This window comes from Salvelinus namaycush, chromosome 1 (genome assembly GCF_016432855.1).
Source record: "Salvelinus namaycush isolate Seneca chromosome 1, SaNama_1.0, whole genome shotgun sequence".
Classification (NCBI taxonomy): Eukaryota; Metazoa; Chordata; class Actinopteri; order Salmoniformes; family Salmonidae; genus Salvelinus; species Salvelinus namaycush.
In genome coordinates, this window is record NC_052307.1 from 33,146,127 (window position 1) to 33,290,305 (window position 144,179).

The window sequence follows — 144,179 nt, forward strand, 5'->3', positions numbered from 1 at the left end:
CAACGAATAGGAGCTACGACTGTAGTCCCACTCTCTCTACCCCTCTCTCTCTCTCTCTCTGTCTTTCCTTCCCTCTCTTGCGCTCTCCCAGGGCCTCGTTTTGCCAGACCTGGGTAGTGTGGCTGCCTGGGGACTCCACCACCGACACATACAATCAGAGAAAGGAAAGGCACAAAGAGAGCCGAGAGAATGGAGGGAGGAAGACATTTGGAAGGAGTTTGATTGTATAGGCTTGTTCAAAGAGTGCCATAATCATTCTATTCAACTATCAAGGTATTGGATTGACGAGTGTTAAAGGCCCAGTGCAGTCAAAAACGTGATTTGCCCGTGTTTTATATACACTGAGTATACCAAACTTTAGGAACCCCCCCCCCCCCGCCATTTGCCTTCAGAAATGCCTCAATTTGCCGAGGCATGGATTCTACAAGGTGTCAAAAGCGTTCCACAGGGATGCTGGCCCATGTTGACTCCAATGCTTCCCACAGCTGTTTCAAGTTGGCTGGATGTCTCTTGGGTGGTGGACCATTCTTGATACATCCGGGAAACTGTTTAGCGTGGAAAACCCAGCAGAGTTGCAGTTCTTGACACAAGCCGGTGCGCCTGACACCTACTACCATACCCTGCCCATTCACCCTCTGAATGGCACACTCACACAATCCATGGCTCAATTGTCTCAAGATTTAAAAATCCTCCTTTAACCTGTTTCCTCCCCTTCATCTACACTGATTCAAGTGACATCATTAAGGGATCATGGATTCAACTGGTGAATGTTTCGTATGCTCAGTGTATTTCCACGCTGAGTTTGTAATAATACTGTAAAATTGTCAAAATGATAATGCCCTTTTAGTGTAAGATCTGTTTGAAAAGACCGCCTGAAACTTCAGCCTGTTTTGGTGATTAAATGAGTTAATAGACCAGTAAGAAAGAGCATTCCAAGCCTCTCTGCCATTAACAGCTAATGTTCTGTTTTCCCCAACCTCAATCCGACAGTCCTAACAAAATTCTTGCTTGAGAAATTACCCTTGGCTTACAAGCTTTTGTTTGTTTTTGACCCTTTTTAATTGAAAGCAATCACAGTAAGGTACTTAATTGTTACCCAGAAGTGATTTGATAATGAGATAAAAAATGGCTGCGTTGGACCTTTAACACTAGAACCGCTAAAGCAGTCATTTTGACTGCTCATGAATTACAAAATTCCTTGACTTTTCTTAAATAAGTCTATATAACACACTGGCGGTGTTAGAATCTTAACATCACAAACAGAACTGGAGTTATAACCAGTTTTAGGAGGGCATGTCATTTTTTTAATGGTTTTCCCCATTGCCCCTCCTCCTCCCAAACAGTAGGGCCTGCTTCCCTCCTCCTCCCAAACAGTAGGGCCTGCTTCCCTCCTCCTCCCAAACAGTAGGGCCTGCTTCCCTCCTCCTCCCAAACAGTAGGGCCTGCTTCGCTCCTTCTCCCGACAGTGCCCAGCTGATTATCAGGGTGGTTATTGCCTCGAAACTGAACCTAAACAATACCAAAACTAATTTCACTCATTTAACAGATTAAATAAATTAAGTATAGTATGATGGGGAGAATGGGCATTCTAGTTTATTCAGTTTTTTTGTGAATTCTTTCCAATGTGTCAAGTAATTATCTTTTTGTTTTCTCATGATTTGGTTGGGTCTAATTGTGTTGCTGTCCTGGGGCTCTGTGGAGTCTGTTTATGTTTGTAAACAGAGCCCCAGGACCAGCTTGCTTAGGGGACTCTTCTCCAGGTTCATCTCTCTGTAGGTGATGGCTTTGTTGTTATGTAAGGTTTAGGAATCACTTCCCTTTTAGGTGGTTGTAGAATTTAACGGCTCTTTTCTGGATTTTGATAATTTGCCGGTATCGGCCTAATTCTGCTCTGCATGCATTTGGTGTTTTACATTGTACTCGGCGGATATTTTTGCGGAATTCTGCATGCAGAATCTCAATTTGCTGTTTGTCTCATTTTTTTTTAAATTCTTGGTTGTTGAGAAGCCCCCAGACCTCACAACGATAAAGGGCAATTGGTTCTATAACTGATTCAGGTATTTTTTTACCAAATCCTAATTGCTATGTCAAATCTTATGTTCCTTTTGATGGCATTAAAGACCCTTCTTGCCTTGTCTTTCAGCTCGTTCACAACTTTGTGGAAGTTACCTGTGGTGCTGATGTTTAGGCTGAGGTATTTATAGTTTTTTTGTGTAGGACAACGGTGGCTAGATGGAATTTGTATTTGTGGTCCTGGCAACTGGACCTTTTTTGGAACACCATTATTTTTGTCTTACTGAGATTTACTGTCAGGGCACAGGTCTGACAGAATCTGTGCAGAAGATCTAAGTGCTGCTGTAGGCCCTCCTTGGTTTGGGACAGAAGCACCAGATCATCAGCAAACTGACATTTGCCTTCAGATTCTAGTAGGGTGAGGCCGTGTGATGCAGACTGTTCTAGTGCCCTCGCAAATTTGTTGATATATATGTTGAAGAGGGTGGGGCTTCAGCTGCATCCCTGTCTCACCCCACGGCACTGTGGAAAGAAATGTGTGTTTTTTGCCTATTTTAACCACACACACTTGTATTTTATAATGTATGTTTTTTTGTCATCAATTTGTAAAGCAGACCCTCATGCCAAATTGAGTCACATGCTTTTTTTTTTTAAATCAACCAAGCATGAGAAGACTTTGCCTTTGTTTTGGTTTGTTTGTTTGTCAATTAGGGTGTGCAGGGTGCATGCGTGGTCTGTCGTACGGTAATTTGGTAAAAAGCCAATTTGTTTTCACTGAGGAAATGTACAAGTCTGCTGTTAATGATAATGCAGAGGTTTTTCCCAAGGTTGCTGTTGACGCATATCCCACGGTAGTTATTGGGGTCAAATTTGTCTCTACTTTTGTGGATTGGGGTGATCAGGCCTTGGTTCCAAATATTGGGGAAGATGCCACAGCTGAGGATGATGTTAAAGGATGATGTTGGCCAATTGGAATTTGTGGTCGGTATATTTTGTCATTTCATTGAGGACACCATCAACACCACAGCCATTTTTGGGTTGGAGGGTTTGTATTTTGTCCTGTAGATCATTCAATGTAATTGGAGAATCCAGTGGGTTCTGGTAGTCTTTAATAGCTGATTCTAAGAGTTGTATTTTATCATGTATATGTTTTTGCTGTTTGTTCTTTGTTATAGGGCCAAAAAGATTGGAGATGTGGTTTATCCATACTACTCCATTTTGGATAGATAACTCTTTGTGTTTTCCAATTTTCCCAGAAGTGGCTTTAGTCAATGGATTCTTCAGTTGCATTGAGCTGATTTCTGATGTGCTGTTCTTTCTTTTTCCGTAATGTATTTCTGTGTTGTTTTAGTGATTCACCGTAGTGAAGGCGTAGAGACAGGTTTTCTGGGTCTCTCTGTTTTTGGTTGGATAGATTTCTTTATTTCTTTCTTAGGTTTTTGCGTTCTTCATCAAACCATTTATCATTGTTGTTAATTTTCTTAGTTTTTCTGTTTGACATTTTTTGGTTTGATAGGGAAGCTGAGAGGTGAAATATACTGTTTAGGTTATCTACTGCTAAGTTTACACCTTCACTATTACAGTGGCATGTTTTGCCCAGGAAGTTGTCTGAAAGGGATTGAATTTGTTGTTGCCAAATTGTTTTTTGGTAGGTTTCCACACTACATTCCTTCCATCTATAGCATTTCTAAGTATTATTCAGTTCCTTAGGCTTTGATGCCTTATGATTGAGGATTGCTCTGTTCAAATACTGTAGACTGTGATTTTGCTGTGATCTGATAGGGGTGTTATTAGGTTGACTGTGAACGCTCTGAGAGACTATGGGTTGAGGTCAGTTTTAAGTAGTCTACAGTACTACTGCCAAGAGATCAGCTATAGGTGTACCTACCTCTGCTTCTCCCTCTCTCTCTTTCTGCCTCTCCCTCCGCCTCTCTTTCACTACCTCTCTCGCTTTTATTCCTCCTTCTCTCACATCTTGAGGGAAGAAGAACACATGATTTTACCAGATGCAGCCTCATCTACGGTGTCTGTCTGTCAGTGTGAGGCATGATTGCTGTGCATTAACCCTTTCTCCATATGTTCCCCAGCCTAATACTGACAGACAGACAAGAAAATAACTAAGTGGGTTTGATTGCCTGCGCTGCAAAAATGTATAACTCAGTGTTGCGGCGCGCCTAGCACCGTGCCACGGGTTATATGAAAATATTATGAAGGGTATGTTGTCGGGTAAATAATTAAGTGTGTTATTTGAAGATTATAAATGCTGGGGCATGGCGGTGCAGACGGCGGTTTGATGTAAAACCATCTCTCTTTTAGACTAACTCAGGTAGTTCGTCATAGAGAAGTGAACTAATATAATGCTATGCAGCTTGGGGAATGCAAACCTCAGCCATTTCCCTTTCTCCTGAGGATTTCGCTATTTTGTTTCTGTTGGGTTTTCTTTCCCCAAAGTGTAGTCAAGTCTTCACAAAGTTGTGCCCCCCCCCCTCCCCCCACAAAAAGGGCCTTGCTTGAGCTCCTGTCTGAGTCTTGGCCAAGTACATTTACGTGATTTAGATGAACTTTCTTCCTCAGTGGGTCACCGTATTATAGCTGAATTCTTTCACGCAGGCGGTTTCCCCCCCTCATATGAAGTGCAGTGAGTGAAGGATACATAAGGAGTTTGGAGAGAAAGGCGTGGAGTAGACGGGTAAGAGTTGGTTGATAATGTGTGTAAAAACTTGCAGTGTGAGGTGCCCCTCTCCTCTTTTGGGGGCCAAACTCTGATATCCCTCTTTCTCCTTCTCTCCTCTGGTCGATGGGGTGGTGTCAGAGCAGGGCTCTCTGTATGCGTGTGTGCTCCAGCTGTGTCTGTCTCTCAGCCCCTCCTCCTCCCACTTCCCACTCCCCTGTCAGGACCCTGGTTTGCATCGATGCTGCAAGAGGGAGTGAGCGAGAGTCCGAGTCCGAGGGAGAGCAGAGTGTTGAGGCTGCTACACTCAGAACACAGGGCAACTGCTGCCTGTCTGGAAACTATTCACCATCACCCCTCCTTCACCATTTTCTCTGAAACTCCGGGTTTTGTTCCTCTCTCTGGGTAACTGTTGTGCTGTTTTGTTTCTTCCCGTCCTTTACAGTAGTCTGACTCGTCAGAGGCGAAGGAGTTTTTAGTCTCTTTGGTTTGTCCAGAGCGGCTGTAGTCTACTGTCCTGAACATTTCAGCGTCTCTGCTGAGAAGAGGATAGACTACGCTTTTTTTTCTCCCCCTCTGAGCGGATTTGGAGTGTGTGAGAGAGGGAGGGGAGTGTGCGAGCGTGCGTGTCAGCGAGAGACAGCGTGGGGAAAGGATGGCTGCCTGCCTCTGAGCTGCGTCTGCGCTCACGGGTTAACTCACGTCAATAAGGAACAAGAGACAAGCGAGGAGAGAACTTTTTGGAAAGAAGGAAATTGCTTTGCTTTCTACGAGGTTTAAGAAAGGGATTTGAACAATGCCTGCTGAAGTGAAACAGGTTAGTACTGTGATTACCCAATTAATCTGTCTCTTTCCTCCCCTCTCTCTCTCTCTCTCTCTCTCTCTCTCTCTCTCTCTCTCTCTCTCTACTTTTCCTGTGTTTTCCTCTTATATGGTCGTTGTGCTGGCTGTTAGATGTTTCATGTTTGCTATGTGAGGCTTTGTTGTCGGAAGGTCAAATGATACATCCGCTTCCTTAAAAAATATCTTCAGTAGCTGGCAATAGAATCACTTTCATGCGTTCTTGTCCTTCAGGAGGAGCATGTCCATCTCTGTGTGTGTGTGTGTGTGTGTGTACTAGTCTCTACTCCCTACCGGGTTCTTCTCTTGCTCATCCTACGTAATTAACTATTTATTTACACTATTTGTAGGCTGTAGTGCGTTCTGAGAAGTGCGAACCGATATCCATAGACGGGTCTTCTGTCTGGTGAGCAGTCATCAGTACGATATATGGGTAACCCACCCACGTTGCCACAGACTTCCAGTCTGTCAGTAACATTCTGATTCCCAGATGATACACATATCGACTTCCGTTGATGACACGCGGTAGCCCTATGTAATGTCTTGGATCACATTTGGGGTGAGCGGTGTAAGTTTCTCTGTAACAGGCAGGGTGAACCCAGGACTGGATTTATAACCTCCCTGTAAAGGCCAACCGAAGAGGTGGTTGGGAGAGGACAACTATTTCAGCCTTTTGGTTTTTCCCAATAAGGCTTCATTTCAAGTTACATTTTATTGTCACGTGCAGGAGTACAGTTAAATGCCTTTCTTGCGAGTTCTTTCCCAACAATGCAGTAATCAATATCAGTAGAACTATAAAATAAATTAGAAAAAAAACACAAGAAGTAAGCTACAGTTTTCCAGGGTCAGTGCAAATACCATATTTACAATGTGCAGGGAGACTGGGGTATGGTTACTAAGCACCAGGATGTATGATAAACAGAGTAGCAGCAGCAGCATATATGATGATTGTGTGTAAAAGTCAGTAGGTACGTGTAAGCAAATGAATGTGTGAGTGGGTGTGTAGAGTCCTGTGAGTGTGCATACTCAGTGCAAAAATAAAATAAAAGGGTCAAAGCAGCAGGGTTGGGGTCAATTCCTTTTCAATTCCAGTCAATTCAGGAAATATATGGAAATATCAATGCTTTTCAATGAGGACAATTTGGAATTTGGTTTGCTTGCTGAATTCAAATGTAATTGACCCCAATCCTGCAATGCCGATAGTCCATGTAGCCATTTTGTTGGCTCCGTTACCAGAGGAATGTGCTTTGTTAGTAGTGTGATTTTTAGTGCCTTTGTTGGTGTTTTATAATATATGATTTGAACGTGTATCCTACGCTGTGAGAATGCGCTTTTCTCTGCCAGGCTTGGCAGTGCTCAGATTATATATTTTTTTAAATGAAAATAAAAATACTAGATTGAGATTCAAAAAGAGGAAGGCTAGCTTTGAATAAAGTCAACTACTCATAGTCAGCTCCTCTCATCCCAGAACCCTGTACATATTGGGATGGGGTAGAGGGTGGAGTTTAAAAAAACCTGGCCTGGCAGAGAGAAACATTCTGTCAACTATCCACTCTGCTGTGATAATCTGTTAACGGCTGCCCTGTGGATGGCGGATACTTGATAACGGGCTGGAGCCAAAATGAAAATAATTGTATTTTCTTTCTAACCTTGTGTTCTTTTCACCTTTTGACTCCCTTGTTTCTATACTGTGTGTGTGCTTCCAGTAATCTTACGGGGGCTTACTCATCCGTGACACCCAAGTGTCACCAACGTGTAACCTCTCTAGGGAGCGGTCCTAATATGGAGTGTAGATGTGCGGAATGCTGCGTGTCCCTGACCTCTGTTGCCGTCAGAGATGCCTGTCATGCTTAAGGGTGCGCTGGCATCATGACCCACCTCTGCCAACCTTTTCTATCCTTCGGACTTCAAAATCCTCAGTGAGAAGAACACCTGCTGAAAGGGCTGGTTGTCCCTGTCACATACACCCCCTCCCTAGGCCCTAAATGAATGGGTTACCCAGGGGTCAGTGTTGTTTTTGTTATGGTGTTTAAGGAATGTCTGCCTTTTTTTAAGGGCAAGCGGTTGAAGCTCTCTATAACCCCTGACCTCCACACCCATCGCTGAGCTTCAGCTGTGATGTAACCTGTGGGGATCTGGTATCTCAATCTATTTCTATACGTTGAAGATGTACAGTTCTGTGATGGTCTGGTCAGGCTACACAGGCTGTAGATCACAGTGCAGAGGGCAGGCATGGGGAGTAGAGAGTAGAGTACTGCTGCACAGATGTTCCCGTGCCCTGAACCCGTCTTAAAGCAGCAGTAACTGCAGCAGGGCTTATGTTAAATGAATCCCGGTGAAGATTACTCCCTCAGCCCTCAATTACTACTGAGGACTTGGTCGGTCTGGCCATGTCGGAGTTATATTTAAACTTGCCTTATTTAAAAGTTCTCTGCAGACCAAAGGGTTGCTCCCTTGCTTGGAATAGCCTGTGTTGCTTGTACAGGCGTTACGTCTCACCCTGGTGGAGAATGGGAGATTTCACAGTGAAGGAAAAGGAAAATATTCAGAAAAGCCAATAGTAATTATCTTCCTCTGAGATCTACAGTTGCAGAATCTCACTGTGTGTTCCAAATGGTGTCCTATTCCCCTTATAGTACACTTCTTTTGACCAGCGCTCTATGGGCCCTGGTCAACAGTAGTGCACTATAAAGGGAATAGGTTGCTATGTGGAACACACACCAGACTTTTTTTCCCTGTCAATGGCTGAGTGAGGAGAAACCGCCGGAGTGACAAAATAATGAATCTAGAATTCAGCCAGATACGTAGTGTCTGGTATTAAGTGTTGTGGACTGTCCGTCTCAGGCAGCTTATGGGGGTTTCACATGTATTAACGAAGACTTCCCTCCTCAGACTCTGTATGGTTCCTGGGTTAAATTAAAACCAACCATCCCTCTATTGATTTCCATTCCTCTCTCTGTCTGCTCAGGCTGCCTCTGGTGGAAGGCAGCGCTCCTCTGTTCTGTCTTCTCACACCATCCTACAGATCACTATTTGACGACATGTAGAGCATGAGGAGCGCCATTGTTCCGCCACAATCGTACACTAAAATATCAGTGACCCGAATGTGCAAACAGTGAATGGCTGGTGGAGATGGAAGATGCCCAGGGATGTTGTTTGGGCATAAGTGCTGTTCTAGCAGCAAGGGGGAGTTTGGGAGGGAAAGGCGAGGCTTGTAGATGCCTGGTGACTCCTTCCAGGTGGCATGGCCCGGTGCGCCCCCTCCCCCACGCTGCCCATGTTTCCCAAACCCCTCCCACACCTCTTATTGCACAACCCATGTGACATACACTTCTCCCCATCCCTCCACCCCTCCAACCAACCCCGCCTACCTACTTGGCCTGGGTTGAGTGGGTGCCAGGGCTGGGTAACTGGAGCTGGACTTACGGGAACAGCTGACCCGCCTCCCCACACTCCCCTTTCTGGTACAGGCATTTAGAATTAAAATACTGCTGGCCTGGCCATCAGGTATCTGGAGTGTCCTGTGATGTTGCAGGAGGGTCAGGGGGACATGCCATGTGCTTCTCACCATACCCAGGGGGGCGCCACAGAGGCCACGGCTGCGCTCTCGTAACCCATTTGGCAAGCTGACAAGGTGACCGATATAAGCCTAGCCATGCCTGGCCTCGCTCGCTCACTTACTACCCTACTCACTCTCTCGCTTACGGACTCCCCTGACATATATCGTCTCTTTGGGGCCTGGTCAAAAGTTGTGAATAGGGTCATTTTAGGATGCAGACTTGTACGGCCTCTGCTTCTCCCTGCCGGCCTCTGTCTGCTCCCTGCCGGTCTCTGTCAGCTCCCTGCCGGTCTCTGTCAGCTCCCTGCCGGTCTCTGTCAGCTCCCTGCCGGTCTCTGTCAGCTCCCTGCCGGTCTCTGTCTGCTCCCTGCCGGTCTCTGTCTGCTCCCTGCCGGTCTCTGTCTGCTCCCTGCCGGTCTCTGTCTGCTCCCTGCCGGCCTCTGTCTGCTCCCTGCCGGCCTCTGTCTGCTCCCTGCCGGCCTCTGTCTGCTCCCTGCCGGCCTCTGTCTGCTCCCTGCCGGCCTCTGTCTGCTCCCTGCCGGCCTCTGTCTGCTCCCTGCCGGCCTCTGTCTGCTCCCTGCCGGCAGCTGCCAAGCTTTCGTCATTGGCTGATGGAATTAATAAGGTGAGCCGTGAAACAGGCCTGGAGATGGATCCTTTCATATCCGTCTTGTGTCGGGGGATAACAGATGCAGCGCATGAATGAGATTGTTTGTTTGCCTTATTATCTGTCTGTTTTCCATCCACCAGACTAGAGCAGGCCTGTTCAACACTGTGTGTGCGCGCGCTGTATGCGTGCATACATTCATGCAAAGCCTATATTACACATTGCACTGTGTTTTGTCGGTTACACTTTGAAAAGCTAGGCCTGCAACCTCCAATGGCTTGTCAATGGGCACTGGGTGATTGAAAGTGTTGTTTCTTTCTCTCTTTGACTGAAATAAATCATTAAGATGAGGCCACAGAGACTGCGTCAGCTTACACACACACACACACACACACACAAACATTACTGAAGGGGAGTGACTGAGGAGCAGCCATTGTGTCCCCTGCAGTGTTTATATACTTAGTGCGTGCCTGCTCTGGGGATAGGGCTAGCCCTGTTTCCGTGGGAATGAGAGTAGTAAGTTCCTCCTGTAATCTCCTTGCCTTCAACACCATAAACACTCTAATATGTGTGTGTGTGTGTTTCGGGGAATGAGAGTCTTCCTCCATTCCTTTCTCCACCCGTCAGGCTGGCTCGATCTCTCTGTTCTGTCCTGCTGGATCCATGCCTGCGACAGACTTGTTTTGGATCTGGCAGATAACAGGGCAACAATCCCCAGAGTAGGCAGATAGAGGTCCCGTCGTAGCCTACCTCTGTCCTGTAGACACCAGACAGGGAAGGGGGTGGAGAGGGATGCGCGGAGAGTGCAGACGGGGGGGGGGGGGGGGTGATGGAGCTCTGTGTCTCCTCTCTGATGACAGGTGACGAGACTGGATTATTGGGCCTCGATTGCTGTTAAGTTCTCCTTACATCCCATTTCCCCAACTCTATCTGCACCCCTATGCAGAGGCTGATAAAGAAAAGATGAAAGGTTTCTCCGTGTGTGTGTGTGTAATTGGTCTATACGGCTGAGGGAAAAGGTGCATATGTGACAGTTTTTGGGCAGAGCCATTGCTACAGGAGTGGATGAGGACCTCAACCCTGAGCTCTGTGATTAATGACACTAGCAGGCTGCAGGAGTTTGGTAGCCAGAGTCCTGTGTTTACCTTGTTTCATTAGCCCCCCCCCCCCCATCTCTCTCTAGCCCCCTCGCTCTCTCTCCCAGAGAAAGGCAGTGTGTGCATACCAAATGGCACCCTATTTCCTATATAGTGAACTTCCCTCAGTGCACTACTTTTGACCAGGGCCCAATGAAGTGAATATGGCTAGGGAGCCAGTTGGGACACAAGCCAGTGTTTACTCCCCGTCGTGGGGAGCTACGGTCGTGGAGTCAATGGTGATGCATCGGTCAGAAGGTAAGAAGAATCCGACGCTCATTGACGTCATGCTGAAATCCAGATTTTCCTCTATGCACCACTTACGTAGCCCAGTACTCGAACTCAAGAAAACACAGAGTAAGGAATGAATGTCCCGCCTCGGAAAAAGCCAATCTTCAAGTGCATCAGAGGGACCCTGAAAAGATAAACATATCCGGAGGTAGCCTATATGGGATTAGCAGGGGATTGACGTGATGTGCCACTTGTCCTGAGGAGCACATTAGCGTTGCCATTGACCACAGCGATCGATTCAGAGATTAAGTAGAAATGTATCCCCCCCCCCGTTCTGTTCCTCCCTCTGCATTCATTCTGCAGAGGGAGATATATAGAACCCCCTCGCTCCTGCAGCTGGGGACCTTTTCGAGAGGGTCCCTGAGGGGGGAGGTCAAAGTCCTCATACGGCTCCCTTCAACCAGAAACATGAGAACAAATGCTTACCCCCAGCTCCCCCCTCTAACACCAACCACCACATACAACACGCCCCCCGGGGTTTGAGACCAGACCAGAACTAGAGAAGAAGAAGCTCCGCTTGCGATCATGTTTCGTCTGGAATTTTTGGATGATCCGTGCGATGCACTTCCTGCCTGTGATGACGGCTCCCGAAGGAAGGTAGTGAGTAGAGGGGCAGGTACGGACCATCGATCCATCCCTCCATCAGGCCATCTGTCTTCTGGCTGCTGTCTTCTGGGATTTAATGCTCCCCTCTGACAGCTCTTTAGCGGGGCTCTGTAAGCCTGGTCTGGCACTACAGATTAGCACAGAGCCATGTGGTGTAGCACAGCAACAGCATCGGGTGAGCGAGGGAGGGCTCTCTACTCAATTCTGTGTATAAGTAGGTAGTGTTTGGAATGATCACAGCATCCCGACTGTCTTCAGGCTTTTACTCAGTCCCAGTCACCAGCCTGAAAGGGTTTTGTAATGTCCATCGTTGGCAACAACACTCAAACTGTCTTGACGGACTAACTCAACCCATAGATTGCAGCGGTTGGTTTTGTAACGTTGGCCTGCCTGGTCATTATGTTGGAATGCGGACGTTTTTTTGTCACTTGCAGAAGGAACAGAAAGGCAGTTGAGATGTGTTGATTGGTTCCGGTGGTTCATTAGAATGCTGTTGGAAACCTCCCTCCCCTTTAGACCCAAACAATGAGGCCCGTTACTGGTGGCAGAGGTCCAGAGAGTCGGAGGGCGAGGGAGAGATGAGAGGGGGAGGCCACAGAGTCAGTGTCCCCAGGGCCCCTCTCCCCTTCAGCCAGCCGCCCCAGCCACTTCCACCGTTCAGTCGGCACAAACACATGCCAATTAATTAGTGGCAAGAGTTCAGCCTCAGTCAGCCAGCGAAAAACTGCCTTAGAAACCCATAAAAGGGAGGAAGAATTATTTTTTTTGTCATTTCTTTAGCATACGGATACATTACAATGGTTCCTACTGTCCTAACTATAGAGGCATCCAGATTCCGGGCCAGCTGTCATATGTCATTACGTGTGATGGCACTGCATTGTTACTCATCTCCTTATCTTCTCTTGATATGGGCGCGGCCCGTGCCCAGAGGGCCCCCGGCAGAACAATGGAGCGACGCGCCAGTCACACATTCCTCAAGGGATGTATTGAGTTGTCTAATGAAGGCAGACTTGCATGCTTTGCTCTGTAATGGCTGCCGGGTGGATCATTCCCGGTTCAGCTACAGTAAATGCCGCCACCTCCCTTAGTTCAGCCCTCCACCCTCCATGTTTTTAAATTAGTTTGAAATCTGTAATGGAATGGGAAGTGGAGCATGGTGCAGTTAGTGGTGGCGCTGGTACTGTGCCAGCCACGGACAGGTCTGTCTGCTGAAGTGAAGGGATAGACAGAACAGGTGGCGGCGCGTAAGTTAAGACCACCCGGCCCAGGCTGGGTTGTTTAGAGACTGTGGGAGATGTCGGCCCACTCATGGCCTTTGTTATGTCTGTCAGTAAGACCTCCGTTAGAGCCAACTTCTTTAACGGGGCACTCATTGTTGTTCTACAAGTGAATCACGGTATTGTTCCGTATTCACCAAAATAGCTTCCAGTACTTTCATGTCTGGCAACTGCAATGTCTGTACCCAGGCTCAGTCTGTACCCCTTTGACTGAGTGGGATAAAATATGTATTAGAAGAATGATATTCCCATTTTTATCTGCGCTGAAACAACATCCCTGTTTAGACAAATCACAGCTTATATTTTCGTAGCTGGAGATTTTGGCTGCCGCCGTCACTACAGTCTGAGCCTGTATTTATTTCCCTATGGCTGGTGCTGCTCTGGGTTGCCGTGGGTTACCAACTGACATGCCGAGACGATAGGGAGGCCCTCGGTCCATTTGGGCGGGTCAGGGGCCGGACAAAAGGCGCCTTTCCCTCCAAAATGTGGACGTGTCGACGAGTTCGCACGCAATAAACCCAGCTAAGGTCCTCAAAGTTAAGCAAACAAATCTTGTTGACACAGACCACCTAGAGTTTCCCCAGATTCTTTCCATCATACTTCAGTATAGTTAAGAGACGCTTTAATCCAATAAGACTTTTCATCCCGGCAAGCCCCTCCCTGTCCATCTGGGGGTTTGTTCCTGTCTGTGAAAGAGTGGGAAGTGAGCTGGTGTGTGTGTGTGTGCGCGCTCCTCCACCACTTTACTGTTTCTCTGGCCTTAAGGGCCTGCGGGGAGTGTTAGGGGGTCACCGAGCAGCCAGCTAACATTCCTCAGTCTGGCTTCCAAGCATTCAAACTCTGCCATCACCTCTCCCCAGCTCTCTTCCTTTCTTCCTCTCTCTTTTTCAAGTCTCCCTTTCTTTGCCCCGCTATTTCTCTCTCTACCATCTCTCCTCTGCAGCCCCTCACGCGCCACGTCTCTTGAAGGCCATTGGGAGCTAATTGAGGCTGGTGGTCTCCTGGACATGGTCTGGAGTGGGACAGGTCTGGATTAGGACAGGTCTGGAGTGGGACAGGACGCGTATGAATGCCCCCTTGTACATAGTATTAGTGTCATTAAACGTCCAGCCAGGAGTCACGGGAGACGGGAGTAGAATCTCGCTCTCATGTTCTCACGTCACTCATGTTAAAGCCTAACAGGATGATAATGGCCTCTCTAGCACTAATGAAGGCCGTAGGATTCACCCAGTTTTGGCTGGATCTATTCTGTCTACTGTGTAATGAGAAGAGGACTTCTCATCGCATCTTTATCTAAAGACATTAAAGAGACTTGTGTTCAAGTGCAGACTTTTGAAATGGGGAACATTGAGCTACGGTATAGTCTGTGCGTCTCTGTGGAAGTGTTCTTGTTTGTCGTACTGTATGTTGTGCGTCTCTGTGGAAGTGTTTTTGTTTGTCGTACTGTATGTTGTGCGTCTCTGTGGAAGTGTTTTTGTTTGTCGTACTGTATATTGTGCGTCTCTGTGGAAGTGTTTTTGTTTGTCGTACTGTATGTTGTGCGTCTCTGTGGAAGTGTTTTTGTTTGTCGTACTGTATGTTGTGCGTCTCTGTGGAAGTGTTTTTGTTTGTCGTACTGTATGTTGGGCGCCGTTTATTTCCAGACTCATGCCTCACTCTACAAATGTCCCAAGCCCGCTTCACAATACAACCAAAGTAGAACAGCTAGATAGATCTATTTAGTTATTTACACTACTCCTCAAGAATCGTCCGAAGAACTCCAGAGATGAGACCGACCAACTTAGACGGGAAGTTTTCAAAGAAAAGCTATTGTCCACCCACCATGTTGTGGTGTGGAAATGACTTACTCACAGAGTGGCTATGTGTCCGTGGTCAGAACAAGGCATTGGACACCTGTGAGACAGTGCACCATGGGCACTCGCTCACACGTTCTGTACACACATGGACCTGGGCTCCCCAAGATGCAGCCTCAAATTATAGCTGGGCCTCTCCTGTGCAATCACAAGCATACAGTCTGCAGGGCTAGGTCATGCCAGCTCAGAACCCAGAAGCCCCACAGCACAGCATCTCTGTCCGTCTCTGTCCGTCCGTCTCTGTCCGTCCGTGTGTGTCGCTCTGTCCGTCCGTGTGTGTCGCTCTGTCCGTCCGTGTGTGTCGCTCTGTGTCTGTCTGTCTGTCTCCAGAACTTCACCACCAGAGAACCTAATTAGCTCTTCTTCTTTTCCCAGCACACAGATGTGCCCCTCTTTTCGATTCCACAGCCCTCTCATTGGTATTGAGAAGCACTATACTGTGGTGAGTGCCCTCATGCTGAGTGTTTTGGAAGGTAACGGATGGAGGGGGTTTAAGGAGGGGGGGGGGGGGGGGGGGGGGGGGGGGGGGGGGGGGCGGGGGTGTAACCTGCCAATCTGTATGCGGGACACTTCACAGGGTTCCCCCATGTGAACTGGGGTATACTGTGTTCCGGGTTGCATCCTCGGGAGGGGAACTGTGGAAATAGGCTGCTGTAGATGATCCACCCTACAATACTACTGCAGACAACACCTTCAGGGCTGAGCCAAAGCCTGGGAGATGGGATGTAGCGAGCCATGGATTTTATAGCTGTTTCATAGAATATGTTTGCTGTGCAAAGTATGGCGCGTGTATGCATTGTGTAATTTCTGTGCTCGGATGCAAATGGAATGTGTATATATATATGTGTGTGTGTCAGTACGTGAGCGTGTATTAGTGGATATCTATCTACGCGTGTGTGTGTTGTAGACACAGCGAGCTGCGCTAACAGCAGCACAGGGGACAGCTTGTTATGGATCTGAAATGGGTCATCTCGCTACAGCTCCAGTATAGGCTAGCTCTCGTTCTCACACTGAGGGGAGAAGCTGCTGTTCCACAGGCTGGGATTCTCCTCCAGAGTAGGGATTTACCATCAGGATACTTGGCTGGTTGCACACCTCCCCGGATAGCTCTACCCTCACCTCTTATAGCATGACACAGTGAGTCCCATGAGTTGAATTTGTTTTGGCTTATATTGTGGCTTTCTTGTGCGTCTTCTCCTTTCTCTTGCTCTACCATCGGAGCATGTGTTTCTTCTTGACCAAGCGTCGCACCTCTTACGACATTGACGTACAAACCATTTTGTCTTCGTGTGGCGTTTACTGTTAGATCAGAATGATTTGTCTTCATCTAACTGTATGGAGATCACGCATCTCATATCTGGCAGGCGAACACTCTTATGATGCACGTTTCTTCCATCAAAGAGCCGTGTTTGTGATTGTGTTTATCTAATGGGTAGGAGTCCCATGGTTGACACTCTGGCTGCTGGGTTATCTGCCGCAGTTGAAATGAGTAGGACAGCCTTGATGACGCAACAGTCCTCTGCGTTGTCGCCGAGCGCGTCTGTGTTTTTGTGACAGGAGGGTGCTGTGAAGGAACCGATCTCTTTCATGCCCTTTTCAGCTCTGTGAGATCAAACCGTTGTATCTGCGCTCCAGGACGTTTCATGTCCAAACGTCTGCTGTGTGTGCATGCGTGCCCCGCCTCAGCCTAGCTCTCTGAAGAAGCAGGATGAATCGATGTGACAGGTCGTGATTCCAAACACTTACACAGACTAATTTCCCTGGTTTGATACATGGGGAAGTGTTTTTTTTTTTTGGTGGTTGCCTCCGGAATGTCGTCAACATTATATGTTTTGATGGCGTTTTCCTCTCTGATGAGGTTGGCTCAGTATACTGTAAGTGATACCAGTCTGCTGGAGCTTAGAGTTCAAGGAGACGCCATAGAGTCATATTTACTGGATGAGGTCACTGCTTTTACTTCAGAACTCTCTGGATTCAAATCAGATTTAATTCAGGGATTACCTTTTATTCTAGTAAAATAATCCAGGTCTGACTAACGTATTTTTTTTCTTCATGTAAATCTATTGAGAGTTGACGGGGTACTAGAACATCACTAGGAGTTTAATACCTCAAATGAGTCATGTGTGATTCATGTGACGCGCTCCTTGTCTTTGCTCAGTCATATGTCTGGAAGCTTCTATTGGATGGTTGTGCTTAGGGGTATGCCAATGGAAAAGGCTTCAAACATCCGCCGCCCAACCAGTGCTATGTAGTGTCCTTACTCTGTTCCTGCATACTGTTAGGAATCCCCCTGTCGTCCTGTGTTTTTTTTCTTTTCCTGTGGGTTTAGAACGGGTACTAAAGACATGCTGGCAGCGTGCAGGCAGCAGCCTCTCAGTAATGTGAGCGATGTGAGCACCCTGTAGCCGTATGGGGCTGTGAATTCCACTGAAGTGTTCCCTAATCTCCTCAACATGGGAGGAATCTGGAGGCGTTGTTTTCTTCTTTTCGGCAGACAATATCAACCTGTGCTTCTGCTGCGCACCACGTGGGTCTGGCACGCGGTGTTGATGCTGCAGATCTGGCTCCTGTAGCGCCGTCTTGTAGGGAAAGGGGAGGGGTGGATGGTTGGGGGGGGGTGGGGGTGGACTGGAAGGGCTTGGAAGCCCTCCTCCTTCTCAGAATGTCGACGTAAAATGGAGAGCGTGTGTCTGAATTTGTCTCGCTGCTATCAATGATGTGATTGGTCTCCTGAGAGTAAAACAGTTTAGCGGCCTAGTGTAGCGGCGCTGCTGCTGTGTTGGGAAGGAAGTCCTTGAAGGAGTTGCTAAATGGCTGCTGATGGTTCAAGGCTAACGGACGTTAGCTGGCCTCACGGTACTGTTTCAGCTCTTTGTCTCTGTGATCTCTGCTGTAATTATTGGAATCTGCTGTTATCTTGGCAGAGAAATGTTTTGTACCTGGATGCCCAAGCATAGAAATGGATTGTTGTTCAGTTAGTACCATGGGATTAGATTTAGCAGTAATCCAACAAACTATTGCTCTACTCACCCTGAGGACGTGTTTTTGTAGCGTCTGTTGTTGTGGTGTTCTTGGTGTGATTCTTATTACCTTTGAGCAAAAGTTACAACTCAGTTTTCCACTTTAAGTTAGTGAAGATATAGGTTTTGTTTATTTGCTATTGGCGAAAGTCGACAACGATATCCTCAACTCCTATTGTACAAGGTACCTTTTACTAGGAGTGTTGCCATATGGTTGTTTATTTGACTGTTATTGTTTCTGGCAGAGATATTTCCCAGGGATATTTGATAGTGAGTCAAGATCAGAGTACATGGCATAGCTACAGTGCATTCTGAAAGAATTCAGACCTTGACTTTTTTCACATTTTGTTACATTACAGCATTGTTCTAAAATGGAAACAATATTTTTTTAATCTAATCAATCTACACACAATACCCCATTATGGCAAAGCAAAAGTTTTTTTTTGGGGGGGGGGGGGGGGGGGGGGGTGGTGTATTAAAAATAAATACCTTATTTACATAAATAAGTATTCAGACCCTTTGCTATGAGACTCAAAATTGAGCTCAGGTGCATCCTGTTTCCATTGATCATCCTTGTTATTTCTACTTGATTGGAGTCCACCTGTGGTAAATTAAATTGTATGGACATGATTTGGAAATCCACACACCTGTCTATATAGGTCTCACAGTTGACAGTGCACGTCAGAGCAAAAACCAAGCCATGAGGTCAAAGCAATTGCCCGTAGAGCTCCAAGACAGGATTGTGTCGAGGCACAGATAGGGGGAAGGGTACCAAAAAAATGTCTGCAGCATTGAAGGTCCCCAAGAACACAGGGATCCATAATTTTTAAATAGAAGCAGTTTAGAACCACCAAGACTCTTTCTAGAGCTGGCCGCCCGGCCAAACTGAGCAATCGGGGTAGAAGGGCCATGGTCAGGAAGGTGACCAAGAACCCGATGGTCACTCTGAGAGCTCCAGAGTTCCTCTGTGGAGATGGGAGAGCCTTTCCTGAAGGACAACCGTCTCTGCAGCACCAATCAGGCCTTTATGGTAGAGTGGCCAGAAGGAGGCCGTTCCTCAGTAAAAGGCACATGACAGCCCGCTTGGAGTTTGCCAAAAGGCACCTAAAGGACTCTCCGACCATGAGAAACAAGATTCTCTGGTCTGATGAAACCAAGATTGAACTCTTTGGCCTGAATGCCAAGCGTCACGTCTGGTGGAAACCTTGTTACCATCTCCACGGTGAAACATGGTGGTGGCAGCATGCTATGGGGATGTTTTTCAGGGGCAGGGCCTGGGAGACCAGTAAGGATTGAGGGAAAGATGAACTGCGCAAAGTAATTGGAGAACCTTGATGAAAACCTGCTCCAGAGCTGGGGTGAAGGTTCACCTTCCAACTGGACAACGACCCTAAGCACACAGCCATGACAACACAGGAGTGGCTTCGGGACAAGTCTCTGAATGTCCTTGAGTGGACCAGCCAAAGCCCGGAACATATCTGGAGAGACCGGAAAATAGCTGTGCAGCAACGCTCACCATCCAACCTGAATTGAGCTTGACAGGATCTGCGGAGAAGAATGGGAGATACTCTCAAAATGCAGGTGTGCAAAGCTTGTAATGTCATACTGTCGCTGTAATCACTGCCAAAGGTGCTTCAACAGAGGTGGACTTGGATGCAATCATTCTCCGCTACTCTAGGAAATTCACTAATTTTGTACATCCCAGTGGTTTCCAAGACCACTTGCATAAGCGTCGATTTTCCGATTTTAAATTGAACTGTTATGGTCTCTGAAATAGACATATTTTCATCAGCTCCTGAGGCTATTGTTCTAATATTCCTCTGACCCCTGGGCTCCACTCCTGTTCCCCCCCTCATTGAGGCCCCAGTGGTTTAGACAACAATAGGCTTTAAACATTCACCATGATTGGCTGTGACTGAGGCTGGGGCATTCCACCACTCTAGCAGAGCAGTCCATCTGTCCAGAGTAGTTTAGTGGTTGGATACTAATCTGCACTGCTCGAGGAAAAAAATAAATCATTCTGACCCCAATGTTTCCAGAAAATACAAAAACAAGATTGTGTTCTCCTAGTATTTGCTTGCGCTCATTTTGTAATTTGGATGGTGCCTGGCCGGCATGGCTTCCATCCCAGCTAACCAGTTGCTGGCATTCAACATTCAATGTTGATGCTCTTGTCTTGTCTTTCTTTGTTCAAGTCAGACTTTCAGCTTAATGAAATATAGAGAGAATATCCGGACGGACTACTGACTCTTGTCACTGAGACAACTGATGGCTCTATGGTAGCATTGCAATGGCGGAGGGGTATGGCTTGATTGACACTTGGTCTGTGCAGTCAGTCTGGGTGGTTTGGGTGGGTGGTTTGTTGTTCAGGTGATCGGGCCCTGGTCTGGTGGTGTAGGTGGTGTAGTGATCAGGTAATTGGGGCCTGCGGGTGAACAGATGCTCAGAGTAATTGCAGTAAAAACTAGGAGAGCTGAGGAGAGTCTCTGAGGGGAGGGGGGGTGTGCAATGCGGATGGATCTCTGAAGCACTGAGGATGAGCTTTGCTCTCTCGGGTCTAAACCCTGCTGGAGTACAGAGGATGTGTCTGAAATGTCATCCTTTTCGCATACCGCCCCAACAGATTCCCAGATGATGCAATCTCTATTGCACTCAAACCTGCCACCTGGACAAGAGGAACACCTACAGTGTGTGAGAATGCAATTCGTTGACTACAGCTCAGCTTTCAACACCATAGTGCCCCCCAAGCTCGCCACTCATGAAGTGGCACCCTATTCGCTTTATATTGCACTTTTCACCAGAGCCGTAAGGCATTGCACTATAGGGAGTAGGGTGCCATTTCACACACAGCCCTGGTCTACCTAGCCTATTCCTGATTGACAGAGTAGGAGCAGCCTGCGTGCCCTACGCCACACTGGGCCTCCGTAATGATGTCAGAGGGTGTGTCAATCCAGCCAGGGATCGGCAAAATGGCCGCCACATGGCACCGTTGAGGAATGGTTTGTTCAGCCTCTCCAAAGATTATTCAGGGAGTCGTTTTTACAGGACTCTCCTTATTGCTGAGGTGGGAGTCGGGGGATATCCTATTTCTCCTGTGTCTGGCTACTCTGACTAGCACCCAGTGACTATATCAAGTGTCAAATTACTGACGCCTTTGAGATTCCTCCTTTTCTTGCTGCTCTGTGGGGAATTGGCGCAGTCAGACCAAGACCCCTTTATTTATGTAGTTTACATTCCTGCCGAGGTTTAAAGGAAGAGGGATAATACCAAGGCTTCAATGGGACAGGATGTGTGAGTGTGCGATGAGTCATTGCCGTGTTTGTGTAGTGTGTACAGTAATTAGCCTTTCCCCCTCAGTCACGTCACTGTGCTTTTTGAACTTCTGCCTTGATTTGAGAAAAGCTGAATTGGGTGCTTTTGCGAGAGCGTGTGTCTCTGCTTCTCTATTGGCCCATAAAGCAAACAAAGAACTCTGAAGTTGCATTCCGTTTCCCAGAATCCTTTTCTCTTCTGCCTCCAAATGTGCCACTGCTAATTTCTAAGCCAACCCCCTAGCAGTTGTTCTCATGGTTGAGGGGGTTATGGTTGGAAGAGCATCTCTTCTAAGTAGTGAGAGGGGTTGGCAATACAGTAACCCCACTGGGCCAAAACTGGCTGAATCAACATTGTTTCCACATCATTTCAACCCCAAAAATCGATGTGATGATGGTGAATCAACGTGGGGAAATTAATTGGGTTTGTGAAAAGTAATCAACGTAAGGGCGTTTAGTATTTTTTTTCAGAACAATGTACATTAGTTGACAACTCAACCAAATGTAAATCAAAACTAGACGTTGAACTGACTTCTGTGCCCAGTGGGACGCGCGTGTGCCCGGGTGGGACGTGTGTACTAGAGAGAGTGGGAGTGTGGTTCAGGTCTGATTTGCACATATACTGGATTAGTGGCGTTAATATAGAGCCAAGCTTGCCCCAGCTGAGCGTGATGTCGGTGTGAGTGTGTCCTGATCCAGCAGCATTGTAGAAGGGAGAGCGGGGGGAGTTATTTTGGGCTCCCTTCTAGTACTGCAGAGCTCATTGCAGAGAAAGGGGTGAGCGGAGAACACTGCCTGCCCCCCCCCCCCCCCCCCCCCCCCCGAGCAGAGCCAGTCTAGCTGCAGTGCTCTCTATGCTCACACCCTCCACTCTATTTTTAGGCTGCAGACAGTGTGTACTGCTCCCCCCGCTCAATCAACCCCTATATCTCCCTGTATGGCCCAGAGCATGTGCCTCGGTCCCAACGGACATTCACACATACAATGAGCTTCTCCAGTCCTGACCTGCCAGCTAGTTTAAAGGTGATACTACTGACGACCTCCATAGATAAGGCAAACACTGGACTCCAGACTCCTGGAAGTGATACTGTAAGCTTCAGACAGACAAGGCCAGCAGTTAGGCTACGTTCTCTTCAGTTTGTTTCTGTACAGTTGGAAGTGGAGCTGGGTTGTGTATTGTAGCCCATACTGTTCAAGTTTCTCTGACTTCCTTTATGGTAGACTACCAGGCCGCCGGGCCCATCTGCATTCCATAGTGGGCAGAGTCAGAAACCAGGAAAGCAGAATGACTCTTCTGCTTTTCCTTCCCATCTAGATAGAGGCTGTGTTCCAAATGGCACCCTATTTCCTACCTAGTGCACAACTTTTGACCAGGGCCCGCGCTATATAGGAAATGGGGGGGCCATTTGGAACACGCCCAAACAGTACCAGCCCAGATTCTCATTGCCGTTGTTCATAAAATTGCTGTACAAGCAATAAAGCGCTTAACTTCACATTTGCAATGCTTTTCCCACTACAGTTATGTTGAGGGAAATGTCCGCACGAAGAGGCACTGTTGACGTTATCTGTGGTTGTTCTCTGTACTCCTCGATGACCTCGTAACTTCTGTGTCTATCATGCGTATCTAGGATCAGCCGTTCTCATGGTGGGCGTACCTCACAGCACAGGACTGTATGCAATATCTAGAGTATCTATGCAGGTCAGATGAGGTGTATTCACTAGCGAAGTAGCAGATGTCGAAGTTGGAAAGTACCCAGGGTCCTAAGGTGGAGATGAGACTAAACTGATTTGGCAGCTGCTCGGCGACGGCAGAGGTTAGTGGGACCCTTGTTCCTGGAATTCTGGGTAATTACCCTCGGAGCACACCGGACGTCTCTGTCTAAGGGAGACAACGAGCCGTTCAGCCCTCTCTGCTGCGCCTCGGTTGGTAATCACAGAGCTGAGACATTGGGACGCGGACTGGGACTGCTCCGGTACAGAGTTTTATTCATTAGGGGACACCGCTCGCTTTCTTCCATGTGGTGCTTAATGAATACCACCGAGCTTTTCTGGTGTGTGTCTCTCTCTCTCTTTTTGGCTGGAGGGCTGCTCTTCCGTTGCTCAGTCAAGTGCTTGGTGATCGTTATTATTCTACGCATAGTCCTTGTTTAGCTCACTGTTCCCAAGAACGCCAAGGTGTAACCTGTTTAAATGACGATTTCCCATCGAAATGATGATCAACACCATCATCCCGGACACCCTGGTCCCACTCCAATTCGTATACCGTCCCAACAGATCCACAGATGACGCAATCTCTATTACACTGCCCACTCCCACCTGGCCAAGAGGAACACCTACAGTGTGTGAGAATGCTGTTCATTGACTACAGCTCAGCGTTCAATACCATAGTGCCCTCCAACCTCATCGCTAAGCTAAGGACTCTGGAACTGAACACCTCCCTCTGCAACTGGATCCTGGACTTCCTGATGGGCCGCCACCCGGTGGTGAGGGTAGGCAACAACACATCCACCGTGCTGACCCTCAACACGGGGGTAACTCAGGGGTGCATGGTTAGTCCCCTCCTGTACTCCCTGTTCACCCATGACTGCATGCGTACGACTCCAACACCATAATTAAGTTTGCTGACGAAACAACAGTGTGGTGCCAGGACAACAACCTGTCCCTCAACGTCAGCAAGATCAAGGAGCTGACTACAGTAAACGGAGGGCTGAATGAGTAGGTGTGTAAATACACAGTACCAGTCAAAAGTTTAGACATTTAATCATTTTCTTTATTTTGACTGTTTTCTGCATTGTATAATAATAGTGGAGACATTACACCTATTAAATAACATATGGAATCATGTCGTAAACAAATCAAAATATATTTTATATTTGAGGTTCTTCTCAAAGTAGCCACCTTTTGCCTTGACAGCTGTGCACACTCTTGGCATTCTCCCAACCAGCTCCATGATGTGGTCACCTGGAATGCATTTCAATTAACTTCTAGGGTAGGGGGCAGCATTCGGAATTTTGGATGAAAAGCATGCCCAAATTAAACTACCTGCTACTCGGGCCCAGAAGATATGATATGCATATAACTGGTAGATTTGGATAGAAAACACTCTAGAGTTTCCAAAACTGTTTAAATAGTGTCTGTGAGTATAACAGAACTGATTTGGCAGGCGAAAACCTGAGAAAAATCATTTCAGGAAGTATTTTTCTTTTTTTTGGTTTTGTAGTTTTCTATTCAAGGCCATTACAGTATCCATTGACTTAGGACTCAAATTGCAGTTCCTATGCCTTCCACTAGATGTCAACAGTCTTTAGAAATTGTTTCAGGCCTGTATTCTGAAAAATGAAGAAGTAAGAGCAGTCTGAATGAGTGGACCCTAAAGTGTCACAGAGCTTTTTCATGCGCGACCGAGAGAGTGCCTTTCTTGTTTACCTTTTATATTGACGACGTTATTGTCCGGTTGAAATATTATTGATTATTTAGGCTAAAAACAACCTGAGGATTAAATATAAACAACGTTTGACAAGTTTCTATGAACTTTACGGATACAATTTTTTGTCTGCCTGTTTTGACTGCGTTTGAGCCTGTGGATTACTGAAGAAAACAGAGGATTTTGGATATAAAGACACTTTATTGAACAAAGGGAACATTTATTGAGTAAATGAATGTCTGCTGAGTGCAACCATATGAAGATCATCAAAGGTAAGGGATTAATTTTATCTCTATTTCTGACGTGTGTAACTCTTCTACTTGGCTGGTTACTGTTTGTAATGATTTGTCTGCTGGGCTATGTTCTCAAATAAGGTATGCTTTCGCCGTAAAGCATTTTTTAAATCTGACACCGTGGTTGGATTCACTAGACGTTAATCTTTAAACCTATGTAAAATATGTTTTGTTTTCTGAATTTTTATAATGAGTATTTCTGTATTTGAATTTGGCGTTCTGTAGTTTCACTGGCTGTTGAAGAGGTGGGATGCTACCGTCTCGAGTACCCTAGAGAAGTTAACAGGTGTGCCTTGTTAAAAGTTCATTTGTGGAATTTCTTTCCTTCTTAATGCGTTTGAGACAATCAGTTGTGTTGTGACAAGGTAGGGGTGGTATACAGAAGATAGCCCTATTTGGTAAAAGACCAAGTCCATATTATGGCAAGAACAGCTCAAATAAGCAAGGAGAAACGACAGTCCATCATTACTTCAAGACATGAAGGTCAGTTAATACGGAAAATTTCAAGAACTTTGAACGTTTCTTCGAGTGCAATCGCAAAAACCATCAAGCGCTATGATGAAACTGGCTCATGAGGACCGCCACAGGAAAGGAATACCCAGAGTTACCTCTACTGCAGAGGATAAGTTCATTAGAGTTACCAGCCTCAGAAATTGACAATTAACTGTACCTCAGATTGCAGCCCAAATAAATGCTTCACAGAGTTCAAGTAACAGACACATCTCAACATCAACTGTTCAGAGGAGACCGCATGAATCAGGTCTTCATGGTCGAATTGCTGAAAAGAAACCACTACTTAAGGACACCAAAAAGAAGAAGAGACTTGCTGTGGCCAAGAAACATGAGCATTGGACGTTAGACCAGTGGACATCTGTCCTTTGGTCTGATGAGTCCAAATTTGAGATTGTTGGTTCCAACCGCTGTGTCTTTGCGAGTGACTACCTCATGAAGCTGGTTGAGAGAATGCCAAGAGTGTGCAAAGCTGTCAAGGCAAAGGGTGGCTATTTTGAAGAATCTCAAATATAAATATTTTGATTTGATACTTTTTTGGGTTACTACATGATTCCATGTGTTATTTCATAGTTGTGATGCCTTCACTATTCAACAATGTAGAAAATAATAAAAAATAACCCTTGAATGAGTAGTGTCCAAACTTTTGACTGATACTTTATATGTACAGCTGCCAGACATTACTTTCCTAGGCCTTTCATTCTGTACATTCCTGGATGCGACTGGTGCAAAAACTTCAGTAGTGTACCCCGCTCTTGTGGTGGGATATCTTCTCTTGAACCCCACAGAACACACCCATCTCCAACACTCAAGGCCAAGTGGCGAGCGTAGTAAGGCATGATCTGAGGCTGTGACTGTAGGCCATCCTTTCAGGATAAATTCATACACTTGTGATGGCGTCACATCTTTTGAAGTCCATTGCCTGATTTGCGCTGTGTTAACCGTTGCGTCATCATCCAACACATCAATCATGAAGACTTGGTCATTTTTTCCTTAATGAACGATAAGTTCTGGAACGGGCAGCCTACTCAGAGCATCAGCGTTCCCATGGTGTCTACCTGGCTTGTAGATTCTTCTGTACGCGTAGGCCCTGAGCCACACAGCCCAACGTTGAACTCTTGGCGAGACCATTTGTAGTACTAGCTTTTCTTCATGAAACAGAGATCATAGGCTTATGTTCGGTCACAATAGTGAATGTTCTACCGTATAAGAACTTGTGAAATCTCTGTATTCCGAATGACAGCCAGTCCTTCCATGTCCAGCTGGGAGTACTTTTTCTCTGCTGGCAACAATGTTCTTGACATGAACCCGATAAGTTTCTCTGTGCCGTTCTCCATCCGGTGTGATAGAACCGCCCCCACACCATACGATGAGGCATCACACGATAAGATGAAATCTCTGTCTGCTGAGTAGTGCACCAGCACTTCTGATTGCAGTAACTCCTTTTGACTTCGCTAAATCTTCTTCTTGTCTTTCTTACCATTCCAGCCCACGTCCTTCCTTAACAGTTGATGCAGTGGAGCTAAGAGGTTAGGGAGGAAGCGATTTGTAACAGTTCAGTAACCTAGATATGCTTCCAGCTCTGTAACGCTTGTCGGAGCTAGAGCTTCCACGACAGCCCTTACTTTAGCTTTGACAGCGTGTAACCCCTTGGCGTCCACCTTGTGACCCAGGTACTGCACTTCATCAGCTAACAGTGTACACTTGCTCCTCTTCAGCCGGAGACCGGCCTCTTCCATCCTCCTCAAAACTTCACCCCCCCTATCTGATTGAACCATCTGGTTTGTGTATGGGAACAACTGGTGCTGCCCACTCAGAACTTGACAGGAATAATTATATCCTCTGCAAAGAGTATCAATTTCCACATCCACTTTAGGCTTCATGGCATATGGAATTGATATTGGCCTGTAGAATCCGGGAGTAGCATCTGCAGCAACATGAATGGTAGCTTGGACCCCTATTAATGTCCCTAGCTGCTCTTTGAAAACGCGCTCATGCTTTGAAGGCACCTGCTGCAGTGTCAATGGCTCTGTGGTGACATGTTTGATTTCATCCCAGTTCAATTTTGTTTCCTTCTACCACCCTCTCCCTCGTAAACTGGGGCCAGTACCTTCCACTACCAAGAGAGGCAGACTTTTACTTTGTCCTTGATATTCCACCTGAACATCAGCAACTCCAATCAGTGATTTACTCTCATGTGTACTGTTTTGAGTGTAAATGGTGTGTCTCTCAATTTAGGCACTTTTTCCCTACTTCTCATTGAACTGGGACCTGTTCATCAATCACTTTTTATTACTTTGAGCGGAGAGCGTCGCAAGGTATTTGGTTTTGTCATTTTTCTTTTCTGTGGCCTGTTGCTTTTTCTTATTGCGCCACGCGATCTCAATGTGTCCTATTATCCCACATGCATAAGACTTTTCATGTTTTGAATTTACAGTCAAACGCTGTGTGTTTGCTTTTGCAACGATAACGGTCTCTATTGGTTGCTGCCCCAGTGGCTTTCCCTTCTTTAAAACCCAATGCGCTCAGAGCTGCTCTTTTACTGTATGGCACGCAGTAGCGCCCCTTTCCTACAAATCCAGTGCGTTTCTTTTCGCGGACTCCATGGCCTGGGCCAGTTTGAGTTCGTTCTCAAACGTGAGATTAGGCTCTCATAACAAGCGGATTTTGTATCCTGTCATCATTAATCCCACACACCAGCTAATCGAGTAGCATTTGCGATAATGTATTCCCGTAGTTACAGTCCAGTGCTAATTTTCTCAACTCGGCCACATGTTCCACCACTGATGCGGTAGGTTTTCTCATGTGTGAATCAAACTTGAATCGTTGCACTATTTCACTGGGTTTGGGGTTGAAGTGCTATTTTAATAGATCGACTAGATCTATGAATGACTTTTCTCCTGGTTTATCTGGGCTCAACAGGTTTCTCATTAAACTGTATGCCTGTGCACCGACAACGAGTATGGATTTCTGTATAGTAGCATCAGTTATTTCATTAACAGCAACATCAACAAAAAATCCATTATTTCACAGTACACCTCTCATTCCTGATTTTTCTCTTGGTTCAAATGGTAGTAGGGAGTTTATTGTTGCCTAAACCATCTTTTCCCGATTCTCTCTTCCCTCACACAGTCAATTGTTTGTTCTACCCGTATCCAAGGAATCAATCATTCAGTCTATTCCTCTGCTCACTCGAGTCTCACATCCAGCGTCACACGCCAAACACTGAGTTGAATTTGTGGCAAACAAATCCAACGCAGTCATCCTTGTCGACGGATATGTAGTATCTTACGATTCTTCTTAGATCGATGAGTTAAATAGTTAACCAAATAACTTCCCGGACAGTCTTCCCTTTTTTTACACCAACGTTTTTGACTCATCACGTAAGCAAGCTGCTGTTGCAGTTTATTTATCCTGCTGCCTAGTCACTTTATTCCTAGTTGTATGTATATATGAACCTCAATTACCTCGTACCCATGCACATCTACTCAGTACTGGTACCCCGTGTATATAGCTAAGTTAACGTTACTCATTGTGTATTTATTATTACGTTTATTTCTCTGCATTGTTGGGAAGCAATTCATTCTTGGTCTACTGCTGTTTTTTACGACGCATGTGACAAATAAAATTAGATTAGATTTTTCTCACTCGCTACCGCCCCTTTAACTCTCTCCAATGCTCCGACCACAAGGAGGTAGGCCCTAATGGTTAAAGCGGAGGTATGGTTCGTTGGTCCCCCAGGATCTAAATGACCCTGCATTATGTGAAATTTGACCCTCTGGCTCATGGACTACACACTACTATGTTGATCTTTACAAGGTCTCTATGGGGTTATAGGGTATGTCTGAAATAGCACCCTATTCCCCTTTGTGCACTACTTAGGGAAGAGGGTGCCACTATAAAGTCGTGGACTGTATGGCGAAAAGGGCACCATTTCAGACAGTGTCTGAAGGGGAAGGAAGAGCGAGAATGGCGTCTTTCTGGGAATGGTTTTTAGGTCAGTGACCTGTCTATTAATGGGATGTCTGGAGCCTGGCGGTGGTCATTCCTCCTTGCTTGTAGTGGTTGTTTTAGTTTCGTGTTTACTGGCCCTTTATTTGGGCCTGTGATTTTGCATTCCTCTGCATTTCCTTTTGCGCATAACTAAGACTCGGGTCAGAGCAGGAGACTGGGAGGTGAGAAGGGGAAGAGGGGGAGGGAAGTATCTGATGGCTCGTCTCCAGATGCTAAGGCCTGCAGCTGGACTGTGGTGTTGGAAGAGGGAGCTGAACTAACTGTGAAAGGGAGTGGGTCTAGCTACAGCAGCTATAGCACAGGGGCTTAACCACTCAGACTCATAGAGGAGATAATCCATACTTCATCTGTATCAGTGCTGCCTACCACACTCCCCTACCCACCGCCTCCCTGACCCAGCCAAACCTCAGCCTCCCGCAGAGCTACACAACAGACTCCGAATGAATAGTGCAAGACTTTGAAAATAAAGATTTGCGAAGTGCATACCCAAACCCAGTGTAAAATATCTTTCATATCCAATGCCTGGGGACCTGGGAGCTCTACTGAGCTGGGGAAAAGCTCTATTAGACATCGCTATTCAAAGACAACCTTTATTCACAGCCAGGCAGCAGCTCAGCAGGCACCTCTTCAATCTCAGAAGGATTTACTGTGTTCGTAGTATATGCTCACAGCTCGATTGAGCACAATCCGTGTCGTACAAAATACATTTCTTTAATATTTTTAATTTGCATAGCAAGTGTATGTTTTTGAGTAAAAAAATAAATAATTCCTTGTACGAGCCAGGGCTTCAAATAAGGCATTTTCTTTTTTTCAGCCAAGGCACTTGGTGGTTAAAACGTTGACTCGTTCACTCTAATTTTAAATGCAGAAAAGCACACCATCAAAACTATGCTGTGGAAATCTGTCTCGTTTTTAAATATTCATTATGAGCTTTCCCCTTTCCCCGATCTTAGAAGACACTCTCTCACGTGCGTGCGCGCACACACGCGTGCGCTCGCACACTCACACACCATCACAAAGACCCCTACTGTTGTCTTTTTATATCACTTACTTCACCACCTCAGTGTTCAGAGAAAGTAGACCTCCCCTCTTTTCTTTAGGTATTAGTGAGAGTGGGGGTGTCATGTCTTTAATTAAAAATTATTATAGTAATTGCACAGTCTTGTTAAAAGAGATTTAGTAGAGATCCTGTTCCAATCAGACGGCTCTACTACGTACCTCTCACAGTAGAAATGAATGGCACTGCACTAAGGCAGAATGTTGCCTTTAATGATGGCGCGCTCTCTTTGTCTCTCTCGCTTTCGCTCTTTCACTATTTCTCGCTGTCTCTCTCTCTCTCTCTCTCTCTCTCTGTGTCTTGCTCGGAGTGTCACTCTCCCTCGCTTCCCCTCCCTGTCTCTCCTCTTTATCTGTGTGCGTTTGTAGTCTCTGTCCTGAGTGATGTTTCAGAAGCTCTTTGTTGTCAGGGCCCAGTGTGTTTTTTGTTCTCTGACAGTGTGAGAGAAGAGAGGACCTCTGTGTAGACAGGGAGTGATGGCGAGAGGTAGTAATGGAGAAGGCAACAGATGTGTACTCAGGTTGAACCCCTGAGAACCCAGATCTCTGGCATGGTTACTGTAGTACGTCTACAGCTACTGAACTTTACTACAGCGGAGGACCCTTTTCTTCCGATATCATAATGGAGTCTGCATACCATATCAATGGCTGTACCACTATATAATTCTATATCATAATGGATTCTCATATCAAATTTGATTTGTCACATTGATTTGAAATGCTTACTTACAAGCCCTTAACCAACAATGCAGGTTTTAAGAAAATACCAAAAAAATAAAAAAATTGAAAAAGTAAGAAAAGAAAAGAATAACAAATAATTAAAGAGCAGCAGTAAATAAAAATAGTGGGAATATATACAGGGGGTACCGGTACAGAGTCAATATGCGAGGGCACCGGTATTGAGGTAATATGTACATCTAGGTAGAGTTATTAAAGTGACTATGCACAGATAATAGCAGCAGTGTAGAAGGGGGGGGGGGGGGGGCAATGCAAATTGTCTGGGCAGCCATTTGATTAGCTGTTCAGGAGTCTTATGGCTTAGTGGTAGAAGCTGTTTAGAATCCTCTTGGACCTAGACTTGGCGCTCCGGTACAGCTTGCTGTGCGGTAGCGGAAAGAACAGTCTATGACTAGGGTGGCTGGCATCTTTGACAATTTTTCCGGCCTTCCTCTGACACCGCCTTGTATAGAGGTCCTGGACGGCAGGAAGCTTGGCCCCAGTGATGTACTGGGCCATACGCACTACCCTCTGTAGTGCCTTGCGGTCCGTGGCCGAGCAGTTGCCATACCAGGCAGTGATGCAACCAGTCAGGATGCTCTCGATGGTGCAGCTGTAGAACCTTTTGAGGATCTGAGGACCCATGCCAAATATTTTCAGTCTCCTGAGGGGGAATAGGTTTTGTTGTGCCCTCTTCACGACTATCTTGGTGTGGTTGGACCATGTTAGTGTTGGTGATGTGGACACCAAGGAACTTGAAGCTCTCAACCTGCTCCACGACAGCCCCGTCGATGAGAATGGGGGCGTGTTCGGTCCTCCTTTTCCTGTAGTCCACAAACATCTCCTTTGTCTTGATCATGTTGAGGGAGAGGTTGTTGTCCTGGCACCACATGGCCAGGTCTCTGACCTCCCCACTATAGGCTGTCTCATTGTTGTCATCGGTAAACTTAATGATGGTGTTGGAGTTGTGTCTGGCCGTGTGGTCATGGGTGAACAGGGAGTACAGGACTGGACTGAGCATGCACCCCTGAGGGGCTCCCATGTTGAGGAGCAGCATGGCAGATGTGTTGCTACCTACCCATAGCACCTGGGGACAGCCCATCGGGACGTCCAGGATCCAGTTGCAGATGGAGGTGTTCAGTCCCAGGGTCCTTAGTTTAGTGATGAGCTTTGAGGGCACTATGGTGTTGAACGCTGAGCTGTTGTCAACGAATAGCATTCTCATCTGCATACTATATCAATGGCTGTACCATATGGAAAAGCCATACTTTATACAAGTCCTATATCATGGTATTATCTCATATCTCCAGCCACAAGTCCTAGTCACAGGGACTTCCAGTTAGAACCGAACATCCAGTTAGAATCACTCAGGCAGCCGGCGGACTTCCTTTCCTTTCCTCCGCTATCTGGGCAGGCTGGAAGATTAGTCCGTCTGGTCGTCTCGGCCCTCTTCTGTTTTACTGTCTATTAGTTTTTATTAGGAATCCCCATTAGCTGCCGCCAAGGCAGCAGCTACTCTTCCAGGGGTCCAAAACACACACCACAAAGCACCCACATTACATATAGAACAAAAGATAAAACCCTTGAACTATGTTTGTGCTGAATGAGCTAAAGAGAAAACAGTACATCATATAACACTGTAGATGTGTTCTAGATGGAAATATTCTGTCTGTCCACAGGGAGGGCTTCCAATTGACCCGGCACACAGTGAGTTAGCACCATTCAGCCTGTCCATCCACTATCAACCCTGCCAGGGTATGTTTACTCCCAGTACAGTCTCACACTTAGAGAGAGTAAAGTGGAACTGAACAGAGCACTGCCTCTCCTCGCTAATATCTTTAATCAGCGAGAGAGGAATAATACATAAAAGTGGCTGTGCCGAAGCACAACGGTCCTGCTAGATTTATCCATCTGGCGTGCTAGATTTATCCACGTGGCACAATAGCTCTATGGTTAAGAGAGACAGATATTACACAGCCCCCTTATCTCACCGCAGAGTTGAAGGTTGGCTGTAAATCTGCTGGGCATTCTCTGACGGACCCCTGGGCCTGGCCTGGTTCGAAGTCTTGATGCCAAACAACTGCCTACGATATGACTGGGGGCTGTGTGTCTGCGTCTTTACACGAGCTGTAAAAGGTTGGGCAGCGGCCGGCGGCTTAATGGCATCACACTGAGTGCATATTTGAAAAGCGGTGGCCGTTATCTTGATGTACTGCGTGGCCGCTGTGCTATGCGTTGTGCCTCGACTGGATGGAGAAATATGTTAGCGTTTTGCTGACATCTTGGCACTTTTGTAAAGGAGCCTGTCTTTCAGGGGACGGTAGGTATGTGTTAATACCCAGAGGCCCCCGGGGGCCCGTTATGAGCTCTACACTGTATCTGCCTGCAAGTCTAATGGTTCTCTCTCACACAGGGGGTTATGAGGTGGGGCTGTTTTCTTCCTCTCTTGTCTGTAAATTCAATGAAATGGCTTATCCCAAGGCAGCCGAGCACAGCCGTGTTTTAGTGTGGAGGGGTCGGTGAGCGCTGGCCTGGCCTCGTAGCATTACTAGCTAGCAGGAAGTGGAACACATGTCCCTCTCCAACCCTCCGGAGCTCTCACATGAACTGAGCTTCTGGCAACAGTTGCTCTCTTTTCCCCCGGTCCTCTCTTCCTCCACCCCCCATCCCTCCTTCCTCCCCTCCCGATATAGTCAGGCGGCCTGCGAGGGGGGTCTTACACCCCTCTCGCTACAAGTTAGGCCATAATTACACCCCCCCCCCCATCCTCCTCCATCCATACCCTGCTACCGCGGAAGACGAATTCCTCCCGTGTCTCTCAACTGCGCCGCGCTCCCTATCCAAACAAACAACCCCACCAGGAGCACTGACCCCTACCAGAAGGCCTGGCCCCGTTGTTTTACCTCTGTTTCCACCATGTCATACCACGGCTCTAGTTGGAGCGCTCCTTTTTGTTTTTGTGTCCTCATCCTTTCCGCCGGTCTCCTCCTCTGTCCTTATCTTCGCCTCTCCCCCTCTCTTCTCCTCTTCTTCAATCTGTTTACTGAAATCTGGAGCTCTATAGAAGTGATTTATCCTCATGCTGGTTAGCCTGTCTGTGTTTGACAGAGCATATTCAGTGAGAACTGTCAGCGTGGAATGCAACCCAGAGCCAAGTCTGACTGCAGACAATGAAGTGGGAATGCTTGTGAAGTGTGACTTTAGTGTGTGCAGGTGTCATATATAATTGTGCCATATGTGAGAAATAACAAACAACGTTTTCGTAAAAAAATTCCCAGCCAATGAATCAGAATGAACATCAGCCCTGGAGACATTGGAATCATATCAGATGTTGCTTTTTTGTAGGATTGCGTTTCCATTAGTAGTTAGCTGGTTCCGTCACAGTGGGGGGGGAGGAGACTGTGAGCTCCTGTTGTGAGGCTATCAGACCGACCTCCCCTTGTGTTACAGCCAGGTTTTTAAATTAGACTCATCGTTTCTTGAAAGTCAGAGGTAGACTCTGTGTCTCGCAGCCAGCCCATCAACATGTCCAGTCAACCAAGTTTTATCCGGACTCACTCGGGGCTTTAGCACAAAGGAACAAAATAGGTGGCCAGATGGGGATGGTGGTGTTTGCATGGTGGTGAAGGGGCTTCTGGGAAGCGGTAAGGAAAGAATGTCTTGGGCTGGGCTGGGCAGGGAGAGAGGAGTGATGCAGGGCAGGCCTGTGAAACGAGGAAACTATGCATGAGGAGAGAGAAAGAGATTTGTCTCAGGATCACTCGCCAGAGGAGGGCAGATTATGCCCGGCTGCATCGTCAGGGCTTTGGCCGCTGTTGCGTGCGTGTGTGTTTGTTACCTCCTGTCCCAGTCGCTCTGCTGGGCTGTGCGTGTATTTGTTGCTCATTTCATTCTAATGGAACAAGTGTGTGTGTGTGTGTGTGTGTGTGTGTCTATAGATCAGAGTCTGTGTTAACTCATGTCCCAGTCCAGTGGTCTGAGTGTGTTTGTCTCCACTTCCAGCTCCAAGTCGTCACCAGTCCACCAGCGGGATGCCCTCGTCCAGCCACCACGGATTAGATCTCCTCTCCCGTTCGTCTGTTCGCTCCTCCACTTCCTATCATTCCAGTCAGATAGGACCCAGCCGGGCTGCCCCTGCCCTGCCAGTAACTGAGCCGGGGGCTGACTGGGGGTACTTGGCTCTGGAGCCCTGTTGTGAGGGTCTTAGCCCAGGGACAGTGTGCTGTGTTGGGCCACTGCCACACATTGTCAGCCCGTCACCCTGGTTTCTCTTCCTCCTCCTGTTGACTTCCCTGCAGCTGCCAGACCTCCAGGCCATTCCACAAGCAGCTCTTGTTTTGGCTGGCGTATTCCATCACGTTACTGTTTTTTATTGTTTTGTAACGGGCAAGGTAGTATAATATAGTGCATGGTTTCACGTCCGTTCCCTCAAAAACCCTTGTCATGTGACCTGAGTTCGAGTCTGGTGGAGGGGTGCCGGGAGGGCAGCCGGTAGAACAGAAGGGATGATGGGAAATTAGACGACCCAAGGTTACCCAAGCGGTCTTTGCTGGGGGATTAATTGTGTAATGATTGCTGGCAAGGATTTCGACTGAAATCCTGTTACCCATGCTGCTCTGGGGCAGGGAAGGAGACCGAGGTCCTGGAGAGGCAAGGTGACACATCACAGGTAGTCTTAGCCTGCTAGGAATCAAATGAGCTCGATCTTAACTGGAGGTACAGTAACCACTCCAACTAACCACAGGGCCTCAAATTATTTAATCTTGCAAGTCTACGGTATAATTCCTTACTAGTGCATACTGAGCAGTTACTGCACATTAGATGTACAGTATTGGATTAAGACTGGAGGAATCCCTCTGTCTTTTTACCTGGGATATTTAGAACCGGGAAGTGTTATACACAGTGGTCTACACAGGAGAACAATTTGAGACATTTCTCATGGGTGATGTTGTTACTCAATTCTTTCTCTTGCAACCCCAATGCAAGGACTTCTACATTAGACTTAGCGTTTCATACATAATTCAAGAGGGAAGATTGACACTGAAGTGCAGAGTTTTAGGCCTAGCTACTTGGATCATTGTTCCACTTATAGTTTCATACTGAAGCATCAAGCACAGAGGCTGCCCTCCCTTCACTCCTCTCTCCCCTCCTCCTCACCTCCCTCCCCTCCTCTGCTATCTCCTAGCAGGGACATGCCTGATGGTTGTGTGATTGATGACTCAGGGCTTGATAGAGATAGGAGGCTGCTGTTAATTAACATCCCCTGTATCTCTACATCTCCCGCTCACTACTTTTCTCACCCACCGTTTCATCCAGAACAACCCACATTAGTACGTCTCGGAATGATGGGAGAGGTATTCTCGAAAGATGCATTACAATGAAATATAATACTCAAACTACTCAGATTCCGTATCACAGCAAGACTTTGAGAAGGAAACTGAACAGGATCACATTTACGTTCTCAAATAATGTTGTTTCTCTGCATTTTGTTACGTTTCTGTTCAATGTAAACAAAAGGAGATTCATTCATATGTTCATAGTCATATACAATACCGTGAAGACCTCTCCCTCTTCTAGACATGGTACTGTTGTGTGACCTTGTGTCAATCTGTGGGTGAGTCCCTAATGGCACCCCATTTCCTACGTAGTGCACTTTAGACCCGAGCCCTATAGGCACGGTCAAGAGTAGCGCACTTCATAGGGAATAAGGTGCCATTCAGGACACAGCCTGTGCATCTTGCAGGGGAATTCCATGACTCACTGACTAGTGGGCTGTGTGGTAGTGATTCAGACCTGCCAGTTTTTACAGGCCTGTATTAGTGGAGCACAGGGCCATCTCATAGGAAAATGTGAAACTTTTTAAATATTTTTTTGATGATCGTCAATTTGGATTCTGAAAGTCCAATATCTTCAACTTGACTGCTGACAAGAAAAACATTATGGGACGTTGTCAACAGTGGACTAATGAAGCATTTTTGTGGCGTTTTCCTTTAACTCAGCCTAACACCCCTGGTGTCAGGAGTTCACCTGTGTGTAAGCGTCTCCTCCTCTTGGAGAGCTGTCGGAGAGGTGAAGCGTCTCCTCCTCTTGGAGAGCTGTCGGAGAGGTAAAGCGTCTCCTCCTCTTGGAGAGCTGTCGGAGAGGTAAAGCGTCTCCTCCTCTTGGAGAGCTGTCGGAGGGGTAAAGCGTCTCCTCCTCTTGGAGAGCTGTCGGAGGGGTAAAGCGTCTCCTCCTCTTGGAGAGCTGTCGGAGAGGTAAAGCGTCTCCTCCTCTTGGAGAGCTGTCGGAGAGGTAAAGCAAGGTATATGGATAGAGCCAGCCCTCTGCTCCCATACTGTGAGACGAATACAGACAGAAAAGGCTGAATAAAGTGCAGGTTTGGCTAATCCTCCACCTGCCTCGAGGCCAAATCATTGTCTGTCTGACACTTCAGTCTCTCCTCTCTATTCCCTTCTCTCTCCTAAATTGGTTGACCACCGAAGCCTTTCTCAGAAGTTTTGGTCTTTCACTCTGTGGAGCTGTAGTATGGCATCTGCTGACCTAACTGTAATTGGGGAATGTGCGGTTTGCACAAACTATATTGCGTTGTCTTGTGTTCCTCCCGAGCTATGATCTTGTTCAATATGTGTAATCCTTTGGTTCACAGTAATATGCAGTGCATTCGGAAAGTATTCAGTCCCCTTGACTTTTTCCACATTTTGTTAGGTAAATTCTCATCAATCTACACACAATATCCCATAATGATTATTATTTTTTTTTAAATGTTTGTGTTTGTATATACATTTTTGGGCGGGAAATGTCCCATTTACATAAGTATTCAGACCCTTTACTCAGTACTTTGTTGAAGTACCTTTGGCAGTGATTACAGCCTCGAGTCTTCTTGGGTATGACGCTACAAGCTTGGCACATCTGTATTTGAGGAGTTTCTCCCATTCTTCTTTGCAGATCCTCTCAAGCTCTGTCAGGTTGGATGGGGAGCATCACTGCACAGCTATTTTCAGGTCTCTCTCGATGTTCGATTGGGTTCAAATCCGGACTCTGGCTGGGCCACTCAAGGACATTCAGAGACGTGTCCCAAAACTACTGCGATGTCTTTGTTGTGTGTCCAGACGTGACGCTTGGCATTCAGGCCAAAGGGTTCAATCTTGGTTTCATCAGACCAGAGAATTTAGATTCTCATGGTCTGAGGTGCCTTTTGGCAAATTCCTAGCAGACTATCATGTTCCTTTTACTGAGGAGAGCTTCCGTCTGGCCATTCTACCATAAAGGCCTGATTGGTGGAGTGCTGCAGAGATGGTTGTCCTTCTGGAAGGTTCTCCCATCTCCACAGAGGAACTCTGGAGCTCTGTCGGAGTGACCATCGCGTTCTTGGTCACCTCCCTGACCAAGGCTCTTCTCCTCCGATTGCTCAGTTTGGCTGGGCGGCCAGCTCTAGGAGGAGTCTTGGTGGTTCCAAACTTCTTCCATTTAAGAATGATGGAGCCTCCTGTGTTCTTCAGGATCTTCAATGCTGTAGAAATGTTTTGGTACCCTTCCCTAGATCTGTGCCTCGACACAATCCTGTCTCGGAGGTCGACGGACAATTCCTTCGAGCTCATGGTTTGGTTTAGTTCTGAAATGCACTGTCGACTGTGAGGCCTTATATAGACAGATGTGTGTGCCTTTCCAAATCATGTCCAATGAATTGAATTTACCACAGGTGGACTCCAATGAAGTTGTAGAAACATCTCAAGGATGATCAAAAAAAGAGGATGTGCCTCAGCTCAATTTTGAGTTTCATAGCAAAGGGTCTGTGTACTTATATAAATAAGCCGGATGTGGAGGTCCTGGGTTGGCGTGGTTACTCGTGGTCTGCGGTTGTGAGGCAGGGTTGGACGTTCTGCCAAATTCTCTAAAACGATGTTGGATGCACTTTATGGTAGAGAAATGAACATTCAATTCTCTGGCAACAGCTTTGGTGGACATAGCTGCAGTCAGCATGCCAATTGCACACTCCCTCAACTTGAGACATCTGTGGCATTGTATTGAGACTAAACTGCACATTTTAAAGTGGCCCTTTATTGTCCCCAGCACAAGGTGCACCTGTAATGATCATGCTGTTTAATCAGCATCTTGATATGCCACCTGTCATGTTGATGGATTATCTTGGCAAAGGAGAAATGCTCGCTAATAGGGATGTAAACAAATGTGTGCACAATTTGAGAGAGAAACCTTTTGTGCGTGGAATATTTCTTGATTCTTTTTCATTTCAGCTCATGAAACATGGGATCAACACTTAACATGTTGCGTTTGTAGTTTTGTTCAGTATAGTTATAGGATGTGTATCATGGCAACAGTACATATCACTTGGACACGCATGTGTGCGCGCATTCTTTTTATGTTTATCCCAATGAAAGGTCACCTTTAGATGACAGCCTCCCCCATCTCTTCCCAGTATGCGTCCTCTTTCTTTCGTTCTTTCTTTCATTCTTTCTTTTTGCTCTCTTTCGTTCTTTCTTTCTTTCTTTTGAAGGGTGGGAGTGGGTTAAGAGAGGGAGGGAATAGGCAGGAAGAGAGAGGGGGAAGGACGGACGAGGCATTACTCTGGGATCAAGCAGCTGGTTAGTCAGCTAGTAGGCCGCTGAGTTGCTTTGCTCTAGCCACAGCTTGCTTGTTAGTCTTTTAAGTGGCGGCCTTTGATTACATAGTCCTGTTTTGATGGTATTTTCTGGCGTTCAGGGATGTGGTGTCTCAAGTATAGCCAGGAAGAGCTGTCCTGGCCGTTGGCTGGCTACCACAGCTGAGAATTCACTGTCCACACACGGATGCACTCTCTTGCATGCTTGCACAGTTGCCGACTTCTAAACTCGCACGCCATAGTTCAGTCCTCTAGTCAGCCTTCAAGCCTGTGAGTTCCCTGCATCCCGGTGAAGGGATGTTCAAACTGACAGGTCTGGCCCACGTCAGACATACTTTACTGTGTGTACAGTACCGGAGATGGGGACAATTCTGACTGCAGCAGGTTTTTGGTCTCGTCCTACACAAAGAACCACCAAGTATTACATCACATTGCTAGGGAAATAAACACTCTGTTCTGAGGACCGTTACAAAGAGAGCTTTCATCCCACACTACTTGATTAACCAAAGGTCAATTGCTTTTTCAAACGTCCCACAACAGTTGACTGAGAAAATGACTCTCTGTACCTCAGCTATTCTTCCCAGTCATTAGTCCCAATAACGGAGGGCTGACACACTGCTCCGAGGGAAATTACTTAACACACAATTGACTTCACTAATTGACTCTACTGCTGTGACGAGGAGAAACTTTCTTTGACTTTGTCCCTGAAAACGATGTCCAGAATTCCCCTCCCCTCCCATCCCTGTACACACACGCAAACCTAACAGCCCGGCCCAAAGGATTAGGGAGGAGAAGATCCCCAACATGAAAGCGGAGTCTTCTGACTGATCAGCAAGACGGACGGGCAGCAGATCAATCAGGTTTCAGTGAGACAGAGGGTCTTTGAAGCGGCTAGCTAACACTGCTTGGCTAATCAATGAAGAACTGCCCGCTTGTTAGCACCTTCAAAGACTCATAGAAAACAAACCGTCCCTCTGGCATCATCAACTCTGTGCCTGCCTCACCCAGCCCTCCCTCCCTCCACGCCACTTTGCTAAACCCACAATGCCACACACAACTCATCTCTCCCTCTTGCTCTTATTCTGTCTTGAGTTCTTTCTCTCACTCTCTCTCTCTCCCTCCGTCGCTCTCTCTCTCTTGCGCTCGCTACTTGGTTGTTGATGATTAAATGCAAATGGCTTCCTTCCTATATTCCACATGAAGAGGGTGTACAGTAGTTTGTTGATGTTAATTATCTTTGAGTATGGAACCAGAGTGTTGGTACAGTAGTGGATGACCTCATGGAACTTCCTGTGGCAGGAACAGGTAGTTCTTTACACGCACGCACACCGACACAATATGGATCAAATGCAATATGCCTGATAGCCCTCTAGGCTTTGGGTTCATTGAGTGCTATGGCCACTTCTGACTGGATAAATCTTTTCTGATGATGAGATATTGTAACTGCGTATAAATTGCATCCTCAGACCTTGTATGTATGGTGTGTGTGTGTGTGTGTGTGTAGGTTCAGTACCAGAGTCCAGACTACATACATTATACCCCGGTGGTTACAGATCCACTATCACTCCGACTGTGCTATCAATAGAAAAATGCCCAAAGTGATCGGCACACAGATCTCCTTTAAAAAAAAACATCACTTTGTATATTATGGTCCACTCCATGTCCACAAGTGTCCTCTTCTTCCTTCCCTCCCTCACTCTCTCTCCAGGAGCAGAGCCCCAGTAACCAGACGTCTCTGGCCATGATGCAGGAGCCCCAGGAGATGGTGGAGGAGACGGTCACCATTGAGGAGGACCCTGGCACACCCACCTCCCACGTGTCTGTGGTCACCTCCGACGACGGCACCACGCGACGCACAGAAACCAAGGTACTGGGGGAAGCAACGTTGTCACACATCACATCAAATTAGGTAGTTGGTACCTAGGTGCTGGAGGAGAAGAAATTCAATGCCCACACACTATATTGAAACTTTTTAATGCAACAAATTGTTTGGGTTGCTTACAACCCTGTGAAATGTATGTGGCAGGTTGCTGCAGTAAAACAGCATGGATATTGTTTTATGGTAACTCGGCAGCCTAAAGTGACGGTCTCTAAGGCCCGTGATCCTTTAGCCAGCTGCCCAGATTTTGTCTTACAATTTGGTTACTGTTTCAGTATTGCTCCTACAGTATTCTGTGTTGCGGGTTCTTTTTTCTTGATTCCCCTCTATTGTGTTTTGTTGTTTCTATATAAGGATATGTCAACTAACCTGAAGGTGAGTTGGAAAAATTTCCCCCCTCATCACTTTACTATCAACTCACGACACCATTTTGTGTGTGCCCATGTCAGCCGCGTTCGGCCACACCCTTCTGTCACACAGGCAGTCTGTCTCTTACCGCATCACAGCCAGCCCAACGCTCCAGTATTTTTACTCTTACTGTCCTTCCTGAACGTAGCTCACAGCTTTCCCCCTTCAGTCAGGCCTGCTCCACGCCATGCACACTACCTCTCCAGACAGTGTCTCAGTGCAGTGTGCTTCCGGATGGAATGGGGCTCCCAAAATGGCACCAAGTTCTATAGAGCTCTGGTCAAAACTAGTGCACCATATAGGGAGTAGGGTGCAATTTGGGACGCAGGCCAAATAGAGCGGAGATGTTATTTTCCGAAGTCTGGTTCCCTAGGGAGGGACCCTAGGGAATGACCCTGGCTAGAGCTGCTGGTACACTAGAGACACTACAGAGTCTGCAATTAAACAGCCCAGCTAATCCCTCTGTTTCACTGTGTGTGCTGCTATCCTATTGTAAGGGATTGGACACATGTACACTAAAGCGAACAGGCACACACACACGCACACAGACACACACACACACAGCTAAATAAAACATTAATCAAGGGCTTGGGCTTGGGGATTGAGGGAGTGAGGGTCACTGATTTTAAGGACACAACTCCATAGGGATGAAAGAGGATGCTTTTTGGAAGTCATTTTGAGGGGAAGAAGCAGATTAAGAGACGGTTTTGACCGTTCCTTTCTAATTGGTGTCATCGGTTGGCCAGCCAGCTTGTGATGGAAGCCGCCTGCATACGTGACATTTCCAGACTTTCATCCCTCTCTCTCAATCGCTTTCTCTCCCTCTCTTTCTTTCTCTTACTCTCCCTCGCCCTCTCACTCTTTTTCGTATCTGTTGAATTTACAGTATGTGTAATTGGGTTCCTTTGAACAGGAGGCTCCAGCTGGCTACTTACTGCTAATGCATTTCCTTTCATGTATTCTGAGTATCCCCTCCAAGCACAACGAGATTTCACACTATTGCTTTTGGAAAAAAACATGTTTTTTTTAATGCTAAACACATATGCAAACAAGGCAAGCAGCAGTATAAGCAGTATCAGTAGCCAGCCACCACACTGAAACAAACAGACCAGAAGAAGGCCTGGGAATAAGTTAATGTGGAGTGGCGTTCGCTGTTTAAAGGCTAACTATCTAACCGCTCCAGCTGTGAAAGAGTGAGTCAGTCAACTGGCTGGCTAGTATGTGGTACTCGCTAACTGGTGGGAAGGGAAGGCTCTGCATCACGTGCAAGCACACACATACACACACACAGGGAATGGGCGTCACCATGTCCATCCTCCATCTCCCTCCCAACACACTGTGCTTTTCTCTGGACGTGGTCCAGTGAGGGTTGTGTGATACTGTTCTTTTAAAGGAGGTAAATAAAAGCTATAAAAAGCAGCAGCGTTCCTTCCGTGTCCTGTGGATGGGAGTAAATGAGGGTTAAGGCACGCCACAAACTCAAACAACACAACAGGCCTTAATACACAACAGCACACACGAGGGAGAAAGGTTTGAATGGAAAGAACGAAACCCACTCGGATACAAAATGCTAAACTGTAGCGGCAGTCAATTTGAATGTTCTGTTTTTACGCTGTCATTGTTTTGGTGATAATCTTTTTCCTATGTTGTTGAATGCGTTGAATCAACAGGCTCGTCCATGTACCGTGTATGTGCAGACAACTGCCAATGTGATGCCCGGTACTACTTATTGACCACCTCCGCCATCAACACTTTCCCATAGGTGACCAAGGTGATCAAAACCATCACCCGCCACACTTACCTGCCAGTGACCATCATCGAGACCCTGATGGTGCCGGAAGGTTCCATCTCACCGCAGTCCAAACCCAGCACCCCAGTGCCCACCTCTTCTCCCACCCCATCACAGACAGACACAGTAAAGAACCCAAAGGCTGTTTTTTGTCTTAAAGTGAACCCCTAACCCTTCCTGCTCATATCTCCCTAAACCTCCCACTAACTCCCGGGCAGTTGGTTTATCAGTTTGAGCTCTCTGTCTATAAAAGTTGAATGCGGCAGAGATGGTGAAAGTGTTACGGCGCTATAAAAACAGCGTGGGATGCCTGCCCTCCCTCCCCTTTAACAGCCTAACACTTGGTAAACATAGGCCCCGGTTTGACTGCAAGCACCTTCCATTAGAGCGAGGGAGCGCACTGCCTTAGCCACATGGCCCTGACAAATACATACAGACCCACAAACACACACACCAGCGTTTTAGAGATTCTCGTTTAGCCCGTTTACAGTAGTCTAGATGGGCCTTTTCTGTAGCCTTCTCTGAAGCACCATCCCCAGGCCCCCGGTTTGCTTGTTTTTGCATGTTGTGATCTATAGCGGATCAAAGTTCTGTTTGAAACCTGTCTGAGGGTTTCTCGTGCCGTACCAGCGAAGGCTCTTTAGAAGTCATGTTAGTACAAAAACGGGGTGTTCCTCAAGGCTTCTCTCCCTGGCTGAGTTGGAAGACGGGCTCGTCAAAGATGGTGGGAGTTTGGGCCACGGCAGATGTTTAGCCTGTGGTGGTTATACCGTTTTAGGACCAGAATCAGGATTGAAGAACACTGCTGAATAGTTCCTGGTAGTGGTCCTCAACCCCAGGCCTAAGAGATCATCTCCACATTTCAGCACAGTGTAGGAGGCATCGGGTCCTTTTGAGTGAAGAGCGACCCCCGTCCCAACCAGACCTGCACTCAATTACCGTCACCACCTCCGTTTGAAATGAATGGCAATAAAAGTCCTCTAATCAAGCAGCTGAGAAGAGAAAGCCAGCCTGTTATTTCAAGGCCAGCGGTTCAAGCTGTTTCATTAAGTTTGGAATCTGACAAAGGCTTTATTTTTAACATGAAAGGGAAGATTGTGTGCGAGTTACACTCGAAGGGAGGGGGAGCAGCTCTGCCAGCGTAGTGTGAAGTAGCAAACCGATGGATGGCAGTGAAGGGTGGTCTTTAGATGTTACCAAAGCGCCATAATTATTCCCTAACATGACTGGAAATAGACCGTTTCTTGGCCGATTTGAATTTAAAATACCTCACAGTTGGGGACAGGGTGTGAACAAACTAAAGGCTTTGTGAAAATGGGATCAAGATTTCAAGTTCTCATATGTAATGACTGTGAACGTTTAACATTTATGATTCACGTGTTGTTCCCTGCTTCCTCTTTTGAGATGTTTAGGACCTTATTGAGTTTCCTCGTTATCGTTTCATGCCTTTGCTTCAATTCTTGTGGGAATGGACCCTCTCCGTGCACCTTGTCAGGCACAACGCGAATCGCATCAGACATGGGGCCCCTTTCAATGACGATTAATTTTCATCAATCTCATTAATTCTGAAAATGAATTTATAGCCGCGGACAAAATAGCCAATTATCGCCACTGCAGAATTCACTGGGCAGCAAATTGGTTTCTGTATCAATGCTGAACCTTAGGCTGAGGTTAGATGCAGCTAACTCTCCGACTGCCAGACGGCTTCAGGACTCAGACAAGTAGGAGTGTGATGTAGGAAGTACAAAATGTATCGATATACAGTAGATATAGTATACTAGTGCTCTATAAGACAGTCAGTCCCCAGTTATGACTGTCACCTTCCGAAATGGCCCCCTATTCCATATGTGGGGGGGAGACATGTCACACAAACTCACCCTTATTTCCAACACAACCTAGCCTTGTTTTTTTCTAATAGAAATGGATGAAAAGCAATGGTACGACCCTTTCTCCTTCGGAGTTTCCCAATGCATGACCTTCGACCTGTTATTGACAGTGCCTGCCTGCAGTGTCACTCTTTAAAGGAACAATGTTGTCCTCATCTCATTCCTCAGCACTCTCACTGTGTGGCATCGGCATCCCACTGGCCTGTCTGTGATTCAACAGGCTGCATCGGTGTGCTGTGTCCATGCTGTGTCTCCGTCCTAACCACCTGTCTCTCACTGGGTTTATCTGTAGGTAACCTCCTCCCCGGGCTGACTTAATACCATATAGAGAGAGCTGTCTGGGGACGGGATTAATCTGTCGTCTGTCTGGTGGGACACCTGAACATACTGCTAAGTACAGTCATGTCAGGGTGATCAGAATGTTTCAACATTGTCCTCATCAACTGTTGTGTGTGTGGCCCATACACACACACTAGACTTTCAGGATTGGGTAGTAACTGATTTAACTTTGTGTCTTTGTGACCTCCTCTCCTCTAGGTGACGAAGATGGTGAAGACGGTGACCACGCGGACGGTTCGACAGGTGCCCCTGGGCCCCGACGGCCTGCCCCTGCCCGAGGGCTCCTCCCCGCTGGGCAGCTACACAGACTCCATCGACCGGCGCTACCTGAAGAACGGCGAGCGCTACATCACCACGCCGCAGGCCACCTCCACGCTCACTCGCTCCTACAACAACTACAACGACTCCTACACCGACACGCTCCCCCCCGATGCCGGCGGGAGCCAGTATGGTGGGCGTCACTATGGCCTCCACGACGGCTATGGGATTGGAGATGTGACAGACAACTACGGCAGCCTGTCGCGTGGCGTCAACTTCCGGCCGCCCCGCTATCCCTACGCCATGGCTAACAGCTACCGGACGGAGAACAGCTACGGGACCTTACCCATTCGGAAGGATGACTACGGCCACGTGGCCCAGCCTCAGGTGCCCATGGGCAGCAGCAGTGTGGACCTGAACCGGTCACAGCCAGAACGCTTCCAGCCAGAGCCCTACGGACTGGAGGACGACCGCCGCAGCCTGGGCCCTGAGGAGGAGGAGCCCTATGACCTGGACCCTGACTACTCCACCGCCAGCCGGCGCCAAGGCACGCTGCCTGGCACCAACCGCGGCAGGACCGTGAGAGAGCCGCTCCGCGACGGGCCACGTGTCAGGTGAGAACGATAGACGTGACAGAACGCTGTCTGGTTTTAGTCGTCTGAAAATGTTTAGGTGACCTGGAAGATAGGATTGGACTGGTTTGGTTTAGGTTGTCTGAAAAAAATGGATGTGAGCTGCTTTCTTGGCCAGGTCTATCTTGAAAACAAGTCTTTCTTGTTACATATAAAGTATAGTTAGGACTCATCTTTTGAGCAGGGTTGCGATTAGAATCTTAGCTGTGATGATTGTTGTTTGAGAGGATGTAACAACCTGTATCATCCTAGCTGTATCCTAGCTACGCCTTGGTGCGTCTTAGCTGCAGAAGACCAATTCTTTCCTCTAAGTGGTGCACAATGAGGACTAGTTTTATGCATGGCTACAGGCATTGTCTGAGACGTGAGAAGAATAGTCTTCTCAAGATGAGGAAAATTAAGAATACATGTCTTATTCTTCTAGAATGCGTGAGAAACAAAGGTGTGTGTGTGTAAATATGTGAACAGATGTCTTTTCTCCTTGAGATTCTTACAGAGGAGGCGGCGTTGAAGGGAAGAGGCTTTGATATCCGTTTTCATGCAAATGGCGGTTGAACATGTGTTTATGTCAGAAAGACACTGTTAGACATAGAAAGAGGGAGGGAGAAGAGACCGTTAGGAAGAGGGAGAGAGAGAGGCAGTTCGACAAAGAGACCTTGAGCGACGGACAGCTCGATAGGGAAACAGACGGAGGGAAAGTGGAGATCGTTAGACATAGGAAGAGGAGATTGAGGGAGAGCTGGAGCGAGAAAGAAAGAGAAGCGGTGAGACAGAGGGAGAGAGACGGTGTTTTCTGTCTCTCTTCCCTGAGCCGTGTCACTCTGGGCGACCTTCATTAACATGTCTGTAACCTCCAGATCCTTCTGCCAGAAACCAGCCAGTTAGCCTCTGACAAAACCCCCATAATGGGCCCTTAGTCACCTATACACCTTTCAAACCAGATTTTTCCGACAAACTTTGGCAACCCACCAACTTTTTTTCTTTGTAACTGAAAGGTGTTGCTGTTATCAAATCCTAAACTTTTATTTCCGTGGACCGACCTAGTCATGATTGCGCTAAAGTTCTGCATATAGCTTAGGATGAAATGTAGCCATAATGCTGAGGTGGCATTGGCACACACTTACTAGACTTTTCGCACATTGGCTACACATATACAGCAATGTAAACTTGCTAACTTGTCTCGACGCTACCTCGGGGGGGGGGGGGGTTTGCGCTCGACACTCGCATGACAGTTGCCCCCCCCCCCCTGCTAGCGAACGTTACCTAGCAGTGTGAAGTATAATATTATAATATGAATGACACTGTATGGTAACGTTACTGTACGTTTATATTCATGTGGGAGGGTTAAACGCTCATTATTGATACGCTAATGTTGCTAGCGGTGGTTAGGCTACGGAAATGTTCGCTAAATTGAGGTGAGTTCCGCGCGCGATCATCTTGTCTGGTTGGCTCATTTATTAGCGCTGATCAGAACATTTAGCCAGCATGTTATGTAGCCTAACAAGTGGATTATGTTGCTCTTCACTTGCGGTAACTTAGTAGCCTAGGCCTACTCCCGACCTAAAAGCCTGTGACTTGTCTTAATCAATGTGATGTTGTTTAACTGAATATTCTGTATATTTGGTTAATTCTGTCTGGGCAAATAAGTGGTGATGGTATACCTCATTTATCAATGATCAGAAACGTTTAGCATGCGATAATGTAGCCTAAATCAAGTGTAGGACTATTTTCCTCGATCGCATATAGGCAACTCCAAAAGCCCGCGGAGGTTGTGGAAGACCTGACGCCTGCTCCCTAACGAAGCAGAGTGAGGGTAGGGAAGAGATTTGAACATGGATTTTTTTTTTTTATATACAAAACATAAGCTCGGGCTCTGTTTCCAAATTTCACACGTTCCCTTGACGCAAATATTATTTGTATTTTATTCTGTTATGTTCCATTATATTATTAGCCTACCATAAAATGTGTGTTTACTGTGATCAGGGTAAATGTCTTGTCTGTTTAATGAACAAAACAACTATTGATTTAAATTTCATGGCGCAGCCATGTTTCCCTATAGGCTGCATAGACCCGATAATAATGGATTTCTTTGATGTATTTAAATAGATATCTACCCACATCGGCCCACGTCTACTACCACTCCTACTTGCCGCTATTGTGTGCGGGAGATATAAAAGGCTTATCCCGGCAAGAATGTGGTAAAAATGGGGACTGTATGAATTGGGTTCTTAAAAATATTGCCAGATTTTTAAAAAATGACAGGCAACATTCCGTTAAGTCTGTCTGTCAAGGCTACAATTAGTACCACATTATCTCCCCTTGTGATTGTGCAGTCCCATCAGGCCACACAGTGTCCACTTTTCCTGTACTCTGTAGCACAAGAAAGAAACCTCAAGCAAATTGAAGGTGATGTTTGACATGGAGCAGTGTGTGTTTAAAATACTTATTTTTTTGACCAGTGATCTGTAACAGATGGATTTATTCAAACTTCTATATTCTCTTTTTTTCTTTCCATCGGAGAAGAATGAAATAAGGGCCCTAAGCCAGTTTGAAGGGAAGTGAGCTGAGGAAGTTTGTGAGGGAGGAAGAGAGGAATCCTGTGTGTCTGTCATGGAGATGTTCAAAGGTGATGCATAATAGCATTGTGGCAGCCTCTGACAGTGCTGGGCTGCATTTCGGGGACTTTGTTAATCAAGCACACATACACACCCTGGAATGTAAACGCAGCGTGGTGATGTGTTATATTTACGTCCTTGCTGTCCAGGGTCCTTGGGACATCCCTACCCCATTGAAGTTTACATTTTTAAAGGTTAAAGTTGCGCTATGCAGATATCGCTCCAGCGTTTATTTCCTGGTTGCGAAAACTCTAATAGTTCACCTAATTTCAGTTTATGAAACAAAATAAGATAATATAGTGTAGAGCATCATTGTACCATCTAAACCGCTGTGAAATATATGTTCCATAACCAAAAATATTGTGTTTGCAGCATTTTGAAACTGGTATACATAACTGAAGTAAAAGACTCAAAAACAAAACTTAAGAATGGAAAGCATAGAAATAGCACACACAGAACAGATCTACTTCATATACTTGCTTTCATGTAGAATGATAGATCTATAACTCAGATTTCTATGAATTTGGTCGGGTCACCCAAAACGTTAGATATTACCAATTTTAAGGTTGGGGTTATAGTTTAGAGTGTCCTGGATAGCACTAACGGTTAAAGTTATGCCTAGTGCAGGGGTGGGAAGTACAGATGGAGGTGCCTCCCTTTAATCAGAGCTTCTGTCTGCATGGAACACACACGCACACACTTCCAGACACACACACACACACACACACACACACACACACACACACACACACACACACACACACACACACACACTGCCAGACAATGAGTCACTCTATCAGCTTGAGAGGCGGTTGCTGTGACAGGCAATTTGTACTGTACGCTACATGTTTCACAACATACTAACGCACACACACACACTTCATTAGGCAATTAAGATGGCTAGCTCACTGATTAATTTTCACAACGCCGATAACTTATCAACGTGTACCTTTCATTTCGTCTTTTTTTTTACCCAAGTCCAATGACATGGTAACATTTCTAGTTGATTTCACGTTAGTTGACAGCACTACCAAATGTTAATCAAAATGAAATGTTGAACTGACGTCAGTTCCCAGTGGGTGAGTCCTGTCTTTGGGAAAAACCTCACATACCGTCTTTCCATCATACACCATCACTGCCGTGCTCCATCACTTCCTGTATCACCTTTCAAACCAACAGACCTGATGATGTAACACATCTGGAATCCAGTTATAATAATACAACTGGATCTGGAATTAGCATGGCAAGGAGCGCACCCCCAGAGCCCTCGTCTGTCTCCACACACACCCGTTATGTAATTCTATCCTAAAATGTATTTGCGTTCAAAATCCTTTTTTCCCTGACCCTTAAACCTAACCCTTACCATAATCCTATACCTAACCCTTACCATAACCCTAAACTTGACCTGTAACCCTAACTCCTTGCTCGCTCTCGCACGCACACACTCATTAGTATCCCTCCATTAATAGTATGATGTTGAGTCTGCTGTATAAATGGCTTTAATGAATGTGTGAGTTAAAGCATTTTAATTACAGCTTATCGTCTAGTCGCTTTGAAAACCCTCGATTATGGGAAAAGGAAAATTAAGTTGTTTAGTGCAATATGGCTTCCTGCGCTTTCGCCGAGCATGGTGGTTATAGTAATCTATTACAGGATAAGAGGGTATAGTAATCTATTACAGGATAAGAGGGAAGAACTGTGCTGCCCACGCTCCTAGTCTTTAGTAACAAGCGTGTGTGTGTGTGTGTGTGTGTGTGTGTGTGTGTGTGTGTGTGTGTGTGTAGGTGTGTGTCAAGGATCATCAACTAGATTAAGCGGATGGTCAGGAGGCCGGAACACAATTACAAATAATTTGTGGACTGAATTGACCGCAAGAAGGCCAAACAGATATACACTGAATACAAATTTAAACACAACATGTGAAGTGTTTTTCTCATGTTTCATCCCAGAATTGTTCCATAGGTACAAAAAGCTTATTTCTCTAATGTTTTGTGCACCAATTTGTTTACATCCCTGTTAGTGAGCATTTCTCCTTTCCCAAGATAATCCATCCACCTGACAGGTGTGGCACATCAAGAAGCTGACTAAACAGCATAGACATTACACAGGTGCACCTTGTGCTGGGGACAATAAAACACAACTTTAAAATGTGACGTTTTGTGGCACAACACAATGCCACAGATGCATCACGTTTTGAGGGAGGGTCCAGTTGGCATGCTGACTGCAGGAATGTCCACTAGAGCTGTTGCCAGAGAATTTAATGTTAATTTCTCTACCATAAGCCGACTCCAATTTTCTTTTAGAGGATTTGGTAGTACGTCCAACTGGCCTCACAACCGCAGACCACGTGCAACCACACCAGCCCAGGACCTCCACATCCGGCATATTCACTTGCAGGGTTGTCTGAGATTAGGCACCCGGACAGCTGATGGGTTTGCCCAACCAAATCATTTATTCACAAACTGTCAGACACCGTGTCAGGGAAGCTCATCTGCGTGCTCATCGTCCTCACCAGTGTCTTGACCTGACTGCAGTTGGGCGTCGTAACCAACTTCAGTAGGCAAATGTGTGCTCTTCACGGGTGAATCCTGGTTTCAACTGCACCGGGCAGATGGCAGACGTTGTGTGGGCGAGCGGTTTGCTGATGTCAACGTTGTGAACAGACTGCCCCATGGTGGCAGTGGGGTCATAGCATGGGAAGGTATAAGCATTGAACAACGAACACGATTGCATTTTATCGATGGCAATTTGAATGTGCAGAGATGATGTGATGAGATCCTGAGGCCCAGTGTGTGTGTGTGTGTGTGTGTGTGTGTGTGTGTGAGAGAGAGATCGCTTTTAGCATGAGCCAGACATCGTTCTCCTGTCTACGTTGAGGTTTCTCATAAGCAGTTGGCTAAGTTCAAGGATGGGGGAACTAAGTTCTCAACAATGTCATGCTTTTTCCCCCGCACTTAATTGAAATAAGGAACAAACACTAGTTGTAAAAACAGATGACATCAAAACAGCTGACGCGATTAGAATAACATTTAAAAAAAAGGAACATTTGCTTATGTCTGCTTTGATTTAATTGATTTGTTTTGTCTTGTGAGTCATAAAGAAGTTATTGCTCATTATTCAAAATGAGCTATCTGTTGTTTGTATAGTGAAAAGTCACAGAGCTCATAAGCATGTGGGAATGTTCCTCCAAACACAGATGGAACATTCTCAGCTGCTAATCCTTTGAGGGTTTGTCTTCTCAGGGAGAAGACCGGAGACCACAGGAATGGAGATTTGATCGTCATAATTGGCTGTCACTCCTACACACTCACTTGCTCTCTCGCTTTCGCGCGCTCTCACACACATTCAAACACACACACACACACACACACACACACACACACACACAGAGGACCACGCAGGATATTTAGCAGCTTCATTACCATGAGGAGTGTGAGCTGCTACTGTAATCATCCCGTGAGCATCATGTCTGGCGGCTGTGGTGGCGAGGGCCTTTCCCATCCTGTGAATAACCCGCCCCCTCTATCAACGCAACGCCGGCAATTTAAATGCAAATCCTGACATTCCCATCACTCAGTCCGCAACCCGTTTACCAACCCTGGCATCAGTTCTATTCAAATGAGTTCCATTTCAAACCCAACTGTACACTGATTGTCAGTGTCTGTGAGACCGTTGATGTAGTCGCATGTATCTGATAGTAATGAAGATATCATTTGGCAATACCCCATTCTCTCTCTTTCAAAGGGTATTCACAGCAGTGTTGTTTTTGCTTGTCTTTTCCTTTTAGCATTTGAATGGTCTCGAACTGTAGGTCTGAACGTGTTTAGACCAGACTGGGTGTTCACTAAGGAAGTGTTGGGTGCTGTATATCCTCGACTCACTCGCAGCCATTTCTTTTTCCATGTTATCTATCATGCAGCTGTGAGGTAGCCTGGTTAAATGAGACTGAATGCTGCTCTGAATGGTGAGCACTGGGTTCAGACTGGTTGAACTAGGTTAACTGAGATGCCCTCGGGCCAAAACCTCAGAGTAGCAGGCGGACTAGCAGCCCTGGCCCAGTTTGGCCTTAATGACTGGGGCTTAATCGGCTCTGGGCCCTCCTATCCTTCATTACCGGATGAGGTTTGTGGTGCTTCACGTTCAAGTCCACTTTCACCCCTTCCTGTTAGAATGGTTCTTAGAATGGTTCTCATGCACGTTCCCTAGACTTGAAGGAACCATTCTAAAACAGGAGGGGGTGATACTATGCTGTACCATTTGGATGTAATGTCCTCAGGCAGCTGTGTGTGGAGCTTAAAATGCCACCCTTCAAGGTTGTAACAACAAAGTCATTTTTGAGACTGGAGCTGGAGACACCTGTTTCAGGAGATGTTTGATCAAGGCTAGCCTTGCAGTTTGGCCACGATACCTAAACCTAACCTCGTACCACAAGACCAAAACCGTGTTGACGCCTTAGAAACTTAGCCTAGCCACGGCATGCGGTATCTTTCAGCTTAGCTTCTGTTTGTGGTTCACCTTTCAGTGCAGCTGCTTGTCTATCCAGACCCAGACTCTGGCCTTGTCTTTGCTACGGCAGTGGTGGTTGGTTTTGTTTTGTCTTTTGATACCAGCCGAACCCTAGCCTTCTGAATATATAAGGATTCAGTGTGTAGTTACATTGCTGCTCGGGTCTGAGCTTTTTCTCCCAGTTTGTGTTGATTTCACTGGCAGTAAAATGTATAAAGTGATGCTATAAAACATGATATGTTGTTTATGTAAACCCGTAGAGTAATGCACCCGCAAACACACAGCGATATCCTGATGAGATTCTCCCCCCTCGCAACGTGTGGCAGGGAGACATTTTTATGCACATAATTAACATAAAACTCATTAAAATTAAGCCACGTAGTGGTTGTCTCTAACCGCTAGCACTCAGTTAGGGATGTCGCCCGTTTTGTTGCACCGTATATCAAAGTTGCTCAAAACAGACCGGCCAGTTGTGTATGATGAACTAGCCTTTTTCTCTCGCTCTCGGTGGTAGGGAGGAGGGGAGGCTACAGGCGGTGGCGCGTGGTGTGCAACATTAATTAGATTCCCCACTCTCACTTCCTTTCTCTGCCTCCTCCTTTGTTCCCATGAAAAGACACCAGAGGAGAGAACAGAGCTAGTACAAGACAAAGTAGTGTAGTTCCTACCCCCAAATAGATGGAAACCCCCTTGGGACAGTCCAACTATGGTTACTTTGTGACCATGCTTATTTTCCTCTCGGAGGAGAATGAAGTGCATCTCTTATCTTACATGAGGACCAAACCTGCTCCGTGCATCCGCCATCGTGCGCATGTTGAGTTTGTATTCCACACCAGACACGTTTAGGACACGCAGGTTGAAATATCAAAACGCACTCTGTACCAACTATACTGAACAAAAATACAAGCGCAACATGTAAAATGTTGGTTTCATTAGCTGAAATCAAATATCCTCCTTACCCACAAGGGCATATGCTCTTAAAAACCAATGAGGAGATGGGAGAGGCGGGACTTGCAATGTCTAAAATGGAAACGGCCTACGCGCCACCAGTTTTGGATGAAATTATTGAATAACATGCATGTGTCCATTTTTATTTTGCATTGCTCGCGCAACACAGGCGATGTGGTCACACCCTTACGCGTGTGGAACAAGTCAAATCATCTTAGGATGTTATCATGTTAAGTTATCATGTTAAACCCCCTCGGTATCTAGACACAGTTTGCTTCAGAAGCCTAATGATCTGTCAGTCAGGAGATCTCCTTATACTCCCTCCACAACCCTAACAGGGGAGAGGAAAAGGATGCGGCTGCTTGTGGAACAGAGAAATGGAATACGCCAGGCTAATGCAAAAGGCCCAGTCCCAGGAAGGCAGCCAGACCAGACCAAGCAGGGCATTAAGCATAGTCTTTGGTGCTGCTGTGACCAGAAGGAGCCGGCCTCTGGGCCCTGAGGCAGTGTTGGAGCAGAGGCCTGCCTGTGGGCATGGTGGAGCTTTGCTGCTGCCTCTCCTGGGGGCCACACCACACCAGCCCCTCTGTGAGGGAGCCCAGAAAAAGTTCAGAGTTTCTTTTTCAATTTCTGCCTGGACTTTGTTGTAAGAGTCCCTTTTGCTCTTGGCTCTACAGGGCTCCATCTCAAATCTTTCTTACTCTTTCTCTCTCGATCTCTTTCTTCCTCTGCCCCTATTCTCCTTTGCTTTGTCTCTACTCTCCCCCTCCCTCTCTCCTCCTCTCTTTCTCTCTGTGCAAATCCCAGCACCCCCATTATTAGCAAAAGAGAACATGGCTCCGAGACGATAGAGATGATTAATAAGTGGCGCCTGTTTCTTATCGACGGAAGCTGTTTTTTCGGGCCTCACCGGCTGGGAGGCCCTCTGACGGCGTTAATAACAGAGCAGCCTTGTCTCTCCCCGTCTCTGTCCTCTTATCTCTCGCCCCTGTCTTTTCACCTCTCCTTCACCCCTTCCTCTATCTCCTTTTTCCCTCCATTCAATCCTTCCTACCTCACTTGGCCTTTCTCAACCCCTATTCCCCCCTCTCTTTCTCTTGTAATCCCTCTTATACAAATTCCACTCTGTCTGTTGTAGTAGTAGCAGTGTTAAGCTCACTGTCATAGACAGTGAATTGTAAACCATTGTCCTTGTACAGAACACATCCAACCACAAATCCACACAGCAAGATGTAAAAATCCTTCAAACCATGTTACATGATCTTTCCTCAAACGTACAAACTTCTCCCTCCCTCTCTCTCTCTCTCTCTCTCCCAGGGGGTACGAGGACCCCATCGAGGCAGAGCTGGTTGACGAGCGACACCCCTACATCCATGGCATGTACGCGGCCCCCCTGGCCCAGCCCGAGAGGGGGAGCATGGCCAGCCTGGACCGCCTGGCTGGCCGCCGCTCGCCCTCCATAGACAGCATCCGCAAGGACCCGCGCTGGCGTGACCCTGACCTGCAAGAGGTCATCGCCATGCTGGGCCACCCTATCGACCCGGTCAAGTCCAACGCCGCTGCCTACCTGCAGCACCTGTGCTACGAGAACGACAAGATCAAGAAGGATGTGCGCCAGCTGAAGGGCATCCCTGTGCTGGCAGGGTTGCTGGACCACCCCAAGGCTGAGGTCCACCGCAAGGCCTGTGGAGCCCTGAGGAACATCTCCTACGGCAAGGACCACGACAACAAGGTGGCCATCAAGAACTGCGATGGTATCCCAGCCCTCATCCGCCTGCTGAGGAAGACCAACGACATGGAGGTCCGTGAGCTCATCACAGGTGAGGAACCCCAGTGTACCCTCATGGGAAGAATGGCTGCCCCCCTGTCCAGAATTAATCCAGTCACTAACCAAAAATAGCTGCAGCTCATCATCTGTAAATAGTACAGTAAATATTAGGCATACTAGCCTTTTGTTTGTAACGTACAAATGCTTTATGTCCTCCGACTTAAAAATGTGTTACTCAGGTACGTTGTGAAAACCTGCATGACCTGGGGAACTAATGTACTGTTGTAGAATGTAATTTCTAAGTCATGTCCTGTTATTCGATAACTGTATTCTCTGTTAGGGCATTCTGCTGTTGTGGTCAGGAGGCGTTATTGAAGCATGTCCTGTATACTGTACGAGACCGAGAGAGCTATACTTAACAAAAATATGAACGCAACATGTAAAGCGTTGGTCCCAAGGTTCATGAGCTGAAATAAAAGATCCCAGAAATGTTCCATACGCAAAGAAATGTATTTCTCTAATATTTTGGCCACAAATTTGTTTACGTCTCTTTTAGTGAGTATGTGTCCTTTGCCAAGATAATCCATCCACCTGACAGGTGAGGCATATCAAGAAGCTGATTAAACTGCATAATCATTACACAGATGCACCTTGTGCTGCGGACAATAAAAGGCCACTTTAATATATGCAGTTTTGTCACACAGCAAGCCACAGATGTCTGAAGTTTTGAGGGAGAGTGCAATTGGGTTTCTGGCTGAAGGAATGTCCACCAGAGCTGTTGACAGATAATGTTATGTTAATTTATCTACCATAAGCCGCCTCCAACGTTGTTTTAGAGAATTCGGCAGCATGTCCAACCAGCCTCACAATCGCAGACCCAGGACCTCAACATCCGGCTTCTTCACCTGCAGGATCTTCTGAGACCAGACACCCGGACAGCTGATGAAACTGTGGGTTTGCACAACCAAATTTCTCTGCACAAATTGTCAGAAACCGTCACAGGGAAGCTCATCTGCGTGCGCGGCGTCCTCACCAGTGTCTTGACCTGACTTAAGTCGGCAAATGCTCACCGTCGATGGCCACTGACACGCTGGAGAAGTGTGCTCTTCACGGATTAATCCTGGTTTCAACTGTACCGGGGAGATGCAAACAGCGTGTATGGCATTCTGTGGGCTAGCGGTTTGCTGATGTCAACGTTGTGAACAGAGTGTCCCATGGTGGCTGTGGGGTTATGGTATGGACGGGCATAAGCTATGGACAACAAACACAATTGCATTTTATCGATGATAATTTTAATGCACAGAGATACCGTGACAAGATCCTGAGGCTCATTGTCGTGCCATTCATCCGCTGCCATCACGTTTCAGCATGATACTGAGCGGCCCCATGACGCAAAGATCTGTACACAATTCCCTCCATGGCCTGCATACTCACCAAACATGTCACCCATTGAGCATGTTTGGGATGCTCTGGATTGACGCATATGACAGCGCATTCCAGGTCCTGCCAATATCCAGCAACTTTTCACAGCCATTGAAGAGGAGTGGAACAACAGGCCACAATCAACAGCCTGATCAACTCTATGTGAAGGAGATGAACCACAGCCAGTTCTGTTTTTTGCAGGGAAAGGTTGACGTTGAACTAACAATTGTTTTATAGGCACACAGGAAGTGGTCTTTATAATTTATTTATTTTTCCCTAGGTGTTTCTTCCTCCTGGATAGGATAGGCCTATGGCTATTTTTGCCCTCTAGCAAAGACGGTGCTGATAAACCAGAATATCGTAAAGTGTCTCATATTTTCCATTCATAGATTGTTTTGAAGATAGATTTGTAGGCAAACAGCTGCTAAACAGGTGTTCATTCCACTTGTTCTCTACTTCCATAAAAAATGCATAGAGATGCCAGGCGAGCTGACAAGGTAAAAATCTGTCGTTCTGCCCCTGAACAAAGCAGTTAACCCACTGTTCCTAGGCCGTCATTGAATATAAGAATTTGTTCTTAACTGACTTGCCTAGTTAAATAAAGGTTAAATAAAAATAAATAGTCTGGCGGCGTTAGTATTAGTGCGTCAGCATACCTCTCCAGAGAAAAAGCTGTTGTGACGTGGTCCAGGTAGGTAGGGCCTAGGGAGTGAATGGGGAGAGGAGGGCAACATGGCATCCCCAAAGCCACATGGAAGGACCAACCAGTGACTGCTCTATAAAGGATTCAGCTGCAGTCCTCCTGCTTCCCAACTCGGCATTTAATGGAAATATAAACCCACCACCACCATCCATTCCAGTCGGGATTTATTCTATATAAGCCCCCTGTGTGGTCGGATGAGGAGAGAGGAGAGCGTAAGGGCTCAGGCGGAGACTTGGAGTGGCACTTGAGTTCACTTTGTGGCCCAGGAAATGGTACTGCTCTTTTTGAAGTTGGTGAGGAAAGAAACGTGTTTGTGTGTGTCGGCCGCTGCTGCCTGGCCCAGGGTTGCTTACACAGTTCGCGGTCTGACACACACACACACACACACACACACACACACACACACACACACACACACTTCTGTGGATTGGTGCTGCTCGTGGCCTGGCCACCCTACTGCGATCTAGGCAGGGGCCAGCTGTTCGTCTGCTATCAGCACACACACAAACACACACTCTAGACACATCCATACACACGCTCTCTAGACACATCCATACACACGCTCTCTAGACACATCCATACACACGCTCTCTAGACACGTCCATACACACGCTCTCTAGACACATCCATACACACGCTCTCTAGACACATCCATACACGCGCTCTCTAGACACGTCCATACACGCGCTCTCTAGACACGTCCCTACACGCGCTCTCTAGACACGTCCCTACATGCGCTCTCTAGACACGTCCCTACACGCGCTCTCTAGACACATCCATACATGCGCTCTCTAGACACGTCCCTACACGCGCTCTCTAGACACGTCCCTACACGCGCTCTCTAGACACGTCCCTACACGCGCTCTCTAGACACGTCCCTACACGCGCTCTCTAGACACGTCCCTACACGCGCTCTCTAGACACGTCCCTACACGCGCTCTCTAGACACGTCCCTACACGCGCTCTCTAGACACGTCCCTACACGCGCTCTCTAGACACGTCCCTACACGCGCTCTCTAGACACGTCCCTACACGCGCTCTCTAGACACGTCCCTACACGCGCTCTCTAGACACGTCCCTACACGCGCTCTCTAGACACGTCCCTACACGCGCTCTCTAGACACGTCCCTACACGCGCTCTCTAGACACGTCCCTACACGCGCTCCTACATGCAGGCATATGAGCAGACACGTGGCCCCCTGCCTGTCACCGGCTATTCTACTTATTTACATGACCTAGCTCCTCCTGTAACGGCCCTTCTTCATCCCCTCTACTACCAACCACCCATCTCACTCTCTCACACACACACACACACACACACACACACACACACACACACACACACACACACACACACACACACACACACACACACACACACACACACACACATAGTTCCATAACTCCCCTCCCAGCTGCCGTGGCCGCCGCCTCCACTCTCCTGGACTCTGTCATCTCTACTCAGCAATTAGCCTGTGACGCATGTGACAGCAGTAGGAGAGCTACAGCCCAGCCCCGCTGCATGGCTAATATGTATGTTAGTCCGAAATCACCCCTCTCTCTCACTTTCGCTCACTCGCTAGCTATTGAATGGCAGGAGGGAGGGAGACGTGTAATGGGCAGCTCTAAGTGAATGGGCCTGTTAGAGCAGCATGTCGGCAGTAGCCAGCACCCAGGAAATTGAATTAGCCGCCCAGGGCCCTGGGAGGGAGGAAAGTACTGGTCCACCTCCCATTTTCCCTGGCCTGCCTCGGCTTGGCTTTCATTACCATCCATTACCTTGGGATTTGATTACAGAGGTTGAGGGAGGCCAGGCCAGGGAGGCTTCAGGTTCTTAAGGGGAAACAGGGAAAGAGTGAAGAAACTGAATACTTTAGAATTGGCACTGTGTTGGAGGTACAGGCCCACATGAAGTGATGTGAAAGAGCGGGAGTCGGTGCCCCAAGACTTATGTAACATCCTCTTCAAAGAGGTTTCAGATGTTTTGGGAAGATTGAAGCCTCCGCTGACCTGCCTTCAGGGGAAGCTTGTTGCACAATTGGGGTGCCAGGACAGACATTAGCTTTGATTGGGCTGAGCGGGAGCTTCCCTCCGGTAGGGGTGGGAGGTCCAAGAGACCAGAGGTGGGCGGAACGGAGTGCTCGGGTTGGGATGTAGGGTTTGGGCATAGCCTGAAGGTAAGGAGGGGCAGTTTCCCTTGCTCCTCCGTCGGCAAGCACCAGGGTCTTGATGACGATGCGAGCTTCGATTGGAATCCAGCGGCGTGTGCGGAGGAGCGGAGTGACGTGGGAGAATTTAGGAAGGTTCAACGCCGGGCGGGCTGCTTCATTCTGGGGTTTGATGGCACAAGCGGGGAGCCTACCCAACAGAATTGCTGTCGTCTAGACGGCAGATGACAAGTGCCTGGATTAGGACCTGCTCCGCTTCCTGTGTGAGGTAGGGTCGCACTCTACAGATGTTGTAGAGCATGAACCTGCAGGAGCGAGTCACCGCTTTGATATTTGCAGAGAACGACAGGGTGTTGTCCGTAGTCATGCCAAGTTTCTTTGAACTCTGGGAGGGCGACGCCGCAGAGTTGTCAACTGTGATGGCGAGGTCTTGGAGCGGGCAGGCCTTCCCCAGAGGAAGAGGAGCTCCATTTTGTCTAGCTTCTGGAGGCGGTGGGCGGACATCCAAGCTGAGATGTCTGCCAGGCACGCAGAGATGTGTGTCGCCACCTGGATGTCAGAAGGTGGAAGGAAAAGATCAGTGGAGTGTCATCTGCATAGCAATGATTGGAGACCATGTGAGGATATGACAAAGCCGAGTTAAAGAAAAAAAGTGAGAGCACGTGGTGCAGACACCGATCATCTCCACTCCACCTGGTAGGAGCAACATGCCAGGTAGGACGCAATCCAGGAGTGTGCAGAGCCTGAGACGTCCAACTAAAACAAATTTGAAAAACGTTGATATCATGGAGTCCTTGCATCTGTAGATCTATGAATTTGAGTGGTTACATTTCTCCAGCCCCATCTCTAAATATTGGCAGCCATTGTCTTACTATATTACAGTAGTTGAGGTCTCCTGCTTGCTGATTGGTCACTAATTGTCCACACTATACAGTAGCAGTAGATTGCATTGTACTCCCTGTCTGGACTATCAAAGATGGTGGATTGTACCGTTAGTGTACAAAACATTAAGAAGACTGTCCTAATATTTTTTTCCTGCCTCAGAACAGCGTCAATTCATCGGGGCATGGACTCTACAAGGTGTCGAAAGCGTTCCACAGGGATGCTGGCCCATGTTGACTCCAATGCTTTCCACAGTTGTGTCGAGTTGGCTGGATTCTTGATACACATGGGGAACTGTTGAGTTTGGAAAACCCGGCGGTGTTGCAGTTCTCGACACAAAACTACCATACCCCGTTCGAAGGCACTTAAATCGTTCGTCTTGCCCAATCACCCTCTGAATGCCACACATACACAATCCATGTCTCAATTGTCTCAAGGCTTAAAAATCCTTCTGTAACCTGTCTCCTCCCCTTCATCTACACTGATTTGAGGTGGATTTAACAGTGACATCAATAAGGGATCATAACTTTCACCAGGTCAGTCTGTCATGGAAAGAGCATGTTAATGTTATGTACACTCAGTGTATGTTGGCTATGGGTGGCTGCTGCTGGCTGCTTGTTGAGCATTACTTGATGTCAACTCATTTGTCACCAATTGTCCATATTCTAGCAATTGATTTCGCTGTTCCTGCTAATGTTGACTATACCAGTGATGTCTGTAGACTACCGTTGGCTGCTTGTTGACTTCTTGTTCACCGCCTGTTTACTGCTGGTTGTCAGAGCCAATGGAGTGACGCTAATGGTCCAGTGTTGGAGATGGTCAACTCAGCAGTCCCCCAGGCAGCAGCGCAGTCCTCCCAGGCAGCAGCGCAGTCCTCCCAGGCAGCAGCGCAGTCCTCCCAGGCAGCAGCGCAGTCCCCCCAGGCAGCAGCGCAGTCCCCCCAGGCAGCAGCGCAGTCCCCCCAGGCAGCAGCGCAGTCCCCCCAGGCAGCAGCGCAGTCCCCCCAGGCAGCAGCGCAGTCCCCCCAGGCAGCAGCGCAGTCCCCCCAGGCAGCAGCGCAGTCCCCCCAGGCAGCAGCGCAGTCCCCCCAGGCAGCAGCGCAGTCCCCCCAGGCAGCAGCGCAGTCCCCCCAGGCAGCAGCTCCTTCTCAGAGTACCAGTCGGTCGCCATCCGTCTCCTCTCCTTTTGCCACGGCTGCCACCACATCTCCTGTTGTTCATGCCCGAATGCCACAATAACACGCCAATGAAACGAGTCAAACGAACTTCTAGCAATACGACATGGCTGTTCTCTTAACGCCACATAGAGAGCTCAGTTCTGCCTCTCTGGTAAGCTATGGTCCATGTTACCAGAGTGCTAAGGCCTTCACTGACTAATGGCCTTGCAGAGTGGAGGCCATGTTCAGCTGTAAGTACAGATGTACTTATTGTTGTCGGAGGGAGGTAATGGTTTTCTCAAATCATAAATTAACCACACGAGCGAGACTGAAGGTATTTTTAGATTTGGGCCATCAAAGGTTTTTATAGTGTGCAGTCAGCATGATATGACGGCGAAAATATTGACCAGGCAGAAACCGTGTATAAGTCTGTGTGTATAAGATTTAGCTAAACTCTTTAGCTCCTGGCTGTTATTCTTCTGCCTAAGAAATCAATACTTTCTGAAATAAGATGAAACAGTTTATCTTGTTACCATTCCTCCCTCACTGGGCCTTGTCTGGGGGTGGGGTAGAGGGGAGCTACAGTTCATAAAAACAAAGACGGGACTCTGCGTGTGTAGGGCACTGTATGTGGACTTTGAAGTCGATTCTGTAGTATTTAGTTTTCCGTAAACCGGAGGTCTTGCCCTGGTACATCCATTTATGTGAAATCCCTCGTGATTCTATCTCTACTGCAGCTGTTGCCAGGCTCCATGCCGGCTCTAAACCTGTTCTCACCCTGTGTGTGTGTGTGTGTGTGTGTGTGTCCCTCGCCTCCCATTCCTCCCTCTCTCTGAGATTACAGGATTCACAGTCTCAGTGATTGAATTATGCTCAGTGTGAGACACAGCTATCTCTCTCCTCACTGTGAGAGAAACTAAGACTTTGCTCTCGCTGTGTGTTTTACATGTTACTGGTAAATGGTTTCATTTTGCTTGAACGACGGTTCCCTCAGACGTGAAAGGAATCGGCGAATGACAGTTTTTCCTTTCTCCATCTATTTCTCTCCCTCTGCTCCTCTCCCGATCCCCCTCCCTCCCTCGCCCTAGGGACCCTGTGGAACCTGTCTTCCTATGAGCCTCTGAAGATGGTGATTATAAACCACGGGCTTCAGACTATGACCAACGAGGTCATCATCCCCCACTCAGGCTGGGAGCACGAGCCCAACGAGGACTCCAAGCCCCGTGACGCAGAGTGGACCACCGTCTTCAAGAACACCTCTGGCTGTCTGAGGTAATAGCTTGCGTGAGGCCTGCTACCCACGCTCCTCTTAAAGCTACTTCCTGCCATAGGAAAAAGTGAAGCAGATCAAAAGATGGTTAATATGACCCAGCAGCAGGGCCCATGGTACAATGCATATGGACCTGCCAGGCCACCACTCGCTCTCCAGCACTTCAACCACAGAGGCTATTCTCTGAATGAGAGAGGGAGCTGAAAGACCTTTTCAACCAGCGTATCTGATATTGAAAGGATAGCGATCGATGGTCTCTGCTGCTGTGGCTATTAGCAGTGCTATTAACAGACCCCTGTACAGGCAGAACCAGAGACCTTAGAGGTCATCCGAGCAACTTCCGTGGCCACAAGGGCTTACCGCAACGGTTACAACTCCCGTAACGACATTAGCCCTTTTAAATACGCATCCCCTTCTCCCTGATCTTAAAGGTTGTAAGGGGATGGAGGGGGGCGGGTTGGGTCGAATGGGACTGGATTAAATTAGTGTGTAGATTTATACCAATCAGGTGACAGGTTGGCGAGGAAGCCTTGTTTTCCTCGCTCACTTGATTCACAGCATCTTCTAGTAGATGGCAACATTCTCCTCAATGTGTTGCAGCTGTGGATTATTGCCCCCATAGGGAATGGCTTGAGCCTTCTCTCATGAAGGCTTGGTATGGCTTGAGCCTTCTCTCAACTGTGAGTTCATCTGGAGAAAGTAGTTGGCTAGTCCAGTCTCTAGCAACTGTCACTCAAGACTTCTGCCCCTCTCTATACTGACTGACCTTGGTCGACCTTGTAGGGAAAGTGTTCAAAGAGGAAGCCAGAGGCTGAGCCTGAGGGGGTGTAGTATAGCCACAGATAATGACTTCTGTCTACTGCTGTGTGTCCCCCCCCCCCCCGACACACACACACACACACTGGAGATAAGTCTATAGGAAGTCTGGATGTCTGAGTTAAGCCAAAGATCCACCAGGAGATAGTGGTTCTAATAAAGATGTAGTAGCTTTAAGGTCTTTGTATTGGCCGTTTGCATATTGGCCGTGACTCTCTACTAGTGTCCATTTTTGCCAGTTTGACTTTGTTTTTGAAGCGTGTGAGGTTAATGTCAGACAATGTTGGAGACTAGATAGTAGTTTTTTCTCCTGACGTGACTTGGACCTTGTGTTATGGCAGTACGTCACCAGACGTACTGCCATAAACACAACAGATATGTGAAACACAACAGATATGCGTGTGTTGTCCTCTGTCCCAGCTATATGCTGCCTGCATCCCGCCCAGCCCCAGCCAGTCCGACCCACAGTCCCTAATCCACTGCAGCTCAGCTCAGCAGTCACTGCGGTCTGTTGATCAGGATCCAACCAATCCCACCACCCTCCAACACCCCACCAACCCCCTGCTGTTTTGGTCTAATGTAACACATTCCAGATGAACGTTCTTGTGTTTGGCTTGTTTGGTACTCTCTCTCGCCATCTCTTTCGCTCCCTTTCTTTCTCTCGCTCTCTTACACGCACACACTCTTGGTATCAGGATGTATTTTTATTTTGCTTGGTGACCTGGGTAAGGAAGTAGACGGAGGCTGAGGGTTTGATCCAGCTGGCTGTCCTTAGATTACACCACTCCCTCCCTAGAGAAGCTGCTGCCTCCTCCTGCCCCATTTCACTTTAATCAATGTAATCAAGTTTGCCTCTCATCTGGCCAGAAGCACATTAGTGGCTCCATCTCTAATGGTACCCTGTTCCCCAAAGGACCCAAAGGACTCTGGTCAAAAGGTAGTGCACTATATAGGAATAGGGTGCCATTTGCGACAGAGCCTATGTCAGTGGTCCTGACAGGGGGAGGGGTATTGTATAGTAGTAGAGGTGACTGCTGCTGAGTTAGAGGTCCGATATAGCTGGATGTGGATGCCCTCTGGTGAAGTTGGCAGCTGATTGCTCCACCCCATGGGTATGTCTGTGTGTATGCGTGCGTCTCTGTGTGTGTGAGTTCACTGTGTGTCTCACCCATCCCACAGGGTCATACAGGGCACCTTGTACTAGCCACGTATTACATCTCTCTCTCTCTCCCCCTCTCTCTAGTTACCTGCTGCTGAGTGTGTCTCCATGGCGACGTAAACCAACAACACACTCTGTTTGCTGGCCAGAGGCAGATTTGAGATCTGCTGATGTATGGGAGATTGAGTTTACTCATGCCTTGACAGAGCAGCACGTTTTCTGTATCAGTCACTATAACCGCTGCCGCTTTTTGGCATTATTTCCTTCTGGAATGATTTTTATTAATTTATTTTATTTAACCTTTATTTAACTAGGCAAGTCAGTTAAGAACAAATTCTTATTTACAATGACGGCCTACCCCGGCAAAACCCGGACAACGCTGGGCCAATTGTGCGCCGCCCTATGGGACTCCCAATCCCGGCCGGTTGTGATACAGCCTGGAATCGAACCAGGTTCTGTAGTGACGCCTCTAGCACTGATATGCAGTGCCTTAGATCGCTGTGCCACTCGTGAGCCCTCAAAGGATGAGCGTGTCCATACTCCTACACTGTCAAATAAGGTTGTGTGTGTGTGTGAGAGAAAGTCCTTTAAGCTGTGTCCTTTCTACCAGGCCTAGCATTGACCTTGTGACGACGGACATGGTGGGGTCTTCATCAGTGAGGCGGTCTCATTCTAACCCTCTCCCAGAGGACAGCCTATTGTCCCTTTATGGCCACATGTCACAATGACTGACCTCTCAGCCTAGCTAGTTGATATACATCCACACAATAGACACAGACACACACGCCCTCCGTCACATCCGCAGATTGACATTGAAACACACACACACACACACACACAGATTGACACCCACAACAGATGTACTTTCCTAGAAAAAGGGAAAATCAAACACCTGCCAATACACCTGCCAATAAAAAAACACACTTCCCGCTTTGTATGTCTGCCCAAGCACACACACACACACCTGCCTGTCAAATCAATCCCTGTTGGATGCTCCTTGGTGGCCTTTATGGGTGGAAGTGATTCCTCTGAGCCAAAGGAGGGATGTGAGGTTTTAATTCTATTAATTTAGAATTTAGAATTGTATATGTCACATGCACCAAATACAACGGGTATAGACTTTACCGTGAAATGCTTACTTACGAGAATTTTACCAACAATGCAGAGTTAAAAAGTAAGACATTTAACATGTACAAGGAGCTATATACAAGGAGCAACGGTACCGAGTCAATGTGCAGGGGTATGCAGTAGTTGAGATATGTACATGTAGGTAGGTGGTTAAAGTGACTAGACGATCCAGATAGATAATAAACAGAGTAGCAGCAGCGTATGTGGAGAGTGTTAGTGTGTGTGTGGTGTCAATTTGTGTGTGTGTGTGTGTGTGTGGGTAGATTCCAGTGAGTGTGCATAGTCGGTGCACAAAAGGGTCAATGTAAATAGTCCGGGTAGCCATTTGGTTAACTGTTCAGCAGTATTATGGATTTGGGTAGAAGCTGTTAAGGAGCCTTTTGGTCCCAGACTTGGCGGTCCAGTACCACTTTCCGTGCAGAAGCAGAGTGAGCAGTCTATGGCTTGGTGGCTGGGGTCTTTTGACAATTGTTTGGTCCTTCATCTGACACCGCCTGGTATAGAGGTCCTGGATGGCAGGGAGCACGCCCCCAGTCATATACTGGGCCGTTTGCGTCAAATCAAAGATTATTGGTCGCATACACAGATTTGCAGATGTTATTGCAGGTGCCACTAAATACTTGTTTCTAGCTTTAACAGTTCAGTAATAATACCTAGCAATACAAAACTGTGTGTATGGAAAGTATATGACTAGAAAACGTGTACAGCAGTAGTTATATAGGATGAGTCATGACTAGAATACAGTATATACATATAAAATGAGCAAAACTGTATGTAACAATTATTAAAGTGACCAGTGTTCAATGACTCTATGTACATAGGGCAAAGCAGCCTAAGGTTCAGGGCAGGGTACGAGACCAGCTAAGGGTGACTTTGTAACAGTCTGATGTCCTGGAGATGCAAGCTGTTTATCAGTCTCTCGGTCCCAGCTTTGATGTCCCAGTACTGTCGTCTCCTCTAGATGGTAGCGGGGCGAACAGGCCGTGGCTCGGGTGGCTGAAGTCCTTGACAAGCTTCTTGGACTTCCTGTGACACCGGGTGATGTAGATGTCGTGGATGGCAGGCAGTGTGCCCCCGATGATATGTTGGGCTGACCGCACCATCCTCTGGAGAGCCCTGTGGTGGCGAATGGTGCAATCTATCCACGGTTTTTGGTTCGGATAACTTGTAATTGTCACAGTAGGAACAGCATCCTCTATGCACTTCCTGACGAACCCTGTCACCGAGTCAGTGTATATTTCAAAACTGTTCTCAGAGGCGACCCGGGAACATTTCCCAGTCCGCGTGATCAAAACAATCTTAAAACTTCTTATGGCTGCAATCCCGTTAACGGGATGATATGACAACAGCCAGTGAAAGTGCAGTGCGCCAAATTCAAACAACAGAAATCTCACAATTAAAATTCCTCAAACATGTATCTTATACCATTTTAAAGGTAATCTTGTTGTTAATCCCACCAAAGTGTCCGATTTCAAATAGGCTTTACAGCGAAAGCACCACAAACGATTGTTAGGTCACTGCAAAATCACAGACAAACACAGTCATTTTTCCAGCCAAAGACAGGAGTCACAAAAAGCAGAAATAGAGATAAAATTAATCACTAACCTTTGATGATCTTCATCAGATGACACGCATAGGACTTCATGTTACACAATACATATATGTTTTGTTCCATAAAGTTCATATTTGTATCCAAAAACCTCAGTTTACATTGGCGCCATGTTCAGAAATGCCTCCAAAATATCCGGAGAAATTGCAGAGCCACGTCAAATAACATAAATACTCATCATACACTTTGAAAGATACATGTTTTACATAGAATTAAAGATACACTTGTTCTTAATGCAACCGCTGTGTCAGATTTCAAAAAGCTTTACGGCAAAAGCACAATATTCAATAATCTGAGAACAGCGTTCAGCCACAAAAGGAAGCCATACAGTTACCCGCCAAATTGTGCAGTCAACAAAACTCATAAAAAGCATTATAAATCTTCACTTACCTTTTGCTGATCTTCGTCGGAATGCACTCCCAGGACTCCCACTTCCACAAGAAATGTTTGTTTTGTTCGGTAATGTCCATTATTTATGTCCAAATAGCTCTTTTTGTTAGCGTGTTTGGTAAACAAATCCAAAGTCAGGAAGCGCGTTCACTAAAAGCAAACGAAATTTCAAAAAGTTCCGTAACAGTCAGTAGAAACATGTCAAATGATGTATTGAATCAATCTTTAGAATGTTTTTAACATAAATCTTCAGTACCGTTCCAACCGGAGAATTACATTGACTTCAGATGTGCGATGGAACAGAGCTCCCTCATGTGAACGCGCATGGTCACCTCATGGCAGACCTGACTAATTCCTGTCTCCTTCGGCCCCACTTCACTGATATGCAGTGCCTTAGATCGCTGTGCCACTCGTGAGCCCTCAAAGGATGAGCGTGTCCATACTCCTACACTGTCAAATAAGGTTGTGTGTGTGTGTGAGAGAAAGTCCTTTAAGCTAAGCAGGCACCCTTGTGGGGCCCCTGTGTTGAGGATCAGCGAAGTGGAGGTGTTGTTTCCTACCTTCACCACCTGGGGGCGGCCCGTCAGGAAGTCGGAAGACCTATTTGCACAGGGCGGGGTTCAGACCGAGTGCCCCGAGCTTAATGATGAGCTTGGAGGGTACTATTTTGTGGAATGCTGAGCTGTAGTCAATAAACAGCATTCTTACATAGGTATTCTTCTTGTTCAGATAGGATAGGGCAGTGTGCAGTGCGATGGCGATTGCATCGTCTGTTGATCTATTGGGGCGGTAAGCAAATTGAAGTGGGTCTAGGGTGTCAGGTAAGGTAGAGGTGATATGATCCTTAACTAGCCTCTCAAAGCACTTCATGATGACAGAAGTGAGTGCTACAAGGCGATAGTCATTTAGTTTAGTTACCTTTGTTTTCTTGGGTACAGGAACAATGGTGGCCATCTTGAAGCAAGTGGGGACAGCAGACTGGGATAGGGAGACATTTAATCAAATCAAATCAAATGTATTTATATAGCCCTTCGTACATCAGCTGATATCTCAAAGTGCTGTACAGAAACCCAGCCTAAAACCCCAAACAGCAAGCAATGCAGGTGTAGAAGCATGGCGGCTAGGAAAAACTCCCTAGAAAGGAGTTGTTAACAATACAGCCAGCTGGTCTGCGCATGCTCTGAGGACGCGGCTTGGGATGCCATTTGGGCCGGCAGCCTTGCGAGGGTTAACATGCTTAAAATGTCTTACTCACGTCGGCCACGGAGAAGGAGTGCCCACAGTCCTTGGTAGCGAGCCGCGTCGCTGGCACTGTGTTATCCTGAAAGTGGGTAAAGATGGTGTTCAGCTTGTCCGGATGCAAGACGTCGGTGTCCGTGACGTGGCTGGTTTTCCCTTTGTAATCCGTGATTGTCTGTAGACCCTGCCACATATGTATAGTGTCTGACCCATTGGATTGCGACTCCACATACTGTCTATGTACTGTACAAACGTTTTGCCTGTTTGATTGCCTTAAGGAGGGAATAACTACACTGTTTGTATTCGACCATATTCCCTGTCACCTTGCCATGGTTAAATGCAGTGGTTCGCTCTTTCAGTTTTGCACGAAGCTGCCATCTATCCACGGTTTCTCGTTTGGGTAGGTTTTAATAGTCAAAGTGGGTACAAAATCTCCTATACACTTCCTGATGAACTCACTCACCGTATTCGTCAATGTTATTCTCAGTCCCAGTCCGCGTGATCAAAACAATTCTGAAGCATGGATTCTGATTGCGTTGAACCAGCGTTGAATAGACCTTAGCACGAGTACTTCCTGTTTGAGTTCCTGCCTATAGGGAGGGAGGAGTAAAATGGAGTCGATCAGATTTGCCGAAGGGAGGGCAGGGGAGGGCTTTGTTGGCATTTTGAAAAGTTGAGTAGCAGCGGTCCAATGTTTTACCAGTGCGAGCACTACAGTCAATGTGTTGGTAGAACTTCAGTAGCGTTTTCCTCATTTGCTTTGTTAAAATCACCAGCTGCAATAAATGCGGCCTCAGGATATGTGGTTTCCAGTTTGCATAAAGTCCAGTGTAGTTCTTTGGGAGCCGTTGTGGTATCGGCTTGAGCGGGATTATACACGGCTGTGACTATAACCAAAGATAATTTTATTGGTCGGCATTTGATTGAGGTATTCTAGGTCGGATGAACAAAAGGACTTGAGTTCCTGTATGTTATCACAATCGCACCATGGGTAGTTAATCATGAAACATACACCCCCGCCTTTCTTCTTCCCGGAGAGTTCTTTATTCCTGTCTGCGTGATGTACTGAGATCCCAGCTGGCTGTATGGACGGGGACAGTATATCCCTAGAGAGCCATGTTACTGTGAAACAGAGTATGTTACAATCCCTGATGTCTCTCTGGAAGTAGATCCTCGCCCTGAGCTAGTCTTCTTTGTTATCCAGAGACTGAACATTAGCAATTAATATACTCGGAAGCGGTGGCTGGTGTGCACGCCTCCTGAGTCGGACTAGAAGTCCACTCCTAATACCTCTTCTCCGCCGGCGGTGTTTTGGAACAGCCTTTTGGAACAGCCTTTGGAATAAGTTAAATTGCCCTAGGTGATACGAACAAAGGATCCAATTCGGGCAAGTTGCATTCCTGGTCGAGTTAACGCCGCTCTGATATACAAAAGTTATGTCTGGCTGTATGTAATAACACAAAACATTTTCTGTGCTAATAATGTAAGAAATACCACAAAGTTGCTTAGGAGCTAGAAGCAGAGCTGCCATATCTGTCGGCGCCATTTTATTTGAAGCTCTTGACCTGTTCCACTACAGTCCCGTCGATGTTTTATGACTTGGGAATAGAGTCCCGTATGGTCTGCGGTGTCTGCCTCTCTGTACCATTGATTAGTTTTAATTAGCCCAAAGTGTATAATAGCCCAGGCTTTACCTGAGATGAATGGAGTCTGACTGACTCCCCCCTGTGTGTGTAGGTGTGTGAAAGAGCGGCTGTGTGTATGCACATTTCTGTTTGCAAGTGTCTGCACATTTAAGTGTGTGTGTGTGTGTCACTCTGGCTGTCCCCCTCAACCCCTTCGCAGCGGTGACAGGTATCCTCCTCCAGGACTAGCTGGGTGGATTGGTAATGGGATTATATGGCCCAGAAAGAAAACCCTCTTAAATTAAGTCCCCAGCGAGCCTAGCAGCTCCTGCTCTCTCGCTCCACAACTAAAGTCTCTGTAAAGACATGCGCGGAGGCACTTGGCAGGCCTTTGCAGCCGGTTATTTACTACACAGGTCTGTTTGGGAGTGCGGAATGGTAGATTGCATGCCTGTGTACGGTACCATCTTTGGCGGGAAGTTGTCACTTTTCATGTCCTGTGCTCGACTGTTTGGAATGATTATTTCCCTGTCTGCTTAGCTGTTACACTGCTGCTTCACTGTAGTCAGATTCAGGTGTTTACTTTTATCTCTTGAAGTCAGCTGTGTCTGATCTTAATCTCCTCAGCTTCTAGAGCATGGGCACTGGGCAATGCTATCTCTGTGCACGGGAGATTGGAGCCCTCTGTCTCTGAAATATATTCAACCACTCATGGAGGAAATTGGAAGTGAAATGAAAAGCGATTCTAAATGCTGTTTATTAACACGGCCTACGGATGTCTTTTTTTTCTGCTTCTGACCAGCGTGTGTCTGTGTTCCACAGGAACGTGAGTTCGGATGGGGCCGAGGCGAGGCGCAGGCTGAGGGAGTGTGAGGGGCTGGTGGACGCTCTGCTCCACGCCCTGCAGTCAGCTGTGGGGAAGAAAGACATGGACAACAAGGTGAGCCGCCAGCTCCACACACCTCGCCATATGCATCATTCTACCTGTATATTATTATAACAGTATTTTGTGTAGTCGTTGGAGACATTTGATACCACGAATGCTGATTTGTATTCTGTTTTGCTTGTCTCCAGTGGGTCTCTTTATCTAGTTTGGAAGCGAGTAAACAGTCCCTTTCATATCATATTCTGAGAACAATCTGTGCAGGTCGAGCTGACAACTCTCTGTCCCCGCCTCCTCCAGTCTGTGGAGAACTGTGTGTGTATCATGAGGAACCTGTCCTACCACGTTCACAAGGAGATCCCAGGGGCTGAGAAGTTCACAGACCCATCAGTGCTGCAGGCCCCGGGCTCTGTGGGCCCTCAGAGGAAGAAGAAGGACGACGCAGGCTGCTTCGGAGGGAAGAAGGCCAAAGGTGAAAGGCAGGGACGACACAGAGGGAGACTAGACTGGAGAGACGTGGGCCCAGTCCCAAAACTAGCCTCTTCCGTGCACCGCCAGTGTTTGATGTTCTGTAGGAACTACCGATTAACACACCGAGAAAAAAAGAGGACAGAAACCCATTATACTATACTCAAAATGGGCCCTGTCAGTTTGAATAGGTTACTGTATGTATCCAGGCTTATGCTAACAGTATTTCAGCTCTTTAGAGCTCTATTTACCTCGTACCCTTCAGCCCAGAGCTATTTCCCCCTAGCAGACAGTTATTTAGTAAAGGCTACCCTCTGGTTCTAGACAGAGATGTAATTAGTGTAGACTACCTCTCGATCACTGACTAATGGCTGAACAACAAGTAGAGGTCCCTCTCCCACAACAAATAATGACAGCAATGAATCACTTAGTCAATGAGGTGAGACCCAATCTCACTGACCCCTCACAGTCCGGAGGGGGATGCTACTGATTTAGAGGCCAAGAAGCACTGGGTCGTGTGTCTAGAAATGTGTGTGTGTGTGTTTACAGATTGAATATTATAGATGGCAATCGCAGGCGAATTAGCCAGTCTGCTGCTATTGTACACAGCAGTTAATGTGGTGTGTTTAGTCTTCACAGGCCCTGGAGGTGTACTTTGAAGGAAAGATGGCCTACATTAAAAATGCTCAACATGCCCGTCCAAAAACAGTGTGAGTGCGGGAAGGGGAGTCAGATCTTTCAAGAGAGTCGTTTAGACAACACGGTCTCTCCCAGCAATTTGTTACCTGAGTTAAATTGTCTAAATTACCCCCCCGAATCCTGACACTTGCCATTACACCCATTATCATGAACAGACGCTTCAGGCCCAGCGTTTTTACCCAATGCAAAATGTTTGCTTTTTACATTTGTCTTTTTGTTTTTGATTCCTATATTCCTGTGCTGTTGTGTGTGTGGCTGGCTTAGTGCCTTGAGTGGCAGTGACTGTCCCCCTCTCCTTGTGTGCTGCTGCAGTGTGATCATACACACACACTTTCTCTAATGAGCCGAGTACACTGACACCACAGCCTCTTAACTCTGTCCCAGGAGAGTCACCTATGGAGTGCTAATGGGTTTTATTCTCCACTTGTCACCGTTCTGCCCTAAATACTTGTTTCTTACCTTCTATTCTCCCACACTCTCTTGCTATCTCTTTCTTTCTCCCTCCATTGTGTTCTCTCTTCCTCTGTCTCTCAGCTTTCCCACTCTCTTTTCCCCTTTTCCCTCTGAACTTTATAGCCCCAAGTTGACTTTAAACTGAACTTGTTTTTATTATGTCACCTCTAATCCACACAACCTATTTTTTCATTTACTCTTCTCTTCTCCCTGCTTGTGTTTTTTGGCATTGCTGCTGCTTCCTTGGCTAACTATAGAGGAGTGGTTTAATCAAGGTGAGTGTCCTCATGTCCTGTCTCACTATCTCACCCCTCCGCTTATAGCTACTGTAGCATTAGTAGTTTGGATCTCCTCCAAAACTGAAAAGTTCCACGGACTTCACTTGTTTGCCCTCTTAATGTGCTGTAGCCTTGCTGTAGTTCTCACTCCTTCATCCTACCACACAGCATCGTAGTGTTAGTCATTCAAACCTTGCCTAATCACGAGGTGTAGAGGTAGGGGAGACCAGGTAAGACCAATAAGTTTGGGTAGTGAAAAGGAACCTGGGATTTAGTTTTTAGCCATGTCCCGTCCATGTTGACGATATGGATGGAGAGACGTTAATTAGCTGGCCCTTCTGTAGTCACTCTGCTCAATTACCCTCCCTGCCTTATTAAAGGAGGTTCCCCACTAGGCTGCTACTAGACATGTGTGGTGATGGTGTGTGTGTGTGTGTACTCTCATGTCTGTCCATCTGTGTTTGAATGTGTGTGTGCAGTGATCTCAGGGACATTGTCAATAATCTCTGTCTGGTGTAGTGGATGGTTTACCCACTTTTTTTGTGGAGGTGACAGTTGACCCACCTTTGCAGAAAAATGCATTGAAAGTATAGTGAGCGTTATTTTTTCCCCCATGACCGGCGATGGGAGTTTACCACTACGCCACTGGTCTGGTTTCTGTTTGACATGTACATCTGTTCTCTCTCCAATCTCTATACAGGCAGGAAAAACGGAGAGAATGCCAAAAGCTACGACACGCTGGATCTCCCCAAGCGCACTGAACCCACAAAAGGTAGGCTTGTTCTGTCAGAGGTTCCCTTATTACAGCTTCGACCGGTCACTCCTGTTCCCGCCCACTGAAAAGGATAATATCCCAAATATTTGCAAGTGTGTGCACGAGCATTAATCACCTTTTTGAGTGTGTTTATGCGTGTGTGTGTGTCATTCTGCAGGTCACGTTGTTATTTAGAGAGAAGTGACGGTTGAAATCGTCTCCCCAAATTAGCCTTGTTTTGACAAATGCTACCAGGAAAAGAAAACACAGCTTTGTTGGCAGAGATCACAGGCATCAGGCCTTTTGTGAAGGGCTCCCAAACATTTGAGCTGATCTGATTTGGAATCAGTTCCTTTACATGGGAGATGAATAGCAGCAGTGAATCAAGTTCTGCAACCCCAACAGTGTCACTATAGAACTGAATGACATCCAGTCGTCCTTTATCTGAACCACACACACCACAAGGGAACCTATAATCCAAGGTGCCTTGAGAAATGTTATTTTACTTATAAAGGAATGCAACAGTATTATAGTAAGTTCCAACTAGATACAAGGCCGGACAGTCCCCTCCTGTTTCAGCAATGTTGGAACACTGTTGACGGGTGGGAATGGCTGGTTCAGGCAGGCAGACAGCTATTACCCAGCAGCAGGTTGGAATTGGATTTGATGGTGGGTAGTGGAAGCAAGCGAGTCACCCTGGGCCTGTGCGGTAAAGCAATTCTGTCAGCCGTGAGTCTTCTCCAGCCTCTCCAACCCCCTCTACAGTTACCGATACAGAACCTGAGAGGACCAACACACAAGGGATTGTTGCAGTACTCCTCTCCCCATAGCTGAGCTAGTACTTTACTCCTATATGCCTACTTTAAGAGTCAGCACATGTTCCAATGTCTTACCTCAATGATTTACTTGTAACATAAGAGACCCTACTTGCACTGCTTATTTCTAATACACTTGAGGAATGTTATGCCACTATGAGGCGGTTTGCTGTACTGCTACCGTTTTGATAGAATATATATAGGTTTATCGTTGTACTGTTCCTTCTATTGATCGAATGAGCCGAAACGTTTCCACCTGCACCCGTTTCTCGTCTTTCTGAAGAATAAACATCCCAATTGGTTGCTGCAGTCCAACATTGGCATGCAGGGTGCCACAACAAATCTCTTTGTGCTTTGCCTCTGTGTGTGCGCGCATCTCTTTTATCGCGTGCCTCCTTTTATGGTGTGTGCGTGCGTCTGCCGGCATATAGTTAGGGGTGTGTTTGTCTGCATATAGCAGCTGAGAGAGATACTGTATATTTATGTGTGTGTTGTGGGCTATGCGATATTCACACATCAGCGCCTTCATCAAGGTCTAATGGCATCCGCTCAAAGTCAATAGCATTTCCTGTATGGCTGCAATTAGCCACATTAGCTAGTCAAAGTGGGTCTCCCATTAAACTAGATTACAATTAATTGCGGTGCTTTAAGGTGGTAAGCCGATTCTGCCTCCTTTTTATCGCTCTAAAGTAAAGTAAAGCAGATGAGCTGGGAGGAGGGTAATTAGCATGTTCCACAGGCTGCGCTTACTGGAAGCGCTACGCAACACTGGCTGCACTAGAAACAGTGTTTGGCTAGCTGAATGTGGTAAGGTTTCAATGGCACACAATTAAAAGTAATCCTCTTGTCTTGCGTTTTGACTTCTGAGATCAATAAAAACCACTGTCTTGAATCCATCAATAGCCTAGGTGTGTGGAGACAAATTGTACACTAAACAAAAATCTAAACGCAACATGTAAAGTGTTGGTCCCATGTTTCATGAGCTGAAATAAAAGATTGTGACTCCTACGCACCTGGAACAGACACTTTTCAGTAGTAAGGACCTTAAGAGGGCAAACTGCCTCTGTTTCTGAAATAAAAGATCCCAGACGTTTCTCATACGTACCGAAAGCTAATATCTCTCAAATTTGGTGCACAAATGTGTTTACATTCCTATTAGTGAGCATTTCTCATTTACAAAGATAATCCATCTACCTGACAGGTGTGGCATATCAAGAAGCTGATTAAACAGCATGACCATTACACAGGTGCACCTTGTGCTGGGGACAATAAAAGACCACTCTAAAATGTGCAGTTTTTGTCACATAATGTCTGAAGTTTTGAGGGAGTGTGCAATTGGCATGCTGACTGCAGGAATGTCCACCAGAGCTGTTGCCAGAGAATTGAATCGCCTCCAACGTCGTTTTAGAGAATTTGGCTGTATGTCCAAGCGACCTAACAAACGCAGACCATGTGTACAGTGTCGTGTTGGCGAGCAGTTTGCTGATGTCAACTTTGTAAACAGAGTACCCCACAGTGGTGGTGGGGTTATGGTATGGACAGTCATAAGCTACGGACAATGAACACAATTGCTTTTTATTGATGCCAATTTGAATGCACAGATACTGGGAAAAGATCCATAGGTCCATTGTTGTGCCATTCATCCGCCGCCATCACCTCATGTTTCAGCATGACTATTCACAGTCCCATGACGCAAGGATCTATACACAATTCCTGGAAGGTGAAAATGTCCCAGTTCTTCCATGGCCTGGATACTCACCAGACATGTCACCCATTGAGCATGTTTGGGATGCTCTGGAACAACGTGTACGACAGCGTGTTCCAGTTCCCGCCAATATCCAGCAACTTCGCACATTCATTGAAGAGGAGTGGGACAACATTCCACAGGCCACAATCAACAGCCTGATCAACTCTATGCGAAGGAGATGTGTCGCGCTGCATGAGGCAAATGGTGGTCACACCAGATACTGACTGGTTTTCTGATCCACGCCCCTACCTTTTTTTAAAGGTATCTGTTACTAACAGATGCATATCCTTATTCCCAGTCATGTGAAATCTGTAGATTTGGGCCTAATTTATTTATTTCAATTGACTGATTTCCTTATATGAACTGTAACTCAGTAAAATATTTTAAATTGTTGCACTTATATTTTTGTTCACCCTACAGTATGAGGAGAAAATTATAGTCCTAGAAAAGCTTTCCACTTTGGCTGACTCACCCAATGATGCGTAGCTTACTCACCGGCGATGGACGATTTACTCTCATGCCAAAAGCCCATCTCTTGTTTTACTTTGTAAAACGATGTTTGTAGCCTACAGTCAGATTAGTGCTATCTTTTAAGCAGGAACTATTTGCTTTTCAACCTGTGTTTTTCAACCCCGGTAGTATTTTAAATATTACGAAAGGCTTGTTCTGGCTTCATGCTGTTAACTGATAGATTTGCGTGTTCCCGGGCTATATGCCTTGTGATTGGGCTACGTTAACACGATCCACAGCTAGGCTATTTGTTTTAAGAAGCTATTGGTCCTATGTGGCAGGTTCATGTCTAGCAGAGGGAGTGAGATGGATCATAGAATGTGAATCTCATTCTAGTTCTGAGACGGATACAGGGGCGCTTCTCTCTCACCACCGCAACGGCCCTTCATGGTCTCAAACATAGGCTATAATGTTGATCAAACTGTAAGCACGAGCCGGCCCAACACTAACTCATTCTTTAGAACATCAGGTCGCGGGCTCAAAATCTACGTTTCCACATTACGTTTTTAGGAGGCTGGATAATTAATGAGGCAGCAACTCGAATTAACTCGGATCGCCATTATTTGAATTTTTACATTGCAAACAGTGTTTGAAAAAAATACATACATGTTAAGGTTCTGGGTCCGGTCAAATAGGTTCCGGAAACGAAACAGTCCAAAACGAAGAGGTGCCGGCTCAAATTAAGCACTGGTTAAAACGATTTGTGTTTGAGAGCGCAAATGTTTACCTGTACATATACATGATGTAAATGTGGTGTGGTAAAGTTTATACGGACATATGGTGAGTATGTTAAACATGGATTATTGCTCAACTGGATTAATCATTTTGTAGTATACAGCTGCAATCCTACTTTTAGTCTACCCATGATTTGTTCACAACGGATATTACATTTACCTGCGCTGTTTATCTATGCTAATCCTGTATACTGTGTGGTTGTACGTCTAGCTACAGTTTGTCTATGTTAATGTCCCTGTTTGTAGAGAATTTGGGAGCTATTCTCCTCAAATGCACTGGCAGAGGGAGAGATTTGTGGGAGATTACATGTGTAGTTCAGCCCTGATCTGTTGTCCAATAGAGGTCACAGACCCTCCGCATCACTTACCAACAGGCTGCAGTCTATGATTACGGTAAAAACCACATGAGATTTAGGGTCTCCAGCAGTGCATTAAAAAAAACGCATACACAGACACGCAATCACACACACTAGTAGTGACTGGTCTGCACCCAATCAGAGCGCGGAGGAAGGAATCCCAACTGAAACGATATGTTACGGACATGAAGTCGCTATCATTTTAGGAACGCCATTTTTAATTCACCAGTTGATTCTGTGTGTAGCTAATTCTCTCTGCCTGATTGCACTATAAACAGACCTGTTGATAGTACAGAGATTATTAAAGGACTTCCTAAGTTCCTGTTATTGCATTATTCATAGAGTTGAACAGAGGCGCTGGAACAAAAGTAATTAAGAACTCTGAAAGAAAGCGTTTCATTAGGGAGAGAGAGAGAGAGCGACCGAGTTGATGGGACACACCCCAACGTTAATTGAAACCGCACCACGCGTAAACCTTTTGCTTTGAGGAAAGGTCATGTACGAAGTGTGTGTGTGTCTCAGCCCAACGTTTATTGAAACCGCACCACACGTAAACCTTTTGCTTTGAGGAAAGGTCATGTACGACGTGTTTGGCACGGAGTGTGTGTAGGTACCCTCGCAGAGAGCAGAGGGAAATCACTTCAAAACAGTTTTTTGTTTTGTTTCTTCAGTACCGGAGGTGTGGATAGAGAGGGGGGCATCAAAGTGTAAAGATGCAATTTTGAAATGGGAGAAACCGAAAGAGGGGGAGAGTCCTGGGAGGAGAGAAGGCACAGATTAATCATTTTTGTTTTGTATTTTTTCCGCAGCACATTGTTTTTGATCTCTTCCTCTCGGGCCTTCCCCACTCACTACTCCGTTTACTCCAGGAACCTGCATGAGGAGAGCTGAGCACTCACTACTCCGTTTACTCCAGGAACCTGCATGAGGAGAGTTGAGCACTCCCTACTCCGTTTACTCTAGGAACCTGCATGAGGAGAGCTGAGCACTCCCTACTCCGTTTAGTCTAGGAACCTGCATGAGGAGAGCTGAGCACTCCCTACTCCGTTTACTCTAGGAACCTGCATGTGGAGAGCTGAGCACTCCCTACTCCGTTTACTCTAGGAACCTGCATGAGGAGAGCTGAGCACTCCCTACTCCGTTTACTCTAGGAACCTGCATGAGGAGAGCTGAGCACTCCCTACTCCGTTTACTCTAGGAACCTGCATGAGGAGAGCTGAGCACTCACTACTCCGTTTACTCCAGGAACCTGCATGAGGAGAGTTGAGCACTCCCTACTCCGTTTACTCTAGGAACCTGCATGAGGAGAGCTGAGCACTCCCTACTCCGTTTACTCTAGGAACCTGCATGAGGAGAGCTGAGCACTCCCTACTCCGTTTACTCTAGGAACCTGCATGTGGAGAGCTGAGCACTCCCTACTCCGTTTACTCTAGGAACCTGCATGAGGAGAGCTGAGCACTCCCTACTCCGTTTACTCTAGGAACCTGCATGAGGAGAGCTGAGCACTCCCTTCTCCGTTTACTCTAGGAACCTGCATGAGGAGAGCTGAGCACTCCCTACTCCGTTTACTCTAGGAACCTGCATGAGGAGAGCTGAGCACTCCCTACTCCGTTTACTCTAGGAACCTGCATGAGGAGAGCTGAGCACTCCCTACTCCGTTTACTCTAGGAACCTGCATGAGGAGAGCTGAGCACTCCCTACTCCGTTTACTCTAGGAACCTGCATGAGGAGAGCTGAGCACTCCCTACTCCGTTTACTCTAGGAACCTGCATGAGGAGAGCTGAGCACAACAATCAAGCTAAGTCACATACTGTGTATAGTACAGCTGTATAGAGATGCTATGCTTCTGCTGTAAAATAGCCAAAGTGCAATTTTGCTAAGTTCACAACGCAGGCGACTTGTGTTCTGATGTCCTTAGTTGCCATCCCAGGGACTGTATGTATCCTTCCACCTCTGTTGTGTTTTCCCTGAGCCAGCACTCTTTCATGATGCTTGAATGTTTCTTTAATGACTAGGATGAATGCCTTGTTCAGCTTTTCTTACAGTATTTACAACAAGTAGGATTGATTAGAACTGCGTTAAGCTGTGTTAGTGTACCGTACTTAGTAGTGGCCGTAGGAGGGAGCAATCGAGAGGCAGCCGGGGCATAGGTTCATGAATCCCCTCGGGACTCAGTCTCAGAATGTCTCTGTTTCATTTTCCTTTCTCTTTTCTTGCACCTTTCCTCTCCACTGTGCTTTCGAAAGTTTGCCTATTTTGGAGATTTATGTTTTCCCTTCGCCGAACAAACAAGTTGAAGAATTGAGGTAACAATTCAGTAACAACGCTACGACTCCATAATGCTTTAACGGCTTAGTTTACGAGCCTAGCGTTTAATTTGAAGAGGGTTTTAAAACGTCAACAGCAACTAGAGCCTCACTGTGGTGTGTTACTGCTGCGTAACCTTAACCACACTGTTAACCTTACGCCTAACCGAAAATGATTATTTCATGCATTTTTACTAAATAGCCAAATTTGACTTTGTGGCTGTGCTATCTAGTGGAAACCAAGTACATTCCCTGAGTTTATGCTGAAAGGGTCAAGTCATGTTTGAACTGGAATTCCATCTGGTCATACAAGGTGACAAAACCATAGGCCATTGCCATATCATGTAACTTAATTTGAACAGTCTTTTACAACCTACAGGAAATATATATATATTTTCCTATGCTCTCTGACTCACGGATGTGTTTAGAATCCCACTTGAGTTAACTAATTGTTGTGTATTGAATGGTGACTGTCAGTATGGAGGCAAGGCGTGTACCTCTGAGGTGCTTTGTAGACCGCGGAGGGGAACTAAATGTCTCCCTTGAAGATTGTCACTGCTTTACATTTATCACATTAGCAACCGGAACCCGGAGTCTGACGGAAGGTTCTGAAGGAATTGGAATGCTCTTAGTCTCTGTGGATTGAATCTTTTTTTAATCTTTTTTTTTTTTTTTTTACACAAACTTTCCTTACCTCCCTAATCCCTAACAGAAAGTAAATGCCTTCCATTTCCCCTTATTTAACTCCCAAAACTATTCAGTAATCTCTTGTGTAATAACTTGAGATGTGAGTCAGAGTATTCAAAACCGGAGGGAAAGTTAGGGCAGATCGACAGGCCCGCCCCGAGTGAAAGTAGAAACTCAGTAAATTATTCATACAGTTATGTTGAGACTGCAGCCGCAATCCCCCACCCAGAGAAACCATGTCTCCATCTTCAGAAGAGCTTCACTACTGAGGAATGTAACACCGAGATAGCGAAACGATAACTCTCGGGACTGCTATATGCACGCAAGCGCACACAAACACACACACTCGCTCTCTCTCTCTCACACACACACAAACCTGCCTGCCTCCAACTGACAGGGTGACTCCTTATCTCCTCAAGACACAAATATTCCTCAGCTGTTCCTCACCCCTTCCGCCTCTTCCTCTCCTCCTGCTGTTAGATTTAGCAGGATGGTGAGACTTCGAGCGGTTGGTGCCAGTGCCAAACACCTCCTGCCCCGTCACGTGCGCCAATGCGCACACCTACCTCACACTCACAGCACCCGTCAGATAAAACATGAGTCTGACTCTGTGAAGCTGCTAGGAGACACTGGAGGGTGTCCCTTATTCACTGTCATTAGATCGGTCTGCCATGTGAGTGTCTGTGCACACAGAAATGGGAACATTAGCAAGTCTCTATTCTGAAAGGGAATAAGGTATGATGAGACTGCTTTAGCGTTGAGTCACTATCCCAGTCACCATATTGAGCCACAAAACGGGCTATGGAATTCTCCGTGGACATAATAATCCAATGGATTTTACTGACCGCTATCTACACTCACCAACCACCCACAAAAAGTCCTCTGAACTCTGAAACAATCAGCGCTTAATGCCAAGTGTTTGTGCGTCTGTTTGCGCCCGTGTTTGTGTTTGCGCCCGTGTTTGCGTGTGTGTGTGTGGTGGGGGGTTAAAAGCCAGCTTTGAAGTAATTTACCATCCCCTCTTCTATGAACAGTACCATGACTGGTGGCTCCCCAACTATGAGGGGATGAGATTATAAATTAGTTTTCTCTGAATCCAGCTGTTTGATACCACCCATTGTGATGCCCGGTCATAATGAACCATGGCGCTGCCAGCCTGTCAATCGTCGCATGCCAATCACAATCACACTCTGCTGGACTCCGTGTCTCAACTAGTCTGCCTCTGAAACAGAAACACCACGGAATGGGCCCACAACGAACCAGAAGTCATAATTTTGACATGTCAACGCCTCAGCTCTCGGCTGCAATTTTCTCTTGTGAATTCCCCCGCAAACCATTTCATTCAAACAGTTGATGATCAACTGAAATAATGAGCATAAAAGGAAAGAATGAAACCAAAGGAAAGGGAGAAAGCCTTGTTGATGAAGAAGACCACCCCGTGGGTCATTGGGAATGCACTGAGGCTTCTGATAACCCAAAGCCCTGGGAGGTCCCATGTTGAAAGGCTGTTATGCATCATTAGCTGGATGCTTTGGCTCTGTAAAAATAAACCTGCTGTGTGTAGTAGTAGTAGTAGTAGCAGCTATAGTTAGTGTGTGCGTGCGACACGATGGCAGAGAGCCAGCTCTGATTGCACTAGTCTTCCTGTGGTCTACAATCCTCATGACCACTTCCTTTCTCCCTGCGAGATCCGTCATGAAATGTTTCTTATTTTCCACCATAGCTGCCTTGTCTCTCTCTAAACAGTGTTTTCCGGCTCTGCAGAATCTAGCTAGGGAGAGTGTGAAAGGGGGAATCCAATCCACAGTAGCCCTCAATATCATCACGATTCTCTGGATGATTTAGCGTGCTACCCTCTAAACAAGAACGGCTGGAGCGATAATTACAGAGGAGAATTAGCAGCAGGAGGGAAGAATGAGATTTAACCCTCCAATGGGAGCCTTTGTTTGGCCCTGTTTGAGCCAGAATGGGATGTTTCTGTTTCATATTTCTGCAAGAATCTAATTAAAACCAGCGCAATGGCAGAGACACGACATCGCTGCCGAAGCCGCTATGGCGGTTTGCACAACAAAACACCCTCTAGGAAGTGACTGTGTTATGTTTTAGTCAACGTAGCGTTGGACGTGAATTGGTAGTCCTAAAAAAGTTGGGCCATGTTGTAAACGGGAGTTTTAAAGCACCCCAAGGATCGCTGTCCTCAACAGAGGGGAGTGTCCTGAGGCCATGCAGCATTTTCTACACTCCCTGGGTTTATGCTGACAGGGTCAAGTCATGTTTGAACTTCCAGCCAACTAAACTCCTGGGTGTCTGGGCCCGTTGCCCTTCTGGCCGACGAAGTACTCTCTGACTTAGACTATGTTTAGACTGTCAGGGTCTGAGATGCAGTCAACCTCCATCCCCATCTCCCCTTGACTGTTTCTCTTTTCCTTTTACTCTCACACACACACACACACTCATCCCTGTGGTGCGGAGGACAAGGTGGTGTGCCCTTGACCGTGAAGGTGGTATTATGTGTCCATTAGAGGGTGTGTTGTTCATCACGCCACTCCACAGAAAATTGCCTGTGAAAATGGCGTAGGCGTAAGCAGTGTTATAGACCCTCATAAGGGTCTGGTAGGGAATTGTGTGTGTCTGTGTGGTTGTTTGTGTGTGTGCCTGTTATGTTCCCATATGTGTGTAGAGAAAAACCGTGATCCCCTGGTTTCCCAGACAAGTATTAATCATGCCACAGCGTATGGTGTATGCCATAGTTGATGGTACTGTATAATGCCATGCGGGACACAAGCCCAGAGTGAGAGATGGAGCCTGACACAGACACAGGCGGGCGAAATTCCTCCACCGTCAAACACAATCACTGCCCTCATCGCACACCTGATCCCCAGCCTATCTCGACCAGCCCCAGTCTCATCCCCAAGCCTGCATCTGTCCTTGTCCTAGCTACAGACCCCGTGTCAGCCTTATTTTCCAATCCCCAGTCCTAGACCCTAGCGCCGCGCGTCAACATTTGTCCCCAGCCCCCTCGGCCTCTCATCAATGCCCAGGCACTGATCAAGCCAGAAGCATGCTGGATTAACTGGTCGCTCATTTCAAAAGTCTCCCCACAGTTCAGATCGTTTAACTCACCCGCTTAGCTATTTCGCTCCTTCTCAAGATTGTTTCTCCTCCAAACATGATATGTCAGCTTAGCCTTCTAAGTCAAATCGAATGTTATTGGTCACATACACATATTTAGCAGATGTTATTGCGGGTGTGGAGAGATGCTTCTAGCGCTCATCTGTTTTATGATACCATTAGGCAGACGGGTGTCCTGTCTCGCGTTCGCTCACGTTGCGGTCGACCAGTTGCAATTTATATTTTTTTCCCCTCTCGCTCTCAATTCCTAATGTAAAAACAAATGTCCCGTTTCGCTCTCAAATCCTTGTCGGATGCAGTCGCCACGTGTTCAGAATGCCAATTCTCTCATCCTGTTCAACCAAAGGTTTTCATTGCTGACCAGCTGTCTTGTAAGTTTGTGTTCGTGTGTAGCTGCCTCATGACAACTTTACTTACGGCTTTGCCTTCCAGGCTTTGTGAAGCAACACAGACAAGGTAATATCAAGTGCTTTATCTCAGTTCTGTCTTTCTCTTGGTTTTCGCTGTGCTGCTGGAGTTTAACATTTGTCTGAGTACGTGATGAGCCTTGACAAACAGTGCCATCCAGCCCTCAAGGTGAGGCTGCAGAACAGTACACTAACCCTGTTCTCTCAGAAACATAACACTGTCTGGGAGACAGACGGGCTGTTATTAAAAATAACACAAGATACTGGAGACTAATTCTAACCCTGCAATGCCGTTTCTGTCTGAAGTGTGTCACTTACTGAGGGAAGATGATCGGTGTTATTCGAGTACTTTGAAAGGACCCTCTTTCATTTTCATTTTAGCTTGTCAGTCTCTAAGTGTTCACCAAATAAATGGACTAAGAGGGAAAATAAGAAGATAATATCTTTAATGTTGTTGTCAGTGTGATCCTCTTTGCCGTGCCGTCGAGTGAACAGATTTGTTAGTCGTGAGGATGGGGTTGCCGTGGCAACCTCAGCCCTATGCTATTTCGGTTCCAGGCGATACTCTACTCCTCTCTCTACCCTCTGCCGTCCACCACACGACTCTTACTCCCTCTGCCTTTCCTACACGCCTCCCATCCCTCTTCCGCTTTCTCATCCTCCTCCTTTTCACCCTCTCCTCCACATCTCTCTCCTCTCCCTACCTCTCTTAATCCTCCATATTCTTATCCTTCTCTCACCCTCACGTTTTCTGTCCGCGACTCCATTTTGTGAGCAGCTCAGCTCCCCCCCCGTCCTCCCAGTCCCACGATCCCTCCCACTCCCCCAACCCGATCTCCAGGATTTGAACTCCTCTGTGATATACAGTCTGACACTAAAGCGCTACGGTAGATCCACACACAGACATCAGAGCAGCCTGACCATCAGAGAGCCAGCCAGCCAGTCCACCAGTCAGCCGACCAACCAGTGTGGTCGGGTCTGCGTTGTGAGGCCCTGACAGAGAGAAAATTAGTCCTGAGCCTCCGACCACATGGGCCTTGGGATCTGAGCCTTATCTGCGGCCTCCATAATAACATCCAGTCCCCTGCAGGTCCAGATATGCATCTAAATGTGTCTGTCCGGCCAGGCCTGGCCACATGCAGAGAGGCTAGCTGCTCTGTTCCTAAACCTTCCCTGAAGTCACACGTAATCCGACTAATGGTCAGTGTCTGTCTGAGCCCTAGAGAGGATGTAGGGACTGGAAACTAACTGGCCACTGTGTGACTGGGCTGAAGGCAGGCTCAGAGAAACAGATTAGTCCATCCCTATGACGTGTGGTCAGTTGGAGTTCCTCCTGGACAGAGACATTGACAATAGGTCGGTCAGGGTCACAGCTGAGGGATATTATTGTCTTGCTTGACAAAGGTATCATATAAACAGACATCCCTTTTAACCCACGGCCCAGAAGCTATTAGGAGCGATTACATTTCGGAACATTGGAAACAACGCCAGAGCACATTGCATTCCAACTGTTGATCCAGAAAGGTTGTCTTGATGCTGGAAGCACAGCCTCTGGTTAGCCACCCTTTGGAACGTGTTGTTTAGGAGCCGATGAAGGACCGCCGAGTGGTTGGTTTCTGTTCTGCTGGAGGACGGTGAAAAGGAAACCTGTCCTTTTGGATTCAGAAAAGGAAAGGTTTGACTTGTGACAAGCACACAATGTGACCCGTTGAGGTGGCCGGCATCCAGGCATCCATGGGAGACTGGTGTCTCTCTCGCCTCGCGGTAGCTCTGGGAGACCTAGGAGACGTCTCACTCTGGGGTGCCACAGCAGGACATCATGATCCCCTTTCAACAGGAGGAAGGATGTCTGGTGTCTCTTAAAATGGCAGCACCGTAGTTGTGATCCAGGATCCGCTATGAACCAAACTCTCAAGTATCCGTCAGCCTTTTGACAGTGTCTTCCCATTGATATACCATGCCAGCAGCCAGTGGTGTGGTGGAATGCCGACTATTTACCCAGCTACCGATCTCTCTTCTCTGTCCTGCTGCTATCTGGGGGTATCTTTGATTAATATTGTAGCTAGCTGTCAATGAGATGGGCTGACCGCCAGTTACTCTCTGTCCCCCGTTGTCACCTTCCAACTAAATGCCACCAACTGTTTATTTGAATGTGTTGTGCCCTTGATGGTTTAGCAACGCCAATACCCACAGAGACGCCAATACAGAGAGAGAGAGCGAGAGAGATGGGGTAAGCGTTATTTAAAAGGCTTGACTTTTGCTCTTTGCCTCTAGTGAGATGGCTGTGGTTAAGTGGCCTTAGCTGGTTTGAAAGTGGCTGTGCTGGTTTGAATTGGTGCCAGGGGAGAGATGAAGAGGGAAGAAGATAGATGAAGAGGGTGAGAGAAATGGAAAACGAGCTGGAAAGAGAGGGTGAACAGAGCTTCATTCGAACCTCATCTTCATTAGCGTTGAGGCCATCGATTAGTTTGAACTGAATTGAAAACAGGAAAATCTCCTATTTTCCAAGCATTCTATTTAGTTGTTATTCAATTAAGCTTCCTGATATTTTCTGCCGGGCTTTGCAGTGCACCCAGGGTTAACACACTGTGGCTATTGTCTTTTTTAAAAGCAGCTGTAATGATGTGATGTGTTAGCTGCTCTCTCCGTGGCTTCCCCTGTGAAAGCATTCGTTAACGTTAGCTATGACACGGATGGGGATATGAAAACAAGAAGCAAACATTCAGAGCCGGGGGGGGTCTCACGGGGTTAAACATGCACGTGTTACAGGGCTGTTATGCGGATCCCATGACCTCTGATGTACCCTGTTCCAACAGTTTTATTTATTTAGTTAGTGTTTCATAGGGAGAGAATGTAACCCTCTGCTCCTTCTACCCCATTGCCTAACTTCACTGGAAAACACTGACCTGCTGTCATAATGGATCCACTTTGCGGCGTGTTAGAGCTGTTATTGATTGAAGTGTGTTTTCTGTCGGCCTGCAGATGCTCCTCACGTGATGTGATGGGGTTTTAACTGGGCGTCCTATGAATATAAGCGTGTGGGCGGAAGAAGTGGGAGGCTTAGGTATGAGGCTCGTCTCAGATTGAGGTTACAATATGCTCCCCATTTTAGTTTTGTTTGATGAACAACGCATTTTGATAGAGGGCTTTATGTGTGTGTGTTTCAGCTTGTTTCTGTCAGTTAATCTGTAATGATGTTGCGGCTTGTCAAGCCACCTGCACTTTTAATTGCAGCCAAGAGTGAACCCACTTGAACCCTATTATTCTAATAGTCAATTGATGAGCACTTGCATCACTCACTCACCTCGACTTTACTTTGTTGTAACCTACTTTCACTCTCACCCGGAGTGCAGCACACTATTCCTCTCCTCTCTACTCTGTTAGCCCCAAATTGAGCCACCAGCATTTGAGTTTGTCGCCGCCCTATCAGCTAACTTAGAAGTGATCTCGGGCCTCCCCGTGTGTCCCTCAGCTCGCTGGTTTGATGTCCCGCTCTCTCTTAGCGTTTGACTGCTTGGGAAAGGGGAGGCCACAGCAACACACCACTCATCTGACCGACGTCTACTGGAGAAAACATATAGGCATGGAATGTACAGGGAATATACTGTACATGCTAGCCTTGCACCCAGAGGGGAGGGTAATGTTTGTGTGTAGGGTGGGGATTGATGGGAGGGGTGTGTGTGCATTCATGTTTGTCAACATTTTCTTTAGATTAATTGTAGAATTATAAGATGTGCGGTACATGGCAAGGCCTTGAGGGAGAGTGCAATATGGGTTTGTGGCTCTAAGAACCAGCGATAGGGGGACGGATGTCAAAGCAACAGCTGATTTATTCACCATGAATTAGAATTCCCAGCTTACAACCTGTCTGGCTAGCAGGTAGGCGCTAACTAATGACGAGGAAGTGGTAAATAATGCAGGTAATACACTGTACATGGCATGGCTGTGCTATACTAGTACAGCGTCACCCTACAGCAGGGGTAGGCAACTCCAGTCAGAGTGAATGGACGGGGGCGGCCGGAACATAATTATAACACTGCAAATTTACCACAACTAAGCCCTAAAAAATAGATGATTTGAAAATAGCAATTATTTCATACCTTCAATTACATTGAGATATGATCACATGTGTCTCTTGGGACATTTTTTGCAGAATTCCTGGTGATTTTACAGTCCCCCACCCACCTGTTGCCGACCTCTGCTCTATAGCCTACTAACTAGTCTGACATGAAGGTGAACTATGAAGGTGCACTGTAAACCAGAAAAACAAATGATATGGGTAATCTCTGTGGCTAATCCCAACCGCTATGCATGTCCACTGAAATTTGACTGCAAACCATAGTAAAACTCTGTAAGGTTAATTTCTATGTCAACTGTGGACATGGACACCGAGCTCTGGAGCACATCTTCATTGGCTGGACATGTGGAGATCCCAGAGAGAGCTCTAGGAATGAGTTTAAATGCCCTATGAATGTCTCTCCTTTCTCATCTGTCTCTGAGGGAACAGTACTTGGCCACGTTATCTGAGCCCTTGGCTCCGAAATGGCAATTTCATAACTGTCTGCCTGGAATTACAAGAGAGCGGGGAACGGGGAAATGTAGGATTGTTTATTTACAGATTCTTGGTTATTAAAACACTGTCTTGGATTTAAAGTGAACTTGGCACTGGGAGGTTTGAACAGGGCTGAGACTTGGTGCGAAAATAATCTGCCTGCTGTGAAGCCAGTGAGTCTGATTTTTAAATGGCCTTGAATTTGCAGAGTCTGCACTGACAATGTCTGACAAAAGCGAAGTCGTATGGAGAAACGTATTGCTGTTCTGTCTGTTTCTGTTCTACTGTTTTACTGACTCTGCTGCCGAGCTGCGTTCTGCTGTTTAAGCCTCAGACGAAAGCAGCTCATTTGTTGTCAGTCACACTTTAGCTGGCCTCTCTTTGATCACTCACATACTGTGGCCTCTCAGACTCACAGAGCTCCTTAGAAACCTGAATCCTCAACACAAACAAGCATCTTTCTTTGGTTACAACTGGCAACCCTCTCTCCACGCACCACAATTGGTTTACATGGTTGTGGAGGGATATTCTGGAGGGATGAGGACAGGAGCTCTGAAAGGAAACCGCTCTATGGACTTTCTGGATCTGGCAACCCCAGGATGAATGGACCAAAGCCAGCCAGTCCCACATCCCCAATTTCCTCTTCCTTCAAAATTATGGGTGTGAACCCCAGATTTAGACTTGAAAATTGTTATTCAAGGTTTGTACATTTCCTGAAGACAGGTCTGCTCATGCCCAGAATGTAGAATGTAGCAGAAATAGACAGCTCTGCTCCCTCGCGTCTCCTCTCCATGGCTTTTGGAGTAAGTTGTCTGACTCTAGACTTTATCTTTCTTCTTTTCCTCATTAAGGTCATGGTAAAAGGCCCTTCCAGATATCCAAGCATTCTTCTTGGCGTCATCCATTGAAGCAAGCAGTACTTTTATTAATTATAAGGCTTTCACCACTTTCTACACTGAACAAAAATCTAAACGCAACATGTAAAGTGTTGGTCCCATGTTTCATGAGCTGAAATAAAAGATTTTGACTCCTACGCACCTGGAACAGACACTTTTCAGTAGTAAGGACCTTAAGAGGGCAAACTGCCTCTGTTTCTGAAATAAAAGATCCCAGACGTTTCTCATACGTACCGAAAGCTAATATCTCTCAAATTTGGTGCACAAATGTGTTTACATTCCTATTAGTGAGCATTTCTCATTTACAAAGATAATCCATCTACCTGACAGGTGTGGCATATCAAGAAGCTGATTAAACAGCATGACCATTACACAGGTGCACCTTGTGCTGGGGACAATAAAAGGCCATTCTAAAATGTGCAGTTCTGTCACACAAAACAATGCCACAGATGTCTGAAGTTTTGAGGGAGTGTGCAATTGGCATTCTGACTGCAGGAATGTCCACCAGAGAATTTCTACCGTAAGCCGCCTACAATGACGTTTTAGAGAATTTGGCAGTACGTCCAACCGGCATCACAACCGCAGGCCACGTGTAACCACGCCAGCCCAAGACCTCCACATCTGGCTTCTTCACCTGCGGGATCATCTGAGACCAGCCACCCGGACAGCTGATGAAACTGTGGCTTTGAACAACTGAAGAATTTCTGCACAAACTGTCAGAAACCTTCTCGGGGAAGCTCATCTGCGTGCTTGTCGTCCTCACCATGATCTTGACCTGACTGGAGTACGGCGTTGTAACCAATTTCAGTAGGCAAATGCTCACCTACGATGGCCACTTCACGGTTAAATCCCGGTTTCAACTGTACTGGGCAGATGGAAAACCATGTGTATTTTGTGTGCGCGAACGGTTTGCTGATGTCAACGTTGTGAACAGAGTGCCCCATGGTGGAGGTAGGGTTATGGTATGGACAGGCATAAGCTATGGACAACGAACACAATGACATTTTATTGATGTGCGATTTGAATGCACAGCGATACCGTGACGAGATCCTGAGGCCCATTGTCGTGCCATTCATCCACTGCCATCACGTTTCAGCATGATACTGAACGGCCCCATGACGCAAGGATCTGTACAAAATTCATGGAAGCTGAAAATGTCCCGGTTCTTCCATGGCCTGCATACTCACCAGACATGTCACCCATTGAGCATGTTTGGGATGCTCTGGAACGACGTGTACGACAGAATGTTCCAGTTCCCGCCAATATCCAGCAACTTCACACATTCATTCAAGAAGAGTGGGACAACATTCCACAGGCCACAATCAACAGCCTGATCAACTCTATGCGAAGGAGATGTGTTGCTCTGCATGAGGCAAATGGTGGTCACACCAGATACTGATTGGCTTTCTGATCCACGTCCATATCTGTATTCCCAGTCATGTGAAATCCATAGATTAGGACCACATTCATTCAAGAGGATCACTTATTTTAATTGACTGATTTCCTTATATGAATTGTAACTCAGTAAAATCTTTGAAATTGTTGCGTTTTATTTTTGTTCAGTTTATTACTTAGGCTTTCAGCCTTCTCATTTCTACCAAAGAATGTATGGAGTGCCTCACCAACCACCATGTATCAATCATAAAGTATTCATGTGTTCTTGCCCACATAATTCATGGGTTTAAAATATACCTCTCGAAAGGACTGCTTCAAATAACATGGAATAGATTGATGGTTATTTTCTTTCATTTTAAGCTCTGTGAATGCAAGTGAATAATTGTGTGTGTGTTAGGGAAGATACTCTGAAAATATAGTTTACCAAGCTGCAAATTACATCACATTGGAAGAATTACACTAAAGCCAACCTTAAGAGAAATATAGGTTACTTAACTACTTCTTCAAAGTAACTTTAGTTAACTACATCCAAATTAATTTGTGAAAATCATATGTAAATCTGAAATGTCAGACTAGAAATTGATAGAACAGTTCTCTTTCTTCTTAAGAGAATTTGAAAACTTGCCTGTTAAAAACAAGAACTAGGTTTCTAGTGACAATTATGCAGGTCTGATGCCGATAAAGGAAATGATTGCGTACTTTACCCATATTTTCCTTTTTTGTTTTTGCAAAAACAAGTTCCTGTAGTTAGCTACGTTACTACATGGCAAAAAAACTGCTGAAAACATTTGAATTTAGTTCAACTACCAACAAGCTACTAAAATGTGTGCGTTCTGACGGACATTATTATTCAGAAAACACTGAAGGAAAGGCAGTCTTTTCCGAACCACCAGACGTTAAAGTGCAGAAGGCCTTGACTGTCAGGTTGTGAGAATGTGAATACAAATGTATTTTGATAAGGTTGAAGTACTTGGTTTTGAGTCCATAGAGCCAAGCCAAGCTGTCTTCCGTAGCGACTGGCTGTTTGTGTGGATGTATTACAGTATGAGAAGTGATCCTCCCCTGGGATGTCAAACAGCCTGTGGTGACCTTGGTAGTGGAAAAGGAGAGAGGGGTTCGATATACACTCTGCCTCTTTCTGACCAGCCTGAGACATCTGATAGCTGATAATGTAATTACACCATCACAGCCAAGCTATCCATTTACTGACTGTGTTAAATAGACAGAGAAACGTTGCTCTCAGATACTCGATTTTGTTGTATATGTGAAATCAATATCTACTTATCTCATGATTCACAATCCTAATGTATTTATGGTCCTGGTGTGAGTGATGATTTGTTGTAAAAATCAATGTCTTGTAAGATTGACTGAATCTTTGTCTGTGGCAACAGATTATTTATTTGTGTGCAAATTAGTCTAAATGAGAGAAGTACCAGGTTATGAGTGGCAATATTCACATCATTACAAACAATGACATTTGCTCTCCCCTTTTTATAGTTTAAGTGATCCTAAACTGTCCTGATCCTAAACTGTGTAAACACAGTCCTAAACTATAATCTGTAGTCATAGTGATCCGGCCATGTCAACAAGCTCCGCTTTACCTTGCTATCAGCTGCCATTACTGAGGTCTGTTTGAAATGTCACAACCTAAGAGGGAACTCACGCCTAGGGCTGTTGCGGTGACCGTATTACCAAGAGTAGTCTGATGGGTGACAATATTAGCCTGTCACTTGTGAATTATATATTTTCACTTGTGAATGATGCCCAGCATAAGAAACACGGTCTTTTTGCGACTTGTTCGAATCATAGTCGCACACCTCATGTAGCCTAGTCCATATGTTTTAATAAGGTTGGTATCACAACTAAAGTGTCCAAATAACTTCTTAAAATGAAGCACATTAATCTTCTTTACAAGGGGTGTAGAGCCTAACTGGCATACATAAGCAGCGTGTGAGTATCAAGTTTGGGGGAGATAATTTTCACCATAAAAATGCGCCTTTTATAATAAAAGCATTACATGCATAATTGCATTTGTGGTCACTTTTGAGAATGGTGTTTTCCCGCGAATTGATTGCCCTTTTGGAACATTTGAGCTTATTAGCCAACTATCATGTGCACATTGCAACGCTTCTAATGTGAAGAAATAGCCTTACAGTTTATCAACATTAAGCTAAATGTTCTGATCTGTTGCGTCAGCCATGTTGCATATAAAGTTTTTTTTGATGCTAGTGGTTGTATTCATTTGGGATCTATCGTATCCCACAACTGTCCCAGACTATGTTTGGAATATTTATTTCTCACACAAAAGGACAAGCTGACCAATCGGTCAACTTTTGTACTATGGGGGATAGTAGATTGACATAGGCTAATGCTTTTGCTGTTTAGGCCTACTCATCTTGTTGTCTGACAAAGTAAATATGGACAGTTCTTCAAATATCTTCAATATGCACCTCGGAATTGGATAAGGGTGTGCACAGTTTAGTCCCTGATGTCTGTCTTCACTTGTAGCCTGTGAGAAAGACCTGATTACGTGACGGAGAGCCATGTGAGTGAGAGACGCTTCGGATTGCGCAGCACACTCACGGAAAAGGGCACAACGCTAAATTAACTCTTTAACCACTTAACACAGAATAGCCGCATGTGCGCACTCCCTCAAATCGTTTGGAGAAAATATTTATATTTTATTCAGCTTTGTTCAATTGTATTCTTCATACTTTAAAATAATCCCACGGAATTCTAAGCAAATCTTGTCTACTAAATGAACTAGTGAAGCCCACAGCCATTTAGCATAGCCACATCAGGACCAAGCATGTCAAAAATAATTCATGGATTTATTGTGAAGGTGTAGGCTATATTACATGGATTTTTTTGACTTTTTAAAATGGCTTGTAGGTTATGTGTGGGAAGGCAGGAGACACTAAATGTGTTTATGTTAATTGACGGTCAATTACCTTGAGACCGACAGTTATTTGCTTGACAATCACAGGCTGACGAAATTTGGTGACCGCCACAGCCCTACTCACGCCCTCCACTCAATAAAATCAGGGCAGAGTTTTGTGACTGAGGTCATCGATCACAGCAGAGATTTGTACTTTGAGAGCTACAAAGTGGCAATTAAGCCGATGTCTCTATTATTATAGAAAAGCACTGATTCTGTGAGTGGCCGATGACTGTTATCTGTGACTGAGCTACTGTACCTATTAAGAGTTGGTCACACTTACACCAGACTAACTACCAGTAGTATTAGTAATACTGTGTAGTAGTACGAGTAGTATCAGTATGTAATTACACTTGTTCTTCCATTGTAGTTATGGAATAATGACAATGCCATTTTTTAATTGTTAGCAAATGTATGTCAGTTGTCTACCCAGTGGTAACAATAGCTTGGGTAGACTTGGCACCCTTGTTTGTCATGTCTTATCACGTTGCTGTTAATGCGATTTACTAGAGTGAGCGAGAGAATAGTAATAATAATTCCATAATTTGACAGACACCTAATAGTCTTGCCTGCCAGACTCGTGTGAGGAGAGACTTATATTAGAGATCTCAGTATTATCTGAGCAGTTTTCACAGACTCTGATTGCCTGTCTCTGTTGCTAAGCTACATTACATGTCTCTGTTTATTTCAGTTGTTTAATAATCAGTCTGTTGATTCTCTGCCTCCCAGTGTGTCTACTGTACCCTGTGTGTCTCTCTGTGTCTAACTTCCATGTCTCTCTCTCTCTCTCTCTCTTTCTCTCTCTGTCCCTGCAGGTTTTGAGCTGCTGTACCAGCCAGAGGTAGTGAGGCTGTACCTGTCTCTGCTCACTGAGAGCCAGAACTACAACACTCTGGAGGCTGCAGCAGGGGCCCTGCAGAACCTCAGTGCCGGACAGTGGACCGTGAGTCTCACACATACAACACACACACATTGTAATTAAGGCGATTAAGGTCTCTGAACCTCAATAGGAAGGACCAGTTATCCCGAATGGAGCTCTGCAGTGTCATTACCAAACACTCTCCGTTTGGTTACTGTAGTGAGTAATAAGAGTGTGGTCCCTCGTCCAGCTCAGGGGCCTTATTTTACCATCACTAGTTTAAAGTACGGAGGCTATTCATGCTTCCCTTCCCTTCCCATCCCTTCAGGAATGGAATGTTCATAGTCAATACAGTGGCTATGTTAGGCCTAGAGAACACTGGCATGCTAGCGCCATCGTGATTCAGTTTAACACATTGTGTCACGCTGTAAACATATCCGTTGCCACGGCATGCATCACTAGGCTCCAGTTGGAGAAACACAACACAACACAACAGACGAGATGTTAGATCGATTTGAACACAGTCCAACTTGTATCTCTTTGTTCATTTAAAACAAAACACTTACCCATAACCTGTACCGTGTGTATAACATGTGAGGCTACAGTACATGTACACCCTGTATAAACTGTCCCCGTTTTCCTTTTTGCTCTGTTTTCCATCACTGTTCTGCACTGGTGATTTTTTGTTTTTTTTGTTTGTTGTTGTAGTATATATAGAGAAAGATTCCATCCCTCCCTCCATGGTTTTCCATTCAGTTTGCGCTGAGGAGGCTGATCGCCTGTCCACGCTCTAGGGCAGCTGCTAACACGTCAAACCTCTGGCATCGAGGAGATGGACATTACTTGTCCCCGCTCCCTATGAGGATATCTCAAAGCTTATCTTTTTTTTTTTTATCCTCTTTTCATCCCTTTCTCCCTGCTGCTCCCTAGCTGTTTGACTAGGTGCTGTCTGTTTTTTAGGTTTACTACTGCCACCCAGTGGTCTGGTGTTGCGCCAGTTTAATTACATCTCCGGGGGGTAACGGTGTTCAGCAAAGGGGAGCGCTTTCATGTCAAACTTAATGTGTTGTGTTACAGGAAAAGAGAGAGGAAAATGTGTGTTTAATCAGAGACAACAACCAAAAACGGTCAAATCCAGAAATCAACTGTTGGCTGTGCTACTGTACAATAATAGAGTCTGTGGGGGGGCGGGCGTGCAAGCGGGCGCACGTGTGTTGGTGTGTGTGTGTGTGTCTGTATTGGCTGATATTATTCTCTCTACATAGACTGGTTATCCATAGCCAGCATGAATGAATGAATGACATTTTATGTTCGTGTCAAATCGTCAATTGGCAACCCATCCCATATGGGATTAATTGACACATAAACCAACATTACAATAATTCACTGTAGTAATTAAATGATAATTATTTTTCTGGCGTTCTCTGCATTGCGTATCGCATAAAGAGTAAAAAAATATATACTAAATAAGTTTATCCAAACAATAATTTCATCCCTAGAGCAGTAAAATTGTGTGTGTGTATATATATATATACAGACAAATAAATAAATACACAGAATTTTTTTTTAAATAGAAAGGTCACTTGAACCCTGTCTGACACAAAGAGAAGATTCATATTGGAGGCAATCCTATACCCAATCTGTTCCCTCTCTGTCCCCAGTGGTCCAACTACATACGAGCCACTGTGAGGAAGGAGAAGGGTCTTCCCATCCTGGTGGAGCTGCTGCGTTCTGATGCTGACAAGGTGGTCCGAGCCGTGGCCATCGCCCTGCGTAACCTCTCCATCGACCGCCGCAACAAAGACCTGATCGGTACGATCACTGACCACATAACCTGACCACACATGGTCAACACAAGGCCTCTCTGTAGGGCAAACAGAACAAGGTTGGGATAAAACACTTTGGAATACGTTGAGATTGGATAGCTGTTAATGAGGATAAGAATATGATTGTTGAACCTGTGTATGTCTTTTGCTGAATAGGAATGTGTAATCTACTTATTGTAGATAAGAATGATTGTGGATTAGTCCAAATTTTAATTGCTTGATATCGAACATTTTGTACAATGCCCTCTGCACCCTGCCTTTTGACCCCTGCCCTGTAGGGAGCTATGCCATGAGGGACCTGGTGAGTAACCTGCCCAGTGGTCAGCAGCGGCCAGCCAAGAACCTGGAGGAAGATACAGTGGTGGCCATCCTCAACACCATCCACGAGATTGTGACGGACAGCTCCGAGAACGCACGCTCCCTCATCCAGGCCCAGGCCATCGAGAAACTGGTGGCCATCAACAAGACAAGGTAGGATGATGGCACAGTACAGACCAATACAATACATTTCTTGACTTCTTGTTTTTATTGTTGTATTGTTTGTGTGTTTGTGTTGTATTTGCTAGACATTCTACTGCACTGTTGGAGCTAGTAACGCTGCACCTGCTAATAAAATCAAAGTTGATTGGTTGCGTACACAGATTTGCAGGTGTACACAACCAATGAACTTTGATTGCGATTTGATTTACAACATAGTACAGCGCAGTACAACAGAGCATAAGGCAGTCAAACAATTGAATGGTTTTCACATTAGCTATACTATACCCGTTTGCAAGTACAGTAATGACTACATGTGCCACGGGCCTCCCTCCCCATGAGAGAGGTGTCCATCCTTTTTTTTTTTTTTTTGTCTTTAAATGCAATTAATAATATAGTCACATTAATAATATCCATGATATACAGTATATTCTGCAATCACTCCAGAACCAGGATTGTCTGCTGCTGGCCATGTACAATGTAACGACCCCGTGCCTTTTCACGTCCTCCAGGATGGGCGTTAATGGCCTTTTTAATAATATAAAGTGCTATAAGCTGGATTCCTTGTCATATCATTTCGATCTGTAGAACATGACTGAGATTGAATAGATTAGCCCGTGTCGTGTAGTGTCTGGTTTCCATCAAACCTACTATAGTGCACTTCACCGGAATACTAAGTACTATGAATAGGAATTCAAGAGATGTTTGAAAGATTTCCCAGTTTCCACTTTATTTCATATCACTGTCCTCATTTTCCATTGACTGATCTGATCTACTTGATCAAGTCAGCGGGAGACGATAATGTCTCTTTTGACAATGTGTCATTCTACAACCTATTGATGATTTTAATTACGATTAGTTTCCAATGAGGATTTTACACCCGTACTTTATTGAATAGTGTTAGGTTCAAAGTTCTGGTACAAATCCAGTCGGGCACCAAAGGAAGCTCAAACTATATTTAGCACACCATACAGGTCACACAAGCACATATGTTTATACCTTCCAACTAGGCCCTCCTATATCTAGGATGAACAATCAGTCTCTGTTGCTGGGCAGGAACTGAGTCTGTTCTTCATGTTGGGGAAAACGTTGTGCCCCTCCATGCCTTCGGTCTTAACGTGGACTTTGATCTGAAGCCATTCTTGTGATTGTTGTGATTGTTGTGACTTTGCCATTGTGGTTGTTGTGACTTTGCCATTGTGGTTGTTTGTAGGCTTGTGTGGTCCTAAGTGAGTCTATGATCGTATGCTATCCATTTGTATTTATTGTATGTTGCTCTTTCTATGCCATTTTAATATTTGAGAAATTAACCAATGATATTAGGCCACTCTTGGCCATGATTACAGACACCTGTGTGTCTTGACACTATATATAAACGAGTCATCCCGCAGTGTCTGTGATTGTACCCTGATGAAGACAGCTTGCCTGTCAAAACGTTGGTAAATTAAATATTTTTGCATCTGAGCTCCTAGAGTGTGCGGCTCTCCTTTATTTTTAAGTTTTCTACTCCGCTAGCCAGCACCTCGCCTAAAATAGGTGTGCGTTTCTTTTTCTTCTAGACCCCTCCATGCCTTTAACAGGGCTTCTTATCAGTCAGGAGAGGCCTTGAGTTATTGGGAGTACACATTCCTAATTGTCTTACTGCAGTCCACTAAATAATTACACTTTTCACATGCAAAAAGCTTAAACCTAACATGCTGACCAGACCGGACACGTCGCGTGCGCGAGCGTCGCAAAATAAATTTAGAAACCCATGTTATTAAATTATTGCACCCACACTGCTTGCGCGCCAACGAGCGTCTGCGACACCAAGGGCTAAAATAGATGTCGTTCCTATTTCTGACGCAGATCGCGCTGCAAGTCCTGCCTCTCCCATCTCCTCATTGGTTAATAGAAGCAGGTACCCACGTGCCATCTCCTCATTGGTTATACCCACGTGGGTGATAGAAAGAAGAAAACTGTTTTGCCAGTAGTCGTGGTAATACAATGAAAGTTTAGATGCAATCACCATATAATTTAAACGATGAAAAAGCCTGGAAGGAGGAGAGATGACTAGAAACGATTCGGTTGGCCGTTTTATATGTGGATTAATTGTCGGAGTAGAGATCCTTGTCCATTTCAGGTAAAATAACAACTCAAGGTTTATATCCCAGGACAAATTAGCTAGCAACAGCAAGCTAGCTAAACAGGATAAATTAACGTTTGCTAGCAAGTGCAAGCTAACTAGTTAAAATACCATACATGTTTAATGCTTTTCGACCTGTCCCCAAATGAATGTCATTGGTTCAGAGTTTGTTTTGATATTTTAACCTGCGTGTCGTGATCGCGTTTGGTGTGGGGGGGCAAAATAAATGTATGCACGATGGCGCACGCGCGCAGCCGGTTTGGGCAAGGTGTAACATTCAATCTTTAAGAATATATAAAAGTGATATCTTCATACTAAGTATGTAGTGATATAAAACAGTAAAGATGTAAGCCGGTGTTATAGACAAGTCATGATGGTCTACCAGCTGGTACTCCAGACACATGGCTCCTCTTCATCCCTCGTGGGATCATTCTGGCCTCTGAGACACGCTCCCTTTCTATTTTCCATCTGCCCAAATACAATGCCCGTTAGATTATTCCATCTAACCAATAACATGAGCATTACTGCTGCTAGGCTAATTATACAATTATAAATGGACTAAAACGGGCTCAAGTCAAATAGTCTCCAACAATACCAAATAAATGTGTTTTCCCTAAACCCATGAGATTGACTTTGAAGTGATGGAGAACCCCCCCCCCCCCCCCCCCCCCATGTAATTAACACTAAGGGCTAAGGAGTACTTAATTAATTGAATGAAAGGAAATGTGTGCGGCCATTGGGGTGTGAATTAAAAGCAAGTTCCTGGGGCCATCAGTGGGAATAGATGGATGATGGCTTTGAATGTGAGATTGATTGCATTCGGCTCCAGCCTCCACTAGCTGCCGGCATTGGTTGGGTCCAACGTTTTGGGTTGTGTTCACTACACTACCGGAGCTTGTTCAATAAACACGTTTTTGTTGCAGAAACGTTTTCCACTGCTAAATGTTTTGCTATGGTCTGCACTTATGACCGCGACCCTGCTTTTCCCCCTGTCTCGCCCAGCCAATCACCACGTGAGAACAAGGCTGCCTCCCACGTGCTGCAGACGGTGTGGAGCTACAAGGACCTGAGGAACACCCTGACCAAGGAAGGATGGAATAAGAGCCACTTCCAGGTACACGGCTGTGTAGAAGAACGTGCACGCGCGCACATGCACACACACATTCACACACATCCACAATAAGTACACGTGTGTCCCTACTCTCTCCCTCTCAGCTTACAGCGAGCGGCGCCCCTAAAGCAGCCAAGAACGGCAAGCCAGGCTACGACGACACTACCCTGCCCCTGATGGAGAAGAACCAAGGTCAGTCTGTGATGGCAGGCGAGACTGGGGATCCTCCGGGCCTGGCCTACTGTGGTGAACTGAGTGAGGAAACCATAGATAATATAACTGCTCTGAATCTATGGAGGAAACCGCTGGTGTGTGCATCAGAAGTCTTGATTAGAATGAGTGCTGAGGAGGATGGCTCTATCTGGACTTTGTTTTGTGTGTTCTCACTCATAGCTATAATACGCACTTTAGGGGCGCTGTGCTTGAAACCTTTCGCCCTCATTGTTCTGCTGCGTGGTTTGGTGATCTTCATGTGCTGTAGTCAGTACAATTGGGATGGTGTGGAGAATGATGCATCGTGGGTAGATTTATCTAATCCAATAGTGTGTTCCAAATGCAAATCCAAGCATGTAGAGTAGGATATGAAGTAGGGTGTCAAGCCGGCCCACAGGAATAATATTTTTTTTGGGGGGGGTTGTTTAAAAAAACACTCTAGGCCACTCTTGAACGTCTAAAAGTAGATCAAAACTATGAAGGAATTATAATGAACCTATAGGTTTTCAAATAGCTGTCATTTTTCTGGCCTGAATCTGAAATCCGGATGTGACCCTCGAGCCAAAATTATTGCCCAACCCTGACATAAAGGGAGGTACTGTAGCAGCCTAATAAACTAAACATCTCATTGACAGAGGAGTCGGGGGCATGACAGCACTTTTGTCTTCTTGTTTCTGGCCTTGTGACTTTTTTTCCCCAACCATGCATACACATGAGGTGCCGTTGTCATTCACACCCATTCTCAGCCTGCCTGCGTTACTGGTTAAGTGTATCAGCAGACAGTGACTGAGGACCATTGGCCTGAAAGCAACATTGGCTCGTGAATCAAACCAATTGTGTGTGTGGTGCTCATGATTAAAACGGCATATAAATGCTTTTCAGGCACCAAGAAAAATGGAAGTGGTGATATGATACCTATGGACGAGCTTGGTCCAGGTAAGACCGAGTTTGCATGACCTCAATCGCCGACGACGAACGCTAGTAGTCCCAGATGCAATGTTCTGATCTCTAGGGACTACAGACAGTTCTAGAACCCCAACAACACCAATGCCCAAATGGAAATTCTATAAAAAAAATTGTAGGGTAAATTTTTTGCAGTATTTGGAATGAACAAAGTTATTCATTGTTAGGATGCTGTAACAGTAGACAGTGCAGTACTGTTTTACTTATGATGCTGTATGCAAGACCCTTCTCTTAACAAGAGATTTAACAAGAGGTATAAGGATGGGCGCTAATTCAGTAGAACAGATGGCAACAGGAAGTGTGGGCTATTTTCTGATTTTAAATGTTTTCCTCAGTGCTCCTCTTTTCAATGAAAATGCAAACAATTGTCTTGTTTCCTCTCTAACTAATGAGTTCTTCCTCTACGTCAGATGTGCGCCACTCCAGTCCTGGAAGGCTGCATGCAGCTAGTCTACTGTAGTTTCCATCCAAGCATTTAACAGTGATATCCTTCTGTGATCTTCTCTCGCTCTCTCATATTAGATGGCTACTCCACCATCGACCAGAGAGACAAGGACTGCAAGTACAAGAGCGGTGGAGACGGGTCAGTGGACCTGACAGAACGGGAGCCATTGAAGGTACTTCTGGTCTAGACCCACCCGTTACGGCCCATCTACAGCTACACTGACTAGTGGATCAGGCTATTAAAGCACACAAGTCGCGATGCTCCGTTTCTGTTAAGATAGCCTAAACCCGTCTCTCTTAGTACCCTTGCCCACATGCCCATGCCAGGCTCTTTCTAAGGAAGGAGTTAAGCAGCAGTTGATGTCGTCTGTCGAGCCGGGTGCCACTGATCTATCAGTCCAATTTACTGGATGCAGACAGCAGATCATTGAGCGTAAACTTGGTGATTGTGAAAGTAATTCATGTGGGACTGGTTAAGTCCTGCTCCTCCATCTAGAGAGAGAGAGACTCACAGGAATATCTGGTAGTGATGAACTAGAGGTGGTTCGATGGGTCAAACATGCTAACACAGCTAGACTTAATGAATAGAGTTACCATGAGTTCAGACTAATAGAATGGGAAAGAGATGTTTACACATTTTGCTGTCCTCATCTATAGTCCCCCCCAGTTGCTTCTTGAGATGATTATAATTATAGGACACAAAACAGGGTTGGGGAATAACTGATTACATGTAATCAGTTGCATGTAATATGATTACAAAAAACCTTTTAGCTGTAATCAGTTACATTACCAGCTAGTGGCGGTTCTAGCTTGTATGACTCCCTGGGTGAACCCCCCTTCATTCTGCACTAACTGTCATTTTTATTGGAACAACACAAATAAATAATCATAACATTTAAAACTATAAAAAATATATACAAAAATAAGACGAAGACGAATGGAAACAAATTTGTGTTGATTTGGCACTCGAGCGTCAATACATTACCCATCCCCCAACACTGTCAACCAAGAGTCAAGACTAAACCAATTCACCTTGGTGGTGTGCAGACTGGTTTTATATTATTCTTAACGATTTCGCACAAACCAGGGAAAAAATGCAACAATATGTCTGAGAAACTATATATTCACAGTATTATGAATGAATTGTGGTTTATTTGGTAGCATTTCGTAGTGTGACTGATTTTACTAATTGCATTAGTACTGTACGAAGTTAGAGGTGCTCTATTTGATAGATTCGCCCGCTCCCCCTACCTGGGGCTTCCAGTGGGTAGACCTGAGGTCAACCTACCCCCGCCCCCCTCCCCATCTGAGTGGGAGACTTTCCCAGGCAGTAGCCTGCCTAGCTCACAAACTAGAATCAGGGCGCCCACTCCGACAAGGTTAATTGACCCACACTCCCACATGGTGACATATCATTGATGTGACGTGCAAATGAGCGATAGAAAACCGTTCGCGCAAATGTAACCATTCTGATTATTTTTTTGCGGGCGCCCCGTGCCGCCCTGGGCAGCTGCCTATGTCGCCTGTACCTAAATCCGCCACTGTTACCAGCTAATGTATTGTAATCTGATTAGATACTATAAAGCTAGATGATTAGTTATTGGATTACTTTTAAATTTAGAACTGATATTTGCTGAAAAAAATACATTGACACTTTTCTGTTTTCTCAATGGCATTCAATTCAGCATTGGATAAAGTTTACGTTTGTTCCACCTGAGCGAGACCACTATGATGACACACCAAATGTGTTTGATGTATCCTTCTTATCTTCTTCTAATGCCTCTTAAGGGGAAAGTAATCCAAAAATTACATTACTGATTACAATTTTGGAAAGGTAACTAGTAACTCTAACGGATTCAATTTAGAAAGTAACTTTCCCAACTCTGAACTTCAACTAACACGGTTATCCGACCGCAGCTGTTTTTTGGTCTGAAGATGACATAAATAAGTGCTTAGTGTGTAACTGGCAGCTATGCAGCCTGGAGACACAAATGCTTATCAACATACTTCTTAAGTCCTGCAAAACCTCCAGAGGCAAATTAGCTGTCAGACAGGACTAGAGGTGGCAGATATGTCCTCTGATGCCTACAGCCCCACCCCCCTTGTTTTGAATTGACTTAAGCACAGAAATAATCAAAACTGCTCAACCCTGCTTTCTACACCTCCAGAAGGCTGATACCCAAAATGCAACTGCTGTTTGAACTGCTTTGTCCCCCTCTGTTTGTTTGCATGCGTAATTTCGTTTCTTGTTTCTAATCGCCTTTTTCGGACTCTAAAAGCTTCCTTTATGCTAAGGAACTAACCCTGGCATTCCACTCCTCTGTAAAGACTATATTTATTGACCTCTTTGATTTGCTGTTAACCCCTTCTCCCGTTGCTGCAGAATGACACAAATACGAAACACTATGTCAGGAGTAACAGGCCTGCAGTCAATCTGGTGGATGCTTGTGACGTTAAACCTCAGCCTGTTGACTCCTGGGTCTAAATGCATGCATGGTAGGTCTTACAAATGTTTGTTTTCCACCTTTTGGATTGTTAGTCTCCTTTTTGTTTGCTCCACCACCTTTCTATTTTAGCCCTCACACACTTCACTGCTGGTTTGTTTATGGTTGGCCCAGAGTAGTTGGCTTACACCAAACCTCTTTTTGTCTGTGCTTGGCCAGGCTCGCCTGGCCTTGGACTGGCTTGGACTGTCTGTGCTTGGCCAGGCTAGCCTTGGCTAGCTACTCCGAGGTTCTCTGGCTTGGCTGTATGACCGTGTGTGCTAGGCTAGCTGCTCTGGGTTTGCTTCGTTACAGCTCATTATACAGGATCCTCTCATCACTCGCTCATATCTGTCCACCTGTCCCATCACTAATCGCTGAGTGTTTCTGCTGTGGGTGAGAAGCTGTGGTAGGTGGCTGATCATCAACAGCTCTTTGGAAGCAAAGGGCTGTCTGTCTTCATTGCTGTTAGTCTCAATATTCTCTCGTTGCTCTCCCATCACTCTCATCCTCCTAGGTGAAATGTAAGGGATCAGCTATACAGCTTTGATTGACTCCTCATGTCTGAAAAGCAAAATGATTATCAGCACACAATTGACAATACGGCTTTTTAAAAATATTTGGATCATCACATGATCTTGTCAAGTCAATGCTAATGAACAAAAAAACATATCTAATCTAACAATGACATGCTTAAAATGGACATTAAGTCAATCATGTAAGACAGGATAGTCATACGAAAGGCCTTCTTCACTATTGTATTTATTAGGGATCCCCGTTTGCTGCTTCCAAGGCAGCAGCTTCTCTTCCTGGGGTCCAAACACATTAAGGCACTTACATCACACATAAAACAAAAGATAACAGTACATCATATAACATTATTACACCACTACATATCTACAATACAAATTGTATAATACCACCATCCAACAATATTACAATGTACATGTGTGTGTGGATTGTGAAGAGACCTCTGGTGGCGTGTTTTGTGGGTTATGCATGGGTGTCAGAGCTGTGTGCAGGTAGTTTAAACAGACAGGTCGGTGCATTCAGCTTGTCAACACTTCATTTGTGTGTTAACCAAGCTGTCTTTTTGCAGCTGCCATTCAAACATGTCATCCGAACATCTCTCTGTCTTTTGTCTCCATTTTACATTGGATTTGACATCTCTCAAGCATGTAGGAATATTGATTTATGTATTTTAGTATTGTGATTTTGAGTTACTGTAATACCACTTGGTCACTGTGCCCTCTGACTTACTCTAGAAGCTTGATTATTCAACTGCTTAAAAAACCTGGCCTGCGTCCCATGGCACCCTATTCCTTTTATAAGCGCCCTATTATTGACCAGGGCCCATTTGGCTTTGATCAAAAGTAGTGCGCTAAGTAGGGTGCCTTTTGGGACGCGTCCCCTGTTCTACATAGGAGTTCAGATCTGACATAATCACCAGTGTCCCCATCTCGCTCTGTTTTTTTCTGTGTTCTAGGCTTAAATAACAACAGCGCAACATCTCAACTAGATGAGGATCTCCCATGTCATCACTGTCATAACACATGGAGTTTATTTTGATGTTGACTCGCCAGCAGATAGACTTTGTAAATGAAAGAGAGAGAAACAAAACAACAAAAGTGATCATCCATCAGCCAATGTTTCAAGCTTTTTGAATCAGCAAATGAAATGTATAGAACAGAAAATCAAAAAATGACTACTTCTACTACTACTCGTATCTACATTCCCACTGGATGGACAAACATAGTGTACACGAACATGAGGACTGACTGGAGCAGCTCTGGTGTCAGGATGGAAGAATGGAGGCAGTTATCCTCCTAGACATACAAGTGATCTAAAGCTCTAACTTTATGGTTACTCTAAGGATGGCTGCTGGTGGTGTGAGGCAGGAGAGAACGTTATGTTTGTTGATTCTACTGCTTGCAAAGGTGGAGGGAAAGGGGAAAGAGAAAATTAACTATTTAATTTTCATGTCAAAATGAAGTTTGCTTCCGAATGTTTATTTCCATGTAACAATTTAGCTTTTTGTTTCCATTTTATTTTTGTTTGTCTTTCCTCGAGGCACTGTAAATTGTATTTGTTTGTAATATTGTTTTTCTTTATCTGGTCTGTCTTTTTCATTTTAGTTTGAAGAAGTGTGGACTGGTGTGGTAGATGGCAGATGAATGTTGGTGTGGTTTTAAGTTGGGGACTTGATGCTTGAGCGTCGCTTAAAGGAGCTGTAGCAGACTCCACAGATACGCTTTTCACACGCGAAGGCTCTCAAACATATTTGGCATACAATGGTTCACTGTGTTTCTTTAAGTGCACTGGGATCATTGCTGTGCAACGCATAGGGGACTGACTGGGTGCTGATTCAGTTCATAAACCCACAAGAATTTCACACACCTGCAAGTGTTGATTGGAGTTAGGGAAGTGAAATTACATGTACATTTGGTTGGGTTACTTATAGCTGTTGAGTAAAACAAAATGAAAATATATTTTCTGAATCGATAGTCGTGGTTGTTTGCTGAAGGTATATGATTTACTCGGTTGGTTGCTATTTGCCATTGATGTGTAATAAAGTTGAATAGGATATAAGACATTTTGTTTATAAATGGATTGCGTTTATGAAGGAAGGGAGAGGATTATGTGAAGTACACTGAACAAAAATTTAAACAAAACATTCAACAATTTCAAAGATTTTGCTGAGTTACAGTTCAGATATGGAAATCAGTCCATTTAAATTAATTAATTGGGGCCTAATCTATGGATTTCACATGACTGGGCAGGGGTGCAGCCATGGGTGGGCCTGGGAGGGCATAGGCTCACCCCTTGGGAGCCAGGCCCACCCACTGTAGAGCCAGGCCCAGTCAATCAGAATGAGTTTTACCCCACAAAAGTGCTTTATTACAGACAGAAATACCCCCCCCCCCCCCCCCTTCTGAAGAAGCTAGATGTGAAGGTCCTGGGCTGGGGTGGTTACATGTGGTCTGCGGTTGTGAGGCTGGACGTACTGCCAAATTCTCTAAAACGAAATTGGAGGCGGCGTATGGTAGAGAAATTAACATTAAATTATCTGGAAACAGCTCTGGTGGACATTCCTGCAGTCAGCATGCCAATTGTGTACGCTCCCTAAAAACTAAAGACATCTGTGGCATTGTGGGACAAAATTGCACATTTTAGAGTGGCCTTTTATTGTCCCCAGCACAAGGTGCACTTATGTAAGGATCAGATTACAGTTTAATCAGATTCTCGATATGCTACATCTGTAAGGTGGATAGATTATCTTGACAAAGGATAAACTGCTCACTTACAGGGATGTAAACACATTTTTGCAAAACATTTGAGAGAAATAATATTTTTGTGCCTATGGAATGTTTCTGGGATCTTTTATTTCAACTCATGACACATTGACCATCACTTTACATGTTGTGTTTATATTTTTATTCAGTGTACATGCTCCTGTTGTCAAAGGGTAGAACCTAAAAGCGTTATATATTTTTGTTGGTTTTATAAATGTATATTAGGGTCAAAGAAAAGCAAAAAAAAAAAAAAAAAAAAAAAAAGACAAACTTAATTGTGTACTCATAACAGGTCGTTTCGGAAGCACATTCATTGGATAAAGGATCACCATGTTTGTAAACAGAAATAACTACATCATTTAGGTGTGTGTCAAATATGTAGAGTCGTGTTAATTACATATTTATATTTTGTACTGTCAAAATTGAAAAAAGAAGACATTTATCTTCAGCTTTTTTTTAAAGGTGTGATGGACTGATGACCTGGTCTCCAAATCTTTGTAGGAGATTAGGGAGGGGGAGAAAGAGAGTGGAAGTGGATAGTTCAGCAGGGGTCACTCAAGATGGGTGGATGCAGCAGCAGGGATAGACAGCAGTGCTAGAATTCCATTTCATTTCACACTGCAATTATATAGTCGCTGATAACCTAAAAACGTGCTTTGATTTTGCCAATGCATCTTTAAAGAACTATTTGAAACCAGCATGAGCAAATGTACAGATGTTTATATATTCTTTAAGTGCCAGTTTTTGTGGTGTAATTGGATATTCAAGTAATTCACATCCGCAGAGAACAGAGAGGGGAGCAGTTTCATGTGGTTCAAGGCAGAATTTGCATCACATTGTACAAAGTATACAAAGTCCGATTTTATTATATTTTTTGTTCTCTCTAGAGGCAGTTGAAATGTAGTAGAAGATTACGCCGTTGTCTTTTTAAAGGGACAAAAGACAAGCTAAACTGCACGTGGGTAAAGATTTAGTAGTGGTGTTGTGGTTCGTCTTTCTCCATCTCCATGTGGACACTGCACTATGAACCTTCTCTCTCCCAATCCTGGGACTAGTGAGGGGGGCCTCCACTACAGAACAGCTCAACTCATGCGTCGGCTATAGGAGAATGGCATGTGCCTGCGTCTGAGTTTCTTTGTGATGTGATTTTATAAAGCTTGCATATTTTACACTGTGTTTACAAAGACTTATGTGATAAAATAAAGATTAAAAAGTACATGTATTAACTTTTGATTTCAGAGAAAAGTAACGTAATAATGTAAACGTTCTCCATGTCGACATACGTCCTCAGAACTATGTGCTTTTCATTGGATTATTCATCTCTGACTGTCTATTCCTGACTGCATTTTGGAGTACACAACCAAAGGACCTGCCGTTGTATTTATATACATATGAAAGTAGTCCAGGAGCTTGTTTGTGGATGTACAACTAATTGTACATTTACTAAGCAAGATGCTGTGAAAGAAATGCAAGAAAATGGGGCAGAAATTGAATCAAATGGGCAAGACCTACCTGTGTAGATATCACTGATTCAAACTCTTCAAAATAAAGTAACTGTATCAGTAGCAAATGTGTTTGTAACTATCATGTGCCTTAACCTTTTCCATGGTAGATCAAGAAAATGTGTTTTATATCATGCTTTATCCTCCCTCCGCCCTCATCCCTTTCTCTGTTTACCTCTTTTCTCTTTGTCAGGCTCCCTATCCATCTCTCCCTTCCCCCTAATTTCACACACTCACACATTCACCCACTCTGTCCTCAGTGTAGTCTAGACTGTTGGTGGATATTTGCCTTGTATTACATTGAATTATAAACTTTTAAAAGATGGAGACATAAAAAATGGTTTGATTTCATAGAGTAAGTTGTTATTGCTTTCGTAGCTATCAGAGCGGTGCCACAGTGACATAATGTATTATGTTAATTTTACTAATACCCAGAGGCAAGTGTTATGCTTGTTTAAATAATGGAAAAAATACAGATTTGTAGAGGATAAATTTGGTGTGTTTTCAATAAACCATGCCTGGAAAGAACATGTTGACTGTGTATGTTTGTTTGGTATTCCGCACAAATGTAAGGATATACAGCTTCATGTATTTTACCTGAAGCCGAAACACGAATGTATTGCAGAAAGTTGTCACTATTCTCTTATATAGCTTTCTTGTCTGCATGGTTAAATGAGACCTGATTTAATCTATATAAAAAACATGCTAATACCAAATCAGTTACTGTTTGGAATCCAACAATGTAAATATTCCTATTTTAAGTCATATTTCACAAACTCCTCCTGTATTTTTAATTTATTGTCTAAGCCTGACCTAGTCTATCAAATGTACGTATTTATTACGTAGCTACTACAGTAGCAATTTATTTAATGTTCTATTTCCAACACTACAACGCCATTTCAACTTTGCAACATTTGACAACGTTGCGTTAGTGAATGTGCCTCACATACGTAAAATAGGTCAGGCAGATTTCCAGACGCCTATGACTCCGTGAAGGTCCTTTTGTAATAACAACATGGCAGCCTTATGTAGAGTCAGACACCGGTGGAAACGCACCAACTGCATTCAACTTCTTACGAGAAACTTGACTGGTAGGGAGGTTGTTGCCATATTACTTGTTAGCTTGTGACAAGCTGACAGATTATCGCACAGCGTTTCGTTTTTTTGTTTGCTACACTACAGTGGCTAACATGACCCTGCTAACGTTAGCTAAGCTACCTGTCACTGCCAAACAAGCTGTCAGTGTGAAGTATTCCTTGTCGACATTACGTGTCTTTGGTAGAATAACATGCTATTTTCAAATGCCCTTCACTATGCACTTGTCAGCTTGGTTTCTAGATGAGTAACCTCAGGCATATATTTTGGCTATGTTTATTATGGTATTACTATCAGCATTGTCCAATAGAGATTGAATGGCATGGCATTTGGTTTGTTACAGGAACATTTGACTATGATCTCGTCGTTATTGGTGGTGGCTCTGGGGGTCTGGCTTGTTCCAAAGAAGGTGAGTGTCTCAATCTCAGCATTAGTATTACAATACGTTATGAGCTAGGGATTTACCTTTTGTTTAGTCGGTGTTCTTGAACTAACTTTCACTCCGCGTTGAGGAACGAAGCGCCCAAGCCTATTTCTATGGGCACAAGCACTGTTAATGACAAACTGTTCAAACCCCTCTTGTTTGCTGAGAGAACATTTTGCAGGTTTAAAGCTTATTTCCTGCAGTTCTATACATTTGGTCATTTGTCTTGTGTGTTCATATGATATTTGAGTAGGTCAAACATTGCAACAAAATCAATGGGCTAAAAAAACGTTAGCTGACATGGGCTAGTTGATCTTGACAATTCTGACAAGTTACAAATAGCGCTCTACGGTCTGCAATGACGGACATGACTAGAGGAAAACTGATGCACTACCCAATTTCGAAATTGCACCTTGTGCATTCTACTATGTGAAGGTTCTATATGTGGGATAATGTCTAATTCACAGGAGGATGGTGGCACCTTAATTGGGGAGGACAGGCTCGTGGTAATGGTTGGAGTGGAATGGTATCAAACACATGGTTTCTATGTGTTTGATGCCGTTGCATTCGCTCCTTTCCAGCCATTATTATGAGCTGTCCTCCCCTCTGCAGCCTCCACTGGTCTAATTGCAGCTTTAGTGAACGTGACGATTGACCAAAACATCATGTACTTTGTTTTCAGCGGCTCAGCTAGGACAGAAAGTTGCTGTGTTAGATTATGTGGAGCCGTCAGTTAAAGGTAAGATAAATGTTATACTGACTGTACATTCCATCATAATCAGCTTCACTTGAACCGTAAATGCATTTTTCCTTCCTTCTCTCAGAGTAAAGAAACAGTATGCATGTTGTGACCAATCTGCATGAATATTGAAGATAAACCAAAAATCTCATGCTTCCCTTTCAGGTACTAAGTGGGGCATTGGTGGTACGTGTGTGAACGTGGGCTGCATTCCCAAGAAGCTCATGCACCAGGCTGCTCTGCTGGGCACAGCTCTGAAAGACGCTCAGAAATATGGCTGGCAAATCCCCGGGCCCATCTCCCATGACTGGTAAATCTCAATAGTATGAGAACAATGGAAACCTGTGGATATGCACATTTCATGAACTATTTTGGAAAGCAATAGCAAAATTCTTGAATTCCCATCACTAGATTTAATAAATAAGATATATACAGTACCCCCAAGCCATAAGACTCCTGAACATCGAATCAAATGGCTACCCAGATTATGTGCATTGCCCCCTCCCCCTCTTTTACACCGCTGCTACTCTCTGTTGTTATCATCTATGCATAGTCACTTTAATAACTCTACCTATATATACATATTACCTCAACTAACCGGTGCCTCCGCACATTGACTCTGTACTGGTACCCCCCTGTATATAGTCTCGCTATTATTTTACTGCTGCTCTTGAATTACTTGTTACTTTTATTTCTTATTCATATTTTTTTAAACTGCATTGTTGGTTAGGGGCTTGTAAGTAAGCATTTCACTGTAAGGTCTACTACACCTGTTGTATTCGGCGCATGTGACTAATAACATTTGATTTTACCAGTCAAAATTTTGGACACCTACTCATTCAAGGGTTTAAATTTTTTTTTTTTACTACATTGTAGAATAAGAGTGAAGACATCAAAACTATGAAATAACACATATGGAATCTTGTAGTAACCAATATAATTTATATTTGAGATTCTTCAAAGTAGCCACCCTTTATCTTGATGACAGCTTTGCACACTCTTGGCATTCTCTCAACCAGCTTCACCTGGAATGCTTTTCCAACAGTCTTGAAGGAGTTCCCACATATGCTGAGCACTAGTTGACTGCTTTTCCTTCACTCTGCGGTCCAACTCATCCCAAACCATCTCAATTGTGTTGAGGTTGGGTGATTGTGGAGGCCAGGTCATCTGATGCAGCACTCAATCAATCTCCTTCTTGGTCAAATAGCCCAGGGTGTGTTGGGTCATTGTCCTGTTGAAAAACAAATGATAGTCCCACTAAGTTCAAACCAGATAAGATGGCGTATCGCTGCAGAATGCTGTGGTAGCCATGCTGGTTAAGTGTGCCTTGAATTCGCAATAAATCACTTAGTGTCACCAGAAAAGCACCATCACACCTTCTCCTCCGTGCTTCACGGTGGGAACCACACATGCGGAGATCATCTGTTCACCTACTCTGCATCTCACAAAGACACAGCGGTTGGAACCAAAAATCTCAAATTTGGACTCATCAGATCAAAGGACAGATTTCCACAAGTCTGATGTCCATTGCTCGTGTTTCTTGGCCTAAGCAAATTTCTTATTGCTGTTATTTAGTAGTGGTTTCTTTGCAGCAATTCGACCATGAATGCCTGATTCACGTAGTCTCCTCTGAACAGTCCTCTGAGGCTGGTAACTCTAATTAACTTATCCTTTGCAGCAGAGGTAACTCTGTGGTGGTCCTCATGAGAGCCAGTTTCATCATAGCGCTTGATTGTTTTTGCGACTGAACTTGAAGAAACTTTCAAAGTTATTTACATTTTCTGCATTGATTGACCTTCATGTCTTAAAGTAATGATGGACTGCTGTTTCTCTTTGCTTATTTGAGCTGTTCTTGCCATAATATGGACTTGGTCTTTTACCAAATAGGGCTATCTTCTGTATACCACCCCTACCTTGTCACAACACAACTGATTGTCCTAAACGCATTAAGAAGGAAAGAAATTCTACAAATTCCACAAATTAACTTTTAACAAGGCTCACCTGTTAATTAAAATGCATTCCATGTGACTACCTCATGAAGCTGGTTGAGAGAATGCCAAGAGTGTGCAAAGCTGTAATCAAGGCAAATGGTGGCTACTTTGAAGAATCTCAAATATAAAATCTATTTTGATTTGTTTAATACTTTTTTTTGGTTACTACGTGATTCCATATGTGTTATTTCATAGTTTTGATGTCTTCACTATTATTCTACAATGAAGAAAATTGTAAAAAAATAATGAATGAATAGATGTCAACTTTTGACTGGTACTGTATATATATATATTTTTTTTTACCCATAGTCATTACTAGGTTAAATGTTGGTCAATGTTTTGGATTGATAAGCATTCAACACTAAGGTTAATGGACCCTTACATGTGCCATCTAGTGGTAATGTATCAGTAAGACATGATGGGGGGATTTGACCTTGGTTGTACATTCAATTAATTATTTTGACATTTTAGTCATTTAGCAGGAAAGACATTCAGACGCTATTGTCCGGAGCGATTTACAGTAGCGTGTGTATACATTTTGGGTTATTTTTCATACTGGTGCCTCGTGGGAATCAAACCCACAACCCTGGCATTACTAGCGCCATGCTCTACCGACTGAGCCACCCGGGAGGACTACATGGTGTCAGCACTACATGGGTGACTCTCACACAGCTCAACATAGGTCGTCTTTGTGGTGAACTGAGGAATATTCTTTGAATAACACACTTCAGATTACTCACAATCCACCAAGTTTATTAGCTAATTTAACGACGAATGCTTGCCACGTAATGGACACTGAGTGAAAATGCGCATTGTTTTATTTTGTCTTATCACAGATGCCTGTCCTATACCATGTGTTTTTCTCCAGGAGTACCATGGCAGAGGCTGTGCAGAACCACGTCAGGTCCCTCAACTGGGGTCACCGTGTCCAGCTTCAGGACAAGTGAGTGACTCCTCCTTACCTACAGCCACTTTAGATCATAGATTCTGTTGTCGACTTGAGCAGTGATTAAAAAAATACACATACATACCTGTGTTTTGCAGCCCTTTTTGATAAATTGTAAATAAATTGGACGCAGTGCTCTGACTGAATGGCTACAGGGATAAACAGGTGTTTCCATGCCTGTATGTGCCCATACTCTCACAACCGATGTATACATTGTGCAACCAAATCTCATATTTATTATACCCAGTTTCATTGAAAACAGGTTTTTAGTTATCTAGGCTTTACCTATCTCAGCCAAATCCTGTCATTGCACAAGATCTCCTATGAGTCTTCCTGTGGTGTTTGCACTGTCACAATGTTGTTTGTGTTCGACAGGGAAGTGAAGTATCTGAACGTTAAAGGAAGTCTGGTGGACGAGCACACGGTCAAAGGGTTAACCAGGACAGGAAAAGAGGTAACACTCATTTAACATTTTTAAATGTTCACCGTATCATTCTTTTTTAATGAATTGCTGTTTCACACAATTGTAAGGAGTATAATTTCAACACTGCCATATTACATTTTTTCCCATTGAAGTTATCATGTCTCTCCCCCTTGTCTGGCAGATTATGCTGACTGCTAAGAATATTGTGATTGCCACTGGGGGGCGGCCAAAGTACCCCACACATGCAAGTATTAACCTCTTTGCTTCTCCCTCTCTCCCTCTATCCCTGTCTCCGTTTGTATGGTGTCCTTGCCCAGTAGACAGCTGCTGATAACACCACAGTGGATCTGAAGCTTTTGATGGCGTGGTGGTAAAACATGTCTGTCTCTGGGTGGAGGAGGGAGGCTGTGTCTGGTACTGCGTCCCAAATGCCACCCTAGCTTTTCACTATGTAGTGCACCACATGGGGAACAGGCTGCTGTTTGGGATAACCGATGGGTCTGAGGCCTCCCTCTGTGGTGTATCACAAGCTGCTGCTCACTGTCTGTTGATAACAAACTAACAAGGACCAAAGATAACCTTCCTCATCTGTCCAACGGAGCTGATCTTTTACCAGAGGCTGTACTGAAAATTGTATGATTCAAACGGACAGGTGTTGTCTTGAACTGTTCTATTTCCTGTGTTGTAGATCCCTGGAGCAGTCGAGCACGGCATCACTAGTGATGATATCTTCTGGCTGAAAGAGTCCCCTGGCAAGACGTGAGTGGTACATCCTGTGACTAGGGCTGTGGCGGTCATTACATTTTGTCGGCTGGTGATTGTCAAGGAAATAACTGCCGGTCTCGTGGTAATTGACCAGCAATTAACATGAACACATTTAGCATCTCCTTGCTTCCACGCACAGCCTACAAGCCAATGATGCAGATCTTTGGAACATCTACATTTTTAAATGTCTAATAAATCCATTATTTATTTTAGACAGGTCTAAAGAAACATAATATGAAGAAAATGTAGTCTATTTCAGAAGAACAGAATAGCATACTCTGTGTTGTCCTTATGTTAGGTCCTGATCTGGCTATGCCATATGGCTGTAGGCTACACTAGTACATTTAGCAGACAAGATTGTCTTTAAGTTCCGTGGCATTATTTTATAGTATGAAGAATACAATTGAACATAGCTGAATAAAACATATTTTCTCCAAACGATATCTGAGGGAGAGCGTACATGCGGCTATTCTGTGTTCAGCGTTTAACAAAGAAACAGTTCCTCCTATATGCTTAATTTAGAGTTTATTTATGTATATATATATTCATATACATACACAGTTCCAGTCAAAAGTTTGAACACCTACTCATTCATGGAATTTTTCTTTATTTTTACTATTTTCTACTTTGTAGAATAATAGTGAAGACATCAAAACTATGAAATAGCACATATGGAATCATGTAGTAACCAAAAAAGTGTTAAACAAATCAAAATAGATTTTATATTTGAGATTCTTCAATGTAGCCACCCTTTACCTTGGCAGCTTTGCATGCTCTTGGCATTCTCTCAACCAGCTTCATGAGTTAGTCACCTGGAATGCGTTTCAATTAACAGGTGTGCCTTAAGTTAATTTGTGGAATTTCTTTCCATCTTAATGCGTTTGAGACAATCAGTTGTGTTGTGACAAGGTAGGGGTGGTATACAGAAGATAGCCCTATTTGGTAAAAGACCAAGTCCATATTATGGCAAGAACAGCTCAAATAAGGAAAGAGAAACGACAGTCCATCCTTACTTTAAGACATGAAGGTCAGTCAATCCGGAACATTTCAAGATCTTTGAAAGTTTCTTCACGTGCAGTCGCAAAAACCATCAAGCGCTATGATGAAACTGGCTCCCATGAGGACCGCCACAGGAAAGGAATACCCAGAGTACCTCTATTGCAGGGGATACGTTCATTAGAGTTAACTGCACCTCAGAAATTGCAGCCCAAATAAATGCTTCACAGAGTTCAAGTAACAGACACTCAACATGAACTGTTCAGAGGAGACTGCGTGAATCAGGCCTTCATTGTTGAATTTCTGTAAAGAAACCACTACTAAAGGACACCAATAATAAGAAGAGACTTGCTTGGGCCTAGAAACGGACATTAGATCAGTGTAAATCTGTCCTTCGGTCTGAGTTCCAACCGCCGTGTCTTTGTGAGACGCATAGTAGGTGAACAGATGATCTTCGCATGTGTGATTCCCACCGTGAAGCATGGAGGTGTGGGGGTGCTTTGCTGGTGACACTGTCTGTGATTTATTTAGAATTCAAGGCACACTTAACCAGCGTGGCTACCACAGCATTCTGCAGCGATACGCCATCCCATCTGGTTTGAGCTTAGTAGGACTATCATTTGTTTTTCAACAGGACAATGACCCAAAACACATCTCCAGGCTGTGTAAGGGCTATTTGACCAAGAAGAAGAGTGATGGAGTGCTGCATAAGATGACCTGGCCTCCACAATCACCCGACCTCAACCCAATTGGCATTTTGGCATGCCAAAAGTGTGCAAAGCTGTCATCAAGGTGGCTAATTTGAAGAATTTATAATAGAAACTATTTTGGTTACTACATGATTCCATATGTTCCCACCCCTAACCCGGACGACGCTGGGCCAATTGTGCGCTGCCCTATGGGACTCCCGGTCACGGCCAGTTGTGATCGAACCCGGGTCTGTAGAACAATGTGCCACTCGGGAGGCCTAATTTTGAGTTATTTATGCAACTTTAATTGTTACAAACAGGGCTCAATGTTTAGATTTGTAATACTTTGTAATACTGCATGATGCAATTAATGATGATTGGAACAAAGTTGCATGAAAGGCATGAGCTCTGCTTTATTCTTTGACTGCATCAGTCGCTCATTCACAATTTGACAAGCACTTGATAATGCCTCAAATTTCTCGGCGGCATCCACCTTGTCTGGCCGTAATGCCCCCTAAAAAAAAATCCATGCCTTTTGCAGCCAGTGGCAGTTGTGCCCTTGGGCTGAATATAATAATTATAATTCCCTTCTCTCTTCACTTCTCACTCACATGGCTCTCTTTATCTCAATTCTTATTAGCCAATTCCCGTCACGGGTCCTTCTCACAGGCATATCACCTCCGAAGTTGGTTACAAGTGAAGACTACACATGGGGGAAGCAACTGCAAACCCTTTTTTTCAGTTTTCGCATAAAATGACATACCCAAATCTAACTGACTGTAGCTCAGGACCTGAAGCAAGGATATGCATATTCTTGATACCATTTGAAAGGAAACACTTTGAAGTTTGTGGAAATGTGAAATCAATGTAGGAGAATATAACACATATCTGGTAAAAGATAATACAAAGAAAAAAAACTTAACTTTTTTTTTTTCAATCTTTGAAATGCAAGAGAAAGGCCACAATGTATTATTGCTGTCTAGGTGCATTTTAGATTTTGGCCACTAGATGGCAGCAGTGTATTTGCAATGTTTTAGACTGATCCAATGAACGATTGCATTACTGTTCAAAAGTCTGCTCAAATGTACCTAATTGGTTTATTGATACATGTTCTAGTACATAACTGTGCACTCTCCTCAAACAATGGCATGGTATTATTTCACTGTAATAGCTACTGTAAATTAGACAGTGCAGTTTCATTAACGAATTCCGAGGCGCATATTGAAGATGTTAGAGGAACTGTCCTCATTTACTTTTCGTCAGCCACCAAGATGAGTAAACCTAACGAACAGTAAAATCACTAGCCTATGTCATTCTCCTATCCCCCATAGTACAAGGCTATTTATTCACGTTATAAGCGCAGCAAAGCGCACATGGCAGTAGGCTATAAGCGCGAATGTTCCAAAATGCAACAAATTAGCAAGAGAACACCATTCTCAAAAGTGACCACTGATATGATTATGCATGTAATGCATGATTATAAAGGTGCATATTTATGCTGAAAATGATCTTCCCCAAACTTGAAATTCACACGCCACCTATGTATGCCAGTTAGGCTCTGCACTGGTTGTAAAGCAGATTAATGTGCTTAATTTTAAGTTATTTGGCCATTTTAGTTGTGATACAAACCTTATCAAAACATATAGGCCTATGGGCTTGGATACATGAGGTGTGCGACTATGATTTGAAAAATTCACACACAAATAGGCATGTGCTGTTGCTTTTACTGCACACAAGCTGGGCATGATTCACAAGTGACACGCTAATATTGTCACCCATCAGACTATTCTTGATTTAAAAAGACATAATCTATGCACTTACTGTAAATAGCAAATGGAGGACGCTTTCCCCCGTGGTTCATTTTCATGCCAGCCAGGTAGGCTTGTACTCCTGTTGTGAAGCAAAGCAATGTGCTTAATATTTGGAAAGTTGAGTAATACATATAGTAGGCCCGAGCCATAGAAAGCTGATGGGATCCTCTTTTTAATAGAGACCGTCTCAACTCTGTTCTCTCACGCAATTTCATAGCTTATGGAAATGTTCCGCAACATGAGCTCATGGGCTCTCATGAAGTGTTTGATTTAGTCAAGATTGATTAGAGGGGCAATGGAGTGCTGAGTACCAGGCAGTTAGCAAGTTTGGTAGACTACTAATGACCATCAGAGCTTGGAGAAGCCTAGTTGCTGTGACTAAACGGTCACGTAGAATTTGACTGCGGTCATGACTCGTGGCGGCCGATGTTGCGGTAATTCGGTCACCGTAACAACCCTCCCTGTAACACACATACCATGCAATACTGTACGTCAGCAGTTCACTGTGCAATACACACAGACACCTCGGTTATAGTGACCGATCCAAGACACAGACGCTTCTAAGTGTTCTTCTCCTGACTCGGATTAGCTCTGTGTGTGTTTCCTGACGTTTGCTGAACACATCTCTAATCCAGCCATTAAAACCCTGTCATCACCTGTCTAATTGGCCTCTCCACACCGTTTCCACTTGGAACAAAATGGGGGTTGAGTTTAATGTTTGTTAATGTAACTGTACAGTGTGCCACCAGTGTAGAGCAGAGGGCTGAGTTATCTGAGTCATCCGCACATCGAAAATCCTTGCTAATATGCAGGATGAAGATAATCTACAATAGATTTCTGTCCTCATTGTTTTATCACATCTTTGTTTCCCCTTTTCCTCTCCACTTTAGTCAGGTGGCCTAGCAGTGCAGAGTGTTGGGCCAGTAACCAAAAGGTCGCTGGTTTGAATCCCTGACCCGACTAGGTGAAAAATCTGCCAATGTTCCCCCTTGAGCAAGGCACTTAACCCTAATTGCTCCTGTAACTCGTCCTGGATAAGAGCGTCTGCTAAATGACTACAATGTACACTGAACAAAAATATAAACGCAACGTGAAGTGTTGGTCCCATGTTTCTGAGCTGAAATAAAAGATCTCAGACATTTACCATGTGCACATAAAGCTCACACATCCCAGTTAGTGAGCATTTCTCCTTTGCCAAGATAATCCATCCACCTTACAGGTGTGGCATATCAAGAAGCTGATTAAACAGTATGATCATTACACAGGTGTAATTTGTGCTCGGAACAATAAAAGGCCACTCTAAAATATGCCGTTTTGTCACACAACCCAATGCCACAGATGTCTAAAGTTTTTTTGAGGGAGTGTGCAATTGTCATGCTGACTGTAGGGATGTCCACCAGAGCTCTTGCCAGAGAATTGAATGTTAGTTTGTCCACCATAAGCCACCTCAAGTCGTTTTAGAGAATTTGGCAGTACCTCCAACCAGCCTCACAACAGCAGACCATGTGTAACCACGCCTGCCCAGGACTTCCACGTCCGGCTTCTTTACCTGCTGGATCGTTTGAGACCAGCCTACCCGGACAGATGATGAAACTGAGGAGTATTTCTGTTTGTAATTAAGATATTTTGTGACTCATTCTGATTGACTGGGTCTGGCTCTACAGTGGGTGGATCTGGCTCCCAAGGGGTGAGCCTATGCCCTCCCTGCCCAGTCATGTGAAATCCATAGATTAGGGCCTAATTTATATATTTACATTGACTGATTTCCTTCTATTAACTGTAACTCAGTAAAATTGTATTTATATTTTTGTTCAGTATATATGTACAGTATTTCCCGTGTGCCAAACAAGGCTGTCTTTTAGCGTTCTACCACTAGAGGGTGATATGAACTCGTACTGGAGAGTCCATTCTAAGACGATGCCACTCTGCGTGTAACGTGTTTCCCTGAACTTTCCTTCCCCTCTTTCAGCATCTTTCCAAAGCAATTATCACATATTTGCTCACAGCTTACTATGGCGCTTTCAAGTGAGTGGAAAGAGCACTTGAGTCCGGGAAACCCTTAATGTGAGTGGGCCTTAGGTAGGGGTGCCTTAGGTAGTGGGGCTGTTAGGTAGGGGCCTACTGTTAGTGATATCTGCCCTCAGGCTACTAGGGGTTAGCATTAGCAGGCCCTCCCGTGGCTCTCTCTTCAGACCTATCCCTCGCTACCTAGGAGGAGCCGTGTGTTGAGGAGTTGTTGACTAGTTGTTGTGCTGCTCTGCTCTGAGCTGTCAGCTGTGCAGGTGGGGTCTGAGAGGGTGTTTGAGTTGACAGGCTGGCGGAGGTAGTGGATGGCTCCAGGTGAGTGACGAATGCCTCAGAGGGGCTGGAGCACGCTCGCTCGCACACTCACACGCATACGAGAGCGATGAGAAGTGTAGACATGAGTGTAAGATGTTTTATGTTGGCTTTTATTGCAGTATGTAATGCACTGTTTCCATTTTCTAGGATTATATATTTATTTATTCTATGTTTCCATTCAAAATTAATTCCAGAGCTAAAGCGCAGTGAAGCAGGCTTGAAATATGCTGTTGTTTGTCATCCTTTAGAGCAGCTGAGGAAATGAGTCTGTGATGACAAGCTCAAAAGCACCCAGGGAGTCAGTTGTAACCCGTTGTATCCTTTCTTGCTCTGTAGTCACTACAGTGTGTAAAGGAGTTGAGTTCACATCCTATATCCTGTATGATTCAGATCAAGTCTGCTGTCAATAGAACTCTCCCCTCTTAGGAACACTTGTGTGAAAGAGCTCTGTTACTGCAGCAAGCATAGCAGACACGCTAGAGGAGGACACTGATTCACTTATCTCTTGTCTGGACTGCTGAAGACTGCTCCAAGGTTATGAGAGAGACTCGGGCAAATTCTAATCTACGACAGTCCGACATACTCCAACATTCATTAAGGTGACTTTGGATTGGTATGTGTGGTTAATACACGAGCCCTAAACGTTTGATTGTGTTGTCTTTGTTGTAGGTTTCTCCTTATACTCCTTATCATTCAGCGGAGTCCAGTAACATTTGCAGGGCAGACACTGTATTGCTATGTCCTCTCACTGGATCCCAACCCTCTGTAGTTCCTTGTTTCACAAGCAGCCATCCCCTGTTCACGCCTGGATGCAGTGTTTTTGAAAAATGACCTGTTTCGGCTGTACCTACTGTATGTACATTGAACACCTCCACCCATGCTTTCAGACACCGCCAGCTGGATGAGGGAGAAAGAAAAATCCCAGAGACACTCTGACATGCAATATAACCAAGCATAGACCCAGCCAGGAAAAGGAGATGTATCGGTGATGAAAGTGTGGAATCAGGTTAAAGCTCCTAGCCTAATCCCTCCCTAAACCACCTCAAAATGTTGCACTAAGTGCAGATTTGCATTAGGTGGACGTGAGCAGCGGATGCTGGCGCTCTCAGCGGTTAGCGCTAGCATGTGGGGGGCCTCGTCCGGGCCTGTGTGAACCAGGCTCCCTGAGCTGTCAGGGCCTGGGCCAGGGTAGGGAATCCTGAGGTGGGGGAGCCCTGGAGGGGTAGAGGGTGGGCGAAATAGGGAGGGGCTCTCCATGCGGGTGACAGGCATCACTCAGCAGAGGGATGTGTGGACTGAGCCCTGAACACGGAAACACTGCACACCCCATCCCCAGGGATTAGCCTGAATGCTAGCAATTAGCTCCACAAACAACGGTGGAGCTCAGGGCTGGATTAGAGGTGTGATTCACCTGGCCCACACACACACACACACAGGGAATGACACAGACCCTGCCAAATCCTCCACCCCCTTGTCTTTTTCTCTGTTATGCATCCCCCCCTGCATCTTTCTCTGCCTCTATCTCTCTCGGTGTCTTGACTTTTTACAGTAGTGGGGCCTTCGATGTTCAAACAGCATTTTCAGCACTTTTAATTCAACACATTCAGAGTAAACATTTTTGTTTTGTTTAGCACAGTATTCAAGATAATTTGAAAGAAAATGTATGAATGAATATAGTGTATTATATAGAAAAATGCATGTACTATATAACCTCCAACATATACCTGTACTATACACTATATATAAAACAGTATGTGGACACCCCTTCAAATTAGTGGATTTGGCTATTTCAGCCACACCTGTTGCTGATGTGTATAAAATTGAGTATACAGCCATGCAATCTCCATAGACAAACATTGGCAGTGGAATGGCCGTACTGAAGAGGTCAGTGACTTTCAACGTAGCACTGTCATAGGATACCACCTTTCCAACAAGTCAGTTTGTCAAATTTCTTCCCTGCTAGAACTGCCCCGGTCAACTGTAAGTGCTGTTATTGTGAAGTGGAAACGTCTAGGAGCAGCAACGGTTCAGCCGCGAAGTGGTAGGCCACACAAGCTCACAGAACGGGACCGCCAAGTGATGAAGCGCGTTGCGCGTAAAAATCGTCTGTCCTCGGTTGCAACACTCACTACCGGGTTCCAAACTGCCTCTGGAAGCAACGTCAGCACAAGAACTGTTCGTCGGGAGCTTCATGAAATGGGTTTCCATGGCTGAGCAGCTGCACACAAGCATAAGATCACCATGCTCAATGCCAAGCGTCGGCTGGAGTGGTGTAAAGCTCACCGCCATTGCCCTCTGGAGCAGTGGAAACGTATTCTCTGTGATGAATAATGCATCACCATCTGACAGTCCAATGGACGAATCTGGGTTTACTTAACTGAATGCTTAGTGCTAACTGTAACTTTGGAATAATGAGGAGGAATAATGATCTGGGGCTTTTTTTTATGGTTTGGGCAAGGCCCCTTACTTCCAAAGAAAATAAATCTTAACACTACAGCATACAATGACATTTTAGATGATTCTGTGCTTCCAACTTTGTGGCCACAGTTTGGGTAAGGCCCTTTCCTGTTAGAGCATGACAATGCCCCCGTGCAGAAAGCGAGATCCATACAGAAATAGTTTGTTGAGATCGGTGTGGAAGAACTTGACTGGCATGCACAGAGCCCTGTCCTCAACCCCATTGAAAGCCTTTGGGATGAATTTGAACGCCGACTACGAGCCAGGCCTAATAGCCCAACTTCAGTGCCAGACCTCACTAACGCTCTTGTGGCTGAATGGAAGCAAGTCCCCACAACAATGTTCCAACATCTAGAGGAAAGCCTTTCCAGAAGAGTGGAGGCTTTTATAACAGCAAAGGGGGGACCAACTCCATATTAATGCCAATGATTTTGGAATGAGATGTTCGACGAGCTGGTGGCCACATACTTTTGGTCATGTAGAGTATAACCTCCGACATACACCTGCACTATATAACCTCCAAGAGAAAGCATTTAAATGAAAACGTAAGATTTAATGATTTTCTTTGTTTTTACCTTTCAGACTTGTAGTTGGTGCCAGCTGTATCCTTTTGACTGCGCTTGAACATGAGTCACTTGTTAGACTGTGTAGTGTCAGTGAGTTGTTGTGGAGTATGGTACTTGCCTGGCTCTAATGTTGAAGGCAAAAAGTGGTGAATTGCAGTTCGTGGTGACCCCTTCTTCCTAGACTGGGGTCACCTCACAGTCTATCTCTGCCTGTTATGCTCCGGTTTCTCAGCGGTCAAATGTGCTTTAACTAAAGATAGGCGAGGTTCCTCTATGAGAGCGTTTGTGGTCTGTTTTCCTGAACACTGGTATGAAGATGTGGCCCTGGAGTGTGCTGGCTTCCTGACCGGTATTGGGCTGGCCACCACAGTCATGGTGCGCAGCATCCCCCTCCGAGGCTTTGATCAGGTACTGCTGCTCTTAAGGCATTTTTTAAATAGATTGTACACTATTTGAAATACATGTATTTCTTCATACATGTTTATTATACATTTCTGTCTGTTGGTCAAACTGTAGCCACAATTCAGGTTTTAGAGATATGTAGGAAGTCAAAGTATAATATCACTGTTCTTTTAGAGATGTATTTTGTTGTCTTCTGATGATATTGGGCGCTTTACTCTACCAATATAAGTTTGGAATAATACTTCTCCCAAGTTGGTGTGCTGGAAAGGTGACTTTGGGCTGTCAACAACCTACAATGATTTCCCTCTTGTGTGTGCTGCAGCAAATGGCAGGGCTAGTGACAGACTACATGGAGGCCTATGGCACCAAGTTCACCTGGAGGAGTGTCCCTAAGAGCGTGGACAAGCTGTCCTCTGGGGCGCTGCAGGTGACCTGGACAGACGAACAGACAGGAAAGGACCAACGGGACACCTTCGACTCTGTGCTGTGGGCCGTAGGTGAGTGTGTCTGAGGAGGAAGATGTACTCAGCAAAAAAATAAATGTCTCCTCACTGTCAACGGTGTTTATTTTCAGCAAACTTAACATGTGTAAATATTTGTAAGAACATAACAAGATTCAACAACTGAGACATAAACTGAACAAGTTCCACAGACATGTGACTAACAGAAATTGAATAATGTGTCCCTTAACAAAATCAAAAGTAACAGTCAGTGTCTGGTGTGGCCACCAGCTGCATTAAATACTGCAGTGCATCTGCTCCTCATGGACTGCACCAGATTTGTCAGTTCTTGCTGTGAGATGTTACCCCACTTTTACATCAAGGCACCTGCAAGTTCCTGGACATTTCAGGGGGGAATGGCCCTAGCCCTCACCCTCCGATCCAACAGGTCCCAGACGTGCTAAATGGGATTGAGATCTGGGCTCTTTGCTGGCCATGGCAGAACACTGACATTCCTGTCTTGCAGGAAATCACGCATAGAACGAGCAGTATGGCTGGTGGCATTGTCATGCTGGAGGGTCAAGTCAGGATGAGCCTGCAGGAAGGGTACCACATGAGGGAAGAGGATGTCTTCCCTGTAACGCACAGCGTTGAGATTGCCTGCAATGACAAAAAGCTTAGTCCGATGATGCCGTGACACACCGCCCCAGACCATGACGGACCCTCCACCTCCAAATCGATTCCGCTCCAGAGTACAGGCCTCGGTGTAACACTCATTCCTTCAATGATAAACGCGAATCCGACCATCACCCCTGGTGAGACAAAACCGCGACTCGTCAGTGAAGAGCACTTTTTGCCAGTCCTGTCTGTTTCAGCGACGGTGGGACAGTGCCCATAGGAGATGTTGTTGCCGGTGATGTCTGGTGAGGACCTGCCTAACGACAGGCCTACAAGCCCTCAGTCCAGCTTCTCTCAGCTTATTACGGACAGTCTGAGCACTGATGGAGGGATTGTGCGTTCCTGGTGTAACTCGGGCAGTTGTTGTTGCCATCCTGTACCTGTCCCGCAGGTGTGATGTTCAGATGTACCGATCCTGTGCAGGTGTTGTTACACGTGGTCTGCCACTGCGAGGATGATCGGCTGTCCGTCCTGTCTCCCTGTATCGCTCTCTTAGGCGTCTCACAGTACGGACATTGCAATTTATTGCCCTGGCCACATCTGCATGCCTCCTTGCAGCATGCATAAGCCACGTTCACGCAGATGAGCAGGGACCCTGGGCATCTTTCTTTTGGTGTTTTTCAGTCAGTAGAAAGGCCTCTTTAGTGTCCTAAGTTTTCAGAACTGTGACCTTAATTGCCTACCGTCTGTAAGCTGTTAGTGTCTTAACGACCATTCCACAGGTGCATGTTCATTAATTGTTTATGGTTCATTGAACAAGCATGAGAAACAGTGTTTAAACCCTTTACAATGAAGGTCTGTGAAGATATTTGGATTTTTACAAATTATCTTTGAAAGACAGGGTCCTGAAAAAGGGACGTTTCTTTTTTTGCTGAGTTGTCACACAAATGACTACATTAGGGTACTAAGTCCCTACTATTTTAGTAGTAGCTGCAATCACGTGTGTTAAGTAGGCCACATAACAACAACTGGCTTTGCAACGACGTATCTTGAGATACTGTATCAGTGGAACTACTCGTCATCCTCCCTTTCCATTTCTTTTATTGTCATCCACAATAGAGTGCAGTGTCAGCAGACTGAGAGGGTATCAAGCTCAAAAACAAGGTAATAAAGCGTGAGTGATGGAACCACCAGGGGAAGTGTTAATCACACAGCCCAGCGCTGGGTCCTGGTCCTGGGTTCTGGCTGAGGGGAGCAGGATGCACCCAGGCGCGGGGGGTCACTGCATTCCCTCCTTTGTTCTCCCACTCTGCTCTGGGCTTTCCTGCCCGCCGTGCCAGCCCTGAGGAAACCAGGCTGGCCGGTCGCACCATCTCATCCACCCCGCAGCATCTGCACGGCAAGGCCCTGTCTGTCTGCAGCTCTGTGCACCCAGCAGACCTCTCTCTCTCTCGCGCGCGTGCGCCACAGTCCTTTTCTCTCTTTATCACACCATGTCATTTCTCTCATTCCGCCAACCAGCACAATGGAGGGAACTTCCGCCTGGCTGCCCAGCCAATGTTTATTTGTGTTGAGACGGTCCCAAAGACGACGCGCTTCCCAAAACCTGACCTTACGCCACGCCGAGTCCCAGCAGTGTGTGACTCTGCAGTACCAGCCGGGAGAGGCTAGGGCGGGTGTCTCTCTCTCTGCCTGTGCGTGTGACAGGGACCAGGATATGGGTGACATTTAGGCAGAGATTATGTTCTTCCCGCCCTGGCAGGTTGCAGCTCTCGGAGAGCTGGGGTTCTCACAATGTGAACATCAAGGCAAAGTGTCTGTTCTGTCGAGTCACTGCACTCAAAACACCCAGACCTTGAGACTAATGGAAAATTGGCAGCACAAACTATATTTTTCACTGAGTTGTTATATTTTGGTGGATAGACATTCTTCATGGTTGAGATGGTGCAGACAGTGCAGGTCTCATCCTCACATGCACTCTCACCCAGCAGGGGGTAAAGGTTTCCCCAGTGTATGTGGGTTATTGGTTGTAGGAGGAATATGACATTATACTTACCTGATTGCTAGCTTACATTACTACCTTACTGTGTAGGCTATAGTGTGCAGGCTTTACCCTGGTGTTGTCGTGCAGGACAGTGAGGACATCCACTTCTGGGCCTCTCCTTTTGAAGTGTGTGTGTCTGTCTGACTGTGGGAGTTATGAGTGGGCCTCTCGCCACTTCCCCAATGTGCCCTTTACACTACAGGTCAGACTGGGTCTGTGCCCTCAGTGGAGCTGTTAAAGACTGTGGGTATGTCCTGATTCTCCACCCTTTTCTCAAAGAGTGCACTTGCATATTTCCTGTCATGGATTTAACAATGGTGGAATCTCCCTCGAGCCAATAGTTACACTTGCATTGATTAATGCTTGTAAATCAGTGATGGAAAGTGTGCAAGTGCACACTTTGGGAGAAGGGTGGAGAATCAGGACTCAGACAGTGAACTACTCATAGGGAGGAATAGGAGGCTGGTGTTGGTGGGGATTGTCTGATCCAGTCCTGTAGCTATGGCTGCTTCTCCATGATCATCCTTCTCAAGGCCTGCCCTTCCTCAGGACCGCACCCAAGGCCAGGTGGCCAACAACACAGAGGAGGAAACAGCATATTTCCTCTGGGTGTACAACATAACGCTTCCCTCCCACCTATTTGTGTTACCCCAACCCCTTTCCTCTCAGATTTTGAGAGGGACACCAAAAGAGGGTGAAGTTTGTGTGATGCGTATGTCTCCATATGAACTGAAATGGTTGGATGTGAAGCCTCTCTGAGAGAAGCCTACTCCCCATACTCAGAAAAGTCTCTCTGAGCCAAAGTGCAGATCCTGATACAATCATATCTCTTATGGTCATTTTAGGCCTTTAATATGCCGGCTTCTCAGAAAACTATTTTTGAAGACAAAATAATCTATTTCCCAAAAATGCAGTCTTATTTTTTTTCTCTCGTCTATGTTCACTTGATTGATCTAAAAAGCTGCCATGTAGGCCTAGTTGGTCTCAAGTCGTGCCAGGAAGCTTGTTGTGGCTAATTAGCTGTTGGGTCTTGAGATTTCCTCTGTGTGTTACAACAGTCTTTGTTCAGCGTAGGCCTATCAGGCCTGCCTGTCATTGGCTGTCATTACCCCTGTGTGTGGCTCCACACTCACTGAAGGCTCTTATCAGCAGAACCTCTTGTTGTTGTGTCTACGCCACACAATGGAACAGTGGCACTCCAACAGTCTCCAATCCTAGATGGAGAAACCCAGTTAAGCAGGAAAGGCAAGCCGTGAGTGGCTGTAGTAGCCGAGTCTATACATAGAGAGAACAGAGTGGATACTATAGGATAGTCCTCCTGACTCCTGGTAGAAATGAGCTGTGGTTTGGTAGGGTTTGGCAAGACCTAAGAACCAACTTTTTGTCAACACAACTCATGCTAGAATGTCCATCTATGCACTGTCTCTTAGCAAGGTATGTATGCAGTGTGCTCTCCCACTGGTGTGTGTCATGAAAGGCAGTCATGACAGGTAGAGATCCCTGTGTTAGACCTAATCTGCATAGTTGAACACTGGTGGCTCTGCATGGTCCTGCTAGACTAGCCTAGTTCAAGAAAACCGCTGCTTTGAGCCTTACTGCCTGTCTCTCTACCACCCGTGCTGCAGTAATGGACAGGTCCCTCTGCCCTCCCAGTCCCTGGTCTGGCTGCAGCGGAGGAAGTTGTTCCTCGGCTCCAGCCAGGAAAAGGGTCTTGGGGGGGTTTGTTATTCTTGTTGTCCGATAGCATCTACGCTGTACGTGGGTACCTCTAGGCCCTGCCGAGAAGCGGGGTTATTGTGTTACCCAGGCAGGGAGTGAGAAGGTGGGGAGGAGAGGGGGAAGACGAGGGAGGCAGAGAGCCTCGACCAGGTCCCGGGGTGCTTGGTGCTCACCATCGCCATGGAGATGGGGCGACGAGATGGGCAAGCGTTGACAGCATCAGTCAACCGTACCCCAGGAAGTGGCAGAATTGACAACCAGTGCCCCAGGTGGCTGACGGGATGCCTTCCTATCCCCTGCCAAAAGACAAGCCTCCATCGCTCCCCATCTCCTCCTCCTCCCAGCTGTACGGATGTTTTTTCTTCTACTAGCTGGATAAGATTTGCCTTTCTTTCTGTTGGATGGAGAGTCTTAGGACATGCCTTTAACTTATACCCTTAGCGTGCCAACTCAATGGTATGTGTTATGAACACTGAGCAGCAGTTTTTTATTTCTTTCTAAGAATCTTAAGATTCCCGTAACCTCCCCTCTCTCTCTCTTAATGTGTAACATAATATTGAGTTTCCGACTGTGTTTTCCTCCATTTTGACCATAGGCAGAGCCCCTGAAACCAAAACTCTCGGCCTGGAGAAAGTTGCCGTTAAGCTCAACAAAGAGTCGGGGAAAATACTTGTGGCTGCTGACGAATCCACATCTGTGCCGAACATCTACGCTTTCGGCGATATCGGCGAGGTAGGTGTTGATCATGTCCGTCATCCTCTGTGTACCCACCCAGCCTTAAAACACCAACGTGAACCTCTCCAGGAATGTATGGAAGACTGAAAAGAATAGTCCTACCAAGGTGACGCTTTATACAAGAAACCATTTGGTGTGCAAAAAGTTGAAGTGATACCGTAGTTCACTGGGCACCATCAAATTTCATCATTTTAGATGTTGCCTATCTTTCCAATTCATTTGATATTGAAGCATATGGCTGGAGATACACAGCAGATGGCGTGGGACAAGGACTCCTCTCAAACCTCTCAAACTGCTGCTCTATCACAATACTCTTTCTACATGTATCAAATGTCAGTCCTGTCTTTTTAATGTGGCCAGCTGTGGATTTCCTAATTTCCACAGGCCTCTTCAGACAGTTAGATTGACACAAGCGTTTGATGAGTCACTCTTAGCCCTGATGCCTGTCATCTTTTCACATACTGGGAGACTTTTTAAAAGGGGGTGGATTGATATTTAAGTCTATGTCCAAACAGAGCACCTTTTTGTGTTGAGACATTGAAGAGCACCTGTGGACTGCCAAGAAATGCATTACAATGACGCAGACCCAAGTGGTGTGTAAACACAGTTACCGAAATACCACCACACACACACACACATATTCAGACACACACACCTCCAGCGCCGGAGGAGCTGTCTTAGAAAACAGGATGTTCAGCAGCGGTGCTAATCAAACAGGTTGCTCATGACTTAAAGGGATACTTGGGGATTTTGGCAATAAGGCCCTTTATCTACTTCCACGGAGCCTACTTGGTACCATAGACTTCCAGTCATTGCGCTAACGCTAGTTAGCATTGGCTCACGAAACTACCTCTGACTTCCTTCATACTGGACGAAGAGACATAAAAAAAGCGTTCCACAAGTTCATCCGACTCTGGGGAAAGTAGATAAAGGGCATCATTGCCAAAATCCCAAAGTATCCCTTTGTCAAGCTTTCAGAAAGAATTCACCCTGCAGCTCTGCCCCTTCCTGTATTGTTAAACTGTTGTTGTGAGTAGGCCTTTACATTTGTACCCGTATACGGGTTGAAAATGGCAGCCTTGGGCACTGATAAGCTCCTAAATTGGTACGTATTGGCAGTAGAGTAACATGCTCTATTTGACGTCAGAGCTCAGTGTCTCCGCGTCACAGCGCTGTATGGGTTTTGACTGACAGCCGTTCGGAACATGAGCACCGCTCGCGACAAGAAGTTACTCCCATCCCTCCTGCTAATTGTGCAACTTTTGCAAATGTTTTGTCGTCTGAGTGAGGGGAACGCTGTAAATTACGAGGACTCAATGTATTTTGAAAGATGACATGTTCAGGATTACAATAAATACCGCTTTGATGTCATACAAGCAAACCAAACACCCTTGAGTCCAAATGTGCAATTCCCACGAGTGTAAGGGGTTAACAGTCAGTTGGGTCGAGTGGGGACATTTTTTAAGGATACAAAAGCAATGTTTGTTTTTCAGTGTGCAAGGCAGTTAAGAAACCTTTATTAGTCAATGCCATTGTCATGGATGTGTGTTCAAGCCAGAGGCTACAGGTTAGTCTACACAGTAACTCACAGGCACAACTGTCCCCTCTCTCTCTCTCTCTAAATAGCCAAAGGGCCTGTGTTAAGGAGGTGCACTCTGTGTGTGCGTAGCCTGCATGCATACATTTAAGCACATATGCATGCATACGCACTTTGTCGGCTTCCCTCTGTCTACTTCTCTCTCTCTTTATCTGTCTGTCTGTCTCACCGGTTTCTCATGTCACTCATTAGCGTTGTTCTGTGTTTCCAGGGTCGTCCTGAGTTGACCCCCACAGCCATTAAGGCAGGGAAGCTCCTCGCCCGCAGGCTTGCAGGCCAAACCAATGAGCTAATGAACTACGACAACGTGAGTAGACACACACACCAAACACACACACTACTCCTATGCTTCCCCCCACCCCCCCCCATCTCTCTACAGCTTGTCTGTATGTGGCCTTTGATGTCTTTGTTTTCTGCTTCTGTTTTAAGTGTTAAATCAGCTCCACTTCTGTGTATTTTGGTTTTAATGCCTCGTCGTTGTTTTCCCTGGATTATGCAGCCTGGTCTGACTCATGGGGTTTTAATGGGACACACTGCACTTCTGCACCTCTTCCAAATTTTAATTCCTAAACCATTCGTAGTGATACTTATTGCTTAAATGCGTATTGTTTGTCCTCTAGTTTCGTCTTTGTTCCTTTTTTGTGGTCTTTTGTAGCATTGTTATATCACCACTTTATTTTACTCCCAATGGTAGGAGATACAGTAGATTAGATTACCACTTTATTTTACTCCCTATTGTGGGAGATGGAGTAGGTGATGTGACCGGCCTGTAGTATGGGTCTGCCTATCTACAGTATCCTGCTATAACATTACTTTGTTTTCCTTGCCTTGTTTCTTGTATCCTTGATTTTCTGTTTGTCCGGTTGCCACCCCACTGGAGAATTGCTGTGTGGCCTGTCTATCCTCATGTACCATGATGTAACAATACTTTATGTGCCTTCTGATTGGTTGTGTCCCTAGGTTGCCACCACAGTGTTCACCCCTCTGGAGTATGGCTGTGTGGGCCTGTCAGAGGAGGAGGCTGAGAGCAGACATGGGAAGGACTCCATAGAGGTACAGTAGACCTAATCCTAAACCACTAACATTATAGCTAGCTGATTTTCTAACTGAATGGAGGTCTGCCGAGGTATGCTGGGAAAGCTTTCAGTTCTTAAAGGATTGTGAATCCTGGTGTGCCTCTGTCTACTGCTTTATACATTTGTGAAATAGAAAGTGGTGTGATTGCGTGTGTGTATAATTGCGTGCGTGCCTCTCGCTCTGTGTGTGGGTGTGTGTGTACAGAGTGCCTCTCGCTCCGTGTGTGTGTGTGTACAGAGTGCCTCTCGCTCCGTGTGTGTGTGTGTGTGTGTGTGTGTGTGTGTGTGAACAGAGTGCCTCTCACTCCGTGTGTGTGTGTGTGTGTACAGAGTGCCTCTCACTCCGTGTGTGTGTGTGTGTGTACAGAGTGCCTTTCACTCCGTGTGTGTGTGTGTGTGTGTGTGTGTGTGTACAGAGTGCCTCTCGCTCCGTGTGTGTGTGTGTGTGTGTGTGTGTGTGTGTACAGAGTGCCTTTCACTCCGTGTGTGTGTGTGTGTGTGTGTGTGTACAGAGTGCCTCTCACTCCGTGTGTGTGCACAGTGCCAGCTGCTAACACCTGCGCCCAGAGCGCCCCGGCTTGTTGTAGAGCGAGGTGTAGCTCCGCTGTGTGATTGACAGGTGAGCAGAGGGCCTGATTGACGTGTGTATCAGGTGCTGACAGGCGTTGTGTGATCTAAAGCGCCGCGGCGGGAGAGGTTTACCATGGGTCCTGACAGCTGCCTGTGTGCATGGCCCGGCCGGCGACTTGTGTCGGCACGTTCGCTGGCTCCATATAAAACACACGCGGTGAAACCAGGGTCTGAGATGTACCTTTTTTTTTTTTAATCGAGCAAAGTGTTGTGAGAACAGTTTTCTAATACCAGATTCATAGTGAACGATCTGAGATCCAGGGCCTACCTTTCACACGAGCAAGTATTGTAAAATCCTATACGTTGTTGGTGGACTAATGGTCAAGTTCTGTTCTCTGTCTAGGTGTACCATGCCTTCTACAAGCCTCTGGAGTTCACTGTGGCTGAGAGAGATGCCAGCCAGTGTTACATAAAGGTCAGAACAAGCCCTCACAGTAGGGTTGCAAAATTCCCAGGTATTCCATAAATCCCGGTTGGAGGATTCCTGTATTTTCTGCTTATTCCCTCGTGAATCCAGGAGTTCTTCAACCGGGATTTCTGGAAAACTTGTGAATTTTGGCAAAGTTGCAACCTTACCTCATGTTGCATCTGAAGTGTAGCCTGGAGGTTTGGGGGGGTGTAACGTTGCTTCTCTCACTGCCTAAGGTGGTGTGTAAGCGGGGTGGAGACCAGAGAATCCTCGGCCTGCACTTCACTGGCCCCAACGCTGGAGAAGTTACCCAGGGCTTTGCTATGGGCTTCCAGTAAGTCAACCACTCTGCTTGATGGAGTTAGATAGGGACTCAAAGTAGATCATACAGATGTTGTGGTTAGTTTAAGAAATTGCTATACTGCTTTTTTATTTTATTTTAGGTGTAATGTATAATTCTCATACTAACATATGTTAGATCTGTGGATTCATTCATCTAAAATGAATGGATGTCATGTACGTTGTAAACTCTACATATAGGTGAGTATATACGTGACAAGATGAGCCTTTATCAGTACAGCAGTGATATTACACTGAACAAAAATATAAACGCAACATGTAAAGTGTTGGTCCTGTGTTTCATGAACTGAAATCATTTTCCATACGAGCAAAAAGCTTATTTCTCTCAAATGTTGTGCACAAATTTGTTTACATCCCTGTTAGTGAGCATTTCTCCTTTGCCAAAATAATTAATACACCTGACAGGTGTGGCATATTAGGAAGCTGATTAAACAGCATGATCATTACACAGGTGCACCTTGTGCTGGGGACATTAGAGGCCACTCTAAAATGTGCAGTTTTGTCACACAACACAATGCCACAGATGTTTCAAGTTTTGCGGAGCATGCAATTGGCATTGCTGAGGAGTATTTCTGTCTGTTATAAAGCCCTTTTGTGGGGAATAACTCATTATGATTGGCTGGGCCTGGCTCCCCAGTGGGTGGGCCTGGCTGCCAAGTGGGTGGGTCTATGCCCTCCTAGGCCCACCCATGGCTGCACCCCTGCCCAGTCATGTGAAATCCATAGTTTTGGGCCTAATGAATTTATTTCAATTGACTGATTTCATTAAATGAACTTTAACTCAGTAAAATCTTTGAAATTGTTCCATGTTGCGTTTTATATTTTCAGTATAGTAAGAGAAACCTAAAGATGGGAGAGTGGGTGGTGCTGTCAGGACAGGAGTCGGTTGTATGAATGAAGTCTCCGTGTCTCTGTCTCTCTCCAGGTGTGGGGCCACCCTCACTCACCTGAAGGAGACCGTGGGGATCCACCCCACTTGTGCCGAGGAGCTGACCAAAGTCAACGTCAGCAAGCGCTCAGGGCTGGACGCCACGGTTACCGGCTGCTGAGGTTAAGCACCCCCTTCTCTGAACACACCTGAGCACACGGGAAGGAACCTCCTCATAGAGACAGGGAATGTGTCCCTAATGTCACCCTCCTCCCTATGTAGTGCACTACTTTCAACCAGGGCCCATAGGGCTCTGGTCAAAAGTAGTGCACTAGAAAGGCAATATGGTCCCATTAGAGACGCGTACAGGGAGGTAATTGTAATGCATATACAGTATGTATGTGTGGCTCTGGTTGCAATACTTTCTTGTCTCCTAGCCACCTCATATCGGTCCATGTAAAACCTGTAGAAGCGCTCTCTGCTTTCCCTGACATCCCAGTTCCACTGGATTGCAGGTCTCCACTCCGTCTTATCATTGCAGGGTCCTCCAGGTCATGACTGCAATGCTATATCTAGGTAAGGCTAGATTTGTGTCAGGTTTGACTAGTGGTCACATTAACCAGGCCATGGTTACCCAATGTAGCCCCTTAATGTATGTAGTATGTCCCCTTCTCCCATTTTGAAAGCCATAAGGAGTTCTCGACCCAGGTTCGTGAAAACGTCCAGACACAAGCAGCATCCTTTAAATAAACTGGCTCATAAATCAGAATTAGGGCCCATTCCAGTTTGTTGAAAAATAACTGTATAAGAGAGAGAAAGCTGGGCAACCTAATGTTTCTGAAATATATTCAGCAAATATTGTTGTTTCTCCTCCTGTTCTTCCTGTCCATTAGTCTTGAAAGTGACACATGCGTTGCCCGGGTGACACTGATGAATGGGCCAAGGGCCGTCGCCGCGGTGACACCACCCGTTTCCCATGGACACACACAAACAGTCGGCGGGCAGGCTGTCAGTCAGAGAGGTGCAGAGCAGCACAGGGCCCAGTCTGGGCCAGAGTGCAGAGCCCTTGATTAGGCCTCCACTCATGCCAGCACTCTGCTCTCCCCCCCTCTCACCTCCCCTCAACCCCAATGCACAAAGGAATACAGTGGGACTACAATAACAACCTCTGTCAGTCTGTGTGTGGGGACGCCTTGGCCAGCAACCTCTGGCAACCCAATCCCTCTATGGGAGAGATGGAGGGAAAGAAACTGCCTGGGCCACAGTGGTGGCAGTACCAAATGCTGCCTAAAGGTGGCGGTATTGCCCTCTTATTTTCTTCAAAAAACTTGCTAGTAAAGAAATGATAGGGTAGTGAAGTCAGTGTATAATGAATAAGCCCTGGCATATTCAAGGTGCACATTGGAATATTTTAATCCTTATTTGAGATGTCTGTTATGGAATGAATGTGGAGACCATGGAGGCATTTGTAGTGCTAACTGATAACATTGTGTATTTACACGGCTGGCAGTTTAGCCCACAAAGTCATCACCCTCTGAGATAAGGCCGTTTGTTTATTTCACTTAACTGCCATTATACTATTGTGATTTTTACCAGTCACGTAAATTATGTCGTACTATTTAAGTCTGCAAACATGTCAAGCACACCATTCCACACCAGTCTACTCTTCACCCAATCATCCTTTCCTACAAGTCCTGAAAGCAGAGAACTATGCAGTGCTGGACTGAGCTGGACAGGTCATGCAGTGCAGTTTGAGTGGAGTGGGGAACGGTGGAGCTGAGGGGAGCTAAGAGCAGGGCACCGGGCTGGTTTATTTGTGTTTGAACTCTAATCTGCCTGGCCTGATTAATGATCCTGATGAGGGGAGTGACAGCGCACTGCTCAGGATGATGGAGGGAGGGGAGAGAGGAGAGCAACAGCGCTACCAGGTTTATTTGGACCCGGGGTTGAGGGAGGGAGAGCGAGGGATGCAGCCAGACCAGGGGAAGAGGTGGAGGAGGGGGATGGAGAGGTGAAGGAGGAGGTGTAGAAGGAAGGGGCGATTCCTGTGTGCTCCGTTCAGGGACGGGGTGCTGACTGAAGGACCCTGACCCCCCGCTCGGCAGGAACAGCTTGACTCCATCACCCACTACACATGCTGAGGCTGGGACCATCCAACACACACTGCCTGGGTGTATTTAGCCAGGCAAATGAGTATATGCCTCATCTTAACGAGGCACTCAGTCCAGAGAGCAGGCTGCTGGGCTCAAGGCAAAGTTGTTGATCCCATCTAACAGTAAGTTCCTGTATTTCCTGCATGAAGCTGCCCAAACGCACAAGTCAGAATCATATTTATGACTCAAACATTAATTTGTTATTGTATTGTTTGAAATGTCTCTCTTAATTGTTGTTGATAGACAAAAGTGCCTTGGGCTTCAATGGGAGCGCAGAATCAGCCTCAGCCTTGCAGAATGTAATGCTTAGTTCCTCACAGGGGTCAGGGTTCAACTTTCAGGTCGCCAGCTAATGATAACTTGCGCTAAAACCCACAACTGGGGAGGGCATGTCTGATGACACCTGGCGACCAACTTTAGTTACTGTAAATAGAGTAGCCTAATTCGCAATGAAGCTTTGTATTGCATTATTTATATGTAAAGAAGGAATAAAATATGAGAATGCACTGATGTCTCCCATTAAAATAATGATGTCCTCTGTTTCACTGGGCCTGCCTTTCTGTCTGTGTCTGTTGCATGGTTGTCTCCATCTGTGTGTGTCTGTGGCTCGATGATTGTTAGTTGTTAGTTAAGCTCTGCGTCGGAGGCTGTGCGGTGCAGCCCTGTCACTCAACCCTCTGGACCAACAATGGCACAAATTCCTCTCTGTTTGTTTGGTTAAGGACCGGGCTCTCACAAACCCAGAAACTCCTTAGAATCCCCAAGCAGCTTCACCCCTGAACTGAGGCCCGTGTCACTCTGAAATCTGCCGTCAGACCACTAGCAGTGAAGTTCATTGCGTGGCTCGTGAGTAATAGTGAACAGCGAAAGGCTTTGTGTTCTTTGTTTCACTCCAAAAACGGAGGGAACTGGTTGACAAACGGGTTAAATCCAGCTTGGTAGCACACTTAGCAGAACATGTAAATATGTCAAGGTGCGTTCAGGGATATTTTCAGTCTTAATCCGGCCCATTGAAGGTTGACCGTCTTAACTGTGAGTCGTCATTCACAGGGCCATTGTGACTTTAGTCCCTGAGCCCTTACAGTCAACTCTGGGAGCGCAGACATCCACACACACCAATGACACATGCACAGCGACACACACGAAGGGTACGCAGCCCCACGGCCAGGCCCAAAGCCCTGGGAGGAAGACGAGGGTGAGGAAGGAGAAATTCCTGTCTTGTGTAAACATTTGCGGAAAAATTACGCTGGAAACAAAAAAGGCTAAAACAGGCGAGGATTATCCCTCAGAAATGAATAGGGGCCAATTATTTAACTTGGCAAGTCAGTTAAGAACAAATTCTTATTTACAATGACAACCTACCCCGGCCAAACCCGGACGACGCTGGGCCAATTGTGCGCCGTCCTATGGGACTCCCAATCACAGCCGAATGTGATACAGCCTGGATTCGAACCAGGGACTGTAGTGACGCCTCTTGCAGTGCTTTAGACCACTGCCTGGACAGGGTGAGGTGCTGCTGGAGGGTGGTACAAGGAAAAGACTTAGACTTGCTTTCGATGAGAATGACAGATCTATAACTCACATTTCTATGTACATTTGATTAGTTGCCCAGAAAGTTACATATTATAGTTTAAAGGAGAATTAGAAGGTGCCCTTAGTGGTCATGAGTAGTCAAGGTGAGACTCAAACCGGTCTGTAGTATTCTGCACTGTCTGGTCTCCCAAGTTTGAGACATTTAGCTTGAAGACCCCTTGAAGAAAGTGTGGTAAGCCTAACGGTGACTGAAACAACAAATTGAACATGGGTGATGATGAACAATGGCTAGTATGAGTATGGTGATAAACTAATGTAATAAATGTCATTTCTGTTAGCTTTACACAGGGGGATATTTGGTAGTCATATTTAATATGTTGAAAAAATTCAAGAAAGAAAGAAAATATCAGATTGGCGGTGATCTCTGTAGGTCCTCCATGGCTATCAAAAGCTGACAGTTTTTAATAAAGTTTGTGTCAGCAGTATGGATCAAGAGACTTCTCACTTCACTCCCTGGCTGGAATCTCAAGGCTGTCTCCCTCAACCATTCACCTCAACTGACCCGTTGAATTCCCACACTGAGTTGCAGTAGGATTGATTTGCACCCATCTTAGCGACTGTATTAGTTCCCAGTGGGTAGTTCTTGAATTATGGTGGCATTTGCTCATGGCATTTAATTTTTTTACATTTGAAAGCTGGAATTCTTAATGGTGAAATAGCTACGTCCGTTTGCGATATTACCACAACAAAGACAACAGTGAACAATGTTTTTTTTTACCCTCGGATATCATTGCACGTGTGATGGAAGAGCACACAACTTTTTTTACCATGCTGTGTGACGCTCCTCAGCTCAGCAACATAAACAATAATGGCGGTGGGGGCAGCCAGTGGTGCTGTTTCCCCTTACTACGGATTCCGTCTTTAAATGTATTTAGGTGCACCGTCCCATTCTAATTCAACTAATATGGTAGCTTAATGACTCTTTTTTTTTTTTTTTTCAAGACCATCATGTTAACATTGTGCCACCAGTAGGAGTAGTAACACCAATGATGGTAACACCAATGAAAATGTTTAGGTACATTTACTGAAATGGAGACATCAAATGTAAGGTCATCAATCCTTTAAATATTATTTACTATGGTGATATGATTAATCATTTTGCTTTCAATATTGTTTCCCTTCATTTAAACTGACAAACACCAAGTGAAACTTTGGATTTAGACACACCAAATGATCAATGGAATCCTCAAATGTATGACATTCTTAAAGGGTGTGATTAGCTAATAATGTTATTTTGAATATAGACCCTACCCCTGATAAGTTTGCCACTGGAGAAAATGCTCAATGTATATCTTTGTAATCAGTGATTTTCATGGCGGTGACACCGATGGCATAAAACTGAGGGATACACATTATACTAGTAAAACATATATTTTAATAGCCTTTGTTTTTATTGTTATATACTTTTGTTCACTGTCTAGCATTCAAAATAATAGATATCTCTCAATCCCCAAAACTATGCCGCTACACATCACCAGCGGGACAAGCCAATTTGCTAGCCCCCAGTAGTTTCTACATTGCGTACAAATAGATGTTTTGCGGTATAAAGGACTTACATATACAGTATGTTAACTTATTAAATTACTTCCACGTTTTTAATGTCACATGCACAAGTACAGTGAAATGTCTTTCTTGCAAGTTCTAAACCCAAGAATGCAGTAATCAATATCAATGCAGTACTAAAAACAAATACAAATAAGAACACGAGAAAGTAAGTAAGCTATATATATATAGCGTCAGTTTCAATACCATATTTATAATGTGCAGGGATACTGGAGTGATAGAGGTAGATATACACTACATGACCAAAAGTATGTGGTCACCTGCTCGTTGAACATCTCATTCCAAAATCATAGGCATTAATATGTAGTTGGTTCTTCCTTTGCTGCTATAACAGCCTCCACTCTTCTGGAAAGGCTTTCCACTAGATGTTGGAACATTGCTGCGGGGACTTGCTTCCATTCAGCCACAAGAGCATTAGTGAGGTCGGGCACTGCTGTTGGGCGATTAGGCTTGGCTCGCAGTCGGTGTTCCAATTCATCCCAAAAGTGTTCGATGGGGTTGAGGTCAGGGCTCTGTGCAGGCCAGTCAATTTCTTCCACACCAATCTCGACAAACCATTTCTGTATGGACCTCGCTTTGTGCATTGGGGCATTGTCACGCTGGGCCTTCCCCAAACTTGCCACAAAGTTGGAAGCACAGAATCGTGTAGAATGTAGTTGTATGCTGTAGCGTTAAGATTTCCCTTCATTGAAGTTTAGGGACATACCATGAACCAGACCATTATTCCTCCTCCACCAAACTTTACAGTTGGCACTATGCGTTAGGGCAGGTAGCGTTCTCCTGGCATCCGCCAAACCCAGATTTGTCCGTCGGACTGCCAGATGGTGAAGCGTGATTCATCACTCCAGATAACGTGTTTCCACTGCTCCAGAGTCCAATGGCGGCGAGCTTTACACCACTCCAGCCGACGCTTGGCATTGCGCATGGTGACCTTAGGCTTGTGTGCGGCTGCTCAGCCATGGAAACCCATGGCAGTTTGGAACTCGGTAGTGAGTGTTGCAACCGAGGACAGT

General features: G+C 45.6%; 2 protein-coding genes across 2 annotated transcripts; both read left to right on the forward strand.

Annotated features, from left to right (window-relative positions):
• Positions 1 to 5,013: 5,013 nt before the first annotated feature.
• Positions 5,014 to 109,661, forward strand: LOC120036860 (armadillo repeat protein deleted in velo-cardio-facial syndrome homolog). The gene is made up of 16 exons (XM_038983188.1): positions 5,014 to 5,501; positions 41,524 to 41,682; positions 46,315 to 46,988; positions 56,393 to 56,895; positions 64,263 to 64,446; positions 73,233 to 73,350; positions 73,594 to 73,765; positions 75,892 to 75,963; positions 97,236 to 97,363; positions 98,941 to 99,091; positions 99,384 to 99,576; positions 102,710 to 102,821; positions 102,923 to 103,010; positions 103,914 to 103,967; positions 104,517 to 104,611; positions 108,408 to 109,661. The coding sequence occupies exons 1-16, from the start codon at positions 5,481 to 5,483 to the stop codon at positions 108,411 to 108,413; spliced, it is 2,730 nt and encodes a 909-aa protein (XP_038839116.1). The 5' UTR covers positions 5,014 to 5,480; the 3' UTR covers positions 108,414 to 109,661.
• A 3,035-nt stretch (positions 109,662 to 112,696) lies between these two features.
• On the forward strand, positions 112,697 to 140,555 carry txnrd2.2 (thioredoxin reductase 2, tandem duplicate 2). The gene is made up of 17 exons (XM_038983248.1): positions 112,697 to 112,807; positions 113,155 to 113,220; positions 113,918 to 113,974; positions 114,140 to 114,284; positions 116,834 to 116,908; positions 117,287 to 117,365; positions 117,517 to 117,579; positions 118,024 to 118,094; positions 126,976 to 126,995; positions 127,276 to 127,367; positions 127,684 to 127,858; positions 132,778 to 132,914; positions 134,726 to 134,821; positions 135,475 to 135,567; positions 136,564 to 136,635; positions 136,866 to 136,963; positions 137,915 to 140,555. Exons 1-17 carry the CDS (start codon positions 112,732 to 112,734, stop codon positions 138,036 to 138,038), a joined length of 1,539 nt encoding a protein of 512 aa, XP_038839176.1. The 5' UTR covers positions 112,697 to 112,731; the 3' UTR covers positions 138,039 to 140,555.
• The last annotated feature ends 3,624 nt before the right edge of the window (positions 140,556 to 144,179 follow it).

Coding starts and splice junctions, on each gene's coding strand:
- LOC120036860 (XM_038983188.1), top strand. CDS start 5,481: ATGCCTGCTGAAGTGAAACAG. Junction 73,766..75,891: donor CGGAGGGAAGAAGGCCAAAG/GTGAAAGGCAGG, acceptor ATCTCTATACAG/GCAGGAAAAACGGAGAGAAT. Junction 102,822..102,922: donor GGAATAAGAGCCACTTCCAG/GTACACGGCTGT, acceptor TCTCCCTCTCAG/CTTACAGCGAGCGGCGCCCC.
- txnrd2.2 (XM_038983248.1), top strand. CDS start 112,732: ATGGCAGCCTTATGTAGAGTCAGACACCGGTGGAAACGCACCAACTGC. Junction 132,915..134,725: donor CTTTCGGCGATATCGGCGAG/GTAGGTGTTGAT, acceptor CTGTGTTTCCAG/GGTCGTCCTGAGTTGACCCC. Junction 134,822..135,474: donor AGCTAATGAACTACGACAAC/GTGAGTAGACAC, acceptor TTGTGTCCCTAG/GTTGCCACCACAGTGTTCAC.